Source organism: Ranitomeya imitator, chromosome 3 (assembly GCF_032444005.1).
Source record: "Ranitomeya imitator isolate aRanImi1 chromosome 3, aRanImi1.pri, whole genome shotgun sequence".
Taxonomy (NCBI): Eukaryota; Metazoa; Chordata; class Amphibia; order Anura; family Dendrobatidae; genus Ranitomeya; species Ranitomeya imitator.
The window spans coordinates 379142065-379263960 of record NC_091284.1 but is presented as its reverse complement, the minus strand read 5'-3'; the positions used below and the strand labels follow the sequence as shown (position 1 = coordinate 379263960).

General features: G+C 43.6%; 2 protein-coding genes across 3 annotated transcripts; one reads left to right on the top strand and one right to left on the bottom strand.

Moving 5' to 3' along the window:
• Positions 1–9113: 9113 nt before the first annotated feature.
• Positions 9114–83617, bottom strand: IFNLR1 (interferon lambda receptor 1). 2 transcript variants are annotated; one of them, XM_069756941.1, is made up of 8 exons: positions 83462–83614; positions 69026–69103; positions 44164–44314; positions 38083–38246; positions 22472–22626; positions 20058–20214; positions 16945–17069; positions 9114–10493 (listed from the first exon to the last, which is right to left on the bottom strand). In XM_069756941.1, the coding sequence occupies exons 4-8, from the start codon at positions 38177–38179 to the stop codon at positions 9801–9803; spliced, it is 1227 nt and encodes a 408-aa protein (XP_069613042.1). In that variant the 5' UTR covers positions 38180–38246; positions 44164–44314; positions 69026–69103; positions 83462–83614; the 3' UTR covers positions 9114–9800. The 2 variants fall into 2 exon arrangements, with proteins under 2 accessions (XP_069613042.1, XP_069613041.1); XM_069756940.1 differs by lacking the exon at positions 69026–69103 and having other exon boundaries at positions 83462–83617.
• Positions 25369–27458, top strand: LOC138669994 (uncharacterized). The gene is made up of 2 exons (XM_069756942.1): positions 25369–26061; positions 26198–27458. Exons 1-2 carry the CDS (start codon positions 25715–25717, stop codon positions 27081–27083), a joined length of 1233 nt encoding a protein of 410 aa, XP_069613043.1. The 5' UTR covers positions 25369–25714; the 3' UTR covers positions 27084–27458.
• Positions 83618–121896: the final 38279 nt, after the last annotated feature.

The window sequence follows — 121896 nt, the reverse complement described above, 5'->3', positions numbered from 1 at the left end:
GGATCTCCTTCTCTTTCCTGTTCGTCCACGCCCTGACACAGCGGTTCCGTGCTCCGAGCTCCTGGGAATGTCGGTATGGTGAGCTGGATTTTGTTTTTCCTGTATTCAAAAAGATGCACAAAGTAAAAACAAATATAATAGAACCTTCTACTGGGTGCCCTTGCTCTATAATTTGTCATCCACTATGAAAGTGATGACTTTTTATGAAAATTCATTTTGTGTCATATTGTACTTCATGTCAGTGGTAATATTTCTTCGATATGACTTACGTTTATTTATGAAAAAAACAGAAATGTCAAAAATTTTGAAAATGTTGCAATTTTCAAACTTTTACTTTTTGTGCCCTTAACCCCTTAGCGACCGCCGATACGCCGTTTAACGGCGGCCGCTAAGGGTACTTAAACCACAGCGCCGTTAATTAACGGCGCTGTGGAAAAAGTCCATAGCGCCCCCCAGAGGCCGATTTTCTCCGGGGTCTCGGCTGCCGAGGGTAGCCGAGACCCCAGAGAACATGATTCGGGGGGTTTTTAACCCACCCCGCATTTGCGATCGCCGGTAATTAACCGTTTACCGGCGATCGCAAAAAAAAAAAGCGATCTCTTTTTAATTTCTCTGTCCTCCGATGTGATCGCACATCGGAGGGCAGAGAAAAGGGGTCCCAGGTGGCCCCCCAATACTCACCTAGCTCCCCAGATGCTCCTCGTGTCTCCCGGTGGGCGCCGCCATCTTCAAAATGGCGGGCGCATGTGCAGTGCGCCCGCCGGCCGGCATCGGGCGAATCTTTGGGGTCTCGGCTGCCGGGGGTAGCCGAGACCCCAAAGAGCATGATCGGGGTCGGTATTACCGACCCCTGTTTTGCGATCGCCGGTAATTAACTGTTTACCGGCGACCGCAAAAAAAAAAAAAAAAAAAAGTAAAGTGTAATTCTCTGTCCTCTGATGTGATCGCACATCAGAGGACAGAGAAATAGGGGGATTCGGGGACCCTAGCATACTCACCTAGGTCCCTGGATCCTCTTGCTGCTCCTCCTGGCCGCCGGCAGCAGAACATGGCGGACGCATGCCCAGTGCGCCCGCCATCTGTCTCCATTTGCCGGCCGGCAGGAGAACAGCAGTTGGGGCTAAAATTAGGGTTAGGGTTAGGGGTAGGGTTAGGGGTAGGGTTAGGGTTAGGGGTAGGGTTAGGGGTAGGGTTAGGGGTAGGGGTAGGGTTAGGGGTAGGGGTAGGGTTAGGGGTAGGGTTAGGGGTAGGGTTAGGGTTAGGGGTAGGGTTAGGGTTAGGGGTAGGGCTAGGGTTAGGGCTAGGGTTGGGGCTAAATTTAGGGTTAGGGTTGGGGCTAAACTTAGGGTTAGGCTTCTTTCACACTTACGTCGGTACGGGGCCGTCGCAATGCGTCGGCCCGACATACCGACGCACGTTGTGAAAATTGTGCACAACGTGGGCAGCAGCTGTAGTTTTTCACCACATCCGCTGCCCAATCTATGTCCTGGGGAGGAGGGGGCGGAGTTACGGCCACGCATGTGCTGTCAGAAATGGCGGATGCGACGTACAAAAAAACGTTTCATTGAACTTTTTTTGTGCCGACGCTCCGCCAAAACACAACTGATCCAGTGCACGACGGACGGGACATGTGGCCATCCGTCACGATCCGTCGGCAATACAAGTCTATGGGCAAAAAGCGCATCCTGCGGGCACATTTGCAGGATCCGTTTCTTGTCCAAAACGACGGATTGCGACGGAATGCCAAACGACGCAAGTGTGAAAGTAGCCCTAGGGCTAGGGTTAGGGTTGGGGCTCAAGTTAGGGCTAGGGTTGGGGCTAAAGTTAGGGTTAGAGCTGGGATTAGGGTTAGGGTTTGGATTAGGGTTGGTATTAGGGTTAGGGTTGGCATTAGGGTTACGCTTGGGATTAGGGTTAGGTTTGGGATTAGGGTTAAGGTTAGGGTTGTGATTAGGGGTGTATTGGGATTAGGGTTAGGTTTGAGGTTAGGGTTGAGATTAGGATTAGGGGTGTGTTGGATTTAGGGTTTTGATTAGGGTTATGGTTAGGGTTGACATTAGGGTTGTTTTGGGGTAAGGGTTGTGATTATGGTTAGGGTTAGTGATTAGGATTAAGGATCAGGTTGGGATTAGGGTTAGGGGTGTGTTGGGGTTAGGGTTGGAGCTAGAATTGGGGGGTTTCCACTGTTTAGGTACATCAGGGGGTCTCCAAACACGACAGCCAATTTTGCGCTCAAAAAGTCAAATGGTGCTCCCTCCCTTCTGAGCTCTGCCGTGCGCCCAAACAGTGGGTTACCCCCACATATGGGGCATCAGCGTACTCGGGATAAATTGGACAACAACTTCTGGGGTCCAATTTCTCTTCTTACCCTTGTGAAAATAAAAACTTGGGGGCTACAAAATCTTTTTTGTGAAAAAAAAATATTTTTTATTTTCACGACTCTGCATTCTAAACTTCTGTGAAGCACTTGGGCATTCAAGGTTCTCACCACACATCTAGATAAGTTCCTTGGGGGGTCTAGTTTCCAAAATGGGGTCACTTGTGGGGGGTTACTACAGTTTAGGTACATCAGGGGCTCTGCAATCGCAACATAATGCCCACAGACCATTCTATCAAAGTCTGCATTCCAAAAAGGCGCTCCTTCCCTTCCGAGCTCTGCCGTGCGCCCAAACAGTGGTTTACCCCCACATATGGCGCATCAGCGTACTCGGGATAAATTGGACAACAACTATTGCAGTCCAATTTCTCCTGTTACCCTTGTGAAAATAAAAACTTGGGGGCTACAATATCTTTTTTGTGGAAAAAAAAATATTTTTTATTTTCACGACTCTGCATTCTAAACTTCTGTGAAGCACTTGGGCATTCAAGGTTCTCACCACACATCTAGATAAGTTCCTTGGGGGGTCTAGTTTCCAAAATGGGGTCACTTGTGGAGGGTTTCTACTGGTTAGGTACATCAGGGGCTCTGCAAACGCAACATAATACCCGCAGACCATTCTATCAAAGTCTGCATTCCAAAACGGCGCTCCTTCCTTCCGAGCTCTGCCGTGCGCCCAAACAGTGGTTTACCCCCACATATGGGGTACCAGCATACTCAGGACAAATTGGACAACAACTTTTGGGGTCCAATTTCTCTTGTTACCCTTGTGAAAATAAAAATTTGGTGGCTAAAAAATCTTTTTTGTGGAAAAAAAAATATTTTTTATTTTCACGGCTCTGCATTATAACCTTCTGTGAAGCACTTGGGCATTCAAGGTTCTCACCACACATCTAGATAAGTTCCATGGGGGGTCTAGTTTCCAAAATGGGGTCACTTGTGGGGGATTTCTACTGTTTAGGCACATCAGGGCCTCTCCAAACGCGACATGGCGTCCGATCTCAATTCCAGCCAATTCTACATTGAAAAAGTAAAACGGCACTCCTTCTCTTCCAAGCTCTGCGGTGCGCCCAAACAGTGGTTTACCCCCACATATTGGGTATCGACGTACTCAGGAGAAATTGCACAACAACTTTTGTGGTCTAATTTCTCCTGTTACCCTTGTGAAAATAAAAATTTGTGGGCAAAAAATCATTTTTGTAGAAAAAATGCGATTTTTTTTTTTTCACGGCTCTACGTTATAAACTTCTGTGAAGCACATGGGGGTTCAAAGTGCTCGCCACACATCTAGATAAGTTCCTTAAGGGGTCTAGTTTCCAAAATGGTGTCACTTGTGGGGAGTTTCCACTGTTTAGGCACATCAGGGGCTCTCTAAACGTGACATGGCGTCCGATCTCAATTCCAGCCAATTCTGCATTGAAAAAGTCAAACGGCGCTCCTTCACTTCTAAGTTCTGCGGTGCGCCCTAACAGTGGTTTACCCCCACATATGGGGTATTGACGTATTCAGGAGAAATTGCATAACAAAATTTATGGTTACATTTCTGTTTTTACACTTGTGAAAATAAAAAAAATGGTTCTGAATTAAGATGTTTGCAAAAAAAAGTTAAATGTTCATTTTTTCCTTCCACATTGTTTCAGTTCCTGTGAAGCACGTAAAGGGTTAATAAACTTCTTGAATGTGGTTTTGAGAACCTTGAGGGGTGTAGTTTTTAGAATGGTGTCACACTTGGTTATTTTCTATCATATAGACCCCTCAAAATGACTTCAAATGTGATGTGGTCCCTAAAAAAAAATGGTGTTGTAAAAATGAGAAATTGCTGGTCAACTTTTAACCCTTATAACTCCCTAACAAAAAAAAATTTTGTTTCCAAAATTGTGCTGATGTAAAGTAGACATGTGGGACATGTTATTTATTAACTATTTTTCATGACATATCTCTCTGATTTAAGGGCATAAAAATACAAAGTTTAAAAATTGCAAAATTTTAAAAATTTTCGCCATATTTCCGTTTTTTCATAAATAATCGCAAGTAATATCGAAGAAATGTTACCACTAACATGAAGTACAATATGTCACGAAAAAACAGTCTCAGAATCAGCGGGATCCGTTGAAGCGTTCCAGAGTTATAACCTCATAAAGTGACAGTGGTCAGAATTGCAAAAATTGGCCCGTTCATTAAGTACCAAATTGGCTCTGTCACTAAGGGGTTAAATCAGTCATATCGCACAAAATAGTACAGCACCATGGAATCAATGGTGCTATACAAATAAATAATAATAATAAATAGTTAATAAATAACATTTCCCATATGTCTACTTTACATCAGCACACCTTTTGAAGCAATTTTTTTTTGTTACGACATTATAAGGGTTAAAAGTTGACCAGCGTTTTCTAATTTTTCCAACAAAATTGGAAAAACCATTTTTTTAGGTCCCACTTCACATTTGAAGCGAGTTTGGGGGATCAATATGAAACTATCCAAAAGTGACATTCTAAAAACTGCACTACTCAAGGTGATCAAAACCACATTCAAGAAGTTATTAACCCTTCAGGTGCTTCACGAGAACTAAAGCAATGTGGAAGGAAAAAATTAACATTTTTCTTTTTTAACATAAAAAAGTTTGGGTCTAAATAAAAATTTATTTTCACAAGGGTAACAAGACAAAATGGACAACAAAATTTGTTGTGCAATTTTTCCTGAATACACTGATACCCCATATGTGGGGGAAAGCCACTGTTTTGGTGCATGGCAGGGCTCAGAAAGGAGGAAGCACCATTTGACTTTTTGAATGCAAAATTGGCTGGAATCAATGGCGGGCGCCATGTCACATTTGGAGACTCCCTGAAGTACCTAAACAGTGGAAACCACCCAATTTTAACTGCAACCCTAACAGCTCCAACCCCACAAGCCCCAACTCCAACCCCACAAGCCCCAACTCCAACCACAGCCCCAACTCCAACCACAGCCCCAACTCCAACCACAGCCCCAACTCCAACACAAACAGAAAAAAATGATTTTATTATTTTATTATTTTTACTTAATTAAGAGGGTGATAAAGGGGAGTTTGATTTACTATTAGTGTTGAGCGATACCGTCCGATACTTGAAAGTATCGGTATCGGATAGTATCGGCCGATACCCGAAAAGTATCGGATATCGCCGATACCGATACCAATACAAGTCAATGGGACACCAAGTATCGGAAGGTATCCTGATGGTTCCCAGGGTCTGAAGGAGAGGAAACTCTCCTTCAGGCCCTGGGATCCATATTAATGTGTAAAATAAAGAATTAAAATAAAAAATATTGATATGCTCACCTCTCCGGAGGCCCCTGGACATCACCACTGGTAACTGGCAGCCTTCTTTGCTTAAAATGAGCGCGTTTAGGGCCTTCCATGACGTCACGGCTTCTGATTGGTCGCGTGCCGCTCATGTGACCGCCACGCGACCAATCACAAGCCGTGACGTCATTCTCAGGTCCTAAATTCCTAGAATGTCACATGATCACGGGTCATCGATTAGTCGGCATGACTAGAGGTTTGCAGAAGACCTCTATGGTTATTGCCAGACTGCTATGAGCGCCGCCCCGTGTTCGACGCTCATAGCAGAGGCGATCAAAAGTACTCTTCCATGGAGACTATTGAAGCATGCAAAATGTAAAAAAAGGTTTTTAAAAATATTTAAAAAATAAATACACAAAAGTTCAAATCACCTCCATTTTGCCTAATTCAAAATAAATAAAAAAAATCAAATATAGACATATTTCGTATCGCCATGTTCAAGATTGCCCAATCAATATAAAAAAAAAGAATTAACCTAATCGCTAAAAGGAGTAACTAAATAAAGATTTAAAATGCCAGAATTACTTTTTTTTGGCCACAGCTATATTGAAATAAAATGCAATAAGGGAAATTGCACTTTTTTGCAATTTCACCACACTTTGATTTTTGTTTCCCGTTTTTCAGTACACGGTATGTTAAAATCAATGCTGTTGTTCAAAAGTTCAACTTGTCCCATAAAAAACAAGCCCTCACATGGCCATATTGACGGAAAAAATAAAAAAGTCACGGCTCTGGTGAGAAGGGTAGCATAAAACGGAAATTCAAAAACTGAAATACCCCTGGTCGTTAAGGGGTTAAAAGGAATTTTTTGTTATGTAATCTGAGGGCAGCATGAGATATGTGCTGAGACACTGATTTCAGTAATGTGTCACTTGTTAGGCTGTGTTCAATTTAAATACAATGAGTGTTTTATCAGCAGGAGATTATCACTACCTGACTAGCTCCTGCATTCCTCCTTGTTCAACTCCGCCCACTCACCTGATTAGCATCTGTATATTGACAGTAAGCTGATGAGGGCAGGGTTAACTTTTCTGAGCTCTGCTACATGCCAGATCTAAAAACTCTGATTGCATGGCAACTGCTGCATCCTGTAAACTAAGTGATACCTCATTGAAATCAGGGTTTCTTTCTCTACGCGATGTTGCTCTCAGATAAGATAACGAAAACCTGGTGACAGATTCCCTTTAAACTGCCCTCATTAAATTATTCCTCTTCTATTACAGCATTACAAACATGCTTGTATATAAAATTTCTGGAAAAAACACAGTGTATAAAACTAACTTGACATGGGCAATATACTCTTTCGCCATAAGTAGTGGGGGATCCTGTGTATTGTCACATAAATGCCCTCTTTGGCATATCAATCCTACTACTACTGGCCATTCACAGCAGATTATGGCTAATGCCTAGTTATAAGAATATTTATCCTTTGCTGCCTTTTAGAAGTTGGTAAAAGCAGGCTATAAGCCAGTATTGGAGAAGTAATGGCGGGCATATTGGCTTCGCTATAGCTTGACGTTAGATGACAACTCGGGAGTCTTACACGGTCAACATTTTTTTTAGTCCCTAAATGTTTATATAATCATGTTGCTCTCTAAAATAGAATGCCGTCTTTGCCTTTTTTCCAAAGCAATCTGTTTCTGGACTGAAAAATCACTTCATTCATATGCAAATGAGGCTTAAGTGCTCTGGGAGTGTCAAAGCAATTACCAAGCTATGACCAACTCCTCTGCCCTCCCAGGCCAGCCTGCTCACTGGCCAATAATACAGCAAAGAAGCTGTCAGTCAGAGAACAGTGGGGCTGGGTGGGGAAAACAGACTGGGAGGCTCGTGCCACAAACAAAATACATTTTAATTAAACAGATCTTGTAATAAATATAAGTTCTACAATCAGATGCTCTTTTGCTTCCTCCCCTGCCCCGGAGCTGTGGTATGATCAGACCATGTTCCTGTACGGTCAGGGGCACATTTATAAGATTATCTCAGCACAGGAACATTTATTTTTCAACATATCCGATTGTGTAAATTATTATTCCAAGATCTATTCATTAAAACTTTAGCTAAAATTAACTCTGTTAATTGGAAAACTCATTTAAATGCTCTGGGAGTGTCAAAGCAATTGCCAGATTTGCATATAAATTAAAATAATGATGCCAAAGGGGAGCAACAGATTGCATAACTGAAGGTGCGAGTAACATTATTTTTTGTGGACCAAGGTGAACATATAAAAAGTTTGGGTAAGTGGATGATTCTAACAGATTTAAAAAGAAAGTGTAATCCCGGAGTGATTACTAAAACTATGTAGAGGCAGTTTAATCGTTAAGTGAAAGTAAGCTATAAATAAACTTGTGATTACTAGAAGAACTTGTCAAACAGAAAATTTGCACAAAAATCTAGGTCAACTGCTGAGACTGCCAAGATAGCAAATCTGAAGGCAGTTTGCCATTAGCTAACAGAGCACATGCCTGAAACTACACATTGTAAGTCAAAGGACAAGTTTTTTTTTTGTATTTTCAGACAGGTTTACCTATGTGACGTCTATTATACTGGGCAGCAGATGCAATACTCGCATATAGCTTGTCCGTAGTCTATTTTATACCATTAATTTCTAGAGCGCTTATCATTGCTGTCCCCTATGGGGCTCTCAATTTACATTCCCCATCAGTATGCATTTGGCAGATGGGGGGAAACCACACAAACACGGGGAGAACATAGAGAAGCCTATACTGTCAGAATTCAGTTACGCCTAATACTACCAATGGCAAGCATTTAGGCCAGATTCATTAAGACGGGCATTTTGTACACCCGTCTTAATGAGGGGCGTGCAGCAATAAAATGCTCCGATTTCATTAATAGGTGCACGCTACTTAATGAATTTGGCACTTATCAGTGGCACGTTTCTTCTAAGCGTCTTACCAGAAATGTTACTCCAATCATGGACGGGAGTAGCGTTTCCTTTAATACAGTCCTCACGGCCCCCCCAACAAATCAGGTTTTCAGGATTTTCTTAGTAGTGCACACGTGATGAAATTATTAAGGCATCAGAAATCACAATTGGTTTTCCCACCTGGGTAATACTAAGGAAATCCTGAAACCATGATCTGTTGGGGGGCTGTAAGGACTGGAGTTTGGGAAACCCAACTTGAGTAACATTACTGGTGTACGAAATCGTTTTTTGAAGAATTTGATAGGCATGTATAGCCATGCTCCATCTTGGCTCGCCCCAAGCTCTGCTCATTTTGGTGGATCTGCTCGAAACTGAAGTGAAAACACCAAAAACACAACATACTTAGACAAAATTATTGCACAAAGCGAGGTTGCCCATTTTCAAATTGCATTACACCAGTTTTGTAGTGTGCTAAAAAGATTTTGTATAGCATTTTTAGACCTCCATTTATATTTTTCTTCAATACTGCATTCTTTATTGCACAGCAATAATATTAATAATTTGCATGTAATTAGGAGTTACATAAAGTTTAAGTTCACCTTTGTATCCATTATAATCGAATATATCAAAATTTAAAATAATTCAACTTTTAAAGTCTTAGTTATATACTATTGTTTTGTGTGTGTACAGCTGCTATGCAGGTCTGGATGTCTCCATGGGAACAGACTACAAACAACCTTGTGTAGTCTGACCTGCCAGCCATACTCCCTTCCATACTTCATCCAGGAGGAGAGAGGGAAGCAGCCGCTGATTTTGTCGCAGGGATTACATGATGTAACAATATCACACGATCCCCCGGGAGAGCTAGTGCCGATACCACTGGAACGGAGCTGGAACCAGAGGGGAGTATAAGTGGTATTATTTTACTAGGGGTAAATATATGGATTGATAATGGGTTGCCATAAGGGTACATAGGACTGTATAGGAGCTGTATGCACAAAGTCATAAGAGTTTTAATAAAGATAATTTGCAGCAGCAATTTTTGATGCAGTGGACAATATAAAATGCCATTGTAGTTCACAAGGACAATTCGCTTTTATCGAATGTGTTTTATGATATGGTCACACACACTTTACATAAATTGTGGCATTATTAGTCCATATCCATAAATAAATAGCATTGTTTTGGCATCTTCAACATCTTTTTGATGTGTATGTCCTCTGTGTATAGTCTGAAATGAAGTCTTTTTGCAGTTTTTCATCTTGTGAAGGATGATTGAAATCAGACATTTTATAGTTACTAAAGCCTGTACTTAATGAATCCAAGCCATCTTCAGAGTCTGTGAAACATTGGTTACTGGATTCTCCATCTGAGATGCCCATATCATCATCAATACTGCCCCCTATAAATAATGTCTCCAAGGGAATATTTGCCAAGGAATTATGGTCCAGTATGGAGACACTGTCAATGTGCTCGCTCACCGACATGGATGTAGAGGAAAACATTTGACCATCTCCCGAGACCGTTCTTTGGATCTTTAAGACTTGGTCATTCATGTCTTTAGATGCCATGTCTGTAACTGATCCTGATGTATTTGGGCAGGTACAGCCAGATGAAGATTTATCACTGCTGGAGTTGGATGCCAAGTCTTTAGAAGAGAAGTACTCCTTACTGTCCGAACCCGAATTTAGCATAGTGGGTCGCTCCATGTAGCCTTGGCCAACGATCGGGTAAATGTTGACTCCTCCATCATGTTTATTAGGAATCAGAAATTTGGTTGATGTGTCCTGTTCTGTTATTTCATCAATATTAAGAGAATAAAAGTTTTCTGCATACTGTTTTGGAAAACACAGATTTTTCTCCCCATATTTGCCATCTGAAAAATCCTTGAAAGAAAACAAACAAAAAAATCATTAGTGTAAAATATTAATATTTTAATGAAAAACAAATTCAAATCTAACATTCTTAGGGTCTCAAGCAAATATTTGGTTTTAGTGAGTGATTGCTTTAGGCCGGGGTCACACTTGCGAGTGTGATGTGAGGAATTCACGCGAGTCTCTGGTATCAATACCTGGCACTGCCGCAGGGACTCGGGACTAGAGTGTGCGGCTACATGTATTTCTATGCAGCTGAATGCTTCGGTCCCGAGTGACGGCGGCAGTGCCGGGTATTGTTGCGAAAAACTCGAGCGAGTTTCTTGCATCACACTTGCAAATGTGACCCCGGCCTAAAGCAATCACTCACAAAAACCAAAATATTTGCTTGAGACCCTAAGAATGTAAGATTTGAATTTATTTTTTTCATTTATTTTTTTTTCATATTTGGGGGTAACAGATACAATACTCAAATGAAATAAGCATAGGTTTTAAGTGTGTCAAAATGAGGGGAGTTCTTCTTATATGGTAGAAGCTACCAGGACAGAAGCATGACACCAAAAGAGGCAACAGGCAATAGACAGAACAAAAATAGTGACTAATATAAGTCTATAGGAGGAAATGGCATTTAAACTGGCCTGGAGATTCTTTTGGAATCTCTACCATGGACCACATCAAGCCTCATAGGCCATATGCAAGAACGAATGAATGTTTTGCTTTCGCTTTTGTAACCGCTTATTGTGTGCTATGAACTTATTTTTCCTTTTTGCAACCACATTTAAATGAACATTAAACCGATTAGTTTTATCCACACAATTCTATCCTTAACTTCCTTCCTACCGTCACCGTACTCTTACTTAAAAAGAAAGTGTTATTTTTTTCAATCAGAAAAAGCAATGTTAGAAAAGAAAAAAATAGGATTTGATTTTGTAGGGAATTTTCTTGATTACATTAATCAGAGTACTGTTCTATAGTTGGTAGTGCTTTGTATAATATAAAGGTGTGTTTTCATTTTTGCAATGATTGAGGAGGTATCCTACACTGTGTGCAGAATTATTTGGGTAAGATCATCATTTGTTTTCAGATTTTCCAACTTCAATCTGTATAAACTTGAATGCTTATTGGATGAAGCAGATCACGTAATGTGTACTTGTAGAATAAGGATATCATCACCATTTATCAAGGTGTACAGTATTAGGCAGCTTGTTTTCATCAGACAACTAGGGCCAAAAAAAAAAAAGACAACAGTCTCTGAAAAGTCAGAAATTGTTAAAAAGTCCTACAGAGGGATGCAGCATTTTTAAAATGTCTTGATATTGGTTTGTGATCATCAAACCATCAAAAGTTTTGTTGGAAACAGTCAGCAGGGTAAAAAAAAACCATGTTAAGAAAAAAAAAATAAAAGCACACAAGCTATCTGAGAAGGATCAAACATGAAGTGACTAGAAACCTATTATCCTCCAGTGGTATCATATTCCAGAACTGCAACATCCCTAGAGGGCTCAGAAGTACAAGGTGTTCAGTGGTCAGAGAGGTAAGGATGGCAGAAACCTGACCAGCACCGAACAAAACACAGAAGTTGAAAGTCAAGACTGAGCAAAGAAATAACTAGCCAAGTGAAGAACTTTGATGCCTGGAATGGGCCATTGTCCTGCTTAAAAAATGCACTTTTTCCTGTACCACTGCTTGAAGAAGGGGTCTTCTAAAAACTGGCCGTAGGTTTGAGAGCTTATTTTGATTTAATCGTCAACCTGAAAATGTCCATCTAGCTCATTTTTAAATAGAAGACCATAGCCGTAATGCACTTTTACTTAGACTCAGACACCACCCAGTTAGAAGTCTGTGCCCATTACTAATCAAGGCACAGGTCCATCCATCTTGTTTGTCAAGTGCCTCACTCATCTCATCAGTCCATAAAACCTTTGAAAAAATCTATCTGCAGATATTTATTGGCCCTGTCTTGACATTTCAACTTCTGTGTTTTATTCAGTGGTTGTCAGGTTTCAGTCTCCCGTACGCTGGCCACATCTCTGAGCACTAAACATCTTGTACTTCAGGGCATTCCACGGAGGTTTCCAGTTCTGGAATATGACTGCACTGGAATATAATGAGGCCCTGGTCGCTTCACGTTTGATTGTGCTAAAATCTTTGACGGTTAAGGTTTGTCTTTTTTTCTCAACAAGTTTTTTGTGACCCTGTTGACGATTTGCAACAAAACTTTTGATAGGGCAGCACGGTGGCTAGCACTGTGGCTTTACAGTGCTGGGGTCCTGGGTTCAAATCCCACGAAGGTCAACATCTGCAAGGAGTTTGCATGTTATCCCCATGTGTGGGTTTCCTCCAGGTACTCTGGTTTCCTCCCACATTCTAAAGACATACTGATAGGGAATTAGATTGCGAGCACCAATGGAGACAGGGCCAATAATGTCTGTAAAGTGCTGTGGAATTATGCAGCGCCCCAGGGTCCTGGTCATTGCAGTAATGTCATTTCCCTCTAGGGGGGAGTGATGTTACGTTTGGAGGCAATAAAGGAGATCTTTTTACCAGGTAACACAAACATAACACATTTCATACTCCAGTCCACCAGAGGGAGCTATGTTCCTATTTATTAGGGCACTCTTCACACTTAGGTAAAACTGGTGGCCTGGAGAGGAAGTGAGGCAGTTGCTAGCTGAGCTTTGCTCAGGTAGTTGGTCCCTGACAGGGGTGGGATCCTGTTAGAGGCTGGGACAGAAGGACACGGAGCTGCGCCTGCCCTGAGTGCAGCAGCTTCCAGAAAGAGACATTGAAAGAGAACTGTATTGAAGAGAGGGTGAAGAAGTCATAGCAAAGGAGTGGATACCAGAAGGAGTTCTGCCCTTCACAGGCTGCCTCCTTCTGAGGCGCAGGATCCCGGTAGCCGGAACACTGAGGGAGCAACAGTTCTTTATGCCTTGTTCCAGAGACCGGTAGGACAGCTAATTTCACATTACTGATCCGCCCTATAACCAGGAGGCAAGGTGGCACCCACGAGAGGCTGGGAAATGGTAGAGTCCCTGTAAAACGCCTCACGCCACTGGTCATACGGGTTTGTCCTATCCATCTGGGGGATAGAGAGAGAGACATAACATCTGCAACATCTACAACAGTTGTGAGGACCTTATGAGAGGCTTAGCAGTAAGGTACTACAACACCAAGGCGCTAGAGGAAGGCTACTGATTTCCACCTGGATAAGGGGACTATGGATTTGCCTCCAAACTGGCCGGACTCTGCCTGCCCTGTGGTCTGGTACCCTGGACTGTGGATGCTGAAGCCTTCAGTAAAAAAGTAAAGAGACTGCAACCTTGTGTCCTCGTTCTTCACTGCGCCTCACACCATCCACCATCTACACACTGGGAAGCCCTGGGGACATACTTCACCTGTGGGAAGGTATACCATCTAGCTGCCATTACATCACACCAGCGGACCCTTTAAAGCAGGGTCAGTCACCCTGACTGAATACCACAGGTGGCGTCACGAACATATCCCTTTAAATACCTTTCCCCCTTTTTACACGGACGTCCCACGGGCCACGGACCAGGTCAGCCACCGTGACAGCCCCCCTTGAGAACCGAAGGACCGGCATCGAGTACCCCGCTGCCCTGACGGGGCAATCCAATTTATGACGCTATGTAAGAGAGTAAAACAAATAAAATAGTTCTGTGATCATGCTCCAATATCTTAAAATTTTCAAGTGTGCTGCATCTTCTGTAAGATTTGTAACAATCTGACTTTTCAGAGTCAGTTAAATCTTTGTTTTGGCCCATTTTGCCTGAGCAATACAGCTGCTTAATAATTATGTACACCTTGATAAAAGTGTTAATATCCTTAGGCCTAACTCTTCCTAATTACACATCCCATGATCTGCTTCATCTAATAACCATTCAAGTTAACACATTTTGGAATTGGAAGAATATGTATATAAATTTTGATATGGCCAAAATACTCACTTGCGAACAATTCTGCACACAGTGTATTTAGTAATATTGTCCCAGTCCACACAAAGTAACATGGTGGCTCAGATAAAGTACTGCAGTTTTCTCCCATTCTCCAAAAGATGTACTGTATATCAGCTTAATATTATATTTTCTCACATGTTCTGGTGTTTGACATAGTGAACTTAGGATCATTATAGGCACAACAGGAGATCACTTAATTGCTACAGTATCTAATATGTATGGGTAGTTTAAAGTTTTGTCTGCACTTCATGCCTTTTTTTAAAGGGAGCCTGTCAGCAGGATTGTGCATAGTAATCTACACACAGAGTCAGGTTGGCACTGTTATACTGAATAAAATGATACCTTGATTGATGAAATATGTGTTGTGATTGTTCTTTAATCTTTATTTTCAGTTTGTAGTTGATGAGAGTCTCGTGCCCTAAGGTTAGAGTTTGGGCTATGTGTGCTCTGATTAGGTATTCATAATGCAGACTGCTGAAAGGTTACTGATCCCTCACTGACCTCCCCCCTAGTTTACATAATGAATACCTAACATACTGAAGAAAGAGAGAAAAAACGCTTCTGCAGGCAGGCACCAGCCGTGGCACCTGCTCTGCAGCATAATCGCATGGTTAGTGTGGCAATAATACATTTTCTTGATGTTATCCAGCTAGGGGAAAAAAGCAATTTGACAACATTGATTTTATCAAAACTACAGAAATAAGCCATGTAAAATAACACATTGCTGGAGTCAGGGTCCCCCCCACTACATTTTGCTGCCCTCAGATTAGGTGGATAAATTCTGATGGAAGATTCCCTTTAACTCTCTCTTTAACTAAATAAATTAATCAGCATTACATTTTTAACCTGTTTAGAAAAGAAGCTAAAGAAAACTTGATTGCCCAAGGACCAGATCACTAATAATCATATAATAAAAAAATGATTTTATCTATGCTTAATACCGTATATACTCGAGTATAAGCAGAGAATTTCAGCCCATTTTTTTAGGCTGAAATTGCCCCTCTCTGCTTATACTCGAGTCATATCTAGGGGTCGGCATGGGAGGGGGAGCGGCAGCTGTGTAATAATACTCACCTGCTCCTGGCGTGGTCCCTGCCGTCCCTGGTTCTCTGGGCGCCGGCAGCTTCTTCCTGTAGGGAGCGGTCACATGATACCGCTCATTACGGTAATGAATATGGACTCCCATAGGGGTGGAGCCGCATATTCATAACTGTAATGAGCGGTACAATGTGACCGCTCACTACAGGAAGAAGCTGCCGGTGCCAGGGAACAGACGTGCAGGGACCAGGCCAGGAGCAGGTGAGTATAGCCCAGTGCGCGATATTCACCTGCTCCACGTTCCACCGTTGGCGCCACTGCGTCTTCCCCGTCCTCTGCACTGACGCTCAGGTCAGGGGGCGCAATGACACGGTTAGTGCGCGCCGCCCTCTGCCTGAACAGTCAGTGCAGAGGACGGAGAAGACACAGCGGCGGTCGGCGGTGGAACGGGGAGCAGGTGAATATAGCAAGTGCCGGGGGCCTGAGATGTGAGTATGCGATTTTTTATTTTTTTAATCGCAGCAACAGCATATGGGGCAAATATCTGTATGGAGCATCTTATGGGGTCATGTGCAGCATTATATGGGGCAAATATCTGTATGGAGCATCTTATGGGGTCATGTGCAGCATTATATGGGGCAAATATCTGTATGGGGCCATGTGCAGCGTTATATGGGGCAAATATCTGTATGGAGCATCTTATGGGGCCATGTGCAGCATTATATGGGGCAAATATCTGTATGGAGCATCTTATGGACCCATGTGCAGCATTATAATGGGGCAAATATCTGTATGGGGCCATGTGCAGCATTATATGGGGCAAATATCTCAATGGATTATCTTATGGGGCGATAATCAGCATATGTGCAGCATTATATGGGTCAAATATCTCTGGAGCATCTTATGGGGCCATAATCAGCATATGTGCAGCATTATACGGGGCAAATGTGTCTATGGGGCATCTTATAGGGCCATAATCAGCATTTGTGCAGCATTGTATGGGACAAATGTCTGTATATAGCATCTTATGGGGCCATCATAAACTGTATGGAGCATTATATGGGGCGTATTTTGTATGGAGCATCTTATGGGGCCATCATGTACTGTATGAAGCATTATATGGGGCTCCTGATTCAATATAGATATTCAAAAACACTTAAACTACTGATGTTTCAATTAATTTTACTTTTATTGGTATCTATTTTTATTTTTGAAATTTACCAGTAGCTGCTGCATTTCCCACCCTGGGCTTACACTCGAGTCATTAAGTTTTCCCAGTTTTTTGTGGCAAAATTAGGGGGGTCGGCTTATACTCGGGTCGGCTTATACTCGAGTATATACGGTAAGTAAGAAATAAATAAAAAAATCCAAGTAAAACAATTACACATACTTGAAAATTGTATATAATTTTAGTAGCTATTATTTTCGACTGAAACTCTTGTACTTACCAACACTTTAGGGGTCTTGGATTTTTCTGTTATAGTATGCCAGATTAGAAAAGATATATAACTAATTACAGCAATGATTGTAAAAATTGGTAACCCGGCAAAATATGCTGCATGATAGCTTTCATCTAAAAAGGAAATACCATATTTTATAAAATAGAAAACATCAAAACAACTCGACAACAAGGACAAAGAAAATAAACAGTTTACAGGGATTGTCCCACAAGTAATTCTTAATTTACTGTCACGTAAAACATAACATAATAATGCCTTCTGGTTAGAAATGGGCTAACCCGAACCATTTTACATTATAATGCCTTCTCATTAGAGATGGGAGAACCCGAACACTAAAGTTCGGGGTCAGTACCGAACACCTAGTATTCGTGCATGGACAATGAACGCGGACTTCTCCAGGAAATCAGTGTAAGGGCTCCTACTCACTTGTGCGAGACTCTGATGAGTCTCACACGAAAATACCCCGGCACTGCACCTGGCACAGAGGAGCAGAGTGTGCGGCTGCATGTATTCCTATGCGGCCGCACGCTCCGATCTGAGTGCCGGCAGCAGAGCTGGGTTTTAACATGCGAGACTCATCCAAGTTGCTCGCAAGTGAGTAGGAGCCCTTACTGTTTGGGTTTACACCCTGAACATCGGGCATGTCCCACGCTGTCTGCATGAGAACGAGATAAACATTGAGGGCTCTGATCATCGGTAAGATGACAGTGTGAGCCAGCAGCTGTGACCGGTGGTAAAAAGTTTACTGCCAGTCACAGGAGTCAGCTGATGAGATAGTACTACTAATCAGCCTACGCCTGCTGTTGCTAATAACAGCGAGAGCAGGCGCTGCTGATGGGAGTATTCAGCCGGCGCATGTGCCATAAATAAAAAAAAAATTATGTGGGATCTCTTTTATATTTGATAACCAGCGCAGGCAAGACTGACAGCTGTGGACAGCAAACTTCAGCTGTCAGCTTTATCATGGCTGGTTATCAAGAATAGAGTGGACCCACGCCGGTTTTTAAAATTATTTAAATAAATATATTTTTTTAAAAATTGCATTTTTCAATATCAACCAAGCTAAAGCAAACAGGTGGGAGCTGGTGTTCTCAGACTGGTAAGGGACTATGAATATTGGCCTCCCTAGCCTAAAATTCAGAAACGGCGCAACTATTAGATGTTTCAGTTCTGGCTCTTTGTAATCACGCTCCTGCAGTGTCTAGTGCTGAGCTGCCATGAGAAAGTTCTCACGCAGCAAGCGGTGCCATAAGTGACGTCACTAGGGTTCATCAGTTATGAACTCCAGTGAACCTTCTCACTGCAGGCCAGTGCTAGACACTGCAAGAGCGTAATTACGCTCCTGTGCAGTGTGAGCAGTCACTGTTGTGACTGCTCTCCAAACCATCTGGATAGTCGTGGGACAGTATGGATTATCTTCACATCGGTCAGGTGAGAGATTGGTTGTTTTTCTTTTCATTTTTTTTTCTAGGGGATATTGGGATCATTTTATAGACGCCGCTAAATTACTAACCTGTGTGCCTGATATCAGTGGTCATAAAACAGCTGACATCAACTGCACAACTATTACTCTACTTGCCATCGCACCAGGGCAAGTGGGAAGAGCTGGGCAGAGCATCCGAACTGTCGTGGCTGTCAGTTTTGCTTGCGCTGGCTACCAAAAATAGAAGATACCCACGTGATTTTTTATTTTTTATAGCACAGGTGCCAGCTGACGAATACTTCCATGAGCACCGCCTGCTCTCGCTGTTATCAGTGACAGCATGCTTAGGCTGATGGGAGTAGTACTCATCATCCGACACCTGTGACCGACAGTAACCTTTTCACCGCCGGTCACAGCTACTCGGAACCGCAGCTCTTCGACTGGTGGTAATGATCTTATTGCTGATTAGAGCCCTTGTTTACCGTGCTGTCATCCACTGGTGTTTGCCCATCACTGGTGTTTGATTCCTTGTGAGAATGCCCCCCCAATATGTCTACAGATGGTAGTAACACATGCTCAGTAGCTAGTCAGACCGCTTGGATCCTTGGGTGATGGAATAATTCCTGTACAGGCCAGCCAATAAGCATAAAAACACTAAAAATGAATTCTTCCCACTTCCAGTGGTCACAAGGTCGAAATTTTGAGAAAATCAAGAGAACACTGAGAGCACCATAAAAGTATGCATAAGTAATATCTAGACACACAAGCATTATTATACAATTATTCTCTTTGAAAGATCATTAGTATATTTTTCCTGATCTAATAGAAACTGTAATACTTGTGAGACAACTCCTTCAAGTGTATTGTTAGGTTTCCTGTGGCAAGAGAAAAAAAATTACAACAAAAACCATGGGAACAACTACTATTAATGAATACTCAGCAAACATATCTAAGTGATGTGATAGACTTCACACTGAACACCATTAACCACTTAGTGACAGAGTCAATTTTGAGCTTAAAAGGAGTTGGCCATAATTTTACAAGCCCATTTCATGTTAACTAATTGCCATAGGCAAGCATTTCACTAAATAACATTCTAATTCTGCTGTGACCTGATATGTGGCTGAGATATCCTGGCTTCCTGTGGCGTCCCCTCAGATTCTTCCTCACTGGAACCTGATCGGGTGGGCGGGACTCCATTCAGAGGAGCTCATGCTGTTCCTGTTGTGTATGATGCTGTAGATGTCCAATTGATCTACTTCATTCATCCTTCTATTATCTCTCTCTATCCATTCTATCAATCCCTCCTTCCGCAATGGGCACTAGAGATTTATCATATTGCCAGGGCTGACGCTGTGTAATCCAGTACAGGGAACAGGTGCTGGGACTATGTGTGATGCCAGGAGAGGAGCAGGAGGGGTTTAGGCTGTGTTATAGGGGCTATGCTCACTGCTGGCTTGCAGCTCAGAGCAAGGAGTGATGGGAAATGTAGTCAGAAGGTAGTAGAGGATTCTGAAGAGGAAGTGATGACTGACAGCAAAGTTGATGCCAGGGGACAGGAAGCAAAGTAGAAAAGCATAAGACAATTCTGGTGCATTTTGTTTAATAAATCTCTTCCATATTCATTTAGGAATAGATTAACCTATTCACTGATCTCACAGTTGTAATTTTCTCATACCTTTTTCAGTAACATTGAAGCAAACAGGATTGGAGAACTTGCTCAATTTATCAGTATCAGTTATAAACTTTGTTTTTGCAGCAACACAATATTCTCCTTTGTATCCAAGGGTTTTCATTGTAATTGAAGGCCTATCCAGTTCTTGTTCAAGTATGACCTGAAAAGGTATACATATGTACATATAAAAAAAAGTGTCTAAAGTAGAAACCCCATTCAAGTTTCAAAACTCAATTCCACCTACAGTACTGTGCAAAAGTATATAATTAATAAAAATAAGCAATTGACATATTTTAACAAAATGCAAAGTACAGTACATGATCAAAAGGAAAAATTTGAATAAAATCAATATTTGGTGAAATCACCCTTTAACTTCAAAACAGCAGCAGTATTTCTTGGTACACTTGCACACAGTTTTTGAAGGAACTTGGCAGGGAGGTTTTTCCAAACGTATTGGAGAACTAACAACAGATCTTCTGTATATGTAAGTTTGTGCAAATCTTTCTGCCTCTTCATTTAATCCCAGACAGGCTCTATGTTCAGATGAGGGCTCTGAGGACCACATCATAAATTCCACGACTCGTTTTTCTTCTTGCTGAAGATAAGTTTTAATGATATTGCGTGTTTGGGGTCATTGTCCTTCTACAAATTACATTTGGAGCTAAATAGATGCCTCCCTGATGGTTTTCCATGATGAATAAGTATCTAATGGTGTCCTCAATGCTGAGAAATAAAAGCAATCTTGACCAAATCCCTAACTCCATTTACGGATATGTAGACTTCAACTAACAAAGACCATCCTCCATGCTTCACTGTGGCCTGCAGACACCTATTTTTGTAACTCTCTCTCTAGTCCTTAATAGAACAAACTGACCTATGTTGCAGCCAAATATTTCACCGTTTAATTTATCAGTCCAGAACATCTGATACCATTTTTTTGCACCTGAGTTACTATGTTCATGAACAGTTGAATCACTTAACCTTGTTACCATGCCAAAAATATGAGTTAACATACTGGTAGAGCATGGCTGGAATCCAATGGCCGGAGGAGCATGAGCAGGGAACAGCAAGCTGTTGTAGAAGTCCTTGGAGCAGTAGGAGTTAGAGTAACAATCCGTAAAAGAGAGGGAACAGGCTGCGTAAAACAGTTCAGAAGCTGGTGACTAGAACTAGTCAACAGCTAGACACAATACCCAAGCAATGAGTGAATGTTCCATGTGGCTTTAAGTAGGCCCTAGCACTAAACAAGATGGCTTCCACAAGTTCTACACCGGCCCTCTTATGTTCTGCAATAGCCCTTTACCAACAGCCTCCAGTGGTAAGGATTGGGATTACAGCATAATTTTACAGTGAATAATAGCAGCCACTAGTGGTCAATCCGCAGGACAATGGAATCTTGACTATTTTTTTTTTGTCAGCAATTTTTCCATTAAAGGCCACTTCTAGCCAAACCTCTCCAAACAGTAGATAAGTATAGTTAGATCCCACTGGCTGCTGCTAATTGTGAGCTGGTGGTACTGCAGGACATCTTCAGATTTTGAAGGAAAGAAAGCATGATTTGACTTCCATCTGCTCCAAGTTTCCTTAGCAAACTGCTGCATCTACAGTCCTCAATGTTGCCCATTTCTTGGTGTTCCTCATGCTAAGAGACATACTTAAACATCATGCAATACCATCAGAAAGGCGTTTGACTCCAAATTTATTCTGCAGCTAGACAATGAACCCAAATGTACCATCAATGCCATTGAGTACTATCTTCAGCATAAAGAAGAACGAGAAGTCCTGGAAGTGATTATGGCCCCCAGGGCCCTCATTCCAGCATTATTAAATCTGTGAGGAATTACTTGAAAGGATAGAAGGATTTGCACAAGTCTACATCCATAGGTCTGTGGTTAGTTCTCCAAGATGTTTGTAAGAAGCTCCATGCAGAGAACCTTCAGATTTCTGAGTGCAAATCTAAGGAGAAAAGAAAATATGCTTGGATGGCAAAGGGTGACTAGACCAAATATTGATTTGATATATATTTTTTGTTCATTCACTTTGAAAATAGTTTAACAATTATCAAAATACACTTATTTATTAAATCTTTCCTATATTTGCAGTATTTTGTTTCCACACCTGCCTAGAAGTTTTGCACACTACTGTATCTGTAAAATTCATATTTAGCAATTTGTACCCACAGTTTTTTCAGTGCGTGAACCCTACATTTAAAAGAAACGGTGGTAACCACTTAAGGGAATGCCCACACATCAATAAGTGGAAAAGGTAGAAGATCCACCCAGACTACAAGATTTCTATAATCTTCTAGGACAGTTCCTACATAATTTTTTTTATTCTTTTCACATTTATGTTTCATCACTGTTAAAACTAAACTATATAATGTTTTTGTTTTCTAAGGATATTGAAATGATCTGTACCTCATTTGGATTGTTGTTTTTCATCATCATCACAAAATAGCTCAATGATCTCATAAAGATGATTTGTGGTAAGCATAGTGGAAACATTGTAGAGGTATTAACTGTTACAAAACCATCTCCTTGAGTTACAGTTAGAATTGGAGGGTCTGGATCCACTGTAAAAGCAACAACAAATATATGGATACATTACAAATATAAGTAGGTCACACATCCATCAAATGTACCATATGCAAATCCCTCAATGCTTCAACAAAGATTTGTAGAACTCTAAATTAACTCCTCCACCCCTGAGCCTGTTTTCACCTTTCTGACTAGGCCAAGTCTTGAAATTCTGACCTGTGTCACTTTATGCAGTAATAACTCTGGAACACTTCAATGTATTCCAGTGATTCAGATTTTTTTTTTTTTTGCAACACATGGTAAATTTAAGCGATCTTTTTTTACGTTTGTGAAAGTTTCGCTATTTTCAAACTTTTAATCTTTATACCAGATTGCTATATCACATAAAATAGGTAGTAAACAGCATTTACCACATGTTTATTTTACATCAGCAAGCATCTTTTTTAAACAATTTTCTTAGGAAGTTAGAAGGGTTGAAAGTTGATCTGCAATTTCTCAACAAAATTTACAAAACAATTTTGTTTGTTTGTTTGTTTTTTAGGGACCACATCACATTTGAAGTGACTTTGAGGGGTCTAGATGACAGAAAATACCCAAAAGTTATACCATTCTAAAAACTGCACCCCTTAAAACCACATTAATTAACCCTTCAGGTGCTTCACAGGAATTAAAGCAACGTGGAAGGTAAAAATAAATAAATTTTACTTTTCCCATAAAAATGTTGATTTAGCCCCCCAATTTTGCATTTTCAAAAGGATAATAGGAGAAAATGGACCATATAATTTGTTGTGCAATTTCTCCTGAAACTCCAGATGTGGTGAAAAACTACTCTTTGGGGGCACAGCAGGGTTCAGAAAGGAAGGAGCATCATTTGACTTTTGGAACGCAAAATTGGCTTGAATAGATAGCAAACACCATGTTACGTTTGGAGAGCCCCTGATGTGCCTAAACAGTGAAAAATCCCAACAAAGGACCCCATTTTGGAAAATATGACCCTCAAAGAACTTAGAGGTGTGGTAAGCACCTTGAATCCATAGGTGCGTCACAGAATTTATTAAAGTTGAGTGGTGACAATGAAAAAAATAGATTTTTCCCTCTAAAAAAAAAATAGTCGGTTTTGCCCCAAATTTTTCATGTTCACAAGGGTAACAGGAGAAAATGGACCATACCATGTGTTCTGCAATTTCTCCTGACTACACCGATACCCCATATGTGGTGGAAAACTACTGTTTTGGCATATGGCATAGCCAGGAAGGGAAGGAGCGCCAACTGTATTTTGGAGCTCATTTTTGTCTGGAATAGATTGAGGATGCCATATCATATTTGAAGAGCCCCTGACATACCAAAGCAGCAGAAACCCCTACAAGACAATCCATTTTGGAAGCTACACCTCTTGAGGAATTCATCTAGGGGTGTAGGGAGCATTTTTAACCTTCAGGCGATTCACAGAGTTGTATAGCATTAGGCTGAGCTGATATCTAAATCTGAGCATGACCCACTTCCAGCGGCCATATTCCTAAAACCCACCACTGGGAACTCAATGGGCAGAGCGGGGACTCCGCTCTTGTCTGACTGTGGACATCTTGCTGAGGCCCAGGGCTAGCAGATTTGCATCGCCGGGACAACCCCTTGCATTGCGACACTCCTACAGTCATGACTCTGGAAATGCATGAAAATGGCAACAAAAATTGTCACACAATTTCTGCTGAATGGGGCAATAACCCCTATGTTCCCCTAAGAGGCAGAAGAGCATAATTCCAAATCAAGTTACCCCCTTTTGGAAATTACACCCCTCTAGAAATGTATCTACATGTGTAGATAATTTTGACTCCATGGGTGTTTTCCCAGAATCAAGCAGCAGTGGATGTCCCGAAGGGAAAATTGCAAATCTGACATTGTAGTGCCCGTACATTATGCCCAGTTTGAGACATGCACCTGTAAATTAAGCGGGCTGTCATCACTACAGAAATGCCAAACATGGGGATGCTACATGTGGTTTAGGCACACACTGGGGCTCAAAAGTGAGGGGAGAATTTGGATTTGGGAGCGCAGAATTCACTGAATTTCCTTTGTGGAGGGTGAGCTCTTTTCTAGAACCATTGTACTACCAGTAACGTGGAAGCCCCCTATATTTCCATTGCATGTCTCATGGCTATTCAACAGCCACAACATGTGCAGAGATTGCCTGTTTGTTAGAAACATGAAGCCGTGGGGACTCAGAAGTCAGGTTGTTCCGAATGCAGCAATACCAAATGTGTATTTTTTTTATTGGTTTAATATTTTTTTCTTTAATGTTATGATTTTTTTTAACTTTTTTACTTTGTCCTTCTATGGTACTTTAACTTTTATTAGACTTGATTGCTGATATACATATAATACATTGCAATTCAACAGCATTGCAATGCATTATTCCTGTCAGTGGTGCAGCTCTCGGCATAGTCTAACAGCTTGCAGTAGCTGGCTTACTCGGGGTTGTTATGATGAACTCAGGTTGCCATGACAAAGATCAGGCCCTCACGATACTGTCACGGGGGTGCCGATCTGAACGGGGAGAAAGCCCCCTCCCTCTCACAGCCTTCTAAATGCTGCAATTGTTATCGATCGTGGCATTTAGGGGATTAAATTGACCGGGGTATAGCTTACGCCGAGCTGATCGCAATGACGTAAATTTACGTAATTTTTCAGGAACCCCTTCCTGACCATAAAATGCATCAGATGTCAAAGGGGTTAAAAGGGATTGTCCATTACTGGATAGCGCAATATTAACGATACTTAGTCTAAGTTCACATTTGCGTTGTGCGCCGCAGCGTCGTCGCCGCAACGCACAACGCAAACAAAAACGCACCAAAACGCATGTACAACGCAGCGTTTTGCGCCGCATGCGTTCAACGCATGCGTCGCAAAACGCTGCGGGTTTTTGAAACGCAGTTGCGTTTTTACCAAAAAACGCAGCGTTTTTAGACGCATGCGTTTTTAGTGCAGTGAGTCATTCATCATCCCCCACCCACAATAAAAAGTGTCTACACAATAGATAAAGAACCACCAATGGCTAGAAGAGGGTTGGTGTTAACAAATGTGTATATACCCTGGCAGAGATGAATTCCTCACATTTTGCTGGTATTCATGATGGAGCGAACCATGAACAGTATCTACATGGATATGGATATGGAATTTGCCTTGGCTCATGCCTATGCTGTTGCCTGTTTTAATGAAAGGGAAAGGGAAAAACGGAGATGGAGTCGTCGCCGCTTTTGGATCCACCCTATAGTTGAAGTTCGGGAGAGTCGTGGAGCATACCATTGCTTGTTTGGCGAACTGAATGACAACCGGGAAAAATATTTCGAATATACCCGGATGTCACAGGAGAGCTTCCGCTATCTTCTGCGTCGGGTGGAAGGATCCATTAGCAGGCAGGACACGCAGCTCCGGAGAGCTATTTCCGCAGAGGAACGGCTGCTGGTGACTCTACGGTACGTTGCTGTTTGAATGACTGTGATATGTATTTACTTTTTATTTTATTTTATTAATTTTTTTCAATTGTAATGGTCAATGTACTTTTATAAATTATAATGTGCTTTATTCTAAATTTCTTTATCTTCTTTGCAGTTTCCTGGCTACCGGAGAAACGTTGAGGTCACTTCATTTTCAATTCCGGATTGGAGTCTCCACTCTTTCAGGAATTATTGCTGAGACATGCCGCGCTTTGTGGGATAATCTCCGGGAGGAAAATTTACCTGTCCCTACAAGTGCAATCTGGGAGGCCAACGCACAGAAATTCAACCAAGTGTGTAATTTTCCAAACTGTATTGGCGCTGTCGATGGAAAGCACATTCGGATTACCAAGCCTGCGAAAAGTGGATCCCTTTTCTACAATTATAAAAAATACTTTTCAACTGTTCTCATGGCAATTGCCGGTGCGGACTGCCGTTTTCTCGCAGTGGACATTGGTGCATTTGGGCGTGCAAATGACTCGCGCACATTTAAAGAGTCGGATATGGGCCAAAAGTTATATGGAAACAATTTTAATTTCCCACAGCCACGACCTCTTCCCCACACCGAAGGCCCTGCGATGCCATTTGTTGTGGTAGGGGATGAGGCATTCCAAATGTCTGCCAACCTATTGAAACCCTACTCCAGTCGGGGCTTGGACCATACAAAAAGGGTTTTCAATTACAGACTGTCCAGGGCCAGAAGGACTGTGGAGTGCGCCTTTGGCATCCTCGTTTCCAAATGGCGGATATTGGGATCGGCCATTAATCTTAAAATTGAAACTGTGGATGAGGTGGTGAAGGCTTGTGTGGTTCTCCACAATTTCATTATGGCCAAAGAGAGAATAAATGTTGAACTGGATGAACCCATAGCCAACCCCTTGCCCGATTACCATGATCATCCTCTGAGGACAAGTGTGGAAATTGCGCAGATGCGTGATCGTTTTGCGGCCTATTTTGTGTCAGATGTTGGCCGTGTGTCATGGCAAGATCAAATGGTGTAGTAATGTTACTTTTGGACTGTCTTCTGATTGTAACTACACCAATAATACCTCTACTGTGACAGTTAGAAATATATTAAAAAAAAATAATTTTCCGTTAAATGTGCAATCAAAGTTCCGTTTAGGTTGGTTTGGTATATGTCAAATTTTGCATCTAAGTATAGTTCACAAATTTAATGTTCCTATAAAAACTTGAACCTGTTGTTTTTAAAATATTAAATAAAAAAGTTTTTAAATTCTATACCGATTCAAATACAATTTTTATACCATAATATTACATATACTTGTTTGTCTGATCGACCTGTATCTTTGTGTTTTACCTGATAAGCAACGATAACAGCGATGTTTTCCAATTGAAACCAGGGTAAATATCTGAAGCGTGGCCCTGTGCTTATCAACATGATGTACGTGGGCCTCTGCATCGTTGTTCGCTGGAGAGATGTCTGTGACAGCTCTCCAGGGACCAACCAGCGGACGCTGCAGTGATCTGCATCATTGTCTGTTTCGCTGCTGCATTAAGTGTGAACACCTCATACAGCAATGAGAGACACCCAAAAAAAGACAAACTAAAAATTGAAAAAAAAGTGTCTGACATTGCATATATGAGGTGTTTGAAGCACAAAATATGTGTAGACAGCACATGGCGTGATTTGCCGAGAAAAATTCTGGAAAATAATAGCATAAATAATAACAAATAGTGTTTTTTAAAAATAACATTTTTTATTGGGGGAAAACAGAAAACAAAAAGGGTTCTTAAACTTAGGGGGTTTCCACCTGTGCCACCAGGGGGGAATGGTAGGTGTCTTCTCTGGAATGGTGAGAGAAATGGGAGGATGATGGAGAAGATGACGATGATGGCGAAGAGGAGGATACATAGTCAAGTAGACTTGATGGGAGATCCAAACCCTCCCCAGGGTATACTGGGGAGGAAACCGCCACCTCTGTAGGGGAGGGAGGAGGCAACACAAGCCTTGTTTGGCCCTGGCTGCTCCTACTGCGACTCGAGCCCCTACGGACAGTTGGTGTTGTCACTGGAACAGCAACCAGAGCCTCTTTGTGTGCCCGTCTGTGTTTCCTCTTTTTTTTTTTTTTTTTGGGTCCTGTGGCAGGTTCCCCAGCATGATGACGCCTACGGGAGGATGAAGGCATGGCAGGAGCAGGAGTCGGCGGCACTATGTTATGGTGCCTGTGGTGGCGTCGCTCGGCACGTGGACCACGGTGGGGTGGCTGGAGTGGCTCTCCAGCAGGAGTGGGAGTCATGCTTGCCAGCGACGGCACTACTGCCATTGTCGCTGACTGCATGACCCCAGCCTGCTGGAGAGCCCTCACGTAGGAAGTGTTGCAGGACTGCATCACTGAAATCTGTAGTTCCGGCGTAAGGTGTTCCACCATGCCCTTAGCAATGGTACTAAAAAAATGTTTTGCCAGATTTGAGAGCTCGGTTTCAATTGTTTCAAGGCGCCGGTCGATATTGGACAGACGAGTGTCCATGTTATCGCTCAACGCCTTGAAACAGTTCTGGAAAACCGTGCTCAAATGCAAAAATTCGGGCATGGTTGGCCTGTCCGAGGCCCGCTGGTGCTGTCGGGAATACCCAAACGAAGGTGCGCCAGAGGCCTCGGCCAGGGGAACACCTGATGTACCGGCTGCCGGTTCACCAGATGGTGGTGCAAGCCTGCTGTCGCTGTGGGAGGGCTGTGATGGATCAGATGGCGATTCATGAAGGACCGCTTCTGCGGGGCGAGCTCTCTCGAGGGTGCTGCTGTGTGTCCTGTGAAAAGATAATGAAAAAATTAGTCTTCAATGAATAACCTCTCCCATACGCCAACTCCTGGAATAAAAATAGCATTACATTACACAATAATACAAATCCTCGGTCTCACAGTCTGTGTGGCCAATAATTAATTTCTGATTGTTATCGCCAGCTGACCGTTAGGGCCGACGATAACAATCATGAACATTCCCGCTGTCAAAGCATTTTGACCGTATACCACTGTGGGTATAAAAATTTTGTAATCGAAAACTCTTTCTGGAAGCTGCCTATGCCACAAAAATAGTTGAAAATTTAATGTCAAGATAAAAAATTAAATAAAAAAAAAACCAGTGATTTCACTGATCTGATTGCAGGAACGACCATGATGTTAGGATCATGTGATCGAGACTTCATCATTATTCCCGCAATCAGAACTACCCTGACTCAGAACTTAACCTGTCATGGACTACAAGGACTCACGCTTAACCCAAAAAATTAACTAATGGCCTATTAGCATTTTAGCATTTTAATAGGGATACATTTACGTGGATGGCCAATATGTTACGTTGACTACATGGATGGGCAATACAGTATGTGCCTGTGAAATATACTATGTGGATACGTGGCTAGAACGTGTGGTATGTGGCTGCGATATTGTTACCTGCCAATATACTATGTGGATGCACAATGTACATGGCTGGGCAATGTACTATGTGTTTGTGCAGTAGGCTATGTGGCTGGGCACTGTAATGGGGCTGTGCAATATGTTTTGTGGACAAAATACTTACTGACGGCGGCCAAGGACTGGTCTTAAGAACTGTAAACATTTGGAATATTTATAGGGCACAGACTTGGCCGCAGCAGCACCACTCTTCGAGCGCTCCTCCTCTGCCCGTAGCCCCTTATTGAAACGGTCCTTGATGGATCGCCATCTGATCCTCAACCTTTTAACTGTGAATGCAAAGGAAAAAAAAGGTTACATATGTAGCATTTGAAATGGATAAAACAACCGTGTGCGATGCAAAACTTTAGGTGTTTATTGCATCACACACGGTTGTGTTTATCCTGGAAAGATGGTGGGTCATAGCAACGTATCTGCACGGCGTATCAGCAATACTCACCAAAGTTGGCTTTGTCCTTTGCAGGAGCTATGTCAAAGCCCTTCCACAGCGACTTTGCCACCTCTACCCACAAACGCCTCAACACCACCTGGTCCATGTGCCGGGAGTCACGGCTGTCCCACAACGGGCCACGCTCCTGGATGCTTGATATGAGGAGCTCCACATCAATGACTCCATGGTCCCGTTGTGAAACCTAGAAAAATTACAAACAGAAAAGGTTACAAATATGCAAATATTAACAAACACCAGCACCTGTCATGATATGTACCTTGGCCCTATCCTTTGTCATTTGATATATGTATATTGATGGTTTCTACACCTGTATTTTTGAATGTTTTGGTTGTTTCACCTTTGTTACCTTCCCCCAATACTTGCTACCCTGAAAAGTTTGAATGTAAGCTTACTAAACATCCCTAGTGAAAGCAGGATGCTAATCAAAAAAAAAAAAGAAATTGTTTAATAAAAATACTCACTCGCCGTGCTGACGCCACACCTTGGCCCTGACCTCTCTGCTCCCGCTGACTTCCTTCACCCTCACTTGAAGAAGCCTGTAAAAATTGTATAAAGAAATTATTTTAAAAACTACAAATGACTGCGAATAGTAAGGAAATTGACATAATTACTCACCACACTCCCCTGCGCAGATTGGCTCGATTCTGACACAGTGGCCATTGTAGCACGTTTGTTCTGGCATGAAAAAATGAAAAAAAAAAATCAAAACTAAACCTAAATATGGCACATACAATAAAATATGCCCAAAATTTTTTACAACAACCACAATTGACTTTTGACTGATCGGACAAAGCAAAAATAAGAAAGCGACACCACAACGCCATACATTGCAAGAGAAGACAATCAATAGAAGAAACTATACAAGAATAGACCCAAACCAAAAAGCAAAAATAGACACCTATGTCCAAAAATGGACATATCAAAACTTTCTGAAAAAACATTACAGGCACAAAAATACAATGAAAGAGCAAAATAATGAACGCAATACTTTACAATTGCAACAAGACATGATCCTAAAAAACAACATCTTGTGACATCTAACCACAGAAAGACAAAAGGCAATAAAAACCATTCTAGATAACAAGCAATAAACATTACGGGACAACCGCTGTAAAAATATACAGCAACCCAAACATAAACCATAGCCAAATAGAAAATAAAACACATGGAATTTTTAAAAAAGGCCACCACCAAAAATAATATAAACAAATAAAAATTATACTACACACTTCGCAATGCAATCAGTCAATGAAGGAAGATATATGCCATACGGAAAACGACGTAAAAACATCAGCGATATTTTTTAAAATAAAGGGAAAGTACAATTGAAACTATAATGGCATAGCAGCAGCACGGAACTATACAATACAAAGACATCATAAATGTTGCCCCCCCACCAGCAAGAAAATACACTCAAGGAAAGAAAAAATAAAGCCAACAGCATAATCCAAAACACAGCAAGACATGAGCCAAGAAAATGCCACACAGTTACCACCAACAATAGAAACCAGAAAAACATGCACCAGAAATTTTACAAGACAAAATGAGCAAAAATCAATACATTGAACAACCACATGACACAAGAACAAAACACATAACCAAACCCAAACTAACGTAAAAAAAAAAAATAAAAGAAAAAAAAAAAAAAAGAAAATAAATGCAATCCTATTAACCCAGAAGAACATCAGAACCAGACAAACAATTTTTCAATAACAACCCATAACCGTAATAGCACAGACCAAACATTACAAAAATATAGACAAATCAAGAAATAAAACACAGAATACAAAATGTGCAAAGAGAAATATATACTTACAAGTTTGGAAAGCAGATTCTCCAGTCTAGTCTTGTCTGGTGTGATGACTTGTGAAAGACAATGGCAAACCCCTCGTTTCTTTATATATATAGGTTGTTTTTTTTGTGTCTAGACAAAGTCTAGACAATGTTTTGCATTTTTTATTGGAAAACGCATGCGTCGTACAACGCACCACGACGCAAGTACTTGCGTCGTCTGCGTTGTCAATACAAGTCAATGGGAAAAAAGGCGCATCGACGACGCAAACACGACGCAAACACGACGCATGCGTTTTTTAAAAGGTCGGCGCCGCCAGAAAAATGCAACATGTTGCGTTTGCCGCGCCCAGACAGGTGCGCCCTAACGCCGCATGCGGCGTAAAACGCAACACAACGCAACACAACGCATGCACATGCGGCCCCATGCGGCGCCAATGTTAAAGATAGGGCCGCACGAAGCATGCGTTTTGTTGCGGCGGCGACGCTGCGGCGCAAACCGCAAATGTGAACGTACCCTAACCTCACTGAGCACCATCACATCCACCAGGGTGCCAATATTAAAATCTATCAGGAGAATCACAGGACACTGCAGTCAATCATCAGCCACTAATCTGCTTGTGTGTTCACACTGGTCTGATATATATGTCTAATTTTAAGACTGCCTAGTCTAAGTTTACACCACCTATTAGATGGCTTACTAATGGCCCCGATTCATCAAGGCCAGAGATTTTCTGACCAGTTTTGATGAGGGGATTAGAGTAAGATTTCTGGTGCCTGTTCCCGATCTGCCCATTTTGTTGGGTTGAGAGTAACTGGCTTTTCAAAGCAATTTACGCTAGATTTCTGGTGTAATTGATCTTATGAATCAGGGCCTTTACACAATTTTAGCATATTTATTGGACACAAGGTGTTGCATGTTAGGTCAAGCCCATTTAAGCTGAGCCAAACCTCTTTTTATCAAGGTCATACCCACTTATCAGAAAAACTACTGAAAGTGTCTAACATGCACATATACAGTACAGACCAAAAGTTTGGACACACCTTCTAATTTAAAGATTTTTCTGTATTTTCATGACTATGAAAATTGTACATTCACACTGAAGGCATCAAAACTATGAATTAACACATGTGGAATTATATACGGTACTTAAAATGTGAAACAACTGAAAATATGTCTTATATTCTAGGTTCTTCAAAGCAGCCACCTTTTGCTTTGCTTATAAACATAAGGATGAATGACCTCGGTGAGATCAAAACATCCAACACCGCGGAGACACCGTCACGTGTTTATCAACGCAGTGATCCAGAACACTGCCCCCATCCCTTATGGGAAATATGCAAATGCATGTAGAAAAGCCGCGGAGACACCATCACGTGTTTCTCATCGCAAGCAATAAATAGCCAGGTCTTTCACCAGGAAGGAACAACCACGGGAAGGGCAGCATCCATAAAGGAAAACCACCTATGCCAAAACATGGTACCCCGAAACAGCTGTCTGTGGATGGATACCGTGTTTTGGCATAGGTGGTTTTCCTTTATGGATGCTGCCCTTCCCGTGGTTGTTCCTTCCCGGTGAAAGACCTGGCTATTTATTGCTTGCGTTGAGAAACACGTGATGGTGTCTCCGCGGCTTTTCTACATGCATTTGCATATTTCCCATAAGGGATGGGGGCAGTGTTCTGGATCAGTGCGTTGAGAAACACGTGATGGTGTCTCCGCGGTGTTGGATGTTTTGATCTCCCCGAGGTCATTCATCCTTATGTTTATAGTCCTTTTACTAGGCACTGCTCCTAATAGTTTCCTACTCCACACTGATGAGGGGCAAATACCCCGAAACAGCTGTCTGTGGATGGATACCATGTTTTGGCATAGGTGGTTTTCCTTTATGGATGCTGCCCTTCCTGTGGTTGTTCCTTCCCGGTGAAAGACCTATTTATTGCTTGCATTGAGAAACACGTGATGATGTCTCGGCGGCTTTTCTACAAACCTTTTGCTTTGATGACTGCTTTGCACACTCTTGGCATTCTCTTGATGAGCTTCAAGAGGTAGTCGCCGGAAATGGTCTTCCAACAATCTTGAAGGAGTTCCCAGAGATGCTTAGCACTTGTTGGACCTTTTGCCTTCACTCTGCGGTCCAGCTCACCCAAAACCTTCTCGATTGGGTTCAGGTCTGGTGACTGGAGGCCAGGTCATCTGGCGTAGCACCCCATCACTCTCCTTCTTGGTCAAAAAGCCCGTACATAGCCTGGAGGTGTGTTTGGGGTCATTGTCCTGTTGAAAAATAAATGATGGTCCAACTAAACGAAAACCGGATGGAATAGCATGCCGCTGCAAGATGCTATGGTAGCCATGCTGGTTCAGTATGCCTTCAATTTTAAATAAATCCCCAACAGTGTCACCAGCAAAGCACCCCCACCATCACACCTCCTCCTCCATGCTTCACGGTGGGAACCAGGCATGTAGAATCCATCCGTTCACCTTTTCTGTGTCGCACAAAGACACGGTGGTTGGAACCAAAGATCTCAAATTTGGACTCATCAGACCAAAGCACAGAATTCCACTAGTCTAATGTCCATTCCTTGTGTTCTTTAGCCCAAACAAGTCTCTTCTGCTTGTTGCCTGTCCTTAGCAGTGGTTTCCTAGCAGCTATTTTACTATGAAGGTCTGCTGCACAAAGTCTCCTCTTAACAGTTGGTGTAGAGATGTGTCTGCTGCTAGAACTCTGTGTGGCATTGACCTGGTCTCTAATCTGAGCTGCTGTTAACCTGCGTTTTCTGAGGCTGGTGACTTGGATAAACTTATCCTCAGAAGCAGAGGTGACTCTTTGTCTTCCTTTCCTGGGGCGGTCCTCATGTGAGCCAGTTGCTTTGTAGCGCTTGATGGTTTTTGCCACTGCACTTGGAGACACTTTCAAATTTTTCCCAATTTTTCGCACTGACTGGCCTTCGTTTCTTAAAGTAATGATGGCCACTCATTTTTCTTTATTTACAGTGGGGCAAAAAAGTATTTAGTCAGTCAGCAATAGAGCAAGTTCCACCACTTAAAAAGATGAGAGGCGTCTGTAATTTACATCATAGGTAGACCTCAACTATGGGAGACAAACTGAGAAAAAAAAATCCAGAAAATCACATTGTCTGTTTTTTTAACAATTTATTTGCATATTATGGTGGAAAATAAGTATTTGGTCAGAAACAAACAATCAAGATTTCTGGCTCTCACAGACCTGTAACTTCTTCTTTAAGAGTCTCCTCTTTCCTCCACTCATTACCTGTGGTAATGGCACCTGTTTAAACTTGTTATCAGTATAAAAAGACACCTGTGCACACCCTCAAACAGTCTGACTCCAAACTCCACTATGGTGAAGACCAAAGAGCTGTCAAAGGACACCAGAAACAAAATTGTAGCCCTGCACCAAGCTGGGAAAACTGAATCTGCAATAGCCAACCAGCTTGGAGTGAAGAAATCAACAGTGGGAGCAATAATTAGAAAATGGAAGACATACAAGACCACTGATAATCTCCCTCGATCTGGGGCTCCACGCAAAATTCCACCCCGTGGGGTCAGAATGATCACAAGAACGGTGAGCAAAAATCCCAGAACCACGCGGGGGGACCTAGTGAATGAACTGCAGAGAGCTGGGACCAATGTAACAAGGCCTACCATAAGTAACACACTACGCCACCATGGATTCAGATCCTGCAGTGCCAGACGTGTCCCACTGCTTAAGCCAGTACATGTCCGGGCCCGTCTGAAGTTTGCTAGAGAGCATTTGGATGATCCAGAGGAGTTTTGGGAGAATGTCCTATGGTCTGATGAAACCAAACTGGAACTGTTTGGTAGAAACACAACTTGTCGTGTTTGGAGGAAAAAGAATACTGAGTTGTATCCATCAAACACCATACCTACTGTAAAGCATGGTTGTGGAAACATCATGCTTTGGGGCTGTTTCTCTGCAAAGGGGCCAGGACGACTGATCCGGGTACATGAAAGAATGAATGGGGCCATGTATCGTGAGATTTTGAGTGCAAACCTCCTTCCATCAGCAAGGGCATTGAAGATGAAACGTGGCTGGGTCTTTCAACATGACAATGATCCAAAGCACACCGCCAGGGCAACGAAGGAGTGGCTTCGTAAGAAGCATTTCAAGGTCCTGGAGTGGCCTAGCCAGTCTCCAGATCTCAACCCTATAGAAAACCTTTGGAGGGAGTTGAAAGTCCGTGTTGCCAAGCGAAAAGCCAAAAACATCACTGCTCTAGAGGAGATCTGCATGGAGGAATGGGCCAACATACCAACAACAGTGTGTGGCAACCTTGTGAAGACTTACAGAAAACGTTTGACCTCTGTCATTGCCAACAAAGAATATATTACAAAGTATTGAGATGAAATTTTGTTTCTGACCAAATACTTATTTTCCACCATAATATGCAAATAAATTGTTAAAAAAACAGACAATGTGATTTTCTGGATTTTTTTTTCTCAGTTTGTCTCCCATAGTTGAGGTCTACCTATGATGTAAATTACAGACGCCTCTCATCTTTTTAAGTGGTGGAACTTGCACTATTGCTGACTGACTAAATACTTTTTTGCCCCACTCTAGCTGCTTTTTTCTTGCCATAATACAAATTCTAACAGTCTATTCAGTAGGACTATCAGCTGTGTATCCACCAGACTTCTGCACAACACAACTGATGATGCCAACCCCATTTATAAGGCAAGAAACCCCATTTATTAAACCTGAAAGGGCACACCTGTGAAGTGAAAACCATTCCCAGTGACTACCTCTTGAAGCTCATCAAGAGAATGCCAAGAGTGTGCAAAGCAGTCAAAGCAAAAGGTGGCTACTTTGAAGAACCTAGAATATAAGACATAATTTCAGTTGCTTCACACTCTTTTGTTAAGTATATAATTCCACATATGTTAATTCATAGTTTTGATGCCTTCAGTGTGAATATACAATTTTCATAGTCCTGAAAATACAGAAAAATCTTTAAATGAGAAGGTGTGTTCAAACTTTTGGTCTGTACTGTATATGGTCCAAGTCATGAAAGGCATTTGTTTATTACACAAATGGCACTAGAATTCTGGTGCATTTAGCTTTCAGAAATCTTTAGAATGTTTCTTCCTGCTCAAACTGAATGCTGCAGCCCATCAGCAACCTCTGATTGGCTGCAGTATTTACATGACGCCCTGAGAGATCTTTATACCTGCAGGCTGGCGGAGATTGCTGTACTGATTACACAGTAGTAGCGCCAGCCCTGGACACGAGTATCAATTCTCTCTTTCTCACCTCTCTTTGCCCATTGATAAGGGGTTGTCCAGTAGTCACTATGATGGCATCTTATGGATGCATTGTTGGCCATCAAGGGCAGAAAATAGCAATTACAATGCCTCAACCCACAATCCCAGAAGTAGGAAATCTGAAGTAATTGAGCAAGAACATACTTTCTGAATATAGGTATATATTGGAAGGGTGTCCTATCATACTCATCAGCACTGGCTTTTTTACCATGACAGTTTTTGTCATGCGAAAGGGGGGGGGAGGGGGGTGTCTATGGGTATGTTTCCTATATAGGTCACAAGTTTTCCCAGCAAATGCACCAATTACACACTGCATAAACAAATAGTAAAGTAGTAAAGAAAAATGGGCATAACCTTAACTCCCAAGAATATTATAGGTGCTACAACCAAATTTTGCCAAAATGAACTGCAGTTAAGCAATGAAAGCAAAAGAAGGCTGCTTAAAAGGGTATGCATATTCACAAAAGAATATTTTTTAAAATTATAAATAGAAACCCAGGGATAAACCATAAATTGTTTTGTGGTAATTAATTTAGATTGTTTTGTGGATATATTAGTGGACACAAACTTTTATGTAGCCATCTTTTCTCTCGTTGCTATACAATTATACACTGGAAACCCAATGGGAACTTAGCTTTAGTGATACCAAAGTGTGAGTGCGGGTGGGAGGAGGATGCCGTGATTTACGGATTTAAATTATCCGAGTCATTCCTCAACAAGAAAATCACATCTGGCCAGATGTGAAAAAGTATAGGACATTAGAATCAATATTAGGTCATAAATTAGAGGAAACCTGACAGGAGAGGAGACGTTGTGTTATGTATGTCTTACTCGGAAACGCTGTAGCGCTTCAGAAAAAAGAAAAGGAGAATTTGAAAAAAGTCAGCTGGGGACTATACATCTTGGCAGAATACTCAAAGTATGTTTTCTTTAAAACGCCATAGTGCTTTAAAGTAAAAGATGCTTGGCTACATTTGATATAAGAGGACTTATGTGGATAATGGATAGTTTTACTAACACCTACCTGTAAATAGGTATTGTATATTTGAAATCTGAACCCATGAAGAAGATCTGGAAGAAAATATACTTCGCACCCGTACTGAGTGGTTTAAATCCCACATTTTTAGGGCACAGGTAAAGTCACACTGTGTTACGGAGATATTTTTACATACAGGAACGTGGGTCCACCTTAAAAATGAAACAAGTAAATGTTTAGTCAGATTTATTCAACAAATTAAGCGGATAATTAATATGGTTATAGATAGGAGATTCAGCCATGGCAAGAAAGATGAGATGCCCAATGCAGCTCTATTATCTTTAAAACACTTGTAATGTAATTCAGTGTGACAGGTGCTGCTCCTCACTGATCCCTCCTCCCAAATGGGACAATACCTCACAGCAGTGCAAAACTCCCCACCAGGAACAACAGCCAGTCTGAGAAAAGGGAGCATGGCCTGCTCTGTGCTAGTAGTCCTGCAGTGAAGAAGACATTATCAGGGGGCTGATTGCTGCTTCAAAAAGCCAGGAGCCGGCCACACACCCTCTTGTACTGGCTGTTACTCACAGCTTCACACTGCTGTGTGACCTATTGTCCCAGACGGGAGGGGGGAACAGTGAGGAGCAGCTCCATGTCATCCTTATAGTTTATGAATTCAGGGAGGGCAGTACAACATTTTTTATACCCCTTTAAATGGCTAGTCCAGGTATGTGGTGTCACTGAATCTTGCTTCAAAATAATAGTATTGTTATTGACAACATCTCCTGGGAGAACAATGTGCTTCTGATAATGATTAATTTGCCAGCTTGAAAAATGCAATCACTCCACATGGCATGTATGGATCAAAAGACTTGTATATTCCAGTTAATTTTCATAGCACAAAGTTATAAGAACATTTAAAGTTTTTGACACTTTGGGCATGATCATTAATTTTCAGAAGAACATTGTTTCATTGGTGAAAACTAACCTTCGACTGACACAAATCTCACCTTATGGCATTTAGTGCAAAATGTCCAACACCATACCACGTAAGGATTATGTCGCATACTGCTTTTCCTCTGTATTTCTGGTTAAATAGCCTGGCAGCTATAATATTCTTGGGTGGTTTCCCCTATGTTGCTGAGTTAATGTTTTATCTCACCACATGGTGGTGGGCTTTTTGCTTCAGTCTAATGAACTAGTCATCATGCCCTAACCTCCTTTGTACACTTTGGTTGGTATCCTTATTAATGGATTTAATGTGCTGGGTACCTGCATTCCAGCTGCTTTAAGGCTACGTGCCCATGACCAGGAATAGCAGCATTTTGGACGCAGCGCATTTGTTATGTGTCCAAAATGCTGCGTTCTATAAATCCCATCCACTGTGCTTCTAATGTAGAAATCCTATGCCCACTGTACTTCTATTTAACACTGCGTAAACTCACCCGCGGTGTTGGTTTAGGAGCCGCAGCATGTTAATTTCTGTAGCGGAAACTATAGTCTCCGCTACCAATAGACTGTCGTTAGATGCGGTAAATCTGCATAGTAACCTAAACACGTGTTTATTAGAACGCAGCAAAAATACGCTGCGTCCAAAATGCTACTATTCCTGATCGTGGCCATGTAGCCTTACTGTAGCTTTTTCCATGCATGTCTTGGTTGATGAGAGAAGTCTGATTGCGGTGCCTTCTAGCGTTGCATCAGTGAACCTCCGGCCTCTGAAGGAGGAGCTCCAGCTGCTATGAATTTTCATGGGGTTGCTCTCCAAATTTATACCCTCGTGAATGATGGTTGATTTGTGGCTACATTCTCTCCCTGTACTTTCTTCTCCATTAGTCATGGGTGATTAAGTCTCATGCTCCTTTGTAAGAGATGAGCAGTTACCGCAACTCCCCACCCATAGCCTCAAGCCGAACAGTCACACAGTCTGCAGCAACCACTTAATGCTGTGCCTAATTTATGACTCTTTATGATGGCCAAAAGCCAGGACATTCCAACAATGGCAAACACTATGGAGCTACAAAAAATGAATGTACCCTTTTTAATGAAGGCAACTTCTTTAGTATCTGCAGACACTTAATTCCACAGTGTTTTCTGTACACATGAGGCCGGTTTTAGACAAAGTGGGGCCAGTGGCAACTGTTAAGTGGGGCCTCAAGTGCAAACATACTGCACCATCACACACAAACATTTTGGCTGTATTTACTTGCGCTGAGTTCAGACAGTTAAATGAGCGTGATCGAAAATATTGAAGTTGTTTGACACTTTTTTACCGTCCTTTTAACACATGTTGACAAAGAATGATGGACACAGAACGATCACTAGTAGATCAATCTGTACCCAAACAGTATCATTTTATCAACGGCACATCTACAGCTTACACCGGGCAACGTGCCGCTGAGAATAAGAATTTTTGTTCCGCCATAAACAATCGAATCGCCAATTGAATGAGCAACATTTTGCTCGTTTGTTGAGCGATTGCAAACATGTTTACACCTACGAACTCTTGTCTGTGCAGCCAGAATTTATAAATGGATGACACAACCACTGCATGTAACACACAAGTATGCACACAACTAGCACACATGCATGCATACACCGACCACATACACATATGTATAGACAAAGCACATACAGACAGACAAATGCATGCACAGAGTACATACATATAGAACTACGTGTATACATAGAGCAACTTCATACAGACTCATGTATAGACAGTGTACATATATACTGACACCTGCATGCAGTGAGCATACATACATATAGACATATAGACATGTGTATACACAGAAGACTTTCAAACAAACACTTGCATACAAAGAGTGCACACACTTACAGACACATATACCTACCAGGAGCCCATACATTCAGATGTCTTCACTAGTGATGAGCGAGTGTGCTCGTTACTCGAGTTTTCCGAGCATGCTCGGGTGTTCTCTGAGTATATAGTCTTCACTACTATATACCACCAGAAGCCTACACATTCTGATGTCATCACTAAAATATACCATTGAAGGCTCAACCACTCACACAGATAGATACGAAGACAGACAGACAAACACACACATATACCACCAGTCCATCTCTTTAGTTCTTCCAACTCCCGCGGAGTAAAGGACCTATAGTGACATTATGGTCACATGATCATGATGTCACCAAAGGTCCTGAAGTCCTGCAGATAATAAGACCTGTGGTGACATCATTATCACACAATCACAATGTCACCAGTCTCCACATCGGAATATACACTGATAAAGCTATTATGTGTACAGGGTTGCTTGGCATAGACAGTATTGCTTCAGTTACCCATTCAGTAACCCTGGGATCAGCAGTCATTGTGTTACAAGTCTTCACCATGGCGTTTTTAATTATCATCATTACACGAGAGCTCCTGCAAACGCCTAGTCCAGGCAGGGCATGAAAAGATAGTAAGAGGCAGGAGTGTAGCTGATCAATGAGAAGGTTATTCCGTAGGCTTAGCTGGACCAGTACATTGGTGTTTCCCCCCAATATATCTCGTTTGCTCCTTTATTAAGTGGCAAATCTACGGCATTCCAGTCTGGTGACACAGGAACGGTATTTAATTCTGGTCCTTAAAGGGACCCAATGAGATCACCATAATTTAAAGACAGATTTGGTGTGATTTCTGTAGTTTTTCTGTAGTCCCCAAAAACTTTGGCCTTACACTTGGCGATCTAAGGATCTCTGTTCAAACCTCATGTTGCTAGTGTTATTCCCTATTGTTGCAATTGAGCTTTGGATCAATTTATGGAGGGACAGACAATTGTGGTGTTTCTGGACAGAATCTCAAGTTTGGCACACTGAACATGTCATCTTTCTTCTGCTACCCTTCCACTGCTACTATTGCTGCAGTACCTAGTGTTGAGAGACAATAAGAATTAAACATTTGGTTTCAGTACCACCACAATCTGGTTATTGATAATGTGGTTGCTGACTTCTTCGCTTGTTTTGGTTGGCAGGTGTTTTTAAGGCCCTGCTGCCAGGGCAGCACTGAAGAGTTTGTTGTGTCACCCACACCTATGAAGGTGGATGAGGAACATTTGATGTAGACTTCAGTGAAAAAAGACTCCTAAATTAGCTGTTGAAATGGTTGAAGAGGATGTTGCAACAATTAAGAAAAAATATCATCACAAACATTTTTGGTGTGTCGGCAGTAGTTGCTCGCGATAGACTACCCAAGACTAGTTTTCATTTAGAATTTGGGAAGGATATATTACAAAGAAGCAGTTTATTGCTTACTAAGCAATAAGGGCTTGTAGGAAGAAACATGCTAAAAAGGAATGCAGGCACACAGATTTTATTTGTAGCCTAGTTATTATAAAGTCACTATGATGATCTCCTCCTACTGTGAACCTGCCTTGTTATATGCTGCTTTTTGTTTAGTGTTTTTTGGGGCCCAGAAGGTAGGTGAGCTGGTCCTAACCCATAATAATCTAACTCCGGTGGTCTGTTCAAGTGTATTCTTATTTTGGTGAATTAACATCTATACACAGGAGTAAGAAAATTGTGCAATGAAGTGACAAATTTTAATATAATGGTCAAGCATTCATACAACTACTCTGGTCATTGACTATGGGACTACTAGAAAAAGGACAAAAATGCTGTACTTCGATATGCTGAATAACACTGAAATAAAATTAAAATTTTACATGTTCCTCTCTAGCCTTCAAAACTGCGTGGAAAAGGCTCAGAACAGTAATGGCATATCCTAGCAATATCAATTGTTTTCATGTGATGGGAAAATCTCTAACTTATGCCCTATGACGTGCCATGTCAGTGACCAGGAGACCTAAAACCTAATGATGTAATTATGGCAAATCAACATGTTTTAGTGATGCATGATTACCCTAAGTTGTTTTGTGTTAAAGGGGATCACTTTGGAGATTTAGGGTCTCCAAACTAATTTCACTGTTAGGTAGGGTACAAAGAAGTGTAACAATACCTTCTTGAATGAAAATGGCTATTCCATTTCTGAAAAAAAAAAAAAAATCTAATTTGAAATAAGACTGTAAATTGCGCAGAGAGCAGGTCAATTTCTGGCTAATGCATCTATCTCTGTCCAGTGTCATCCCATGTTCTCCATGGATGTCTCTCAACCACCATAAATAAGAGATGTCAATCACTTAGTGTTGGAGCAAGATGGAGTATAATGGAGAGGATCGATGCACGACCCCAGTGCAATGCATCCACAATTACATAACGAGTAAAAGGAATCAGTCACTAGGTTCCCCCCCCATGTTATCTCAGGGTCTCAGCCCCAATATTATATCTGCTCTGATTTCAGTGATGTGTCAGTTGCTGGTCTGCATGATGTCAATTTGATACAATCACTGTTTTATCTGCTGCATATCTAGCGGTGCTCTGAATGCTGAACTCTGTATAACTCCGCCAACACCACTGTTTGGCAGCTATCTGTCAATACACAGCATACCCAGAAAGTTGCCAGTCAGTGGTGGGATGCGTTTGGCCAATGAGACAAGACATCCAGTCCTGTAGTGGCAATATGGAAAAAGGATTTCAACCACATCATGCACATTTCAGAATACAAAGCAAAAACAGACTGACTGGTTTCCTTTAGAGATAATGTTCCCAATGATGGAACATGAATTTTCAGCCAAGCAGATATGTTTTAACTTATCTATTTGCATAATTTTTAAATTGGAATTAGCTTTTTGATCCTACAGCTCATGGCAGGTTCCCTTTAAGGATTTAATTCAGTTTACATAGCATAAAAAAATAACGCATTTATCAAAGTGATATAAATGGGACGTGGTAAATCACTACACTGCCATTCATATCACTAATGAAAGATTCGAATTATGAGCATATATAAAAGACATCACGCGAATCTGCTAAGGGGGCTTTATGTCTGCCCTTTGTCACAAGAAATATGAACGGATTAAGTTAAGTGTATGGTATGACCTTTCCACACTTGACAATTTATGATCCAACTCCATTTCAATCCCAAATCAAGAGAAAAGACATTTTGTGTCAGATATTAAAGTTTTAAAAATTTCAGAAAACATTTGCCTTTTTTTAAGTCTCATTTTTATTGATGGCCTTTACTTTTCAATTTTTTTAATGAAACTTTATGAAAAGTTGTACCTGTATGAATCATTGACATCGTCGTCAGTAAAATTGGTGTACTCTACTTCGTAGGTTACAGTAGAAGGATTTTCGGGAGCAGGAAGCCACGTGAGAAAGAGACTCAGGTTTCTGGATTCTACTGTCACGTTTGATGGTTCATGGAGTTGTCCTAAACCCACAGAAAATACAATATAGCAGATTAAAACATGCACTTAGATACTGTAGTTTTTCTGACAGGGGCATCACTAGGCACTTACATCCAGGCGTAGGCCCCAAATCTAGAGTTCACTTTTGTACAATTGAATGAAAAAAAGTAACATGTTTTTCTATCTTTGTTGCTGATGTTAATGGGTAAAACACAAAATTCTGTTTGACTAAGTGAAGAACACAGTAAGACATTTAGATTCATATTAAAACAGATAAATGGGGTCTTAAAGCGGGCCTGACTCCAAGAAAAAAGTGGCCAGTATTTGCACTCATTTTATTCCTGCTGCTCGGCTGAGTTTTGGTTCAAATCTACCACACAGTTCTAGAGATGAGGGCTTTTCATGGCCTTTGCCGATTGTTTGTGGCCCACGAGATTCTTCGGGGAAGGTCCTTAGGTTACTGTGCATTATTATCCTATGAGCTATGACCACTTGGAAAAGATCATAAAAAGAGCAATAAATAACAAGACCCGTATCTCTAGAACCATATGTTTTTTTTTTTTTTACTCACAACTGAATACTCATACAGAGGAAATATAATAAATAGCAAAAACTGGCCACTTCGAACCTCGTGAAAGATCCTTTCTAAATAGTCCTGCTCAATTGCAAACAGACATGCAATATTCTTCTCCATTCTTTATGCTCACTTTGGTGAACATAGCAGCCTCCATTGGAAATTCTGTAAGAGGGGCCTTCCTTTTGCAATTTTCCAAATTTAAATTTTTATGCCCTAAAAGGGAACCTGTCACCCCGTTTTTTCAAGAAGAGCTAAAAATAGCGTTAAATAGGGGCAGAGCTGTGCTTTACATTAGTGTATTTTGGAGCCTTTATTCCCCACCTATGCTGCCGAAATACCTCTGTAAAGTCGCCGTTTTGGGCTGCCACTCACGCTGGTCTGGTCAGGTGGGCGTGGTGACAGCGCTGTTTCTCCCCCAAATCTCCGTTGGTGGCGTAGTGGTGTGCGCATGTCCAAGTGGCGAATCCACTGCGCAGCTTCAAGGAAAATAGCACGATCTGCGCTATTCAGCCGTTTATCGGTGGGCGCGGCCATCTTTGTGAGGCCGCGCGTGCGCAGATGGTTCTTCTCGGCTTCCCGGGGCTTCAGGAAAATGGCCACGGAAAGCCGCACGTGCGCAGATGGAGATCGCGGCGGCCATTTTCCTGCAGCCGAGATGCGAACTCGGCTTCAGGAAAATGGCCGTCGAGATCGCCATGAGCACACCACTACGCCACCAACAGAGATCTGGGGGAGAAACAGCGCTGTCACCACGCCCATATGACCTGACCAGCGTGAGTGACAGCCCAAAACGGCGACTTTACAAAGGTATTTCGGCTGCATAGGTGGGGAATAAAGGCTCCAGAATACACTAATGTAAAGCCCAGCTCTGCCCCTATTTAACGCTATTTTTAGAAAAACGGGGTGACAGGTTCCCTTTAAATCACAGAGATACAGTATGTCACACAAAATACTTAATAAGTAACATTTCCTACATGTCCACTTTACATCAGCACAATTTTGGAACCAACATTTTTTTTGTTAGGGAGTTATAAGGGTTAAAAGTTGACCAGCAATTTCTCATTTTTACAACACCATTTTTTTTTAAGGGACTACATCACATTTGAAGTCACTTCGAGGGGTCTATATGATAGAATGGTGACACACTTGGGTATTTTCTAAAAACTGCACCCCTCAAGGTGCTTAAAACAACATTCAAGAAGTTTATTAACCCTTTAGGTGTTTCACAGGAATTTTTGGAATGTTTTAAAAAAAAAAAAAACACGAACATTCAACATTTTTTTCACAAAAAATTAAATTCAGCTCCAATTTGTTTTATTTTACCAAGGGTAACAGGAGAAATTGGACCCCAAAAGTTGTTGTGCAGTTTGTCCTGAGTACGCTGATACCCCATATGTGGGGGTAAACCACTGTTTCGGCGTATGGCAGAACTCGGAAGGGAAGGAGCGCCATTTGACTTTTCAATGCAAAATTGACTGGAATTGAGATGGGATGCCATGTCGCATTTGGAGAGCCCCTGATGTGCCTATTTATTGAAACCCCCCACAAGTGACACTATTTTGGATAGTAGACCCCCTAAGAAACTTATCTAGATGTGTGGTGAGCACTTTGACCCACCAAGTGCTTCACAGAAGTTTCACAAAAATTATCTTTTCGCCCCCAATTTTTTATTTTCCCAAGGGTAACAGAAGAAACTGGACCCCAAAAATTTGTTGTGCAATTTGTCCTGAGTACGCTGATACCCCATATGCGGGGGTAAACCACTGTTTGGGCGCATGGCAGAGCTCGGAAGGGAAGGAGCGCCGTTTGACTTTTCAATGAAAAATTTACTGGAATTGAGATAGGACACCATGTCGCGTTTGGAGAGCCCCTGATGTGCCTAAACATTGAAACCCTCCACAAGTGACACCATTTTGGAAACTAGACCCCTCTAAGGAACTTATCTAGATGTGTTGTGAGAACTTTGAACCCCCAAGTATTTCACTACAGTTTATAACGCAGAGCCGTGAAAATAAAAATTCTTTTTTTTTCGACAAAAATTATTTTTTAGCCCCCAGTTTTGTATTTTCCCAAGGGTAACAGGAAAAATAGGACCCCAAAAGTTGTCCAATTTGTCCTGAGTATGTTGATACCCCATATGTTGGGGTAAACCCCTGTTTTGGCATACGAGAGAGCTCGGAAGAGAAGGAGCCCTGTTTTACTTTTTCAACGCAGAATTGGCTGTAATTGAGATCGGACACCATGTCGCGTTTGGAGAGCCCCTGATGTGTCTAAACAGTGGAAACCCCAATTCTAACTGAAACCCTAACCCAAACACACCCCTAACCCTAATCCCGAACATGCCCCTAACAGCAATCCCAACCACACCCCTAACCCTGACACACCCCTAACCCTAATCCCAACCCTAACTGTAGTAGCCCCAACCCTAACTGTAGCCCCAACCCTAACTGTAGCCCAAACCCTAACCGTAACTGTACCCCAACTTTAGCTTCAACCCTAACCCTAACTTTAGTCCTAACCCTAACCAGAAAATAGAAATAAATACATTTTTTAAATGTTATTATTTTTCCTTAACTAAGGGGGTGATGAAGGGGGGTTTGATTTACTTTTATAGTGGGTTTTTTTAGTGGATTTTTATGATTGGCAGCTGTCACACACTAAAAGACGCTTTTTATTGCAAAAAATAGTTTTTGCGTCTACAGATTTTGAGAGCTATAATTTTTCATATTTGGTCCACAGAGTCATGTGAGGTCTTGTTTTTTGCCGGACGAGTTGATGTTTTTATTGGTACCATTTTCGGGCACGTGACATATTTTGATCGCTTTTTATTCCGATTTTTGTAAGGCAGAATAACCAAAAACCTGCAATTCATGATTTTTTTTTTTTTTTTTGGGTGGGGGTCAGTACGATTACAGCGATAGCTCATTTATATAATTTTTTTATGTTCTGGTGCTTTTATACGAAAAAAGCTATTTTATATGACAAATAATTATTTTTGCATCCCTTTATTCTGAGGACTATAACTTTTTTACTTTTTTGCTGATGATGCTGTATGGGGGCTCGTTTTTGCGGGACAGCTTTATAGGTGGGGTCGTTACGGACACGGAGATACTAAATATGTGTACTTTTATTTTTATTATTTAGATAAAGAAATATATTTATTGATGATTTTTCATCATTATTTAGGAATTTTTTTTTTTTTTTTTACTTTTTTACTTTGTCCCAGTGTGGGATATCACAGTATAGTGTCATGTCGCCGATCTGACACTTTGCAAAGCGGCGGCGCCTGCTCTGAGCAGGCGCTTGCAAGCCACCTCCCTGCAGGACCCGGAAGGAGCCCCGCGGCCATTTTGGATCCGGGGCCTGCAGGGAGGAGGAGGTAGGAGACCCTCGCGTTGTTCCGAGGGTCTCAGGGAAGCACGCGGGGAGCCCCCTCCAAGTGCGATGCTTCCCTATGCCGCCGAAATGCTGCGATCATGTTTGATTGCAGTGTTCCGAGGGTTAATGTGCCGTGAGCGGTCCGTGACCTCTCTTGGCACATAGTGCCGGATGTCAGCTGTAATAATCAGCTGACACCTGATGGTGATTGGCCGCGCTCTCTCCGTGAGAGCGGCTGATCGCCTATGACGTGCTATCCCGCTCCTGGGAATTAAGTCCCAGGTCACCTCGATGGGATAGTGCGTCATATGGGATTAAGGGGTTAAGCAAAAAAGAAGGCTAAGAACAGACTTAATATCTGTTCAAAAATATCTGAAGGGATTTCACAGTGTAGATGGATCATCCTTATTCTCATTTGCCCATGGTAACACGAGAAGCAATGGAATGAAACAAAGGGAGAAGATACAGATTAGATATTAGAGAAAACTTTTTGACAGTGAGGGCGATCAATGAGTGGAACAGGCTGCCACGAGAGGTGGTGAGTTCTCCTTCAATGGAAGTCTTCAAACAGAGGCTGGACAGACATCTGTCAGGGATGATTTAGTGAATCCTGCATTGAGCAGGGGGATGGACATGATGACCCAGGAGGTCCCTCCCTACTCTAACATTCTACGATATGTTCTCTGTTTGACACTGTAGATTCATTACATCAGTGTTCCCCAACTCCGGTCCTCAAGAGCCACCAACAGGTCTTGTTTTTAGGATTTCCTTAGTATTGCACAGGTGATAATTGCATCACATGGACAGGCAAGCATTCAATCACCTGTGCAATACTAAGGAAATCCTGAAAACATGACCTGTTGGTGGCTCTTGAGGACCGGAGTTGGGGAACACTGCATTACATGATAGATGAGGCACAGCAGGATAGCTTCCATAATAAAAAGCAATGTAGCCTTCAGACATATGACTAAAACATTTGATCTTAATATCTCAGTTATTAACTAAAGAAAAAAAATGAGTAAAAGTATCTTCTATGCTTGTTTACCAAGTCAAAATGTTCTAACAGATGATATCACCCCCAGAAAACTAGTAACATTAATGGAACATCACAAACTTATCACACTGTATGAGAGGTACATCATACTGTCTGGGAGAGCTGTTTAACTTGGTCCCGACCTTTACCAGTAGTTTTATGCAAGTAATACAATTACATCCTATACCCATATAAATGGAAGCAATTGTCAGCTGCAGAATTTTCTGCAACAAATCTGCAGCATGTGAACTTACACAAACAATTGTTCATTTTAAATGGGAGGCATTGATTGTACGCAGTAAAATACCTTGCTGTAATGTGTTACTATATTTTACTACACCTTTTGGGTTGTTTTTCCAGTTCTTACTGATGCCATTGTTAGCTTGATTGGCATGACATTGTGTGTTTACAGCATTATTGTTAATGGTCACTATGCCAACACACCACATAGCGCAAGATACGCTACCTCCATGGGGTCATCTTCAGTAATTATGCTATAATGAGCCAACACAAACTAGTCTTTTGTTGTGTGACTATTTGTGTATGGGTGTGGTACACAGTAATCCATGTGCAATACATATACAATAATAGAAAAAAAAAATTTACATTTGGTTGGGGGGGGCTGATCCATATCTGACGTGTACTATTATTCTTTCCACCTTCAAGGACACATAAAATGCTCTAGAAGTTGCATTTTGTTCTTATTGTTACTTCTGCCTTTGTTTGGTAACTTTCGCATGTTTTGTCATATTATTTTTTTTTATATTTTTGTAAGCACTGTACTTTCCAAAGGCTAAAAACATTAATTTGTTTGTTCCTTGTATGAACTAAAGAATCCACAGCCTTTTGCGTGAGTGTACTATTAACTTTTTGACTGATGTGCTGGGTACTTACCAGCCTAGAAATGGTTGGTGGCGCTGGCGAGTTGTGTACCTGGTGTGTAGACTGATGAGGTGCGATTCATGATCAATCTGCAACCTGAGAGCAAGATTGAGCAAGTAGAAATTATCTAAAAAAAGGTGTTGTCCGGGTAGTGGACAACCTCTGTAATTTAAGCAGTCCCCCTTATTTAGTAAAAATTGCTTGTGCTCGTGTCCCTTTATTGGCACCTATTCTATGATGTTGGCATCCGGTCTCCCAGGGATTGCGTGACATTACGTCACATAAGCCCCGCAGCCAGAGACTTCTGTTTTCCAATAGGGGTGCTGCTTGTCATGTCATGTGACCCATCATCGACAACGCAGGAACGGTGCAAGCACTGGAGGGCAGTGCACGTTATTCTTATTTTATAAGGGAGGACAATTTTATTTGAGACGGAGTAGTTCAGGTAGTTGACAACCCCCGAAACGCTTAGTCATATGATCTAAGCGTGTATATGACACTAGGTTTCTGGGAACCTCAGCAATCAAGCGCAACACTAGATGTCAAAGTTGTGATGTGTGTACTCGTCTAGACCAGTCTTTCCCAAACTCCAGTTCTCACGGCCACCAACAGATCATGTTTTCAGGATTTCATTAGTATTGCACAGGTCATGCAATTATCATCAAGACAGTAGAAATTGCCATAGGTTCTCTCACCTGTGCAATACTAAAGAAATCCTGGAAACATGAGGTGTCGAGGACCATGAGGATCATTTAAAGGGATTCTGTCAACACTGAATGACGGTTCAAACCAAGTACAGGCGCTCAGTGCATCATGACACGGTCAAACAAAGTATACTTTCCCACCTGCTTGTTTTCCTTCTATTCCACTTCCACTTTTTTTTTGATTGACAGCTTTGGCTTCATAGTCTCAAAGACGGGCAGAGATAGAGGGAAAACAAGCAGGCAGGAAGTTTCACATAAAGGTTCTGCCCCGTCATGATGCACCGAGCAACAGTACTTGGTTTGAACACTCATTTTGTGTTAACAGAGTCCTCTGAAAAAGGTCATTTACCTGCACATTTTACCTCCATACCTGCAGGCAAACAGCATTTTTAAAATGTATACATTTTTAAAGAGGTCAAAGTTCTCAACACCCACTGTATTAATTTAAAAGGGGTAGTCGGAGCAGAGGTATTTGATGACACATCCGGCAGTTGGATGTAAACATTTTCGCAGATAGGTCAAATACCTATGCTTAAAGGGACACTGTCACCTGAATTTGGAGGGAACAATCTTCAGCCATGGAGGCGGGGTTTTTGTGTTTTTGATTCACCCTTTCCTTACCCGCTGGCTGCATGCTGGCTGCAATATTGGATTGAAGTTCATTCTCTGTCCTCCGTAGTACATGCCTGCACAAGGCATAATTGGATGTGTTTAAAATGCTCCTGTGCTGAGATAATCGTATACATGTGCCCCTGCGGTGTACTGTGTAATGGCTGTGTCTGACATACAGGAACATGGTCTGATCATACCACAGCTCCTGGGCAGGGGAGGAGAATAAAAGTGTACAGACATTACAAGAGGGGATCACAGCGATTCCCGCTGGTGTCAGCTATATGAGACAGCTGGCACCCTGCAGTATTGCACCCAGCTGATGAACCCATTAAATATCAGTGTCAATCACGACAGCGGTATTTAAGATGTCGCAAGAGGGTTACAAGACCCCCTTAGTAATCATAGGAACCCCACAATGAAAATTGTGGGTCCCGATGGTTACCAAAGTACCCTGAGGTCAAGAGATGACCCCAGGTTATAGTGGCATGTGAGATGCAGCTATAGGTTGGAATCACACCAGCAAATGGCATCCGATGCGAGAGCATCGGATGCAATTTTCTATGATCCTTGGCTCCTGAAGGAGATCGCAGCACAGGTGTGGAGAAAATGAAAAAAGTATTTTCCTCATCTCGTTCATGGCCTGACTCCATGTATATTTGACTGCACTAGGGTGACATCTGAGTGCAGTCTGACATTTCACATGCAACCATAGACTTGTATGAGCAGAGTCTCGCTGCCACTCACAGCATGCTGCAATTGTTCTCTCATGTCGAATCAGCATGAAAAAATAATCACAGATGTGATATGCCCCATAGAATAACACTGGGCAGACTGCCACACAATGTTTTATCGCATAGCACTCGGCTGTGTTATATGGTAGTGTGACTCCGGTCTTAAAGGGACTCTGTCACCTGAATTTGGCGGGACTGGTTTTGGGTCATATGGGCGGAGTTTTTGGGTGTTTGATTCACCCTTTCCTTACCCGCTGGCTGCATGCTGGCTGCAATATTGGATTGAAGTTCATTCTCTGTCCTCCATAGTACACGCCTGCGCAAAGCAATCTTGCCTTGTGCAGGTGTGTACTATGGAGGACAGAGAATGAACTTCAATCCAATATTGCAGCCAGCATGCAGCCAGCGGGTAAGGAAAGGGTGAAACGAACACCCGAAAACTCCGCCCATATGACCCAAAACCAGTCCCACCAAATTCAGGTGACAGGTTCCCTTTAAAGGGAACCTGTCACCCCCAAAATCGAAGATGAGCTAAGCCCACCGGCATCAGGGGCTTATCTACAGCATTCTGGAATGCTGTAGATAAGCCTCCGATATATATCCTACAAAAACTCCATGGAGTACAGAGTCCAATACACTCTAATAAAAATTCAGTAATTTTATTAATAATACAAAAAATAAACAATAACAAAACATAACTACATAAAAATGACACAGACTTCAGACATGATGCTTATACAGAGAAAACAGGACAACTGTAGTAACACTCGGGGAAGATAAAGCAGATAACCCGTATAATATATGGTACAGCGTATACTGAGAAAAGTGCTTAGTGCAATCTAAAGTGCTTAACAAGTATGAAACTTACTCCCAAGCTGGGGAACATGATTCACTACACACTGTATAACCTACGGGACCAGAAGATAAATATACATGCCAAATCCGCCGCTTCTCTTACCCATGTGCCAGTACCTGTCTCTGCAGCAGCCCCGACGCGCGTTTCGCGTTGGGCTTCCTCGGGGGGCTGTCTCCTCCGATGTATCCTGAAAGAGGAGAAAAAGAGGTTAGATTATACTCACCCAGGGGTGGTCCCGGTACAAAGGGCTTCGAGTTCCGGTCCGGGGCCTCCCATCTTCTTACGAAGACGTCCTCTTCTTGCATTCACGCTCCGGCGCAGGCGTACTTTGTCTGCCCTGTTGAGGGCAGAGCAAAATACTGCAGTGCGCAGGAGCCAGGCCTCTCTGACCTTTCCCTGCGCACTGCAGTACTATGCAAATTGTGAATGTGGTCCTAATATCTTGGGGTAGAGCATTCCAGAGGATTGGCGCAACGTGGGAGAAGTCTTGGAGTCGGGAGTGGGAGGTACGGATTAGTGCAGAGGTTAGTCGAAAGTTGTTTGCAGAGTGCAGACCGACAGACCAAAATGAGGGAGGAGATGTAAGGAGGTGCCGCACTGGCAGAGATTGAAAGTGACATTTAACAGATGGTCAGGGATGCATTTTACATTCAGTTTTGGGGTGAAGTTTTTGACACAGAAACATTCTAGAGATAAAAAAAAAAAAAACCCACAAACAAGGACACATTCCATAGCAGCTAGATTTCACCTGCTCAATGTCAGCTAAAAACCTGCTCTTCCAGGACATCATACAGATCACAGACCAAGGCAATGAAGCAGAACCTACATCTTCCATGAAATATGAAAACATACAGTATTGACAAGGACATAATATTGTAAATCTGCAGTGTGTAAGAAAACAAAAAAATACAGGTTGAATCTAATAAAAGCATCTTAGACCTCAAAAACGTGTTGTATGCAGACCTGACAGATTTATTAAAGGAATTTCTGTAGTTTTATAAATACCAAGAAGAACCGACACTGACAGTAAGAGGCCCTCTATCCAGCACAATATAAGTAGTTCATTCACAGGGTTGCACAATTATTAGGCAATTTGTAATTTTGATGATTAATTATTATTGTTGAACAAATACCGTGCTGTCAGTCAGTGCAAAAGGTTAAAAAATCTGAAAAAGTAAAAGTGAGATTTTGTCTTTCTGAGGCTACGTTCCTGTGAGTGTTTGGCGAGTTTTTGACACTGCAAGATTTCTGCACTTATTATTTAAATTAGGTCACTTGCACTTCTTGAGTGTGTTTTTGTGTGTGTTTCTTTAACGTGCATTTTATCACAGTTTTGGTCTCTTTGGTGTGCTATGCTTTAAGTAAAGTTGATTTGTTTGGCAAAACATTATTAATATACTTCAGTGCGGATTATATGTGTTTTTGATGCATTTTCACTGTAGAAACACACTAAAAACGCAGGCGATTTGTGTGCGAGTTTTCCACATAGAGTACAAGTCTATGGGGAAAATTTGCACAGATAAGTAAGCGCATCCGCAAGAGAAGTTGACATGTTGCAGATGTGAAACACGCACTGCAGGTCAGTTTATACTGAATAAATAGGAAGCACAGCGGGCAGGAGATTTCTGTAAATCCCATCCACTTTGCTGGGACTGTAAGACGCTGTGTTTTTGAAGCAACAAAAATATGCAACGTCAAAAACGCGTCCAAGTTCATCGTAGCCTTAGGAGAATATCTCTGTGTGCAGAATTATTGGGCAACTAAATGAAAAATGTAACATTTTCCCATCTCAATTGTTTATTTTTTTGTCGGTTAACGTGAGAATAACCAAACAACTGATGTTGATACCCTTCTGTCACACTCTCCCTCATTACATAATTACCCATCACCTGATCTGCTTTATCCAATAAGCATATAAGTTCATACAGCTTGAAGTTGGAAAATATGTATAAAAATTATGATATGGTCAAAATACTCACTTGCCTATTTATTGTTCACACAGTGTAGAGATGAGCGAATCTGCCGAGATTCGAATTCAGGTCTTCTGCAATTTTTACTTGGCGTCAGGCTGCTGGCACCAAGTAGGCCTCAGGTGTCACAGCGGCATGATGTCATATTGCCATGATGCGCATTACGTGAGGCCTAGTTGGAGGATTAGACAATGTCAGTTTTGATATACAAAAGCCAGAGGCCTGCTTAGCAGCAGAAGCAACAGGCTAGTATTTATTTTTTTCCTCCATTTTGCTAGCTACAATGACAGACACCTGGGCGCCATTTTGCTGAATTCAAGGCCAGTTCAATTCGCCTCAAGCAGATATACCTATCCCCACTAGTTCATTATCATTGAGCACCGCTTCGTTTCCTCTAGCATTTGTAAGCTATAAAATAAATTTGCTCAATCCCTTGCAAGAAATCTAATAGACAGCAGAAACTATTTTTAAGATGGTCATGGGCCCCAAACCCACTGCACAAGTTGCATACATGCTATGTCAGCCCCTGCATCTGAATGGGGGTTGCAGACATTATGCACATTTTGCAAAAACAACTTCATTTATATGCATGGACCTGATTTTTAGTTACACAAATATCTGCAACAAATCTCTGCTGTGCTAGCGCTGGTTATCAAATTTAAGCCTGGGGAAGCACACCGCACTGGCCCATAAATACTGCCCCATCCTTAACCCTTTTAACAAGTAAAACACTGCTCAGCACCTGTTCACACTACACGCTTTCTCTTCTCCCCAGGACAGACAGGCAGGGCCAGCGTCAGCACCCGGCGCACCCAGACAAGTGCCGGGGCCCTCTCGCTGTTAGGAAAATCTGCGCACTATGGGGGCCCAGTGTCTGTGCCGGCACCTGCTAGGTCCCGCCGCCTGTTCTGGGCCCCAGCACTTGCGATACTCACCTCACCCATCTCCATCGCTGCAGCGTCTTCCGCGTCTCCTGACTCTGACATTCAGGTCACAGGGCACGATGATGTCACATCGGTGCCCTCTCTAGCGGAGCAGTCACAGTGCAGAGAGCCGGAAGACAGCGAAGCTGAGGAGTTCAGAGCAGAGCAGCGGCCAGCAATGAGAGGTGAGTATTTCATTTTTTCTTTTTTGATGTTTGGAGCACCATGTATGGGTCCATCATATATGGAGCATTATATGGGGCCTATCATATATGGAACATTACATATGGGGCCCATTATACACTGGAGCATCATATATGGGGCCCATCATACATTCAAGCATCAACTATGGAGCCCATCATACAGTGGAGCATGAAATATGGGATCCATTATATATGGAACATTATATGGGCCGATCATACAATGGAGCATCATATATGGGGCCCATTATACACTGGAGCATCAAATATGGAGCCCATCATACACTCAAGCATCAAATGTGGGTTACATTATATATGGAACATTATATGGGCCGATCATACAATGGAGCATCATATATGGGGCTGATGATTATATATGGAGCATTATATGGGGCCAATTCGGTATGGAGCAATATATATGGGGCCCATCATATACTGTATGGAGCATTATATGGGGCTCATTATACTCTATGGAGCCCATTCTATACAGTATGGAACATTATATGGAACCCATTATGAATGGAACAATATATGGGGCTCATTCTTTACGGAGCATTATATGTTGCCCATTATACAGTACTAGATTGTGGCCCGATTCTAACGCATCGGGTATTCTAGAATATGCATGTCCCCGTAGTATATGGACAATGATGATTCCAGAATTCGCGGCAGACTGTGCCCGTCGCTGATTGGTCAAGGCAACCTTTATGACATCATCATCGCCATGGCAACCATTATGACATCATCGTCGCTGTGCCCGTTGCTGATTGGTCGAGGCCTGGCGGCCTCGACCAATCAGACGCGGGATTTCTACGTCCTTTATGACATCATCGTCGCTGTGCCCATTGCTGATTGGTCGAGGACTGGCGGCCTCGACCAATCAGAGACGCGGGATTTCTACGTCGATGCTGTGCCGGTCTCTGATTGGTCGAGGCCTGGCGGCCTCGACCAATCAGAGAGCCGGGATTTCCAGGACAGACAGACAGACAGACAGAAAGACAGACAGACAGACAGACGGAAAAACCCTTAGACAATTATATATATATAGATGGAGCAATATATGGGGCCCATAATACTGTATGGAGCAATATATGGGGCTCATTATTCTGTATGGAGCACTATGTGGTGCCCATAATACTGTATGGAGGACTATACTGTCTGGTTTCTGACCTATTGTAGAATGTACAATAGATATCACTCATGTAATGTGAGAAGTGAAATCTTTGGCATTGTACTATACCTATATTTATCTGTCGTATCTGTGTGCAGCACCCCAGAGTCCTGGTCGTTGCAGTAATGTCGTTCTTCCACCAGGGGGAGCGATGTTACGTTTGATGTCACCAAAGGAGTTCACCCTGCCAGGTATCACAGCCACACACACACTTCACACGCCGGCCACCAGGGGGAGCAAAAGGTTCTATCTATTAGGCCACTCCTAACAATTGCCTTGCCTTGCGCAGGCGTGTACTATGGAGGACAGAGAATTAACTTCAATCCAATATTGCAGCCAGCATGCAGCCAGCGGGTAAGGAAAGGGTGAATCAAACACCCGCCTCCATGGCTGAAAATTGTTCCCTCCAAATTCAGGTGGCAGAGTCCCTTTAATGAATAACAGAGTGTCTGCAAGCGAACACTGCCATCTGCTGGCCAAAGATTATTAGGGGAAAGCAGAGAGAACTACATTATCAGGAACTGATGGGAGAAGTGCATGTTCCCTCAGGGGAGAGGTTAGAGGAGACAAGAGGTCAGGTGATAGCCATGTCACAATTAGAAATGATAAAAGGCCCAGGAGAGCAAAGAAGGTGCGGAGTCAACACCTGAGCAGGTATCAGGGGAGCTGAGCTAGCTGATAGCCACAATTACCAGCATAGAACAAACCAGTGAAGTCTCAGCCCTGAGTGAGGAAGAGTGATCCTAATGAGAGAGAGCCGAGTGAGCGAAACCAGAGAGAAGGATACGAACAATTGTGTGAGCTACACTAAATGCGCACTAAACCTCATTTGCGGTTCTGACAGCCACCTCGCAAGGCTGGAAAATATCCAGGTAATTGTTTCACAGATACATATCTATCTATATAGTAGAAAAGGAACAGCACAATAATTGTAGACGAGTGCCAGGCCTCCAGGCAAACAGTCTAATACTTGCCAAGCTAAGCAGAAGAAAAAAGGCTCAGGAGGAGCTGAAACGTTGCCCATGATGAGTGGGGCAGAATAAAGTTTTTCACTCTTCTCCACCTGAAACAATTGGAGTGCTGCCCACACACACACACACACACACACACACACACACACACACACACACACACACACACACACACACACACACACACACACACCATATATATATATATATACACACACACACATACATACACACACGTCCAATTCCACTGAATCCCTCCTCTTCTGTAACAACATGGAAAAAAATATCCATCACCTGTCCGTCGTTCTGTCCCACACTGTAATCCATGTCCGGCGCACTATGTCCTGGAACACAGAGAAATCTTCCGGAACATAGTGCGCCGGCGCATGCGCAGTAATGCTTTTCGGCTTTGCCTGCAGATGGGCAAAGCATGCTGCACTTGCGCGAGACAAGATTGTATTGCGCACGCGCCAACTATGGAGGACACCTACTCCAATTCCGGAAAATATTGCGGACAGCGGGGAAGGATGGGGTGGAGGAAAAAAGAAGAAATACCGCCCATCGGACTGAAAACAGGGCATTTACATAGCCCGCCAAATTCAGGTGACCGATTCCCTTTAAAGCGCAGGCGGCGGGTGATGAATATTCTCATCAGCCGCTTCTGCTCACACTATTATTAGCAGCAGCAGGTGTAGGCTGATGGGAGTAATAGTCTCATCAGCTGCCACATGCTGTCATTATCACTTGAAATAACTCATCATTCTGATCGCTGGCAGAGCAGGGGAGAATGATGAGAGTGGTCTTCAGCACCCAGCGCCAGGGAACAGAATTGAGAAAAGGGAGCATGGAACGTACTTGGTAAACTTTGTTCTGGATTTTATCCACACGCCTACACATAGCTATTTGTGAGATGTTTGGATAAAGCAAAGAACGGAATGTCGCCCAAATGTTAGCTTCATCATAGTGTGACTTAGAAGTAACTGGATTTTAAAGGGTTATTCTCAGGTTTGATCACTGTGGGCAGTGCGCTCCTGAAAATTAATAGTTTGAGCCAATTCAGCTGTCCTGAACTGTGCAATCTGACAAGGTAAAAGCAACATTGACAGATTGCAGGGACACTAAAGCTGGCCTGATTGTCCAGCCAGAGTCTGAATGCAATAGTATATACTGAGCAGTGCACACAATGTGCTGCGCTCTAGTCAGGAGGGGAGGGGGTGGCACTTAGTCTCTGTAAATTGACTCATTCCTTGAAAGTGAATCTTCCTGGAGCGTAACAATATTGTATCTTTTACAGTTATTAGGTTCTTTAGAAGGACGTAGCGCTGGGGATTTATTCTGACAGAATATAGGCTGAACTGGATGGACAAATGTCTTTTTTTGGCCTTGCTAACTATGTTACTATGTTAGTCATGCCTTGCTATAAAGTATTTAGAATTCGTGGAAGTTCTTTTTTATAAAGATAAGCTATAAGTTTCATAAAGGAAAACATACATTTTTCATTTTCATACATACAGTTAGGTACAGAAACATTTTGACAGTGACCAGGTTTTGACACTTTAGCTGTTTAGCAAAACATATACACATATATTATTCTCAACATAGGTGTTATAGGCCGAGTTCACATTTGCGTTCGGGGGCTTTGCGGAGGGCTGATGTGAAACTTTGAACTTAGCCTTAGGGCTTGCTCCCACTTGCGATGTAATCGGATGAGCGCAAGCCAATTAAAAAGAAAAAAAAATTCAGATTGCACTCTGTCGAATGTTAACATATAAGGCAGCTCACATGTGAAAGCAATCGCCTCCAAGAATCAGATTGCACACACCCATATAAGTCTATGGGTGCGTGTGAAACATCGCACTGCATTCTTATATCACCTGAGTGATATGTCGGCAATGGAGGAGATGAATAAGTTAATTTCTCAGTCTCCTCCGCAGCTGTGCTGTGATATTAACATGAAACTCGGCACACTCTCATAGCAGAGCAGGAGCCGAGTGTCATTAGCATCTCCATCGGATGCGATATGCTAATGTGACTCCAGCCTTAAGCGCAGACTCCATTTTAATTTGAGGGCATTCACAGCTTAATTGGAGTAAGTGTTTAGGAATTACTACTTTTTAATATGTAGCTGTCTGTTTTTAAAGTATTTGGACAATTATCTCACAAGCTTTTTAATGGGCTTTCCCCTTGTTATTCCATCAATTAAGCAAAAGGTCTGGAGCTGATTCCAGGAGTGGTATTTGCATTTGGAAGCTGTTATTGTGAACCCACAATATGTTGTCAAAGTAGTTCTCAATGGAAGTCAAACTGACTATCATTAGGCTGAAAAAAGACTTACATAAGAAAGTAGAGAAAAAACAAAAATAAAGCAAATGTGGTACACTTTTATAATATATATATATATATATATATATATATTTTTTTTAAGTAACCTGAAGACGACTCTGGGATGTTGGGTGTCGAAACGCCTTGTTTTATCCTGTAACTCCTAAATAAATGATTATATTTGATATCCACAAGAATCTTGTGACGGAGGCGCCGACAACTTCAGGGCACTCAGGTTATTGTGACTGTCAAAAGGTCACACAGAGGGCATAATTACTTTCTAGGGGTCAAAATGTGGCACTTTGTAGTTCGCTTGCACAGGTCATTAATATATTCTAGGGGTTTGTTTTACCATCAAGCGGGCACACAGTACCATACAGATATAAGAAAAGAAACACTGGCGCACTACTAATAGTATACTGTCGGTTGGAGGGGTGCAACAAGAGTGGTAGCATAGATAGCACAAAAATGGATAGAGAGAACCACTTCAAAAGAGAGCACACCGCTATATAATTATATATAAAGAGGCAAAACTTTTATTGATACAAAAATATAAAAACACTTTAAAAAATACATGTATACAACAACATCCCCAGTGCTACTGCCAAAATACAAAAGGTCATGATATATATAGTACAGATACAAAGATAATATGCATAGTCATAATGAAAAGACGACCTAGAATATAGAAAATACCATAAACACACACCCCGGAAAGGTATAGAACCGATGGGCAATAACCACCGATACAGGAGGTGCAGTAATACGGCAGAAGGATAAGGAGTTTGTGCAGGTTGGGAAAAGATGGCGACGGTGCTTGATATGTGCGATGACAAATGTGTCTTATTTCTGCAGACGACGTCATGGGTGGAAAAAGTTCCCATGTCGATCTGGGTCAGATGGAAAAGACAGGAAAAGTGAATTACTCCACCAGAAACATCACCTGTAAGTCACTATCTGTAACTGTACTGTCATTACATGTACAGCAGCACTGGTATCTGCCACTATATGGCGCTACTATCAGTGTTGGTCTTAGTATAGAGACTTTTCAGTCACCCATGACTACCATAAGAGAGGGGATCCACCCTTCAAGGACATGAAACCTTCAAAATAAAAAGGGCGGCTCCTCTCTCCGCATCAGTTGGTTTCCTGTACTTGATGGGGAACCCTCAGTAAATTCATGCGGAAAAGAAAGGATCCCTGGCCCTTGGTCTGCCGGGGTCTGGCAGAGCAGTGTCTCTGCTGTGGCTGGCACCAGAGGGAGCTGGAAGTGCAGTGGAGGTACCCACAGGGGTGTCCTCCCCGAGCGAGCGTGAGCAGGACACCTGCAGGGCCTTTTGTTGATACACGTCAGCCATGCCACAACACATCAGCCACAGCAAAGCACGCCGGGAAAAATGAAGAAGTACTCCCAACCTGGGCCGCAGGGCATTGGGTTAGCGGTTCCAGCGGCTGATACCTGCAGACAATAGCTCTCACTTCAGGTGCGGCAGCTTCATAGGCAGGAGATGCCACAGAGGGTCAATCTACACACCTCTTGGTGAGTAGGAGCACCAGCGGTGACCCAAGCTGGTGTCCGACAGTTGCACAACCAGAAACATGCAGCCGCCGTAAGTCGCACTCTAAGATGTGACCTCCGGGGTTGGGTACCAGAAGCAAGCTGTGCTTGCCGGCTGGAGCTCCCCATGTGGAATGGTATGTAAGGAGGGCCACCGGAGGGCAGAAGGCAGATGTAAACATGGAGGCACAGCAACTGCAGGAGCATCCTTCGCTGCAGCAGCAGAAAAAAACCCAGAAGACTCCCATCTCCACCCCATAGAAAGCAGGCACGTGCAGGTCTTTCAGGCAGTATGCGAGGTACTGCAGAAGCCGGCAGCCGTTGCAACTCCAGTAGGATCGAGGAGTCCACAGTCTCCAGGGGCGACCTTTCGGATGTGGTCCAACCTCCTGATCCAGCACCCTTAATGGCTTCCCGAGTGGTGAGTGATCTACGAGAAAGTTCAGCATGCTAATGCCCCTTTTATTCTCCTCTGTTTCTCTCCATATCTCCACTTTTATCTTTTTTGGGATGGAGATAGGAGGTCTCTAGAAAGTGTACAGGGAAAACAACCCACCTGTGGGCAGGGGCCATCTAGAACATGGTCAAATAAACTGTCAGTCGTGTATAGAGCAGACTACTACAGATCCCCTAATTTTGCTGCCAGTCTGAGATCTTTGATCAAGACTGAAGTAAAAAGGTCCGTAAAATCACTGTCCCACTCAGAAGATAGGGGCCCTAAGTGAAAAAGATCCAGGATATCCCCTCTGTCACCAGATAATTCCGCAGGGTCAGAGGAAGGGGCCTGTGTGAATCTGGTCCAAATTCCACCTCATCTGACTGTGACACAGAGTGTCGACATTGTTTTCCCTTAGATGAGATGTATAAATTGGTGAAGTCCATAAGGTCCACAATGGGTTTTGTAGACCAAAAATCCAAGAGTTCAGTTCAGGACATGATGTTCGGGTCCGCGACCAAACGAAACACAGGACTTTCCTGGTCAATAAACAGATGTGGGACCTCAGTAAAAGGGAGTGGAAAAAACCAGAGGGAAGGGGGCTGTTTTCAGCTTCCTTGAAAAGGAAATACCCTTTTGAGGAGGAGGCTACTACTTCTTGTGATAAGGCCCCTAAGCTGGATATAGCCATATCCAAGATCTCCAGGAAGTTCTCCCTGCCTTTTGAAGATCTAGGTTCACTAAAGGAGCAAAATGGGAGGCCTCAGGAGGTGCCTCAAGACCAGCAATTGCGGCAACCTGTGCAGCCAGATCTCAAAGGGTCTGGTTAGATAACCTGGAGCAGAAGGTCCCAAGGGATGCCATCCTGGCCTCAATTCCAACCATTAAAAGGACAGCAGCATTCCTGGCTTACGCATCAGCAGACTAAGTTGGAAGCTAGATCAGCCGCACTGTCTAATGTTGGTCGAGAGACATACAGGCAAAGGTCAAACTATGTTCCTTCCCCTGTGAAGGTAAATTCCTATTCGGGCCAGCCCTAGACAAAATACTGGAGAGAGCCGAGGACAGCAAGAAATGTTTCCCAAGAACTCCCTTTCCATCATTTTGGTGGTCTTTTCGGAAAGGATGGTACACCCGCAAGAAGCCATCCAGAGAGTGTGATAAATAGGAAGGCCGATCGAAAGAAGGCAGGGGTTTCTTCTTCGGGGAGCCCTCATGAGAAACCAAAATGCACTCTCAATGACTTGACTCCACGGGTGGGAGGAAAGCTCTCTCTCTTCCTCCCAGCCTGGGAAAAGATTTCTTCCAGTGCCTGGATCCTCCACATAATAGGGTCGGGTGTAAAACTGAAATGTCATACCTTCCCATGGGAAAGACATGTCATAGACATATCAAGACATACCTCCCCAGCCAACACTGCACAAACTAGCACTAGAAAACGAGATCCTAGTGCTCAAGGAGAGCCACGTATTGAAAGAAGTTCCACCAGGAGAAATCAAAAAGGGATTCCACTCCTCCTTATTCCTGATAAAAAAAGAAAAAAATGAACGCGTCGTTGACAAATTCCTTGTCATTCCTTCTTTCAAGAGGAGTCAGTAAGGACAGCAGTGAAGGTTCTCTTCCTGGGCTGTTACCAATTAACGCGCAATATCTGAGATTCCTCATAGTCGCAGTGCAGATACAAAGGTTATACACTTCAAATATAGGGCCCAGCCCTTTGGACTAGCAATAGCTCCTCGGATCTTTACAAAGATTAATATCAGAGGTAACAGCTCATCTCCGGCAAAAATGACATACTGGTAGTGCCATATCTGGACTACTTCCTAACTGTGGGTAACTATCTTTCAGTGTCAAGATTGTGGACATGTGGGGTCTCCCACAAGTAGATCTTTTTGCCTCCAGGGAGAACAGGACGATCCAGAAATTCTGCTCTTAGACCAAAGAGAGAACCCTCACATGGTTCAAAATGAAGTAGACCCACAAGCTACTCCTCTATGCATTTTCCCCAGTGTGTTTCATCCCGTCAGTCCTAAAAATGATCAGGGAAGACGAAGCAAGGGTTATCCTCATAGCTCCCTTTTGTCCAAAAAGGCCATGGTTCTTTTGGCTGAGAACAATGTCTGTCTCGGATCCATGGGTTTTCGGCTTGCTTAGGTTTTACCCTACTTAGTAGTAGAAAGCCGGCCGGTAACCATAAATCTATGGGAGGACCTGGAGGAAATTCTAATCCTCCTCAGGGGCAGATCCAGATAGGAAGATCCCTTTAACATCTATCCTGGAGTTCCTTCAGAAGGGGCTAGAGCTCTGTCTTTCAGTCAGCACCCTTAGGCTATGTGCACACGTTGCAGATTTGCTTTTGTATAATTCTGCACGGATTCTGTCTCTCTTGGCAGAAAACCTAGTTGAAATTCCAAATAGATTTGTAGGCTAAATAAAGATATATCATTAAAAAAAAGTGTTGTAATTTCCTTGTTCAACCTCATCAGCCAGATACCATCATTAATATTAAATAAAGACACACACACAGTCACCAGCCTATGGAGGAGCATTAACATAATTAACTTACATAGCCTAATAACAGTTGCTGTTATGTTACAGTATATGTCCCCATGGTCAGTAATCGGCAGCACTTTGAACACAGCACATGTCCGCTATGTCCAAAGCGCAGCTGGCTTTTGAATGTATGTGTTCATTGAACCGTGCAGAATCAAGACGCACCTCATGTCAGTCTCCGGAGGGAAGCCGCAAGCGCCAGTGGACACATAGTGGACATGATGGGATTTCTTGAAATCCCATCCACTATGCTGTAACATATGGCCGCTGCGAGTTGGATGCTGTGGATGTACGCAGCGTCGAACCCGCAGCATTTACGGACTGTGGGAACATACCCTCTGAAATCTGCGTGAAATGCAATATATGTTTGTTTTTAAAATAAATAAATAAAACATAAAATTGCGTGGGCTTTCGTGTAATTTTAATAGCCAGCAGAGGGAAAGCCGACGGCTGAGGGCTGATGTTAATATTCTGGGAAGGAGCCAATAGCCATAAAGGTTCCCAGGCTTTTAATATCAGCTCACAGCTGTTTGCTTAGCCTTTGCTGGCTAGTTTACAGGGAAACCAGTAGAAAAAAAGGCAGCACCGCTTACCTGCCCAGGTCTTTGAACAAATGCACTACACTAGGGTGCAATCAGCCCATATAGCAAGATGTTGGCAACACAGATGCAAAATACTAAATAGACAGCCACTGGTCACCTACACATTCATGGAGGGGGTGACTGCTTAGTATACATTTGCACAATAAAGGCCCGTATAGGGCGCTGCTCACATAAAGGTAATGCATAGTGTCTGGTTCTCATCCTATTAGTCATGCCCCTACTATTTGATTAGACGGGCTGGCCAGAACTCTCTCAATGCATCCCAGTGAGAACACCCCTGTGTACAAGGCCAAACGTGCTAGGCTTTGCTGCACCCTGAAAAATATAGTTCCCCATAAACATAAAAATAGTGAGGTATTGTTCGATATTTTGGCCAAAATATGCAATCTCGCAACCCACACCAAGGGTCCCCACGCTTGCGAGTCCTATCATGTAGCGACTTTTGTGAGATGAATTTTGTGTGGCGACATGCGTGTAGCAACTTTTTGTGTGTCGAGTTGCATGTGACAGGTTAGTGTAGCAAGTTGTGTGCAGCAAGTTTTGCGCGTGGCGAGTTTTATGTGTGATGGGTTTTGAGTATGAGCAAGTTTTGTGTGAGGCAACTTTTGCATGTGTTGCAACTTTTATGCATGTGGCAATTTTTCCACGTGTGCAAGTTTTGCGTGTGGCGATTTTTCCATGAGGTGAGTTTTGCACGTGCGGCGAGTTTTGCGTGAGCCTAGTTTTGCTTGTGGCGAGTTTTGCACGTGGCGAGTTTTGAGCGGCGACTTTTGTGTTTCGACTTTATGTGGTGAGGTTGGTATATGTCTGGTGAAATGTGTGCTGGGGTGGTATATGTGTTCAAGCACGTGGTAGTGTGTGGTGCATTTTGTGTGTGTGTGTTCATATCCCCGTGTGTGGTGAGTGTGAGCAACTGTACTGTATATACTCTTTGGCTCCATCGCTCTCACTCTTTAAGTCCCCCTTGTTCACATCTGGCAGCTGTCAATTTGCCTCCAACACTTTTCCTTTCACTTTTTCCCCATTATGTAGATAGGGGCAAAATTGTTTGGTGAATTGGAACGCGCAGGGTTAAAATTTCGTCTCACAACATAGCCTATGACGTTCTCGGGGTCCAGACGTGTGACTGTGCAAAGTTTTGTGGCTGTAGCTGCGACGGTGCAGATGCCAATCCCAGACATACACACATTCAGCTTTATATATTAGACTAGATGGTGGACCGATTCTAATGCATCAGGTATTCTAGAATACGCATGTCCACGTAGTATATTGCCCAGCCACGTAGTATATTGCCCAGTCACGTAGTGTATTGCCCAGCCACGTAATATATTGCCCAGTTACGTAGTATATTGCCCAGTTACGTAGTATATTGCCTAGTGAAGTAGTATATTGCGCAGCCACGTAGTATATTGCCCAGTGACGTAGTATACAGCACAGAGCCACATAGTATATTGCACAGCGAAGTAGTATACAGCACAGATCCACGTTGTATATTGGCCAGTCACGTATTATATTGCCCAGCTACGTAGTATATTGCCAGTTACGTAGTATATTGCCCAGTGACGTAGTATACAGCACAGAGCCACGTAGTATATTGGCCAGTCACGTACTATATTGCCCAGCTACATAGTATATTGCCCAGCCAGGTTTGTCACAGTTTAAAAATAAAAAATAAACATATACTCACCTTTCCGAGGGCCCCTTGTAGTCCATGGCAGCTTCCGGTCCCAGGGTTGGTATGAGCGCAGGACCTGTGATGACGTCGCGGTCACATGACCATGACGCCATGGCAGGTCTTTCTAGCGCAGGCGCGCAGGGCCTGTGATGACATCGCGGTCACATGACCGTGACGTCATGGCAGGTCCTTCTCGTGCAGAGCCTGTGATGACGTCGCGGTCACATGACCGTGACGTCATGGCAGGTCCTTCTTCCTTACCATCTTTGCCACCGCAACCTGCAACGGCTGGCGCGAGCGACTACGGAGGGTGAGTATGGCAGGTTTTTGTTTTTTTTTAAATTATTTTTAACATTACATTTTTTACTATTGATGCCGCATAGGCAGCGTCAATAGTAAAAAGTTGGGTACACACAGGGTTAATAGTGGCGGTAACGGAGTGCGTTACCCGCGGCATAACGCGGTCCGTTACCGCCGGCATTAACCCTGTGTTAGCGGTGACCGGAGGGGAGTATGCGGGCGACAGGCACTGACTGCGGGGAATAAGGAGCAGCCATTTTCTTCTGGACAGTGCCCGTCGCTGATTGGTCACGGCAGCCATGACGGGCAGCTGGCGAGACCAATCAGCGAATGAATAAACGTGACAGACAGAAGGACAGACGGAAGTGACCCTTAGACAATTATATAGTAGATAAGACTATTCTTGCTGTGCCTTTATTTGCAATACAACTATAGGATTAGTAATGGATAGGCATCTTAAAGACACCTCTCCATTACTAATCCATGTGCTTGTTGTCGCCAGACAATACAAAGGCGACATCAACCCCACAAATATGAATCCTACTTGCCACAGCTACAGGCAGGGGTGGATTAAGGGTAGCCAGGGCCCCGGGCTGTTCACACACTGTGGGCCCCCCCCGGTCATGTGACGGGGGTCATGTGACGGGGTCATGTGACGGGGGTCATGTGACGGGGGTCATGTGACGGGGGTCATGATATACCCGAACCAGATTATACCAGAAAAATGGCCGGGCCCTACTCTACTGTAACCTATTAAATATTTGTTAAAATCTGCAATACAATTTAGGTATATCTTGACCAATAATATCACATACAAGGAACAAATACAACCGCACCGTGACCAGACCACAAATTACAACCACAGTGATCGAATAATATCATATACAAGGAACAAATACCACCGCACCATGACCAGACCACAAATTAGAACCACAGTGATCGAATAATATCACATACAAGGAACAAATACCACCGCACCATGTCAAGACCACATATTACCACTTGGTGACCAAAAAGCACATACAAGGGACAAATACCACAACACCATTTCCAGACCACATATTACCACCACATAGTGACTGAGTACCACAATACTGATCAGTAATAAAAAAACAAAAACACAATACTATCACCATAAGTGCCAGTATTCACAGGAGATCTGTACTTAGTATGCAGTGTCTGTGTAGAGGTAATACAGTGATCACTGGTGACATTGTACACAGGACCGCTGTATATAGTATACAGTGTATAGTGTCAGTGTATAGGCAACACTGACTCACCAGTGATGTCTCTAGGTGAACTCCTTCATCTTTCATCCAGCACAGACTGCCATCATTTCTTCCAGCCAGGACTCGTTTCTGCAAGAAATAACACAGTTATCTCGAGCTCCACTTGCAGAACACATTACTTAATTTTTCACAACTTCTACATTACACCACTTGAAGAAAAAAAGGCGATATAGTGTCACTCTGCACAATAACAGGACCGCCCCCTCCATTTAAAACAGTATACTCAAAAAATAAAATAAATACATCACTGCAGTAATAATATTCCTTAATTAGCCCCTATGGTAATAATATTCCCCACCCTGGCTCCGTTTATCTCATTCCTGGCTCCAGCCATATGTTCTCCCATCCTGCACTCATGAGTATCCATTCTACCCCATATGATCTCCACATCCTGCCCCATCTGTCTCCATCGTATCCATCCTGCCCCATGATCCAATCCTGCCCCATGTCTCCAATCATGCCGTGTCTACATTCTGCCCATGCCTCCAGTCCTGCCCCCAGCGTGTCCAGCATATTACCCCCAGTGTGTCCAGCATATTACCCCCAGTGTGTCCAGCAATCTGCCCCAGTATGTCCAGCATATTGCCCCCAGACAGTGTGTCCAGCAATCTGCCCCAGTGTGTCCAGCATATTACCACCAGTGTGTCCAGCAATCTGGCCCAGTGTCTCCAGCATTGCCCCAGTGTGTCCAGCAATCATCTGCCCCAGTGTATCCAGCATTGCCCCAGTGTGTCCAGCAATCATCTGCCCCAGTGTCTCCAGCAATCTGCCCCACTGTCTCCAGCAATCTGCCCCACTGTCTCCAGCAATCTGCCCCACTGTCTCCAGCAATCTGCCCCACTGTCTCCAGCATTGCCCCCAGTGTGTCCTCCAGCATTGCCCCCCAGTGTGTCCTCCAGCAATCTGCCCCACTGTCTCCAGCATTGCCCCACTGTCTCCAGCATTGCCCCCAGTGTGTCCTCCAATCTGCCCCAGTGTCTCCAGCATTGCCCCCCAGTGTGTCCTCCAATCTGCCCCACTGTCTCCAGCATTGCCCCCAGTGTGTCCTCCAATCTGCCCCAGTGTCTCCAGCATTGCCCCCCCCAGTGTGTCCTCCAATCTGCCTCACTGTCTCCAGCAATCTGCCCCACTGTCTCCAGCAATCTGCCCCACTGTCTCCAGCAATCTGCCCCACTGTCTCCAGCAATCTGCCCCACTGTCTCCAGCAATCTGCCCCACTGTCTCCAGCAATCTGCCCCACTGTGTCCTCCAGCATTGCCCCCCCAGTGTCCTCCAATCTGTCCCACTGTCTCCAGCATTGCCCCCAGTGTGTCCTCCAATCTGCCCCAGTGTCTCCAGCATTGCCCTTAGTGTGTCCTCAAATCTGCCCCAGTGTCTCCAGCATTGCCCCCCAGTGTGTCCTCCAATCTGCCCTACTGTCTCCAGCATTGCCCCCAGTGTGTCCTCCAATCTGCCCCAGTGTCTCCAGCATTTCCCCCAGTGTGTCCTCCAATCTGCCCCACTGTCTCCAGCATTGCCCCCAGTGTGTCCTCCAATCTGCCCCAGTGTCTCCAGCATTGCCCCCCCCCCAGTGTGTCCTCCAATCTGCCTCACTGTCTCCAGCAATCTGCCCCACTGTCTCCAGCAATCTGCCCCACTATCTCCAGCAATCTGCCCCACTGTCTCCAGCAATCTGCCCCACTGTCTCCAGCAATCTGCCCCACTGTCTCCAGCAATCTGCCCCACTGTCTCCAGCAATCTGCCCCACTGTGTCCTCCAGCATTGCCCCCCCAGTGTCCTCCAATCTGTCCCACTGTCTCCAGCATTGCCCCCAGTGTGTCCTCCAATCTGCCCTACTGTCTCCAGCATTGCCCCCAGTGTGTCCTCCAGCATTGCCCCCCAGTGTGTCCTCCAATCTGCCCCAGTGTCTCCAGCATTGCCCCCCCCCAGTGTGTCCTCCAATCTGCCTCACTGTCTCCAGCATTCTGCCCCACTGTCTCCAGCAATCTGCCCCACTGTCTCCAGCAATCTGCCCCACTGTCTCCAGCAATCTGCCCCACTGTGTCCTCCAGCATTGCCCCCCCAGTGTCCTCCAATCTGTCCCACTGTCTCCAGCATTGCCCCCAGTGTGTCCTCCAATCTGCCCCAGTGTCTCCAGCATTGCCCTTAGTGTGTCCTCAAATCTGCCCCAGTGTCTCCAGCATTGCCCCCCAGTGTGTCCTCCAATCTGCCCTACTGTCTCCAGCATTGCCCCCAGTGTGTCCTCCAATCTGCCCTACTGTCTCCAGCATTGCCCCCAGTGTGTCCTCCAATCTGCCCTACTGTCTCCAGCATTGCCCCCAGTGTGTCCTCCAGCATTGCCCCCCAGTGTGTCCTCCAGCAATCTGCCCCACTGTCTCCAGCATTGCCCCACTGTCTCCAGCATTGCCCCCAGTGTGTCCTCCAATCTGCCCCAGTGTCTCCAGCATTGCCCCCCAGTGTGTCCTCCAATCTGCCCCACTGTCTCCAGCATTGCCCCCCCCAGTGTGTCCTCCAATCTCCCCCAGTGTCTCCAGCATTGCCCCCCCCCAGTGTGTCCTCCAATCTGCCTCACTGTCTCCAGCATTCTGCCCCACTGTCTCCAGCAATCTGCCCCACTGTCTCCAGCAATCTGCCCCACTGTCTCCAGCAATCTGCCCCACTGTGTCCTCCAGCATTGCCCCCCCAGTGTCCTCCAATCTGTCCCACTGTCTCCAGCATTGCCCCCAGTGTGTCCTCCAATCTGCCCCAGTGTCTCCAGCATTGCCCTTAGTGTGTCCTCAAATCTGCCCCAGTGTCTCCAGCATTGCCCCCCAGTGTGTCCTCCAATCTGCCCTACTGTCTCCAGCATTGCCCCCAGTGTGTCCTCCAATCTGCCCCAGTGTCTCCAGCATTGCCCCCAGTGTGTCCTCCAATCTGCCCTACTGTCTCCAGCATTGCCCCCAGTGTGTCCTCCAGCATTGCCCCCCAGTGTGTCCTCCAGCAATCTGCCCCACTGTCTCCAGCATTGCCCCACTGTCTCCAGCATTGCCCCCAGTGTGTCCTCCAATCTTCCCCAGTGTCTCCAGCATTGCCCCCCAGTGTGTCCTCCAATCTGCCCTACTGTCTCCAGCATTGCCCCCAGTGTGTCCTCCAATCTGCCCCAGTGTCTCCAGCATTGCCCCCAGTGTGTCCTCCAATCTGCCCTACTGTCTCCAGCATTGCCCCCAGTGTGTCCTCCAGCATTGCCCCCCAGTGTGTCCTACAGCAATCTGCCCCACTGTCTCCAGCATTGCCCCACTGTCTCCAGCATTGCCCCCAGTGTGTCCTCCAATCTGCCCCAGTGTCTCCAGCATTGCCCCCCAGTGTGTCCTCCAATCTGCCCCACTGTCTCCAGCATTGCCCCCAGTGTGTCCTCCAATCTGCCCCAGTGTCTCCAGCATTGCCCCCCAGTGTGTCCTCCAATCTGCCCTACTGTCTCCAGCATTGCCCCCAGTGTGTCCTCCAATCTGCCCCAGTGTCTCCAGCATTGCCCCCAGTGTTTCCTCCAATCTGCCTCACTGTCTCCAGCATTCTGCCCCACTGTCTCCAGCAATCTGTCCCACTGTCTCCAGCAATCTGCCCCACTGTCTCCAGCAATCTGCCCCACTGTCTCCAGCAATCTGCCCCACTGTCTCCAGCAATCTGCCCCACTGTCTCCAGCAATCTGCCCCACTGTGTCCTCCAGCATTGCCCCCCCAGTGTCCTCCAATCTGTCCCACTGTCTCCAGCATTGCCCCCAGTGTGTCCTCCAATCTGCCCCAGTGTCTCCAGCATTGCCCTTAGTGTGTCCTCCAATCTGCCCCAGTGTCTCCAGCATTGCCCCCCAGTGTGTCCTCCAATCTGCCCTACTGTCTCCAGCATTGCCCCCAGTGTGTCCTCCAATCTGCCCCAGTGTCTCCAGCATTGCCCCCAGTGTGTCCTCCAATCTGCCCTACTGTCTCCAGCATTGCCCCCAGTGTGTCCTCCAATCTGCCCTACTGTCTCCAGCATTGCCCCAGTGTGTCCTCCAATCTGCCCCAGTGTTTCCAGCATTGCCCCCCAGTGTGTCCTCCAATCTGCCCTACTGTCTCCAGCATTGCCCCCAGTGTGTCCTCCAATCTGCCCCAGTGTCTCCAGCATTGCCCCCCAGTGTATCCTCCAGCATTGCCCCCCAGTGTGTCCTCCAGCATTGCCCCCCAGTGTGTCCAGCATTGCCCCCAGTGTGTCCTCCAATCTGCCCCAGTGTCTCCAGCATTGCCCCCCAGTGTGTCCTCCAATCTGCCCCAGTGTCTCCAGCATTGCCCCCAGTGTGTCCTCCAATCTGCCCCAGTGTCTCCAGCATTGCCCTCCAGTGTGTCCTCCAGCATTGCCCCCCCAGTGTGTCCTCCAGCATTGCCCCCCTGTGTGTCCACCGCACCGATAACTGATCCAAAAAAATAAAAATAAAAAAAATAAAACAAGCAATCTCCTCACCTGTCCGCGCTCCAGGCGGCGAGCTCCCTGCAGCAGCGCACACTCGCCGGCGACTGACAATGACGTCAGACGCCGGCGACGTGTGCGCTGCGGCCGACATCAGCTGCCAGCCTCCAATTGGCTGGCGGCTGTTGTTGTTAACTATTGACATGCGGGCGCGTGCCCGCACATCAATAGGAAACCGCCGCAGCGCCGGAAGGGGCCCGGTGAGCAGATGAGAAGGGGCCCAATGCGGGCCCCCTCTCTCTGCCCACCAGGTCCAGGGGGCACATAAACGCCGCCCGGCGGGCAGTCACAGAGGATTATCAGAGGGTTAATCTGCGGTAGCCCAGGGCCCCCCCAGACCACTGGGCCCTGGGCTACCGCCCATATTGACTCTCTGATAATCCGCCCCTGGCTACAGGGCAAGTGGGAAGAGTCGGGCAAAGTTACAGTATTGGCGCATATAATAGATGTGCATTTTCTGGTCAGCTGCGGGCTGCTATTTTAAGGCTGGGGGTGCACTATCCATGGCCTCTTAAAAACCTGAGAATACCAGCCCCCAGCTGTCTGCTTTAGCAAGGCTGGTTGTCAAAAATGGGGGGACCCCAAGCCTTTTTTCTTATTTAAATTAAACAAAAACAGCGTTGGGACCCCTCTATTCTTGATAACCAGCCTTGCTAACGCTGTCAGCTGAGGGTTGCAGTCTCCAGCTGTCAGTTTTGCCTAGCTGGTTATCAAAAATACAAGGAAACCAACTCCAGGTTTTTGTTGTTTTTTTTTTTTTTTAGTTTAGAGCGCAGACGCTGACTGAGGAATAATATTTTATTAAATATTTTTATTTCTATAGCGCCAACATATTCTGCAGCACTTTACATTTTTAGAGGGGACTTGTACAGACAATAAAAGACATTACAACATAACAATAATCACATAAATCAACAGCTCCATGGGGAATGAGGGCCCTGCTTCCAAGCTTACAATCTATGAGGAAATAGGTGAGACGCAAAAGGTGGATGGTAACAATTACTTTCATTGTTCTGACCAGCCATAATGTAAGAAATCGGGTGTTCATGTAATGCTGCATGAACCGGTTATCAGCCTGAATATGTAAAAGTACAGACACATGACAGTGTGGCAAAACACTGGATGTTTGGGCCCCTCATTCAAGTGAATGGGTCTGGGTACTGTTCTGGTACCCAAATTTATTTTTCTTAACTGCACGGACGAACCCGCCAGACCTATACATCCATGGGTCAGCCCATCTCTAGTAATAAGGGTTACCTGGTTAGGGGCCCACTCAGAATTTTCATTTCCCCCCCCCCACTCCCACTTCAACCAAACACCTAGCTACGCCTCTCTTGCAAAGGACTCTCTGCCAAGAATTAACTTCATCATAAAATAAATGTTCATTTTTAATTTGTCCAATTACTATTGAACCCCTGAAAAGAGGAGGCTTTGTAAGAACATAGTTGCAATTCCTTAAATGGTTCACGGGATATTTAAATTTAACCCCCCTTCCCCCCCTTAATTTAACATGAAAGTCTACACTTCAATTTATCTCAGTTTCATTTTAAATAAAATAGTGGCGTGCAGAGCCCAAATCATGAAGATTCGTCCACTGTTCCAATATTTCTGGACCCAACAGTTAATGTATCTTAACAGGTTTTTCATCCTCTAAGGTGATTTTCATATCATTAGGAAAAAGGAACATTGTTTTATATATTCACATCTATAGGTATGTTCAGACAATACTGTTTTTTTTTTTTTTTTTTTAGACCCATTGTTTTTGAAAGCAGAATGCGCTTCAGAAAAGCGCTGATGGTGTTTTCTATAGTGTGTGTGTTCTGATGTCTTAGATGTTCATTCATCATTCGTGTGCTCATGTCCAGGGCCTGTTTTAGACAGAATGGGGCTCTGGGCAAAAGTTTAAATTGGGGCCCCAAATGCTCACATATTGCACCATCACACAGAAACATTTCGATTGTATTTACATGCGTGGAGTTCAGGCTGTTACATGAGAGTGATTGACAATATTTAAGCCGTTCGACACTTGTTCCCGAGCATCTTTACACCGGCTGAGGAAGAATGATGGGAACAGATGGTCCTCGATACAGTATAATGCAGCCCCCCTCCACACACAAGCATTATAATACAGACAGACACTATAATGCAATAATACATACAATACTTACCTCTCCTCACTGTTTCCCCGCTGCTCTAGTTTCTGCAGCATGTCTCATCAGCTCCACTGCTGGTACAACTTGGCGCACGATGAAGTGACGTCATCATGCGCCCTGAGTCACAAGCAAAGGGGAATGACGGGGGAATGGGGGGAGGAGTGTCATCTACCACTCTCTCCTCCATCACTGCTTTCAACTGTATCGGCATCTATAATGCCGATATGTTGAATGCGTGATGAAAGGCAGCGCCGGGCCTCATAGCGGCCCCGTGGTATGCCGCTATTAGCGGCACACAACTTGCTGGATGCCCCTGGAGGATCGGGGACCCTAGGCAGCTGCCTGGTCTGCCTGCCCCTAATGCCAGCCCTGCTCATACCCAAACGAGTACTGGCAGCTCATTTGACTCTTCTGTCATGCCTCCTGGAAATGTATGAACACATTGACAATTAGCACTGCTAATGTCAGGGACGCATCTGCACATAAAGCAAGAGGGATACCATCAAATATCGGAACCTGTGACCAGGAATGTGGAGTCTATATAAAATCGACCGACTTTTAAAATATATAATAAATTGGGTACAGTAGTTCAGTGCTGCAAATATTTTCCATATAACTTGGGAAAGTTATGAAATGTCTGTTCTGTTCCTGATCTAAAGATCTTGGCTTTTAGCTGAGATGAATCTGTGCTGCACTTTATGCACATGCTCAGTAGTGACTGAGTGCTGTGGAATCGTGGGTCAGGGAAATGTCGGAGGTTTGGCTTACAGACTCCACAGCCCTGCCTATGACACTACTAAAAATAGCAAAAATTTCAAGCAAAGAAAATTGTGTATAGAACAGGTGGACCTACCAAAAAAAAAAAAAAATAGACCTGGTAATTATTCACAAAGGGCTAAAAAGTGGTATGGTCAATAAATGATATGAAAAATACTATTATATGGAAGCACAAGAACAGACAGCAAGTTCAAAACACGTTGGCATTGTGCAGACAAGTCTTAGTGTAAGCTGCACTGGCGTGAGAAGAGCCAAATTCATTAAGAGGCGCATGTTACTAAAACATTTAAATTTACACAGACTAGTCTTTTGCGGTCCTACTAGTCTATATATTTCCTTATCTACTTCTTATTACTTCTACATTGTGTAACCTCGTCAGTTACGGTGAATTCTGTTTCTCTTTCAAAAAAGTATGTCATCCATCTCGATTCCTTTATTTTGGATGAATATAACAGAGATGGAAGCTTGCACTGATACATGGCATTAGAATAAGCAAACCAGTCCCCTTTAGCGAGTTCACGCTCACACAACTCATTATTTTGCTAGCTTTTAACCCTTGGTGCTGGACCCCAACTAACTCGCAGTACATGATTTAGCTACTTGAATTTACATAAAATCACCTAGTAAGCAAGCCAGACATATTTGCATGGAAATCCTGCTCATAACACAAGTTTCTTTGTGATATCAGAAACTGTACTTTGTATGGTCATAAAAAGTCCTACCGTATATAGTGAAATGTGAGCATAGATACCGGTCATGTCTATTATCATTGTTTCATTAGTTCATGTTACAGGACCAATGTTCTTCAACTTTCCTTTCTGACTTAATCACATTTGTTTTCTAGACTTTCCATTTTTTCTCAACACCAATATTCCCTTGTAGGTTCACTTTTACCTTTCTGTAGACTAAGAAGAATATGTCACCAGGTTTTTGTTGCCTCATCTGAAAGAAGTATAGTGTACAGACAAAGACCCATTCCAGCCATGTGTCTTGGCTGTTTGCTGTCATTTTGCTCTGCGGCAGATCTAGCAGTTCTCTAAATGCTGAGCTTTGTGTAACTCCGCCCACACCACCGATTGGCAGCTTTCTGGCCATGTACGCATAGCTGCCAATCAGTGGTGGCGGCGGAATTATGCAGAGCTCACAAATAAAGGGGTAGTCTGCCCATGACAATTGCAGCTTATATGCCATATACATGTCTTAGATGGGGTTATTCCATCCAGAGCTGAGACGCTAAAAAGCAACTCTAACTTTGGTAATCTTAAATTACCCATATATTACTTGGATGGCCGTTCATTTCAACACCCGAATATACCATAATCCTGGCTGCTGCAGGAGACATGTGCAACAAATGGCACCTTCATAGACAAACAGCTGTTTACTGGGTTGGGAGCAGCTGGACTAAATCTGTACCAGCTTCAAAGATGAGCTGTATACAACATGCTTGGCATCACTAACCCCTGCGATCTGCGCAAAGCTGTGTTTTACCATGCTTTTGCCCTACAGAATATATGACACAAAGAAAAAAAAATTATAAAAGTATATTAGCAGTCCCATTTCTCTGATTAACCCCATGAAGACCCATATAAAACATATGTTATCTGTTACAGACTTTGACATGGCTTCTACGTTTTTCTCTGCATCTTTCAGTCTTCAAGTTTATCAAGGGGTGTGTGGTGGGTTCAGGCAGAAGCAGCATTTTCTACACAAATAAACCAGAACCATGTACACTACAGGCATGGTTTGCCAATGAATAAAAATGGAAGTTTATTCAAAAAGGTATATGAAGTATTTGTGTATTTTAATGCAGATTTCACTTTACAACCCAAGTCACAACATTCAATGTGAACATACCCTTAAGCCTGAATAGTATATAAATGTTCAGAAACTTTCTAGTGTACTTTTTGTTTCAATTCTTCACCATTTTTATTATATTAGCATGTTTACAGTGAATAAGACCTATCCAGGCACTACCGTCAGCTGATCAGCACAAATGCTGATAGTTTGCTACAATGTATCCGTCTATAATTCAGGCTGTTTAGGAAAAAGAACAATGTCCAGACTTGATAAAATTACATACACTTCTCAGCTTGCTGCAGTGGATCCTCGCCAATAAACCAGATTGGAACATGTACTGAACATGCTGAGAAGAGGATTGACCCTGGCAGCGCCCCACATATTCCTTTTTATTAGGACATTGTTGCAGCTATTGATGGGTGGGCACTGTGGCTGCCACTGTAATGTGGGCATTGTGGCTCCATTGCAAGCGGCAGCTTCCGGTCCCGTCCCAGGGCTGGTGTGAGCAGGACCTATGATGATGTTGCGGCACATGACCGTGACGTCACGGCAGGTCCTTGTCGCACACCAGCCCGGCTTTTCAATGGACACCGCTGCGTAAAAATCGGACAGCAATACGGATGTTGCGATAAAAAAAAAAAAAAAAAATTGCATGACACTCGCATGATTTTCCTCCGTTTTTTCGGTCCGTAAATCGGACCGTTTTTTTTCTCGCAAGTGGAAATGAGCCCTTAGAGAAGCACGCATTGCTTAGTGAAGAACGTTAGGAAGAAATGCGTGACATGATACTCCCTTTTTTTATTGTTCTTTGAACATCTTTGACATAATGCGTTTTGTTGTTTTATTTAACACCATAGTAACAGTTACATACTGTAGTTATTAAGGTTGAAGGAAGACTTTAAGTCCATCCAGTTCAACCCATAGCCTAACCTAACATGCCCTAACATATCGATCCAGAGGAAGGCAAAAAAAACCATGTGGCAAATAGTAAGCTCCACACTGGGGAAAAAAATTCCTTCCCGACTCCACATACGGCAATCAGACTAGTTCCCTGGATCAACGTCCTATCAAGGAATCTAGTATATATATCCTGTAACATTATACTTTTCCAGAAAGGCATCCAGTCCCCTCTTAAATTTAAGTAATGAATCACTCATTACAACATCATACGGCAGAGAGTTCCATAGTCTCACTGCTCTTACAGTAAAGAATACGCGTCTGTTATTATGCTTAATCCTTCTTTCCTCCAGACGTAGAGGATGCCCCCTTGTCCCTGTCTCAGGTCTATGATTAAAAAGATAATAATAATAATAATAATAATAATTTTATTTATATAGCGCCAACATATTCCGCAGCGCTTTACAAATTATAGAGGGGACTTGTACAGACAATAGACATTACAGCATAACAGAAATCACAGTTCAAAATAGATACCAAGAGGAATGAGGGCCCTGCTCGCAAGCTTACAAACTATGAGTAAAAGGGGAGACAGGAGAGGTGGATGGTAACAATTGCTTTAGTTATTCGGACCGGCCATAGTGTAAGGCTCGGGTGTTCATGTAAAGCTGCATGAACTAGTTAACTGCCTAAGTATGGAACAGTACAGACACAGAGGGCTATTAACTGCATAAAGTGTATGAGAACATGATATGAGGAACCTGATTGGTTTTTTTTTGTTTTGTTTTTTTTTTTGTTTTTTTTTTTATGATGGGCCACACAGGGATCGTTAGGTTAATATGTTGAGGCGGTAGGCCAATCTGAACAAATGAGTTTTTAGGGCACGATCATCAGAAAGGTCTTCGTACTGTCCCCTCATATATTTATACATTAAGGGCAGCCTCACACGTCCAGATAATTCCGGTACCGGAAAAATCGGTATTGGAATTATCCGTGTCTGTGTGCCTGTGCGTTTGTGGCACATCAGTGTGGCACACGTGTGCTGCCCGTGTGCCCACTGGGTACCACAAGCAACGTGCAGGAGACAGCGCTAGAGATAAGTGCTGTCCCCCCCCATTGGTGCTGAAGCCGCGATTCATATCTTCTCGGCAGCAGTGTTTGCTGTAGAGAAGATATGAATAATCGTGTTTAACATAAAGATCAATGTGCCCACCCCCCTCCCACCCCCTGTGCACCCCCCCGCTGTTATTCAAATACTCACCCGGCTCCCTCGCTGGCTGGCGCTGCTTCCTGTCCTGGCCACACCTTCTGTATGAGCGGTCACGTGGGGCCGCTCAATTACAGTAATGAATATGTGCTCCACCCCTATGGGACCGCTCATACAGAAGGTGCGGCCAGGACTGGAAGCAGCGCCAGCCAGCGAGGGATCTTTATGTTAAACACGATTATTCATATCTTCTCTACAGCAAACGCTGCTGCCGAGAAGATATGAATCGCGGCTTCAGCACCAGTGGGGGGACAGCACTTAATGTAGCGCTGTCTCCTGCACGGCACACGGACTGCACACGGACAACGTCCGTGTGCGGTATGTGTTTTACACGGACCCATTGACTTTAATGGGTCCGTGTAATCCGTGCGCTCCCACGAACACTGACATGTCTCCGTGTTTGGCACACGGAGACACGGTCCGCAAAAAATCAATGACATCTGCACAGATGCATTGATTTCAATGTGTCTACGTGTGTCAGTGGCTCAGTGGCTCTGGTACGTGAGGAAACTGTCACCTCACGTACTGGAGCCACTGACGTGTGAAACCGGCCTAACATAAGATCACCCCTTAGTCTTCGTTTTTCCAAACTAAATAGCCCCAAGTGTAATAACCTATCTTGGTATTGGAGACCCCCCAGTCCTCTAATAACCTTGGTCGCTCTTCTCTGCACCCGCTCTAGTTCAGCTAGGTCTTTCTTATACACCGGAGACCAGAACTGTGCACAGTATTCTAAGTGTGGTCGAACTAGTGACTTGTATAGAGGTAAAATTATGTTCTCTTCATGAGCATCTAGGCCTCTTTTAATGCATCCCATTATTTTATTTGCCTTTGTAGCAGCTGCCTGACACTGGCCACTAAATGCGAGTTGTGTGATGTACTTGTACATCACACGTCAATTGCAGGAATATGGAGAAGGCTACGTGCGTGTGTTTAAATAAATAAAAGCCTGAATCACTTCCTTTTTCTAAGTTTAAAAATAAACCCTAAAACAGTAGGAATTAGCTCTTCACAGAAAAAAAACAAGTCCTTATACAGCTCTATCAACAAAAAATATATAAGGGTATGTGCACACGTTGCAGATTTTGCTGCGGATCTGCAGTGGTTTTGATGCTGCGAATCTGCAGCTGTTTTCCATGAGTTTACAGTACCATGTAAACCTATGGAAAACAAAATCCGCAGTGCACATGCTGCGGAAAAAAACATGCGGAAACGCTACGTTGTTTATTCCACAGCATGTTCATTCTTTGTTCAGATTCCGCAGTGGTTTACACCTGCTCCTCAATAGGAATCCGTAATATCGCAGGTGGAATCTGCACAAAAACTGCATAAAATCCGCAGTTAAAACGCGGTGCTTTTAACCTGCGGATTTCTCAAAACAGGTTTGGAAAAATCCGCAGAGCTTCCATCTATGTGTGCACATACCCTAAAAGCTAAGCATCTCAGAAATATAGTGGCAGAGTTTTTTTTTACCCACTAAAATATAAAACAAAATTTCTACAAGTCTGTTATCATTGGAATTGTACTGACCTGGAGAAGAGGGGGGAAAAAGAAAAAAAAAAAGCAATTTTGGAATTACGGTAGTTTTTTCTTCTTCTTCTCAGAATTTTATCCCACTTGGATTGGTTTGGAAAAAATGGCAGGAAAAAGAAAATGCAAAAATTAAGTCACCTGGTCTTCTTTAAAGAAAAGTGTGCCTTAATGGTCACCCGTATACATTAGACTAATATCGGTTGAAAAGGCTGACAAGGATGGGTCAACCTGCCGGTCGGAGCATATCCGATTTGGAATTACCAATCCTTTTGACCTCAGCTATATAAGCTGCCGCTAGAGAAGTCCGGCAGTAGGTCTCTTGTAAAGAACACAGGTGTGTGCAGCATAGTGAACATTCCGGTGTATGGAGGACTCAGGGAGGTGGCGGTAGCTGACAGCGGAACAATTGGCTATCTATTATGTGTGGATATGTATGCACACTCAGGTCGGGAGAGCCGCCGGCCAGTCCGAGGATTGCGCTACGTTCTTCGTCCAATTTTATATGGCCATCTGACTGCACCCTTACAAGCAGTAATATTGAGATGTTCTCCTTGGACCAGAAATGGTTGGGCATCTGTGCTGTAGATATAAAATGCTCCTCTTTTTATTGATCAATATATAGATCTCATATTTCATATAAACCTACTGATGGTCAGCAGGATTTACCCCTACAAGCAAATAACAGCACATTTTTGCAAAAATCCCTAATCAAATAGTTGTTCACAACCTGTACAAACTCTTTTAAAATAAGTACCCCCCCTCTTAAAAGAAAAACAACATATATTCACGTCATGCAGAAGTAGTGAGAATAGCAGCCCGACAGCGGCTGCCAATTGGTGTCAGGGCTCACATAGCATAATGTCACGTGAGCCTCAGCGCCTGTGCAGGAGGTAAATATATATATTTGTTATTTTAACGGAGATTGTCCAGGTAGTAGATAGCCTCTTTAATATGATAATTTCCTGGAAATGTCCAAGAGTCACACACTCAGCTGTTTACGGTCTATCCCCTTTCTCATGACATCGGCAGGATGGGCGAGACTGTAAGGTGGGATTTCTGCATACTGTACAGCTTTTACATCACGAGCAGGTAAAACATTATGTGAAATCTGCCTGAGGTTACGTGACGAACTGTCAGCTCTGACGCCTCTGCGCTGTCATAGTCTCGCTTGTTCGCATTTCTTTCATACATACAAGTTATAGCACATTGATAATAAAAAATATTTAGAACTTAGACGACGTTATACCTATACCAAGCACATATTTCTCCACTGCCATTAAAGGCGCTTGCTTCTAGGCGATTCCTTGCTAATGTCAGGTGTTTACCTTGACGTCTGTAGTAAAACAACAAGCCGCGGTCTGTCATAAGGTACAACTCCATATCATATGCAGTTTGTTATTTTACTAGGACTGCAGGTAAATAAAGTGAAAAGTCAAATTCCGCTCTGCGAAATGTGGAATGTAACTTCTCTGTCCTGTTTCAGCTTTAGGAAATCGGATCCAATTATCATAATCTAAAAAGCCATACCTGTGACATAGCCCGCCATGCAGCTCACACATAGAAGGGTCCACATGACACAGCCAGACATGGTTACGATACAATCCCCATATAGAAAGGCGACATTTCTTCATAACAGTGCTGGCCAGGCTTCCTGACTCATTTACAACAAACACAGCACCTGAGCACTTCCACAGTTTCAGTCCGCCCACTGGGGAAGTCCACCAGGGTGTGTGCTGAGCCTGCAACCCTTTCTTTCCAGGTTCTTACTGAAGTATCACACACGTAATCATATGAATGAGCGCTGCTGCAGATTCTATTTTAGGCCATCTTCACACGTTCAGTATTTTACCTCAGTATGTGTAAGACAAAACCAGGAGTGGGTGATAAATACAGAAGTGGTGACGTGTTTCAATTATACTTTTCTTCTGATTTTTCCATTCCTGATTTTGGCTTACAGATACTGAGGTAAAATACTGAATGTGTGGATGTGGCCTTATGGGAAAATTTTGAATTTCTTCACCTTTGTATTGCTTTTCCATAGCTCAGTCATAACATTGAAAACAATGATAATTGTGTTGATCATTATTGTTATACATTGGCATCTGTGAAAGGACGAGATATACTAGGCAACAAGTGATCAGTTAACTCCACTTCATGTGTTGCAAGAGGGAACAATGGTGAAGCGCAAGTTGTCTGGTGGGGTGAGGATGGACAATAGCATCCAACTATGTAATAGGAAGACAAGTATAAGTAAGTTTGTCATAGGTGGTATGGTGCTATTTTTCTGTTGTAACCCTTACAAAAATGCAAAGTTTGGAGCTAAACATTGTTGTGGGAAAAAAATGTGATTTTTTATTTTTTCATTTTCATAGCTCAACATTTTAGGGTATGTGCACACATAGATGGAACCTCTGCGGATTTTTCACCTGTTTTGAGAAATCCGCAGGTAAAAAGCACTGCGTTTTACCTGTGGATTTACTGCGGATTTACCCCGGATTTATGCGGATTCCACCTGCGGTTTTACGCCTGCGGATTCCTATAATGGAGCAGGTGTAAACCGCACAAAGAATTAACATGCTGCGGAATAAACAAACGCAGCGTTTTTTTCCGCAGCATGTGCACTGCGGATTTTGTTTTCCATAGGTTTACATGGTACTGTAAACTCATGCAAAACCGCTGCGGATCCGCAGCAAAATTCGCAACGTGTGCACATACCCTCAAACTTCTGTGAAGCACCTGGGGTTTCAAGATGCTCAATACAAATCTAGATAAGTTCCCTGACGGGTCTAGTTTCCAAAATAGTGTCATTTGTGGGGGATTTCCACTGTTTAGGCACATCAGGAGCTCTCCAAACACGACATGACATCCACTAAATATGACAGCAAATTGTCAAATGGCGCTCCTTATGTTCTGAGCTGTGCCGTGCGCCCAAACAGTAGTTTTCAGCCACATATGTGGTATTGGCATGCTGAGGACAAATTACACAACAAATTGTATTGTACATTTTCTATATTACCCTTTTTCTTCCACATTACATTAATTCCTATGAAGCACCTGAAGGGTTAATAAACTTCTTGAAAGTGGTTTTATGGAAAAATGAGAAATCACTGGTCAACATTTAACCCTTATAACTTCCTAGCAAAAAAAGGTGTTTCAAAAATTGTGCTGATGAAAAGTAGAGATGTGGGAAATATTATTTAACTATTTTGTGTGACATGACTCTCTGACTTAAGAGCATAAAAATTAAAAGTTTGAAAATTGCTAAATTTTCTACATTTTTTGCCCAATTTCTGATTTTTTTTCACAAATACACAAGTCATATGAAAGAAATTTTACCACTATCATGAAGTACAATATGTAACAAAAAAAACTCTCAGAATCAGTGGTATCCATTGAAGCATTCCAGAGTTATGACCTCATAAAGTGACAGTGGTCAGAAATCTAAAAACTGGACTGGCCAGGAAGGTGAAAAAAGGCTTTGGGGTGAAGGGGTCTGCATTACTTAGTGCCTATTGTTGTGAATTCTGTTGTCGAACTCCCTCCTATGGTCGTGAATGGTACTTCGGCGAGTTCTGTCCATGGACTCCCTCTGGTGGCTGTGAGTGGAGCTGCTGCTTCTGAGGTTCCTTCCACAGGTGACATGATTTATCCTTTGGTTGGCTGCTCTATTTAACTCCACTCAGATCGTTACTCCATGCCAGCTGTCAATGTTCCTGCATTTGTTCAGTTCGCTCTTGGATCTTTCTGGTGACCTGTCTACTCCAGCAGAAGCTAAGTTCCTGCCAGTTATTATTTGTTCATTGTTGCCTTGTCCAGCTGGATATCATGATTTTGCCTTGCTAGCTGGAAGCTCTGGGATGCAGAGTGGCACCTCCGCACCGTGAGTCGGTGCGGAGGTCTTTTTGCACACTCTGCGTGGTCTTTTGTAGTTTTTTGTGCTGACCGCAAAGATACCTTTCCTATCCTCTGTCTGTTTAGTAAGTCTGGCCTCTCTTTGCTGAAACCTGTTTCATTTCTGCATTTGTGACTTTCATCTTTACTCACAGTCAATATATGTGGGGGGCTGCCTTTTCCTTTGGGGAATTTCTCTGAGGCAAGGTAGGCTTTATTTTCTATCTCTAGGGCTAGCTAGCTCATAGGCTGTGAAGAGGCGTCTAGGGAGAGTCAGGAACGCTCCACGGCTATTTCTAGTTGTTGTGATAGGATTAGGGGTTGCGGTCAGCAGAGCTCCCACATCCCAGAGCTTGTCCTGTGTGAGTTTAACTATCAGGTCGTGCCGGGTGCTCCTAACCACCAGGTCCATAACAGTACAGCTGGCCCAAAGTATTAATGCATCTCAATAGAGGGATAAGAGAAGTTCTGAGACCATTTTTTTTTCTTTGCACTGTGTTTTGTCTTTCCTTTCCCCTAAACCTTTGGGTGGTTCAGGACACAGGTGTAGATATGGACATTCAAGGTCTGTCCTCTTGTGTGGATCATCTCACTGCAAGGGTACAAAACATTCAAGATTTTGTGGTTCAGAATCCGATGTTAGAGCCTAGAACTCCTATTCCTGATTTATTTTCTGGGGATAGATCTAAGTTCTTGAATTTCAAAAATAATTGTAAACTGTTTCTAGCTTTGAAACCCCGCTCCTCTGGTGACCCCGTTCAACAAGTAAAAATCATTATTTCTTTGTTGCGTGGTGACCCTCAAGACTGGGCATTTTCCCTTGCGCCAGGAGATCCTGCATTGCGTGATGTAGATGTGTTTTTTCTGGCGCTTGGATTGCTTTATGATGAACCAAATTCAGTGGATCAGGCAGAGAAAATCTTGCTGGCTTTGTGTCAGGGTCAGGATGAAGCGGAGGTGTACTGTCAGAAGTTTAGAAAGTGGTCTGTGCTTACTCAGTGGAATGAGTGTGCCCTGGCGGCAATTTTCAGAAAGGGTCTTTCTGAAGCCCTTAAGGATGTCATGGTGGGATTTCCCACGCCTGCTGGTCTGAATGAGTCTATGTCCTTGGCCATTCAGATCGATCGGCGCTTGCGTGAGCGCAAAGCTGTGCACCATTTGGCGGTATTCTCTGAGCATAGGCCTGAGCCTATGCAGTGTGATAGGACTTTGACCAGAGCTGAACGGCAAGAACACAGACATCGGAATGGGCTGTGTTTTTACTGTGGTGAATCCACTCATGCTATCTCCGATTGTCCTAAGTGCACTAAGCGGTTCGCTAGGTCTGCCACCATTGGTATGGTACAGTCTAAATTTATTTTGTCCGTTACTCTGATTTGCTCTCTGTCGTCCTATTCTGTTATGGCATTTGTGGATTCAGGCGCTGCCCTGAATTTGATGGACTTGGAGTTTGCCAGGCGCTGTGGTTTTTTCTTGGAGCCCTTGCAGTATCCTATTCCATTGAGAGGAATTGATGCTACGCCTTTGGCCAAGAATAAGCCTCAGTACTGGACTCAATTGACCATGTGCATGGCTCCTGCACATCAGGAGGATATTCGCTTTTTGGTGTTGCATAATCTGCATGATGTGGTCGTTTTGGGGTTGCCATGGCTACAGGTCCATAATCCAGTGTTGGATTGGAGATCTATGTCTGTGTCCGGCTGGGGTTGTCAGGGGGTACATGGTGATGTTCCATTGTTGTCAATTTCGCCTTCCACTCCTTCTGAGGTCCCTGAGTTTTTATCAGATTACCGGGATGTATTTGAAGAGCCCAAATCTGGTGCCCTACCTCCTCATAGGGATTGCGATTGTGCTATTAATTTGATTCCTCGTAGTAAGTTTCCTAAGGGCCAACTGTTTAATTTATCTGTGCCAGAGCACGCCGCTATGCGGAGTTATATAAAGGAATCCTTGGAGAAGGGTCATATTCGCCCGTCGTCGTCACCATTGGGAGCAGGGTTCTTTTTTGTGGCCAAGAAGGATGGCTCTTTGAGACCTTGTATTGATTACCGCCTTCTCAATAAGATCACAGTCAAATTTCAGTATCCTTTGCCGCTGCTGTCTGATTTGTTTGTTCGGATTAAGGGGGCTAGTTGGTTCACCAAGATAGATCTTCGAGGGGCGTATAATCTTGTGCGAATTAAACAGGGCGATGAATGGAAAACAGCATTTAATACACCCGAGGGCCATTTTGAGTACCTGGTTATGCCATTTGGGCTTTCTAATGCTCCATCTGTGTTTCAGTCCTTTATGCATGACGTCTTCCGAGAGTACCTGGATAGATTCATGATTGTATATTTGGATGACATTTTGGTCTTTTCGGATGATTGGGAGTCTCATGTGAAGCAGGTCAGAATGGTGTTCCAAGTCCTTCGTGCAAATTCCTTGTTTGTGAAGGGGTCAAAGTGTCTCTTTGGAGTTCAGAAGGTTTCATTTTTGGGTTTCATTTTTTCCCCTTCTACTATCGAGATGGACCCTGTTAAAGTTCAGGCCATTTATGATTGGACTCAGCCGACATCTGTGAAGAGCCTGCAGAAGTTCCTGGGCTTTGCTAATTTTTACCGTCGCTTCATCGCTAATTTTTCTAGTATTGCTAAACCGTTGACTGATTTGACCAAGAAAGGTGCTGATGTGGTCAATTGGTCCTCTGCGGCTGTAGAGGCTTTTCAGGAGTTGAAGAGTCGTTTTTCTTCTGCCCCTGTGTTGTGCCAGCCAGATGTTTCGCTCCCGTTTCAGGTCGAGGTTGATGCTTCTGAGATTGGAGCAGGGGCTGTTTTGTCGCAAAGAAGTTCTGATGGCTCGGTGATGAAACCATGTGCCTTCTTTTCTAGAAAATTCTCGCCTGCTGAGCGCAATTATGATGTTGGCAATCGAGAGTAGTTGGCCATGAAGTGGGCATTCGAGGAGTGGCGACATTGGCTTGAAGGAGCTAAACATCGCGTGGTGGTCTTGACGGATCACAAGAATTTGACTTATCTCGAGTCTGCCAAATGGTTGAATCCTAGACAGGCTCGATGGTCGCTCTTTTTCTCCCGTTTTGATTTTGTGGTTTCATACCTTCCGGGATCTAAGAATGTGAAGGCTGATGCCCTGTCAAGGAGTTTTGTGCCTGACTCTCCGGGTGTTCCGGAGCCGGCGGGTATTCTTAAAGAGGGGGTAATTTTGTCTGCCATCTCCCCTGATTTGCGGCGCGTGCTGCAGAAGTTTCAGGCTGATAGACCTGACCGTTGTCCAACGGAGAAACTGTTTGTCCCTGATAGATGAACTAGTAGAGTTATCTCTGAGGTTCATTGTTCGGTGTTGGCTGGTCATCCTGGCATCTTTGGTACCAGAGATTTGGTGGCTAGATGCTTTTGGTGGCCTTCTTTGTCACGGGATGTGCGTTCTTTTGTGCAGTCCTGTGGGACTTGTGCTCGGGCTAAGCCCTGCTGTTCTCGTGCCAGTGGGTTGCTTTTGCCCTTGCCGGTCCCGAAGAGGCCCTGGACGCATATTTCCATGGATTTTATTTCTGATCTCCCTGTTTCTCAAAGGATGTCGGTCATTTGGGTGGTTTGTGATCGCTTCTCTAAGATGGTCCATTTGGTACCCTTGTCTAAATTGCCTTCCTCCTCTGATTTGGTGCCATTGTTTTTCCAGCATGTGGTTCGTTTGCATGGCATTCCGGAGAACATCGTCTCGGACAGAGGTTCCCAGTTTGTTTCGAGGTTTTGGCGGTCCTTTTGTGCTAAGATGGGCATTGATTTGTCTTTTTCTTCTGCATTTCATCCTCAGACAAATGGCCAGACCGAGCGAACTAATCAGACTTTGGAGACTTATTTGAGATGCTTTGTGTCTGCTGATCAGGATGATTGGGTGTCCTTTTTGCCATTGGCCGAGTTTGCCCTTAATAATCGGGCTAGTTCGGCTACTTTGGTTTTGCCTTTCTTTTGTAATTTTGGTTTTCATCCTCGTTTTTCTTCTGGGCAGGTTGAGCCTTCTGACTGTCCTGGTGTGGAATCTGTGGTTGACAGGTTGCAGCAGATTTGGGCTCATGTGGTGGACAATTTGGTGTTGTCTCAGGAGGAGGCTCAACGTTTTGCTAACCGTCGTCGGTGTGTTGGTTCCCGGCTTCGGGTTGGGGATCTGGTCTGGTTGTCTTCCCGTCATGTTCCTATGAAGGTTTCTTCCCCTAAGTTTAAGCCTCGGTTTATTGGTCCTTATAAGATTTCTGAGATTATTAATCCGGTGTCTTTTCGTTTGGCGCTCCCGGCCTCTTTTGCTATCCATAATGTCTTCCATAGATCTTTATTGCGGAAATATGTGGTGCCCGTTGTTCCCTCTGTTGATCCTCTGGCCCCTGTGTTGCTTGATGGTGAGTTGGAGTATGTGGTTGAGAAGATTTTGGATTCTCGTTTTTTGAGGCGGAGGCTTCAGTACCTTGTCAAATGGAAGGGTTATGGCCAGGGGGATAATTCTTGGGTTTTTGCCTCTGATGTCCATGCTGCTGATTTGGTCCGTGCCTTTCATCTGGCTCATCCTGATCGACCTGGAGGCCCTGGTGAGGGTTCGGTGACCCCTCCTCAAGGGGGGGGTACTCTTGTGAATCCTGCTCTTGGGTTCCCTCCAGTGGTTGTAGGTGGGAATGCAGTTGTCTCTGAGTCACAGTCCTGGCCAGGTGTATCTGCTGATTGCAGTTCTGACTGGGATATTTAGCTGTGCAGGATTCATTAGTCCTTTCCAGTTGTCAATGTTTCTTCTGAAGTGTTGGATCACTTTCTGGCTTCTCCTGCTTAGCTGCCAATTCAGCAAAGATAAGTGTCTTGTTTTTGTTTCTGTGGCACACATGCAGTGTGCTTATATTCTGTGCTATTCATTTGTTTTTCTCTTGTCCAGCTTAGACTGTGTCAGTGTTTTCTCAGTCTTGTTGGATTCTCTGGAGATGCAGATATACGCTCCACATCTTTAGTTAGATGGTGGAGTTTTTGTATTTTCTGCTGTGGATATTTTTGGAAGGATTTTTAATACTGACCGCTTAGTATCCTGTCCTATCCTTTCCTATTTAGCTAGTGGGGGCCTCATATGCTAAATCCTGTTTCCTGCCTGCGTGTGTCTTTTCCTCTACTACTCACAGTCAATATTTGTGGGGGGCTGCCTATCCTTTGGGGTTCTGCTCTGAGGCAAGGTAGAAATTCCTATTTCCATCTATGGGGGTATTTAGTCCTCCGGCTGTGTCGAGGTGTCTAGGTTTTGTTAGGCACACCCCACGGCTACTTCTAGTTGTGGTGATAAGATCAGGGTTTGCGGTCAGTATAGTTACCACCTACTCCAGTGAAAGTTTTCATGCTGCTCCAAGGTCACCTGATCATAACACTCCTGCTTTCCATCTCTGTTGCTACATTTCCCTTCTGGCTTTGACTTTCTGGCCCATACCCCGACTACATCTTTTGTCTCACATTTTAGATCCCGCGCTCCCATCTGGTTCCGATTTCTGGCTTGTCTCTGACCTCGTGCATTGCTGTGACCTCTGGTACTTCGTATTCCTGTTTGTTGCTGACCGGCCTGTCTGACTACTCTGCCGCCTCCTGGTGGCGCTCCTCGCACTGTGGTGTGTTGTGGTCATGGGGGATTTCCTGTTCAGAGGAACAGAGGCAGCTATCTGCAGACCGGATATAACCTCAAGAGAAATGTGCTGTGTTCCAGGAGCAAAATTTAAAGATGTGTCTGACAGGATATCAGAACTCTTCAGACCTACAGAGGACCACCCATTCCTGCTAATACATGTGGGGACAAATGACACCGCAAGAAAGGACCTGGAAACCATCCGCAGTGACTTTGAAAACTTAGGTAAGAAAGTGAAAGAACTGGGAGCACAGGAGGTCTTCTCTTCCATCCTCCCAGTGGATGGCCATGGAAAAAGGAGGTGGAATAAGATTCTGCAGGTGAACAATTGGCTACATCGATGGTGCCGTCAGCAAGGATTTGGATTTCTGGATCATGGAGTGAATTACCTATACGATGGACTGCTTGCTAGAGATGGGGTGCACCTTACGAAGACTGGAAAACATGTATTTGGAAGTCGCCTTGCCACAATCGTCAGGAGAGCTTTAAACTAGAACAATGTGGGAAGGGAAGCAAAACGCCAGAAAAGCCATACACCTGACAAATACTATTGAGAACTCTGCTACTAGAAGTGGAAAAAAAAATCTAAATAATGAAAATATTGGAGTAAGAGAAACCAATCACAAGCTAAAATGTTTCTATACAAATGCACAAAGCATGGGCAACAAACAAGGAGAATTGGAACTACTAAAGGTACCGTCACACATAACGATATCGTTAACGATATCGTTGCTTTTTGTGACGTAGCAACGATATCGTTAAGGAAATCGTTATGTGTGACAGCGACCAACGATCAGGCCCCTGCTGGGAGATCGTTGGTCGCTGAGGAAAGTCGAGAACTTTATTTCATCGCTGGATCTCCTGCTGACATCGCTGGATCGGCATGTGTGACGCCGATCCAGCGATGTCTTCACTGGTAACCAGGGTAAACATCGGGTTACTAAGTCCAGGGCTGCGCTTAGTAACCCGATGTTTACCCTGGTTACCAGCGTAAACGTTAAAAAAACAAACACTACATACTTACCTTCAGCTGTCTGTCCCCGGCGCTCTGCTTCTCTGCACTCCTCCTGCATCCTGTGTCAGCGCTGGCCAGCCGGAAAGCACAGCGGTGACGTCACCGCTCTGCTTTCCGGCTGACCGGCGCTGACAGTGCAGAGGAAAGCAGAGCGCCGGAGGACAAACACGGAAGGTAAGTATGTAGTGTTTACGCTGGTAACCAGGGTAAACATCGGGTTACTAAGCGCGGCCCTGCTGGATAGACAGCTCTCCAGCGACCAAACAGCGACGCTGCAGCGATCGACATCGTTGTCGATATCGCTGCAGCGTCGCTTAGTGTGACGGTACCCTAACACAGGAGAAGAAATATGATGTAATTGGAAACTTGGAGGGACGATACACATGATTGGAATACAATGCTAGAAGGATACAACTTATTTGCAAGAAACAGACTTGATAAAGGAGGAAGAGGTGTCGCATTGTATGTTAGAAAAGCGTATATCTGCACGGAGATAGAAGCTTCAGAGACTGGGAGATCTGTGGATACTGTTTGGGTAAGAATACAAGGAGAGAACAATGGAAAGGACACCATTGTAGGCATTTACTACAGGCCGCCTGTGCAAGCTGAAGATATGGATGAACTCTTTATGCATCAAATGGCCAAATTCTAAAAAAAAATATGACATAGTGGTCATGGGAGATTTCAACTATCCAGAGATTTGTTGGGAATCTCTCTCAGGCAAAACTAACAGGTCAAGGAAATTATTTTCCTCTCTTGCTGACATCTTTATCTTCCAAAAGGTAGGAGAGAAAACAAGGGGATCTGCTACCTTAGATCTAATCATTATAAACAGGGAGTAAATGGTTGAGGAGGTAAGAGTGGCTAGGACCCTAGGAGGTAGCGACCATGCTATTTTAGACTTTTGGATATCTAGAGGAGGAAGACCTGTGAAGACTCAGACTTCAAGGTTAGATTTCAGAAAGGCAGATTTTAAGGGACTCAAAGAGAATCAGAGGGATCCAATGGCTGGATATCCTTAAGGACAAAAATGTCCAGGAAGGATGGAAAATCTTGAAAAATGAGATTCTCAAAGCACAATCGTTAACAATTGCAAAAAGAGGGAAGAATACGAAGCATTTAAAGAAACCAGGATGGATGAACACAGAACTTAAACACATGCTAAAAAGGATAAAAGAAATGTTTATCAAATGGAAAGAGGGAGGCATATCTAAAAAAAAAATACAATGCTGTCTGCAGAACCTGCAGGGCACGAATCAGATTAGCTAAAGCTGACAATGAATTTAGGCTTGCAAGAGACTTCAAAAGCAATAAAAAAGCTTTTGGGGATATGTCAAAAGGTAAAAAAAAAGTTAGTTTTACAGGATGAAAATGATGAAATGGTAAGAAAGGATGTTGAGAAGGCCGAAGTTTTAAATTCCTATTTTGCATCTGTTTTCTCTCAGAAAGGAAATGTAACATCAACTGATCTTCATTGTGCTATTAAAGGAATAGAAGAATCCAGGATATCTATAGACAGAAAGATAGTGAGGAAACACTTAGCTAACATAAATGAATTCAAGTCTCCAGGTTCAGATGAATTACACCCCAGATTACTGAAGGAGAAAGCAGAAGAATTTTTTGAACCACTCTCCATAATCTTTGAAAATTCTTGGAGAACAGGAGAAGTCCCAGAAGACTGGAGAAGAGCAAATGTTGTTCTTATCTTCAAAAAAGGGAAGAAAGTAGACCCAGGGAACTATATGCCAGTGAGTCTGACTTCTATACCAGGAAAGATCTTTGAACAAAGTATTAAACAACATGTATGTAAGTACCTGGATAAGAATGAAGTGATTAACTAGAGTCAGCATGAGTTTGTAACTAATAAGTCATGTCAGACTAACTTAATTTCCTTCTTTGACAGAATCACTGACTGGGTGGATCAGGGAAATGCTGTAGATATAGTATATCTTGACTTCAGCAAAGCATTTGATAAAGTGTCCCACACCATCCTTATTGAAAAAATGACTAAGTATGGAATGGACAAGGCAACTGTTAGGTGAATTCATAACTGGCTTAGTGATTGGACCCAAAGAGTGGTCGTAAATGGCTGCACATCCAGTTGGAAGAATGTCTCAAGTGAGGTACCTCAGGGCTCTGTCCTGGCCCTGTATTGTTCAACATTGTTATCAATGATTTAGATGAAGGGATTGACGGTAAACTGATTAAATTTGCTGATGACACAAAGCTAGGAGGGATAGCTAATACTAGAGAAGAGAGAGAGGATTCAAAAAGATATAAATAAACTGGAGCAGTGGGCAGCAACTGTTGTGAATTCTGTGGTCAAGCTCCCTCCTGTGGTCATGAGTGGTACTTCGGCTGGTTCTGTCTATGAGCTTCCTCTGGTGGATGTGAGTGGGGCTGCGGATTCTGAGTTTCCTTCCTCATGTGACGAGGTTAAGTCGTTAGTTGCTGCTCTATTTAACTCGACCTAGTTCTTTGTTCCTTGCCTCCAGTCAATGTTCCAGTATTGGTCTTGCTCTCTCCTGGATCGTCTTGTGGCCTGTCTGCCCTGCATAAGCTACGTTCTGCTTGTGTTATTTTTGTTTGCCATTTTTTCTGTCCAGCTTGCTATATTGGTTTTTCTTGCTTGCTGGAAGCTCTGGGACGCAGAGGGAGCACCTCCGTGCCGTTAGTCGGTACGGAGGGTCTTTTTGCGCCCTCTGCGTGGTTGTTTGCAGGTTTTTGTGCTGACCGCAAAGCTATCTTTACTATCCTCGGTCTATTCAGTAAGTCGGGCCTCACTTTGCTAAAACCTATTTCATCTCTGTGTTTGTATTTTCATCTTTACTCACAGTCATTATATGTGGGGGGCTGCCTTTTCCTTTGGGGAATTTCTCTGAGGCAAGATAGGCTTATTTTTCTATCTTCAGGGCTAGCTAGTTTCTCAGGCTGTGCCCGAGGCGCCTAGGTCTGGTCAGGAGCGCTCCATGGCTACCTCTAGTGTGGTGTGATAGGATTAGGGATTGCGGTCAGCAGAGTTCCCACGTCTCAGAGCTCATCCTATGTTATTCGTAACTATCAGGTCACTTTGTGTGCTCTTAATCACCAGGTCCATTGTGTTTCTGAATCACCAGTTCATAACAGTACTGGAGGCCCAATGTACTAATGCTTCTCAATAGAGGGAAAAGAGAAGTTCTGAGACCATTTTTTTTTCTCTGCACTGTGTTTTGTCTTTCTTTTCCCCTAGACATTTGGGTGGCTCAGGACACAGGTGTAGTGATGGACATTAAAGGTCTGTCTTCTTGTGTGGATAATCTCACTGCAAGAGTACAAAAAATTCAAGACATTATGGTTCAGAAATCTATGTTAGAACCTAGAATTCCTATTCCTGATTTATTTTCTGGAGATAGAGCTAAGTTTCTGAATTTAAAAAATGATTGTAAACTGTTTCTGGCTTTGAAACCCCGCTCCTCTGGTGACCCAGTTCAACAAGTTAAGATCATTATTTCTTTATTACGTGGCGACCCTCAAGACTGGGCATTTTCCATTGCGCCAGGAGATCCTGCATTATGCAATATTGATGCGTTTTTTCTGGCGCTCGGATTGCTGTATGATGAACCTAATTCAGTGGATCAGGCAGAGAAAAATTTGCTGGCTCTGTGTCAGGGTCAGGATGAGGTAGAGATATATTGTCAGAAGTTTAGGAAGTGGTCTGTGCTCACTCAATGGAATGAATGTGCGCTGGCAGCAATTTTCAGAAAGGGTCTCTCTGAAGCCCTTAAGGATGTCATGGTGGGATTTCCTATGCCTGCTGGTCTGAATGAGTCTATGTCTTTGGCCATTCAGATCGATCGACGCTTACGTGAGCGTAAAAATGTGCACCATTTGGCGGTATTATCTGAGCATAAACCTGAACCTATGCCTACCTGACCAGAGCTGAACGGCAAGAACACAGACGACGGAATGGGCTGTGTTTTTATTGTGGTGAACCCACTCATGCTATCTCCGATTGTCCTAAGCGCACTAAGCAGTTCGCTAGGTCTGCCACCATTGGTACTGTACAGTCGAAATTTCTTTTGTCCGTTACTTTGATCTGCTCTTTGTCATCCTATTCTGTCATGGCATTTGTGGATTCAGGCGCTGCCCTGAATTTGATGGACTTGGACACGCCTTTGGCCAAGAATAAGCCTCAGTACTTGACCCAACTGACCACGCGCATGGCTCCTGCGCATCAGGAGGATATTCGCTTTTTGGTGTTGCATAATCTGCATGATGTGGTCGTGTTGGGGTTGCCATGGCTACAAGTCCATAACCCAGTATTGGATTGGAAATCTATGTCTGTGTCCAGCTGGCGTTGTCAGGGGGTACATGGTGATGTTCCAGTTCTGTCTATTTCATCATCCACCCCTTCTGAGGTCCCAGAGTTCTTGTCGGATTACCGGGATGTATTTGATGAGTCCAAGTCCAGTGCCCTACCTCTGCATAGGGATTGCGATTGTGCTATCGATTTGATTCCTGGTAGTAAGTTTCCTAAGGGTCGACTATTTTATTTGTCTATGCCTGAGCACGCCGCTATGCGTAGTTACGTAAAGGAATCCTTGGAGAAGGGTCATATTCGCCCGTCGTCGTCGCCATTGGGAGCAGGGTTCTTTTTTGTGGCCAAGAAGGATGGTTCGTTGAGACCTTGTATTGATTACCGCCTTCTAAATAAAATCACAGTCAAATTTCAGTACCCCTTGCCGCTGCTGTCTGATTTGTTTGCTCGGATTAAGGGGGCTAGTTGGTTCACCAAGATAGATCTTCGTGGTGCGTATAATCTTGTGCGTATTAAACAGGGCGATGAATGGAAAACAGCATTTAATACACCCGAGGGCCATTTTGAGTACCTGGTTATGCCATTCGGGCTTTCCAATGCTCCATCAGTATTTCAGTCCTTTATGCATGACATCTTCCGAGAGTACCTGGATAAATTCCTGATTGTATACTTGGATGATATTTTGGTCTTCTCGGATGATTGGGAGTCTCACGTGAAGCAGGTCAGAATTGTGTTCCAGATCCTGCGTGCTAATTCTTTGTTTGTGAAGGGGTCAAAGTGTCTCTTTGGTGTTCAGAAGGTTTCATTTTTGGGTTTCATTTTTTCCCCTTCTACTATCGAGATGGACCCTGTTAAAGTTCGGGCCATTTATGATTGGACTCAGCCGACATCTCTGAAGAGTCTGCAAAAGTTCCTGGGCTTTGCTAATTTTTATCGTCGCTTCATCAATAATTTTTCTAGCATTGTTAAACTGTTGACTGATTTGACCAAGAAGGGTGCTGATGTGGTCAATTGGTCTTCTGCTGCTGTAGAAGCTTTTCAGGAGTTGAAGCGTCGTTTTTCTTCTGCCCCTGTGTTGTGCCAGCCAGATGTTTCGCTCCCGTTCCAGGTCGAGGTTGATGCTTCTGAGATTGGAGCAGGGGCTGTTTTGTCGCAGAGAAGTTCTGATGGCTCGGTGATGAAACCATGTGCCTTCTTTTCCAGGAAGTTTTCGCCTGCTGAGCATAATTATGATGTTGGCAATCAAGAGTTGTTGGCCATGAAGTGGGCGTTCGATGAGTGGCGTCATTGGCTTGAAGGAGCTAAGCATCACGTGGTGGTCGTGACTGATCGCAAGAACTTGACTTATCTCGAGTCTGCCAAACGGTTGAATCCTAGACAGGCTCGTTGGTCGCTGTTTTTCTCCCGTTTTTACTTTGTGGTTTCGTACCTTCCGGGCTCTAAGAATGTGAAGGCGGATGCCCTGTCTAGGAGTTTTGTGCCCGACTCTCCGGGTTTGCCTGAGCCGGCGGGTATTCTCAAAGAGGGGGTAATTTTGTCTGCCATCTCCCCTGATTTGCGGCGGGTGCTGCAAAAATTTCAGGCTAATAGACCTGACCGTTGCCCAGCGGAGAAACTGTTTGTCCCTGATAAATGGACGAGTAGAGTTATCTCTGAGGTTCATTGTTCGGTGTTGGCTGGTCATCCTGGAATCTTTGGTCTCAGAGATTTGGTGGCTAGATCCTTTTGGTGGCCGTCTCTGTTGCGGGATGTGCGTTCTTTTGTGCAGTCCTGTGGGATTTGTGCTCGGGCTAAGCCCTGCTGTTCTCGTGCCAGTGGGTTGCTTTTGCCCTTGCCGGTCCCGAAGAGGCCCTGGACACATATCTCTATGGATTTTATTTCAGATCTCCCCGTCTCTCAAAAGATGTCGGTCATTTGGGTGGTTTGTGATCGCTTCTCTAAGATGGTCCATTTGGTACCCTTGTCTAAATTGCCTTCCTCCTCTGATTTGGTGCCATTGTTTTTCCAGCATGTGGTTCGTTTACATGGCATTCCAGAGAACATCGTTTCTGACAGAGGTTCCCAGTTTGTTTCGAGGTTTTGGCGAGCCTTTTGTGCTAGGATGGGCATTGATTTGTCTTTTTCCTCGGCTTTCCATCCTCAGACAAATGGCCAAACTGAACGAACCAATCAGACCTTGGAAACATATCTGAGATGTTTTGTTTCGGCTGATCAGGATGATTGGGTGTCCTTTTTGCCTTTGGCTGAGTTCGCCCTTAATAATCAGGCCAGCTCGGCTACTTTGGTTTCGCCGTTTTTCTGCAATTCTGGTTTCCATCCTCATTTCTCTTCAGGGCAGGTTGAGTCTTCGGACTGTCCTGGTGTGGATACTGTGGTGGTTAGGTTGCAGCAGATTTGGACTCATGTAGTGGACAATTTGACATTGTCCCAGGAGAAGGCTCAACGTTTCGCTAACCGTAGGCGCTGTGTGGGTCCCCGACTTCGTGTTGGGGATTTGGTTTGGTTGTCGTCTCGTTATATTCCTATGAAAGTTTCCTCTCCTAAGTTTAAGCCTCGTTTCATTGGTCCGTATAGGATTTCTGAGGTTCTTAATCCTGTGTCTTTTCGTTTGACCCTTCCAGCTTCTTTTTCCATCCATAATGTATTCCATAGGTCATTGTTGCGGAGATACGTGGCACCTGTGGTTCCATCCGTTGATCCTCCTGCCCCGGTTTTGGTTGAGGGGGAGTTGGAGTATATAGTGGAGAAGATTTTGGATTCTCGTATTTCGAGACGGAAACTCCAGTACCTGGTTAAGTGGAAGGGTTATGGTCAGGAAGATAATTCCTGGGTCTTTGCCTCTGATGTTCATGCTGCCGATCTGGTTCGTGCCTTTCATTTGGCTCATCCTGGTCGGCCTGGGGGCTCTGGTGAGGGTTCGGTGACCCCTCCTCAAGGTGGGGGGTACTGTTGTGAATTCTGTGGTCAAGCTCCCTCCTGTGGTCATGAGTGGTACTTCGGCTGGTTCTGTCTATGAGCTTCCTCTGGTGGATGTGAGTGGGGCTGCGGCTTCTGAGTTTCCTTCCTCAGGTGACGAGGTTAAGTCGTTAGTTGCTGCTCTATTTAACTCCACCTAGTTCTTTGTTCCTTGCCTCCAGTCAATGTTCCAGTATTGGTCTTGCTCTCTCCTGGATCGTCTTGTGGCCTGTCTGCCCTGCATAAGCTAAGTTCTGCTTGTGTTATTTTTGTTTGCCATTTTTTCTGTCCAGCTTGCTATATTGGTTTTTCTTGCTTGCTGGAAGCTCTGGGACGCAGAGGGAGCACCTCCGTGCCGTTAGTCGGTACGGAGGGTCTTTTTGCACCCTCTGCGTGATTGTTTGTAGGTTTTTGTGCTGACCGCAAAGCTATCTTTACTATCCTCGGTCTATTCAGTAAGTCGGGCCTCACTTTGCTAAAACCTATTTCATCTCTGTGTTTGTATTTTCATCTTTACTCACAGTCATTATATGTGGGGGGCTGCCTTTTCCTTTGGGGAATTTCTCTGAGGCAAGGTAGGCTTATTTTTCTATCTTCAGGGCTAGCTAGTTTCTCAGGCTGTGCCCGAGGCGCCTAGGTCTGGTCAGGAGCGCTCCACGGCTACCTCTAGTGTGGTGTGATAGGATTAGGGATTGCGGTCAGCAGAGTTCCCACGTCTCAGAGCTCGTCCTATGTTATTCGTAACTATCAGGTCACTTTGTGTGCTCTTAATCACCAGGTCCATTGTGTTTCTGAATCACCAGTTCATAACAAGCAACTGACAGAATGGTTTTTAGCAAGGAAAAAAGCAAAGTACTACACCTGGGCAATAAAAATGAAAAAAGCATATACAGGATGGGAGGAGTAGGGCTAAGCAACAGCATATGTCAAAAAGACTTGGATATACTAATAGATCATAGACTGAACATGAGTCAACAGTGTGATGCAGCAGCAACAAGGCAAATGCAATTCTGGGATGTATCAACAGAAGCATACAGTCTAGATCACGTGAAGTCATTATTGCCCTCTAGACCTCATCTGGAATACTGTGTGCAGTTCTGGGCACCACATTTAAAACAAGACCTCAACAAACTGGAGCAAGTTCAGAGAAGAGAGACCAGAATGCTGATCGGTCTGCAAACTGTGACCTATGAGGAACGGTAACAGGATTTGGGAATGTTTAGTACTAAGTCTGTCTGAGCCACTTATTACAGTTGTCCTCCTCCACGGAACAAAGCAATGCCGCCTGTGTATTCCTGTTACCAATTTTGAACTGCATTTAGCCTACTTACTTATTTGGGCCTAGTAACTGTGTCAGCCTCTCATTACAGTTGTCCTCCACTGAACAAAGCTATGTCGCCTGTGTACTCCTGTTACCAATTTTGAACTGCATTTAGCCTACTTTTTTTTATTTTAGGCCTACTAAGTCTGTCTGAGCCACTTATTACAGTTGTCCTCCGCTGAACAAAGCTATGTCGCCTGTGTACTTCTGTTACCAATTTTGAACTGCATTTAGACTACCTTTTTATTTTAGGCCTGCTAATTCTGTCTGAGCCACTTATTACAGTTGTCCTCCTCCACTGAACAAAGCAATGCCACCTGTATACTCTTGTTACCAATTTTGAAATGCATTTAGCCTACTTACTTACTTGGGCCTAGTAACTGTGTCAGCCTCTCATTACAGTTGTCCTTCGCTGAACAAAGCTATGCCGCCTGTGCACTTTTGTTACCAATTTTGAACTACATTTAGCCTACTTTTTTATTTTAGGCCTACTAAGTCTGTCTGAGCCACTCATTACAGTTGTCCTCCTCCACTGAACAAAGCAAAGCCGCCTGTGTACTCCAGTTACCAATTTTGAACTGCATTTAGCCTACTTTTTTTATTTTAGGCCTACTAAGTCTGTCTGAGCCACGTATTACAGTTGTCCTCCGCTGAACAAAGCTATGTCGCCTGTGTACTCCTGTTACCAATTTTGAACTGCATTTAGACTACCTTTTTATTTTAGGCCTGCTAAGTCTGTCTGAGCCACTTATTACAGTTGTCCTCCTCCACTGAACAAAGCAATGCCACCTGTGTACTCTTGTTACCAATTTTGAACTGCATTTAGCCTACTTACTTACTTGGGCCTAGTAACTGTGTCAGCCTCTCATTACAGTTGTCCTTCGCTGAACAAAGCTATGCCGCCTGTGTACTCCTGTTACCAATTTTGAACTGCATTTAGCCTACTTTTTTATTTTAGGCCTACTAAGTCTGTCTGAGCCACTCATTACAGTTGTCCTCCTCCACTGAACAAAGCAAAGCCGCCTGTGTACTCCAGTTACCAATTTTGAACTGCATTTAGCCTACTTACTTATTTGGGCCTAGTAACTGTGTCAGCCTCTCATTACAGTTGTCCTCCACTAAACAAAGCTATGCCGCTTGTGTACTCCTGTTACCAATTTTGAACTGCATTTAGACTACTTTTTTATTTTAGGCCTACTAAGTCTGTCTGAGCCACTTATTACAGTTGTCCTCCTCCACGGAACAAAGCAATGCCGCCTGTGTACTCCTGTTACCAATTTTGAACTGCATTTAGCCTACTTACTTACTTGGGCCTAGTAACTGTGTCAGCCTCTCATTACAGTTGTCCTACGCTGAACAAAGCTATGCCGCCTGTGTACTCCTGTTACCAATTTTGAACTGCTTTTAGCCTACTTTCTTATTTTGGGCCTATATCTGTGTTTCCTCCTTATCCTGCCCATTGCCCAGCCACTGCTAGATGAGTCTGCTGGTACATTGACCCAGACCACAACGTTCCCCTTGCACTCTACACAGCCAGAATCTGACCCTGCTGAAAGTCAGGTTCCCCTTCCCGCATACTATACCACCTTACACGGGAACAAAGAGGAAGGTGCAGATGAAAGTGCAGGTTCCTTCATCAGGTGGGGGGGCATACTCATTGGCACTGGCACAGGGCCCCTCATAGTACGCAAAAGTGTCTCTGGCAGTGGGAGGCACCGCCCGCCGTCAAACACACCACCGTACTATGAGGGGCCCTGTGCCAGTGCCAACTACTGGGCCCCCCCTGCTTGCTCAGGATCACAGCACTTGCAAAGTTGAAATACTTACCTCTCCCTGCTCCACCGCCGTGACGTATTTCGCGTTTCCTGGGCCCACGAAAATCTTGAGCCAGCCCTACCCCCCACAACTTTAGCCAAATGACCCCCTGTTTTCTATGCCTAACTATTATTATAAAGTAAATTAAGATTGACAAGCTTTAGTAATACGAATTGATGTTTTTTCCATTAAAATTGGCAGTGTAGGTGTTTTTCTGTCCTCCACTCACTGCCGACTTTCATTCCCCATTGACTTGCATTGGGTTTCGGGTTTCAGTCGGCCCCCGACTTTTCGCAATAATTGGCCGATTTCACCCGACCCGACTTTTGACAGTCGGGTTTCGCTAAACCCGACTCGATCCTAAAAAAGTAAAAGTCGCTCAATTCTAGTTATAACTCCTGTCTCCACACTTGGGCTATTTTCACACTTCCATATTTTGTCCTCCGTCGCAATCCGTCGTTGTGGGCAAAAAACGGATCCTGCAAATGTGCTTGCATGATGCTATTTTTGCCCATACACTTGTATTAGCGACGGATCGCGACGGATGGGCACACGTCGCATCCGTCATGCGACGTATCCGTCGTGTTTTGGCGGACGCGTCGCACAAAACAATCGTTCAATGTACCTTTTTTTGTGCGGCATGTCCGCCATTTTCGACCGCGCATACACGGCCGAAACTCCGCCCCCTCCTACCCAGACTGCAAAATGGGCAGCGGATGCGTTGAAAAACTGCATCCGCTGCCCACGTCTTGCAGTTATTTCACAACGTCCGTCGGTACGTCGGCCCGACGCATTGCGACGGGCCCGCACTGACGGAAGTGTGAAAGTAGCCTAAGCCCCCACCTATTAGCCCTAACCCCTCCCTCCATCCCATTGCCATGATGTCCTCCTCTTATGCCGCGGGGGGAGGGGCAGCTCAGCTCCGGCCATTACTGTAGGATCAGGTTTCACAGTCACATACAGCAGGGATCAGCATGGGCTCTGACCACTGTCACTAAATCTTTGCTTGTAATCTGACAGGGCGACCTGCTGTCACTACTGTCTGGATGACACAAGACAGGAATCTTGTCTGCTGAATCAGGGTATTTATTAGGGCAGTCCCACACGTCCAGATAATTCCGGTACCGGAAAAATACTGTCACCTCACGTACCGGAGCCACTGACGTGTGAAACCGGCCTTATATAGAAATAAATGAATTCCCACGTGAAACAATAAGGGTAAACCATACACATATAGTACAGATGTGCATAGGAATCAGCGTTTTTGGTGCATTTCTTTTTTGCAGCCAAAGCCTGCTCTCTTGGCAGTAAAAACACTGCTTTCAAAGCACCCATTTTTTAGGGTATGTGCAGAGGATCCGGAAATGGCAGCACTTTGAATGCAGTGGACATGTGCTGCGTCCAAAGTGCTGCCATCTTTTGAACACAGGTGATTAAGCATGTGTTCATTGATCTGTGTGGAATCCCTGCGTCCTATACATTGCAGGGGTGAGATTTCTCTTCTGGAGACTCGCGTCTACGCCATATAAATTGGCATGCTGGGGTCTGGACAGATGCGCCGCATGTCCGTCTCCGCAGGTGAGGTGCAGGTGGTAGTGCACGCATGGTAGAGATGGAATTTCTTGAAGTCCCATCCACTATACTGTAACATGTGGCCGCTGTGGCTTGGACGCTGCACAAGTACACAGCAGTCGACCCGCAGCGTTTACTGACTGTGGACACACACCCTTAGAGCTTTTGCTGTTTGCTTTTTACAGTATGCATTTTGTCTACAGTACATGTTTAATAAAGTTAGTGTTGTTCACAAAAAACGCAGCGAAATCAACGTTGCAACATTTGCAGCATTTTTTAAACTTTTTCATTGCTTTCTACTGGTGAAAAAAATTGCTGAAAGAAGTGACATGCTGCAGATTTAAAAAACACTGCAGTTGTGAAATTCAGTAGTCAGGAGAAAATAAAAGGGCGTGCAGCAGATTTCTGAAAATCTCAGTTTTTGCTTGTGCTGTAAAATGCTGTAAACTTCTTATTTGCAGAAGAAAGAGCTGCAAAAATTCTGCATATGAACATGGTGAAAAGCTGCTTTTCAAAGTGCCAGCAAAACATAGGAGATTTCCGAAATCTCCAGCAGGCGCTTGTTTGTTTCTGACTGGATTTCAGAACTGTAGCGCTTTTTAAATCTGTAGCGTGTCACTTCTTTCAGTGTGTTTTCACCTGTAGAAAGCAATGAAAGAATAAAAAAGCTGCAGATATTGCAACGGCATTTTTCACTGCAATTTTTTAAGTGGTTTTGGTGAATTATTAGGTCAGTATTTGTAATGCAGAAACAGCAGTGGAACAATGAGGCTATGTGCACACGTTGCGGAATCTGCTGCCGATTTTTCCACGCAGATTCCTAAAAATCTGCAGGTAAAACACCCTGCATTTTACCTGCAGATTTACCACGGATTCATCATGGAATTACCGTGGTTTTTGTGCGGTTTTCAACAGCGTTTTTACCCCTGCGGATTCCTATTATGGAGCAGGTGTAAAACGCTGCCCAATCCGCACAAAGAATTGACATGCTGCAGAAAATACAACGCAGCGTTTCTGCGTGGTATTTTCCGCAGCATGTGCCATGCGAATTTTGTTTTTCATATGTTTACATGGTGCTGTACAATGCATGGAAAACTGCTGCAGATCCACAGCAGAATCCGCAGCTTGTGCACATACCCTGAGAAACACGTCACCACTTCTGTATTTCTCACCCTCCTGGTTTTGGCTTACATATGCTGATTTGAAATACTGACCAAACACTCAACGTGTGAACATGGCTTTAAACATACTGTAGACAAAGCAAACATCATCACTTAAAAAAAAGCCGAAAAAAGTATGAAGAACACCACAAAACAAGCTGAAAAACAGGTGTTTTGAACGCAACATTTTTTACTGCTAATAGAAAAGGTTTTGGCTACTGAAAAAAATGCTGCATGCGAACATAGTCTTAGTCTGAAACACTATGTCTATCTGTGGTGTTACATAGGACTGCATGTGATATATACTAAATTATCTGTACTCAGAGAGTTATCACTGCAATCTCTGGTGTTACATAGGACTGCAGGTGACATCTACTACATTATCTGTTCTCAGAGAGTTAGCACTGTTTTACCTGAAGTTAAAAAAAAAATAAAGAGGGGGTTGGGGGCAACTCTTTGTCTTGGGCCCCCCAATCTTTTCTGACCCTAGTAATGCCCCTGCGTACAGCTAATAGCTGTTGGCCGATATAAGGCCCCTAAATATGGGGGCCACAGTGCAATGTTATCATTTGGGGCTCCCACTTTAAATTTTTGCCTTGGGCCTCACTTTGTCTAAAACTGGCCCTGTACAGATGTTATCTCTAGCGAATTTTCTCATTTTTTTTTAGCTATTATTTCTTTTTCTTTAAGACTATAAAAGATATTGGCAGTGAGGTTATGAATATTTTCTAGGTGGTTGAAGGCCTTGAGTTTCTCAAAGAGTGAAGTGATGGAATTGCTGGTTTTATTGAGGTTAAATGTTCTTTTATCAATGATAATTTGCAATATTTGATTTGAACATTTGGAAAACAGGTTATCCCACTCCTTTTGTATAACTGGATCCCCAAAGTCTCCAGCCAAGGTTTTATAGACCACAAGGCCTTTGGGGACTATCCCTGCCTGGGCGTACTTCTCTAGGGATGCAATTTCCCACATATCACGCATTTCATTGATAAGGAGTTTTTGCAAGGATTTTAACAGACTCTGGGCCAGTTCTAGTTCATTTGTAGAGTTGTTAAACTGCGAAAATTGTTTACTAATGAAGGTACGTCGAAATTCCCTATCTTTGCGTAGGGCCTTAAAGGCCATAGTGGAGCTGCCAAAGTGTTAGAGATACAGGAGACGGAAAATTGATAATGCTAGAAAACACTGGCGCTATCCACTAGGGGGGAGAGAAAAAAAAAAGTGCTAGACTGCTGCTGTGAATAAACAGGTGCTGTGTCTAACCCAGTTAGTAGAAGGAACTGAAAGGTACATAAATGTATAACAGACTGTGTAATGGCTGTGTCTGACCGTACAGGAACATGGTCTGATCATATTACAGCTCCTGGGCAGGGGAGGACGCATAAGAGAGTATACAGACAGGACAGCACAGGACCACAGCTGATTCATTCTGTGAGGTAAAACATTTCCTGGTCTGTTTTTAAACAGTTTCTGTTCTGTTCTCTGGCTCCACTTCATCTCCTCTTCCTCTCACTGTTGAGGTACCTCAGGGCTCAGTCCTTGGCCCCCTTCTCTTCGCTCTCTACAAGGCCCCCATCAGCAGATTTGGCTTTCAATACCATCTTTATGCTGGTGATGACACACAGCTATACACATCATCCCCTGACCTTACCTCGCTGTACTACAGAACGCCACTGACTGTCTGTCTGCAGTCTCCAACATCATGTCTGCTCTCTATCTGAAACTCAACCTCTCCAAAACTGAACTTCTTCTGCACCCGCCATCTACTAACCTCCCTAAATCTGACATTTCCCTCTTGGTGGGTGACACCATAATAACACCCCGACAGCAGGCGCGCTATATGGGTGTTATGTTTGACTCCGATCTCTCCTTCACCTCCCATATACAATCTCTTGCCCGCTCGTGTTGCTTACACCTAAAGAACATCTCTAGAATCTGCCCTTTTCTCACCATGGAAACAACAAAAACCCTCAATGTCACCCTGATCCACTCCCGCCTGGACTATTGTAATGCTCTACTAATTGGCCTCCCCCTCACTCAACTTTCCCCTCTCCAGTCCATCCTTAATGCAGCAGCCAGGGTCGTCCATCTGGCTAATCATTACTCGGACGCGTCAGCTCTTCGCCAGTCATTACACTGGCTGCCCATTATAATAATAATAATAATAATAATCTTTATTTTTATATAGCGCTAACATATTCCGCAGCGCTTTACAGTTTGCACATATTATCATCACTGTCCCCGATGGGGCTCACAATCTAAATTCCCTATCAGTATGTCTTTGGAATGTGGGAGGAAACCGGAGTGCCCGGAGGAAACCCACGCAAACATGGGTCCCATTCATTACAGGATACAATTCAAAGTACTTGTTCTCACCCACAAAGCTCTCCACAGTGCGGCACCCCCTTACATCTCCTCCCTCATTTCTGTCTATCGGCCTAACCGACCGCTGCGCTCTGCAAATGACTGTCGACTAACCTCTGCCCTAATCCGTACCTCCCAATCCCGACTCCAAGACTTCTCCCGTGCTGCGCCAATCCTCTGGAATGCTCTACCCCAAGATATTAGGACCATCCACAATTTGCATAGTTTTAGGTGCTCGCTCAAAACACATTTGTTCGGAGCGGCCTATCACGTTCACTAATCAAAGTCATTTCATGTTTGTGTGTGTAGCCAATTCACTATCTCCATCTATCCCCCACCCCTGAAGATGGCTGGACCATCATTGTAAATACATCATTGTAAATACACACCTGTATTTTGTATCTCCCCCACCTCATTGTAGATTGTAAGCTCTCACGAGCAGGGTCGTCTTATTGTGCTTTAATTATTGTATTGTTAACGTTGTTACTTATGACTGTTGTGTTTGAAACTGTTCAACTGTAAAGCGCTGCGGAATATGTTGGCGCTATATAAATAAAGATTATCATTATTATTGTTATTATTAAACAATGTCTTACTTCAAAGAAAGAATCAGCGGTGACCCCCTGCTGTAATGCATATGCACTCTTTTGCTCCCCCTGCTCTGGAGCTGTGGTATGATCAGACCATGTTCCTGTACGTTCAGACATTTATAAGATTATCTCAGCTCAGGAAAAAAAATAAACACATCCAATTGTGGAAGTTATTATTATACAAAGATATGTTGATTAAAATTATCTTCATTCCTGGGAAACCTGTTAATGTGACCTCCGGATATTGCCATGTGCAGCGCTCGGGTATTCTTCGGGACTCCCATTAGTAGGAATGGAGAGGCAGTTTACATGATCCTCTACCACTCTTCTGCTGGGATCTGCAAGGAGTTTGTATGTTCTCCCCGTGTTTGTGTGGGTTTCCTCCTACTCTTCAAAAACGTACTGATAGGGAATTTAGATTGTGAGCCCCAATGGTGGCAGTGCTGATAATGTGTGTAAAGCGCTGCGGAATCTGATGGCGCTACATAAGAATAATAAATAATAAAATAGTAGCACCAGAGCAGCTCCTCACCGACAGTGATCTGCACTGAGAGAAACACCACAAATTATGCATCATGTGTAACATGTAAACATTTCACATCACCATGAACTGGTGTGAAGAAGGAAATCACAATGTTTCTGCATGTGTTTTCTAGATGTCCGCGATATTTCACCTATAAACAGATTTCATCTGAAATCAGACAAGAAATTGGATCCAACAAGGTTAATACATTTTCATTAATATGTATTAGGTTGGACCTGTCTTATTCTTATTGAAAGCTTTTTTTGTTTTATGAAAAATGTACATATATTTGTGTGCAGTCAGGCAGAACCATATGTGAATGCATTGTGCGCAAAATAAGAAATATGAATTCTGTTATACCTGGAATATATCAAAGAATGGGTTTCCCACAATAGTAGTTTAACCTTCACAAATCAGTCTTATTTTTCTCATAAGATAATTGGTCATGAGAAGAGACCTCCACCTATTCTCACAATGAAGGCACAATGGTGCTTAGTGATGTACCTGAGTTCCCTTGGCTATGGTTGTAGTCTTCTGTTAGCCTGATCCTTGACAGTCTTTGGAAACTCTACTCTTCAGTTAGACATCTAAGGCTGCAGTCACATTATCAGTATTTGGTCAGTGTTTCTCATCAGTATTTGTAAGACAAAACCAGGAGTGGGTGATACAGAAGTGGTGACGTGTTTCTATTATACTTTTCCTCTGATTGTGCCTCACCTGGTTTTGGCTTCCAAATACTGATGTAAAATACTGACCAAATACTAATAGTGTGACTGCAGCCTTAGGGCTCCTTCACACGTCGGTGTCTCCTGTACGCGTGGTGACCGTTTCCACACGTACCGGAGAAACACATGTACCGTATTTTTCGCTTTGTAAGACGCTCCGGATTATAAGACGCACCCCAAATTTTGAGGAGAAAAATAGGAAAAAACTATTTTTTAATAAATTGGTGGGGCGTCTTATAATCCATGCGTCTTATTACTTACCAGGGGTTGTGGTTGTGGTGGATCAGGGTCCCAGGCTCGTTGCCGGAGGCAGGAGTGGAGCATTGCTGCAGGCTGGGATGAGGGGGTCTGCAGGGGGCTCCTGTGCTGCAGGGGGGCTCCTGTGCTGCAGCCTGGGATGAGGGGTCTGCAGGGGGCTCCTTTGCTGCAGGCTGGGATGAGGGGTCTGCAGGGGGCTCCTTTGCTGCAGGCTGGGATGAGGGGTCTGCAGGGGGCTCCTGTGCTGTAGGGCTGTCTCCGGTGCTGCGGGGGGCTCTGGCGACATTTTGTGAAAGACCAGAGCCCCCCGGCAGTTCTTCCATGCGTTCCAGTATGACTAATTCCGGGAAAATGGCCACCGGAATCTCGAGAGATGAGATCTCAGCGCTGAAATCTCATCTCCCGAGATTCCGGCGGCCATTTTCCCGGAGTCAGTCTTACTGGAACTAACTCCGGGAAAATGGCTGCCGGAATCTCGAGAGATGAGATCTCAGCGCTGAAATCTCATCTCCCGAGATTCCGGCGGCCATTTTCCCGGAATTAGTCATACTGGAACGCATGGAAGAACTGCCGGGGGGCTCTGGTCTTTCACAATATGTCGCCAGAGCCCCCCGCAGCACCGGAGCCTTCAGCATCACCCGGGGCAGCAGCGGACAACCCCGGCAGTGGCGGCGGACGACAGCGGCGGCAGGCGGTAGCGGCGGCGGACACCCCCTCCTCCCAGCCTGTAATGGTAAGCGGTATATCCGCTTTGTTAGACGCACCCACATTTCCCCCCCAAATTTGGGGGAAATAAAGTGCGTCTTACAAAGCGGAAAATACGGTACTTACACATATTCAAATGAATGGGCACATGTCAGTGTGTTTCCACGGACAGTGTGTCTGTGGGCAAAACATGCTGACACGTCCATTTTTTATCCGCAGTACAGGCAGAAAAATGTCCTGCACACGTGCACACTGATGACACATGGATTACATTGTCTAGCTAGCAACTAGGGCGTCTTACAGATTTAAGGGGGTCTGACTTGTCATTTATTTCCTACTCTCTGCTCTAATCTAATATCAATATGATCTGATGGGTGAGATGAGCGGATCGATCAGTGGAGGATCAAGTTTGAGTCGCAATTTCCTGAAATTTACGGTTTCAAACATTTATTGTGATTCGATTCGTGGCTCACAAAAAAAAAAACAACTTGCCCGACACCATTTCTAGAACTGCTGAAGCAACGGAGATTCGGCTTTATCATCATTTTGAACTTCTACACGGGCCTCCCCATGCTCTGCAGCTATGACATCTAGCATATTATCGTAACGTGATGATCAGTACATGGGCCATCAGAAATCAGCGGTTCCTAGTGGAGCATGGTTTATAAGTCCTTGGGTAAGTCTCTCTCGCCTGTAGAGTGTAACAGAATTTTCTCTTTCCTCTTCCACACATGTATTCTTTGAGCTTTCCAATATGGAGATTCACACAAATTAATTTGACACAAATTGAATTTTTAGGCAAAATTCGGCAAAGTTGGTGAATTTGAGTTTCACAAGATTTGCTCATCTCTATCTGAAGCTTTTAGGATAATTTTGATTATTCCCAATTGTTAATCTGTCTTGTTGTTATTTTTTTTAATGCATCCAACATATGTCACAATGGGTCAATTAAAGTACAATTTAAATATTTTGAAAGGGTAGGTTTGTTATTCCATGTTTATGCTTTGCATGGTTAGGGATGTTTGTATCTAACCAAACCAGGCATAGATTATGTCTTCTGTCTGTAGCAGGTTTACTGTATTCCTAATAGTAATATATTGTTAGAATATATTTGCAGGGTAGATACGCATATGCATATTACAAAGAGAACTTCATCGTTTATCAGAATGGCATTAAAATATTCTACAGTGTTGGGTTGGATTGCATCCTGTCTTATTGCCATTGATTGTTAGAGCATTCACTGATGTTAATTTTATCACTAATATTTAAAGGAAATGTTGTCCTGGGAGAAAAGTGAAAAAGCGCATGTATAGTGTTTTGGCATAGAGCCCTTTAATGTCTCACGAGTGATTGCACGCCCTTTGGGCGCGCACGGTGATTACGAACCACGCAGTGTGGTGTACCCACACACCAGACTGGCGTATGTGCAGACTAATAACAAACATAAATACCTGGTGTACCTCTCTTGCCACTCCTACCTTGTGTATGAAAAAGATCTATAGTTAATACTGTTCAAGTAGAGCTATCCGATAGCGCTATCCACGAAGAGAGTGAACAGGTAGAGCTATCCCATAGCCCTATTCCTCAAGGAAATGAATGGGTAGAGCTATCCAATAGCGCTATCCCTCAATCTTCCTGAGCGTAAGCTATTTCACATGGTTGAGCGCACTTAGGATCTGCCCTCAAGGCCCTGCCCATGCCCACTGTTTGGTCCGTAGACCACGGCTAGGAGTTAGTCCCGTTTTTCTGTACAAAATATTTTGGCTTTTACAATTGTTAGAAAGCTTAATAAAAGACTTCTTTGTACACACAGTTGACAGTAAACCATTTGTCAACGTTAGGAATAAGTTTACCCTTCTTCTGTGTCTCAAATATTTTGACCCTTATTTGTTGGCTTTTCCTTCCCCTGGAGAAAGCCACATATAACTGCCCGTTCCTATAATATCCAAGGACTGTCCCTGAGATTTATTGATGGTCATTGTAAAAGCCGACATGACAGGAAACTGATGCCGTCGCATCTGGACTGGCAAGTTTTTGTCTTTGGAAATCATGTCAATTTTTGGAATAAGAACTTTCTGACCCTTTGCTTTCCATTTAAAACAACGGCATGAATAAAGTTTGCTTTTAAGCTCTTCACATAAAGCCTTGTGCCATTACAAAGGCCACGCTTTCTGTTAAGATTACAAAGGAGCATAAGTACAGCTCCTGGTTTCAGCTTTAGTTCATGAGGAGGCATCCCAGTGGGATTCAAAGAGTTAAGAAACTCTACAGGGTAATCTGTGAGAATCACACCCTCCTCTTCAGCAATTATGTCCACAGAGCGATATGTTGAGTGTTCACCTTGAACTTGACTAAGAATTTTGTCATTCAAGGCGTGAACGTCATTCAATGGCATAAGAATTGCTTTATTGGCAATTGCTTCTACCGTTGCATCGGTAATCTCAATTGAGTCGCTAAAAATAGCTGTAATTAAATCACCCTCTTCAATAAAAGAATTTGGGATTTCAATTGTGTCTTCTGGTAGACCATATACATTTGACAACTCTCCATTGCCAAGTTTTAGTAACCATGAGTTGTATTCAACTTCATCCTGAGACGTTCTCATAATCTGTTGTAACTGGAACCGTGAAAACTGATTGCAGGATTTTCAGTATTTAATGGTGGACTGTACAATTTGGGCTATTTTTCCACCTTCCACTATTGGTAGGGTTTGACGAAAGTCACGACCGTTTATGAAAACTTTTCCACCAAATGGTCTTTTTTTTCCACATGTGTCTTGGAACAAATTATCCTCAGCGCTCATATTAAAACAGGGAGTCATTGTTACTTCGTCCTAAATAACGATAGATGACTCCCTAAGCTCCTTTGATTGAAGTGAGGTTGGCTTAATTTTTAACACTGTGGTCTCATTTGTTGTAATTCCAAGGCCAAACTTGGAATAGTAGGTGCTACCGTTTTGTAGTAATGTGGCCGCGAATCCAGTGGGGGCTACTGAGCGAATAGATTTCTTTTCTGCTTGTAGTGCAAGCAGTTGTACAAAAATGTCTTCCCACTGCCTCCTGGGCCGTCCAGAAAAAAACAGTGTGAGCTAGTGTCATCTGGCTGTGATACAGCATTGACTGCTTGTATAATTGCATCGAAAGCTGATTTCTGAGCTTCATTAAGCATAGCTTTCAATTGCTCAGCCTCTTGCTTTATTACAGCATAATTCAGTCCGTCCAACATTTCATCTGGAACATTTACTGGAGTTTGCAATCCATAGTCAGCACAGGACTTTTTATTGCTTAAGAGCACTTCATTACTATCACGAAGAGCCAGTTGCTCAGTATTTTCTAAAGAATACCGCCTGGTGTAATCCTCCATAAATTTGGTTTTATATTTTTGCCATAATGCCAATAGTTTAGCTGGTTCCCCATATACACAAATTATAGCAAATAACTCGCGAAGTTGGTAGAGCATTTGGAAAGCGATTGCATCCATTATACCGTCTTTTCTTTGGGAATCGTGTTCCAAAAGATGAAGATCAATGCATGCATTTTTATACGTGTCATGTACGACTCCATTGACAGTCCTTAAGTCAGCATAAGACTTTGCTCCTCTTACGTGAAGTAAAAGGAGTCTTAGGTAATACAGCTCACCATCTGTTAAAGAGACAATACATTCGGGCAATTGTTTTCTCAAATTGAGCCCGTCGTTTTTTCCATCCTTCTAGTATAATGCAGCATTATGGATGTAAATGGTGCAATGCAGCATTATGGATGTGATCAATAACGCCGGCATAACTGTCGACGCGTAATGCCTTTTGATTTTGTTTTATATATTCGATCCTGTCGGATTCAATCTTGATGTAACTGTCAACGATAAATTGTTGCGTCAACTTCCCAGCATTTAAAAGGGGGATTGAACTCCTCACGAATGGCAAGCCTGTATACATAGTACTGCAACAGGGTGATTTTTTTCTTGTCGATATTGATCCACTGGTGTGGTTGGTACATGAATGTCACCAATTCTTTGATGTTGCACAGTTTGGGAAATTGAAGTTGTCAAATGTATTGTCCATCCACTGTCCCCATATGGGAATAGAAGTGGATATGTCATTGCATCACACTTTCTGTGAAGAAAGCTGATTTGAACAGTTTGGTTTTCACTTTTGAGGTCAACTCTGATGTCCCTATTAAATGGGGGTTCTAGCGACTTCTTTGCACCTTGGTGCATTGTAGCGCCTCTGGTCATCGTTGTAGTCATTTATAATTGACATTGTTATTTTGAGTAGGTCATGATTTTCTAATTCAGCAATCTTCTATCCCACTATTTCAAATTCCCTCATCATTGCGAAGGCTTTTGCAAGTGGGTTAATTGCTTTCATTTTCTCTCCAAGAGATGATAGCAGTGCTGGGAGGCACTTTTTATTTCCTTGACTTTTTGTACTTAATGCTTCTTCACTGTCCAATATATAAATCTGGGCAAACTTGGGAGTACTACCCACAGCGGGATGCAATGGGGGCAGTTCTGTGGTAAATTTGTCCATGAATTTGAAAACAGTATGGACCATGCCCAGGAGGTGGCGCTACTTGTGCTCCCATTGATGCCAAAGCAAGCGAGCTGTTGTATTGCCTTATATTAGCCATAAAGTTATTGGAGTGCTGATGCTCTCCTTTCATCAACTTGACTAATTGATCATCCATACGAATGGGACGTAATTGGATGCGCCCTCTCTTGCAGCAGGAAGGGAATGTTTTGTCCTGCGCCATTTCGTCTTTGAAATTTTTAGATTGGCAGAACTGACATCGAAATGTCATATTGCCAGCATAGTTCTCTTCATTACGTGTCTCATCAATTTGATTGAGAAGTCTTCTAGCGGCAAATGTAACTTGCCGTCGTCGAGTGGCTCATGCATTTTGGACACATATTCTATCTTGTTTTGTGAAATATATGTATCACTTTGTGCATTGCGTGTTGCTCATTGTTGTGCAGCATTAGATGCGCTCCGTGATTCAGTTACTTCATCCGTTTCTCTTGCTCTGTCCGGCTTCATCAGCGGTTCTTCAACAATTTTGTTCATCTTCTGTTTCATTAAGATGTAGGTTACGCATCCGTATGCGATTCGCTTCTCCACGTGCAACAGCGCGCTCAATTTGATCCATCTTTGCAATCTTGCCTCACAGTGTTGCCTCACAGGCTAACATTCAAAAAAGGCTTATGCCTTAACTCGCCACCAGGCGGAGCGCCTTTCCTTAGGTATCCATGGTTACGCCCAACCGTGGATGACGCATTGTGCACAGACACAGGAACACGTCCAAATTAGGTATATTGATAATTTTAAAAATGTTTGTATCTTTTTGTTTGTTCAGCTTTAGAGGTACCTCAAATCAACACGGATGAAAGCAAAGTATACAACAATGCAAAGATCTGCTGGAATCAGCCTAACGATTCAGGGTTCACGGACGGCTATATCCTGGAGCACCGGAAACTTGATAAAAATCAAGATCCTTCATGGAATGAAATTGAAGCATTGAGTACAAGTAAGTGGTCTCTGATCTCGACCTAAACAGCTCTTACTGCTTCCGAGTGCAGGGCCTTAGGGGCTCCATGTGCAGCACCCACAGCAAAGAAGCCATCCTCCGACGCCTCCTGCCCCAGGTAACACATGGGTTTGTATGATAAAGCTCTGTACCCTCGATCACTGATCCGTGGGCTTGTGAGTGTGACACACGGGCGCTATTTGAATAGCCAGTGCTTTACAATCAGTGGTCCAAACATATTTTTCCTTGACATGATCAGCTGGTCATTAGGGACTTTCAAATTAAAAAAATGTTGTTATGTAATGTGAAGGCCACATGTAGGCAGACACAGGCAGATCTTGCTGCAGATGCGTCTCTAGCAAGCAGGAATCTTGGATCACCTCTTCAGAGACTTCAGCAATAAACCTACCACACAATGAGAGTTGTAATAAGTGATAACCACATTAGTAAGAATTATTGGGCACAAAGGGATCCTTATGTTTAGAAAGGTTCTTCTTCCTACTAGGAAGGACATTGACACTTTATAGATGGGGCAATTTGATGGATCCTGCTGCAGTGCATGTGTCTTCATCTCCCAACCTTTCATTGTTCTGGTTTAAATAACTAGCTGTCCACCGTCTACGTGTGCAAAATGCATTTATTGGTAGGTTTTTCAAATCTTCCTAAGTCACCGCCGTCTAATATGCCCTGTACCTACTTGCAGTTGCTTACAGCTACAGTCTTCCCTTAGATTCATCTGCAGTTGAGTAAGAAAGTGTAATGGGAATGGTGGAACTACTGTGCCGTGGTCCGAGGAGAGCCTGGAGGTGCATGACTAGGTGAGCATCTGACTGATCACTAGAGCCTCTGATGGTGGGGTTAGGTTTGGCTCCCGATGAAAACCAGGTGCTACTCCAGGACAGACCTCAAATGCAAGGCAGCTGACCCCCAAAGGACAGGTAGCTGGAACATTCCAGTAGGAGTGTACAGCTGATACAGGCAGGAATACAGGGACTACAGATGCTGACGGTACGGCTGGTATATAGTTAAGCACTAGTGATGAACGAATATACTTGTTACTCGAGATTTCCCGAGAATGCTCGGGTGTCCTCCGAGTATTTGTAAGTGCATCGTAGATTTAGTTTTCATCACCGCATCTGAATGATTTACAGCTACAATCCAGCATAATTACATGTGGGGGTTACCTGGTTGCTAGGGAATCCCCACATGTAATCAAGCAAGCTAATAGCTGTAAATCATTCAGCTGTTGCAAGGAAAACTAAATCTCCGAGCACTTACAAATACTCTGAGGACACCCGAGCATGCTCGGGAAATCTCGAGTAATAATAATAATAATCTTTAATTTTATATAGCGCTAACATATTCCGCAGCGCTTTACACAAATTATCATGTGTTATGAGTATATTCGCTCATCACTATTAAGCACTGGAAGGTGCGGACTGGTCTGGCTGGTATACAGATAGGCACTGGCAGCTGCTGGAGGTTGTGCGTGTGTGTGCGCCTAGCTGTGTGAAGTTGAACACAGACCAGAACCAGAGATTTGGGCAAAGTCATTACCGCAACTGAGATTCCTTCAGTGATACAGATGCCAGAGACTTGGACAAAGCCATTACTGCACCCAAGATACCTATGGTGGTGCAGGCGCCCACAGCAACGAACTGGATATGGACATTCTGGCTGCGAACCGAATGATAAAGCTTTGAGTTTATTTTGTAAGTTGGCAAAGCCTTTAATGTTGAATTTACTTGGCCCACTGGCTTGTTATCATGCTGGTGTGAAAGCCGCTGCCTTAAGGTACCGTCACACTCAGCAACTTTGCAACGAGAACGACAACGATCCGTGACGTTGCAGCGTCCTGGATAGCGATCTTGTTGTGTTTGACACGCAGCAGCGATCTGGATCCCGCTGTGCCATCGCTGGTCGGAGCTAGAAGTCCAGAACTTTATTTGGTCGTCAGGTCGGCGTGTATCGTCATGTTTGACATCAAAAGCAACGATGCCTGCAACGTTTTACATGGAGCTAACAACCAGGGAGAACGATAAGTGAGTCGCCGTTACGTCACTGGATCGCTCCTGCATCGTTCTGGAGTTGCTGTGTTTGACGTCTCTACAGCGACCTAAACAGCGACGCTGCAGTGATCGGCTCATTGTCTATATCGCTGCAACGTCGCTGAGTGTGACGGTACCTTTACTGTTGTGAATTCTGCTCTTGGGCTCCCTCCGGTGGTTATGAGTGGTAGTGCTGCTGTCTTTGGATCGCAGCATTTATCAGGTGTGTTCACTTTTTGCAATTTGGACTCAGCTATTTAGTCCTGCTTGATCCTTTAGTCAGTGCCAGTTGTCCATTGTTTTTGGAGGATTCAAATCCCTTTCTGGTCTCTACTGTTTGCTGTGCTTTTCAACAAAGATAAGTCCTGGCTTTGTTTTTGCTGTCCACATGCTGTGGGCCTTATAGTTCAGTGCATTTTCATGTTTTGTCTTGTCCAGCTTTGTCTGTGAAGGATTTTTTGCAGCCAAGCTGTGTCTCTGGAGATGCAGATATACCCTCCATGTCTTTAGTCAGATGTGGTGATTTGTATTTTCTGTGGTGGATATTTCCTAGTGTTTTAATACTGACCGCATAGTACTCTGTCCTATTCTTTCTTTTTAGCTAGTATTGCCTCCTATGCTAAATCCTGATTTCATGTCTGCGTATGTTATTTCCCTCTCCTCTCACAGTCAATATTTGTGGGGGGCTGTCTATCCTTTGGGGATTTTCTCTGAGGCAAGATAGTTTTCCCGTTTCTGTCTTTAGGGGTAGTTAGTTCTTAGGCTGTGTCGAGGGGTCTAGGGAGTGTTAGGTACCCCCCACGGCTACTTCTAGTTGCGCTGTTAAGTTCAGGGTTTGTGGTCAGTACAGGTACCACCTTCTCCAGAGTACGTCTCATGCTGCTCCTAGGCCACCAGATCATAACACTTTACACTGAGTCTGTTAAGATGTTGCAAGGGATCATTATATTTCTATGTATTATGGTAGAAAAGAGAAACCAGTTTGACATATTCTTCTCTTTCCTATAAATTCCAATGTCATTTGTAATATTAAAAATTTTGTGCAAAACTAAATTTTATTTAAGTAAAAACTTAAGTAAAAAAATCATAGGTTGTAAAATTACAACATAGACTTTCTGCATGAAAGCACCAGCAGAAATCTAGTCACATCCTGTGCGTCAACTGATATTTAGTATTTTTGATATGAGACTGAGGGTCAGGAAACCACAAGTGGCATGGTTTTGTTGTGTATCACTGAGAACAGAACTTGAGGTTTCCACAATGCAGACGGTGTTTTCCCTTATCTGAGAGTATTCTTTTCATGCCCTTTCCACAATATTGCTTATTTTCTTTGCTCATTAACCAACCCCACTTCCCAAAAAGTTGGTACACTGTTAAAATGTAAAGAAAACAAGAAAGCAATTATTTATAAATCTCTTATGGCCATATTTTATTCACAACAGAATATAGAATACAGAAGTTGAAAGATAGACATTTTTACATTTCATTTTTAGAAATAAACTCATTTAGAAATTGATGGTATCAGAACATCTCAAAAAGGTTTGGACAAGTTTAACAAAAGGCTGGAAAAGTGCTACTAGTGAAAAACAGCTGCATATTCAATTAGCAGCTAAGTTACATGAGCATGTGAGAGAGGCAGAGTCTTTCAGGAGTAAAGATGGTCAGAGGTTCTCTGATCTGAGAAAAGCTGCTTTAAAAATCGTAGAACAATGAGAGAAAAATGTTCCTCAATGTAAAATTGCAAAGACTGAATTTCCCACCATCTGCAATACATTTTGGAGAAATCCGTGCGCACAAAGAACCAGGCCCACGACCACGGTTATGTTTTGGTCATGCAAATCACTGCATGGGCTCAGGAATACTTCTAGAAATTATTGTCTGTGATCACAGTTTGCTATGTAATCCACAAATGCAAGTGAAAGCTGCATCATGCACTCAACATAATCCAGAAATGCTGATGTCTTCTCTGGACCAAAGCTCATTTAAGATGGACTGAGGTAAAATAGAAAACTGTTCTGTGGTCAGATGAATCAAAATTTGAAATTCTTTTTGGAAACTATGGATGCCATGTCACGTGAACACAAGATAAGGGCACGATCTATATTTTTATCAGTGCACATTTGAAAACTCAGCATTTCTGATTGTATGGGGGGCATCAGTGCCTATGGCGTTGACAGCTTCCATATCTTGAAAGGCTCTATCAATGCTGAGCTTAATATAGAGGTTTTACAACAAAATATGCTCCCATCCACACCTCTATTTCAGGGAAAGCCTCACATATTTCAGCAAGACAATGCTAAACCATACACTGCATCCAACACAACATCTTGGCTTCTGGAAGAAGAGTTCGGGTGATGATGAACTGTCCGCCTGCAGTCCAGACCTTTTGTGCAATACAAAACATTTGAAGCAGATTACTGTATCATCATTTGGTCTGGGGATGAGGCGGCCATGTCCAACTTCATAAATTACATAAATAGCAATTCCTACAATCTCAACTTTACTTATAATTGGCAAAAAATACTATTCATTTTTTGAACTTACTATTATCCTCCAGTAAATTGATACATGTACTTATCGTAAATCCATTGTAGGTAATGCTATTCTTAATACGATTTCATGTCACTCTAAAAACAGATTGGATGAATCCCAATTGGAAAATTAGTAAGAGCCCATAGCAACTGCTCCAGTGAAGATTCATATAAATATGAGGAAAGGATAATCTGTTCCAGGTTGAGGGACAGAATATACCCAGAATGGACATTAATGCTGTCAATAATCCACTCCAACAAAGTTTTCTCCTCTAAATTCTAATAAACTGTCTTCACTACAACTTTTAGCAAGGAATTTCCACAGATCAAAAATATTGTAAAGAAATATCTTCCCATTTTTTCACAGGATGAGAAATTGTGTTCGATCATTCGAAACGGATGCGGTTATTAAATGCACCTAATCCATCAAATGTTTCTAAGGGACAGAAACTGGAGAGAGACAAAGCGCAAATAGGGTCGTGGTGGGTGGTCCTAATGAAGAACTATACTTCGAAACACACTGATAAATAAGCCACTTGCAATTAGATTGGTATCTTTCATCTCTGGCAACGCAGAATAACCTATTTGTTTTTCCAGTTTTTATGCTATCAAATGTTTGTAAATATTTCAAATTCATACAAGTGATCTTGGCCATTTTTTTGTCTCCCCAAAGGGTTAATAGACTCAGGAGGAGGCTGGAGGAGAGCACTGCTGAACATGGAGACTTATGGAATTCGTATGCTCAGTACTTGGGTTTAAATAGTACAGTAGATCAGATTTGATTCTTTGTTATTAATCAACATGTTATATACATTTGTTGATGTCCATAGATACAGTTAGGGCCAGAAATATTTGGACAGTGACACAATTTTCGCGAGTTGGGCTCTGCATGCCACCACATTGGATTTGAAATGAAACCTCTACAACAGAATTCAAGTGCAGATTGTAACGTTTAATTTGAAGGGTTGAACAAAAATATCTGATAGAAAATGTAGGAATTGTACACATTTCTTTACAAACACTCCACATT

Bases quoted from the DNA above. Each gene is read 5' to 3' on its own strand.
- LOC138669994 (XM_069756942.1), top strand. From the start codon at position 25,715: ATGATGGAGCGAACCATGAACAGTATCTACATGGATATGGATATGGAA. The intron at 26,062-26,197 runs GTACGTTGCTGT...TCTTCTTTGCAG, and splicing joins CGGCTGCTGGTGACTCTACG to TTTCCTGGCTACCGGAGAAA.
- IFNLR1 (XM_069756940.1), bottom strand. From the start codon at position 83,522: ATGTCTGGCTGTGTCATGTGGACCCTTCTATGTGTGAGCTGCATGGCG. The intron at 20,215-22,471 runs GTACAGATCATT...ATACCTTTTCAG, and splicing joins AAAACAACAATCCAAATGAG to GTCATACTTGAACAAGAACT. The intron at 17,070-20,057 runs GTATGAGAAAAT...TTTCCTTTTTAG, and splicing joins CTTCAATGTTACTGAAAAAG to ATGAAAGCTATCATGCAGCA.